At 39.2% G+C, this 144,179-nt stretch overlaps 1 protein-coding gene, 1 long non-coding RNA gene and 1 pseudogene across 3 annotated transcripts; 1 reads left to right on the top strand and 2 right to left on the bottom strand.

Moving 5' to 3' along the window:
• Positions 1 to 27,631: 27,631 nt before the first annotated feature.
• Positions 27,632 to 34,542, bottom strand: LOC307190486. Its single transcript, XR_013829474.1, has 3 exons — positions 34,445 to 34,542; positions 33,395 to 33,606; positions 27,632 to 28,421 (listed from the first exon to the last, which is right to left on the bottom strand). It is a non-coding gene; the product is annotated as an uncharacterized lncRNA (long non-coding RNA).
• Positions 34,543 to 47,472: 12,930 nt separating this feature from the next.
• Positions 47,473 to 119,992, top strand: TMEM123 (transmembrane protein 123). Its single transcript, XM_079928095.1, has 5 exons — positions 47,473 to 47,841; positions 52,047 to 52,103; positions 113,131 to 113,547; positions 114,708 to 114,861; positions 117,411 to 119,992. Exons 1-5 carry the CDS (start codon positions 47,742 to 47,744, stop codon positions 117,433 to 117,435), a joined length of 753 nt encoding a protein of 250 aa, XP_079784221.1. The 5' UTR covers positions 47,473 to 47,741; the 3' UTR covers positions 117,436 to 119,992.
• Positions 90,985 to 92,094, bottom strand: LOC307189704 (synaptobrevin homolog YKT6-like; annotated as a pseudogene). The gene has a single exon. The product of its transcript is annotated as a synaptobrevin homolog YKT6-like (transcript).
• Positions 119,993 to 144,179: the final 24,187 nt, after the last annotated feature.

Here is a 144,179-nt window from a genome sequence, read left to right as displayed (position 1 = left end):
TACCAATGGCATTTTTTACAGAACTAGAACAAAAATATTAAAATTTGTATGGAGACACAAAAGACCCTGAATAGCCAAAGCAGTCTTGAGAGAAAATAGCAGAGCTGGAGGAATCAGACTCCCTGACTTCAGACTATACTACAAAGCTACAGTAATCAAGACAGCATGGTACTGGCACAAAAACAGAAATATAGATCAGTGGAACAAGATAGAAAGCCCAGAGATAAACCCACGTACCTATGGCCAACTAATCTATGACAATGGAGGCAAGGATATAGAATGGAGAAAACACAGTGTCTTCAATAAGTGCTGCTGGGAAAACTGGATAGCTACATGTAAAAGAATGAAATTAGAACACTCGGTAACACCATACACAAAAATAAACTCAAAATGGATTTGAGACCTAAATGTAAGACCGGACACTATAAAACTCTTAGAGGAAAACATAGGAAGAACACTCTTTGACATATATCACAGCAGGATCTTTTCTGTTCCACCTCCTAGAGTAATGGAAATAAAAACAAAAATAAACAAATGGGACCTAATGAAACTTCAAAGCTTTTGCCCAGCAAAGGAAACCATAAGCAGGATGAAAAGGCAACTCTCAGAATGGGAGAAAATATTTGCAAACAGACCAATGGACAAAGGATTAATCTCCAAAATATATAAACAGCTCATGTAGCTCAATATTAAAAAAACAAACAACCCAATCCAAAAATGGGCAGAAGACCTAAATAGACCTTTCTCCAAAGAAGACATACAGATGGCCAAGAAGCACATGAAAAGCTGCTCAACTACACTAATTATTAGAGAAATGCAAATCAAAACTACAATGAGGTATCACCTCACACCAGTTAGAATGGGCATCATCAGAAAACCTACAAACAACAAATGCTGGTGAGGGTGTGAAGAAAAGGGAACCCTCTTGCACTGTTGGTGGGAATGTAAATTGATACAGCCACTATGGAGGACGGTATGGATGTTCCTTAAAAAACTAAAAATACAACTACCATATGATGCACAAATCCGACTACTGGGCATATACCCAGAGAAAACTGTAATTCAAAAGGACACATGCACCCCAAAGTTCATTGCAGCACTATTTACAATAGCCAGGTCATGGAAGCAACCTAAATGTCCGTCGACAGATGAATGGATAAAGAAGATGTGGCACATATATACAATGGAATGTTACTCAGCCATAAAAAGAAAGAAATTTGGGTCACTTGTAGAGACGTGGATGGATCTAGAGAATGTCATACAGAGTGAAGTAAGTCAGAAAGAGAAAAACAAATATCGTACATTAACGCATATATGTGAAACCTAGAAAAATGGTACAGATGAACCGGTTTGCAGGACAGAAATTGAGACACAGATGTAGAGAACAAACATATGGACACGAAGAGGGAAAGCAGTGGGCGGGGGGAGGGTGTGACGAATTGGGCTATTGGGATTGACATGTATACCTTGATGTGTATAAAATGGATGACTAATAAGAACCTGCTGTATAAAACAATAAAAAATGAATTTAAAAAAAAAACAAAATAAAAATTGCCCACTACCAATGGTTGTTTCAATTAAAACTGTTATATAATTTAGCTTAAAAGAAGGAGGAGGAGGAGAAAAAAAATTAAAATTGGAATTACCATATGATCCAACAACTCCACTTCTAGGTATATATTCAAAAGAAAGTAGAGTCTTGAAGAGATATTTGTACACATATATTCATAGCAGCATCATTCACAATAACTAAAACATGGAAACAACCCAACTGCCCATTGATGGATGAATAGATAAGGAAAATATGGTCTATACACACAATGGAATATTATTCAGCATACAAATGAAGGAAATTCTGACAAATACTACAATATGGAGACCATTTTGCCAAATGAAAAAAGGCAATCACAAAAAGACAAATACTGTATGAGTCCACTTATATGAGGTTCTTAGAGTAGTCAAAATCACAGAGACAGAATATAACAGTGGTTGCCAAGGGCTGGCAGGAGGAGGAAATGAGGAGTTATTATTTAATGGGTATGGAGCTTCAGTTCTGCAAGATGAAAGAGTTCTAGAGATGGACTGTGGCGCTGGCTGTACAACTAATATGAATGTAAGCTATATGCAGATTTTTTCAATAAATATGTACCACAGAGATGCACACCGGCCACAGCGCGAGACCCCCGAGACCCACAAGACCCACACCCATGGGGACCTGTACCCACCCCTCCCTCCCATCCCGGGTGTCACCTAGGCCTGAGCAAGGTTCCCTGAAGTGTTGTCCTGGGGGCAGCGGAACATCCTGAAAGCCACGGGTGGTGAGCATATTTCTGTCTCCTGTGGAAACAGGAACAGGTCCTGCCTTAGGGAATGAACCTCGTTCCGGTGTCCATGCTTCAGCAAACCTGAGCCAGGCACCCCCGTAACCCTTCAGTATCCACTGAGGCCAAAAGGAGAACCTGAACTTCCATCCCCATCTAGCAATGACAGAGTAATATATGTCCCCCTTTCCTTTACAAAGCTGTGTTAGAGAAGACCTGCTAAAAGATTTAAATAAGATCCAGAATTTCATAACATAATACTCAAAATATCCTAGTTTCAATAAAAATTTATACCAAGAACCAGGAAGATCTCCACTTGATTGAGAAAAGGTAATCAATAGATACAAACACCGAGATGACACAGATGTCTAACATGGATTTTAAAGCAGCTATGATAAAAACCCAGATAGCATTGGAGCTGAATTAGAATCTACCTCTGCTGCCTTTGCCTGAATAGGGAATCAAAACCAAGGAAGACCTTTCACACTGGGGAAAGAGCTGACTTACCAAAAGGCTATGGCTCTAATCCTTTATTCTGTTTTATGATAACAGAAGGAGATTGAGAAGGAAGTAGTGATTTTTGTCCACAAGCTAATTTTACAAATATCCATGCAAGCTAAACTGGCACCCAGAACAATAAATTGCCTTAAATGAAGGTGTTGACTTCGAGTTACAAAATAAAATAGGAATATTTCAGTGAAATGTTTCCCTTCTGGAAAATAAATGTAAAGTATTTTTGGCCTAATTCAATCTAAACTTTCTCCTGAATCATTAGCTTGTGAAACAGCTATGATTAAAATAGTAACTTTCTGGGAGACCTTCAAGATGGTGGAGGAGTAAGATGTGGAGATCACCTTCCTACTCACAAATATATCAGAAATACATCTACATGTGGAACAACTCCTACAGAACACCTACTGAACGCTGGCAGAAGACCCCAGACTTCCCAAAAGCCGTGTGGCTGACAGGGTCTAAGTGCTCAAGCCAGGTGTCAGGCCTGTGCCTCTGAGGTGGGAGAGCCGAGCTTAGGACATTGGTCCATCAGAGACCTCCCAGCTCCAGGTAATATCAAATGGTGAAAGCTCTCCCAGAGATCTCCATCTCAACATTAACACCCAGCTCCACTCAACAGACAGCAAGCTACATTGCTGGACACCCTATGCCAAACAACTAGCAAGACAGGAATACAACCCCATCCATTAGCAGAGAGGCTGCCTAAAATCATAGAAAGGTCACAGACACCCCAAAACATACAACCGGACGCAGCCCTGCCCACCAGAAAGACAATATACAGCCTCATTGACCACAACACAGGCACTAGTCCCCTCTACCAGGAAGCCTACACAACTCACTGAACCAACCTTAGCCACTGGGGGCAGACACCAAAAACAATGGGAACTACAAACCTGCAGCCTGCGATAAGGAGGCCCCAAACACAGTAAGTTGAGTAAAATGAGAAGACAGAGAAACACACAGCAGATGAAGGAGCAAGGTAAAAACCCACCAGACCAAACAAATGAAGAGGAAATAGGCAGTCTACCTAAAAAAGAGTTCAGAGTAATGATAGTAAAGATGATCCAAAATCTTGGAAATAGAATAGAGAAAATACAAGAAACATTTAACAAGGACGTAGAAGAACTAAAGAGCAAACAAACAATGATGAACAACACAATAAATAAAATTTAAAATTCTCTAGAAGGAATCAATAACAGAATAATTGAGGCAGAAGAATGGATAAGTGACCTGGAAGATAAAATAGTAGAAATACTACCACAGACCGGAATAAGGAAAAAAGAATGAAAAGAATTGAGGACAGTCTTAGAGACCTCTGGGACAATATTAAACACACCAACATTCGAATTATAGGGGTCCCAGAAGAAGAAGTCGAAAAGAAAGGGACTGAGAAAATATTTGAAGAAATTATAGTTGAAAACTTCCCTAATATGGGAAAAGAAATAGTCAAGTCCAGGAAGTGCAGAGAGTCCCATACAGGATAAATCCAAGGAGAAAATGCCAAGACACATATTAATCAAACTATCAAAAATTAAATACAAAGAAAAAATATTAAAAGCAGCAAGGGAAAAGCAAAAAATAACATACAAGGGAATCCCCATAAGGTTAACAGCTGACCTTTCAGCAGAAACTCTGCAAGTCAGAAGGGAGTGGCAGGGCATATTTAAAGTGACAAAAGGGAAAAACCTACAACCAACATTACTCTACCCAGCAAGGATCTCATTCAGATTCAACGGAGAAATTAAAACTTTTACAGACAAGCAAAAACTAAGAGAATTCAGCACCACTAAACCAGCTATACAACAAAAGCTAAAGGAACTTCTCTAGGCAGGAAATACAAGAGAAGGAAAAGACCTACAATAACAAACCTCCCAAAATTAAGAAAATGGTAATAGGAACATATATATCGATAAGTACCTTAAATGTAAATGGATTAAATGCTCCAACCAAAAGACATCGACTGGCTGAATGGATATAAAAACAATACCCGTGTATATGCTGTCTACAAGAGACCCATTTCAGACCTAGGGACACATACAGACTGAAAATGAGGGGATGGAAAAAGATATTCCATGCAAGTGTAAATCAAAAGAAAGCTGGAGTAGCAATCCTCATATCAGAAAAAATAGACTTTTAAAAAAGGACTATTACAAGAGACAAAGAAGGACACTACATAATGATCAAGGGATCAATCCAAGAAGAATATATACCAATTGTAAATATTTATGCACCCAACATAGGAGCACCACAATACATAAGGTAAATGCTAACAGCCATAAAAAGGGAAATTGACAGTAACACAATCATAGTAGGGGACTTTAACACTGCACTTTCACCAATGGACAGATCATCCAAAATGAAAACAAATAAGGAAACACAAGCTTTAAATGATACATTAAACAATATGTACTTAATTGATATATATAGGACATTCCATCCAAAAAAAAATAGAATACACTTTCTTCTCAAGTGCTCATGGAATATTCTCCAGGATAGGTCATATCTTGGGTCACAAATCAAGCCTTGGTAAATTTAAGAAAATTGAAATCATATCAAGTATCTTTTCCAACCACAATGCTATGAGACTAGATATCGATTACAGGGTAAAAACTGTAAAAAATACAAACACATGGAGGCTAAACAATACATTACTAAATAACCAAGAGATCACTGAATAAATCAAAAAATATCTAGAAGCAAATGACAGTGAAAACACAATGACCCAAATGTGTTTGGGTGAGATGGAGAGATATACTATGTTCTTGTATTGGAAGAATCAACATTGTGAAGATGACTACATTACCCAAAGCAATCTACAGATTCAATGCAATCCCTATCAAATCACCAATGGCATTTTTCACAGAACTAGAACAAAAACCTATGGGATGCAGCAAAAGCAGTTCTAAGAGGGAAGTTTACAGCAATGGAATCCTACCTCAAGAAACAAGAAACATCAAATCAACAACCTAACCTTACACCTAAAGCAGTTAGGGAGAGAAGAACCAAAAAACCTCAAAGTTAGCAGAAGGAAAGAAATCATAATGATCAGATTGGAAATAAATGTAAAAGAAATGAAGGAAATGATAGCAAAGATCAATAAAACTAAAAGTTGGTTCTTTGAGAAGATAAAAAATATTGATAAACCGTGAGCCAGACTCATCAAGGAAAAAAGAGAGAAGACTCAAATCAACAGAATTAGAAATGAAAAAGGAGAAGTAACAACTGACACTGAAGAAATACAAAGGATCATGAGAGATTATTACAAATAACTATATGCCAATACAATGGAAAACCTGGAAGAAATGGACAAATTCTTAGAAAAGCACAACCTTTGGCGACTGAACCAGGAAGAAACAGAAAATATAAACAGACCAATCACAAGTACTGAAATTGAAACTGTGATTTAAAATTTTCCAACAAACAAAAGCCCAGGACCAGATGGCTTCACAGGCAAATTCTATCAAACATGTAGAGAACAGCTAAGACCTATCCTTCTCAAACTCTTCCAAAATATAGCAGAGGGAGGAACACTCCCCAAACTTATTCGACGAGGCCACCATCACCCTGATACCAAAACCAGACAAAGATGTCACAAAAAAAGAAAACTACAGGCCAATATCACTGATGAACATAGATGCAAAAATCCTCAACAAAATACTAGCAAACAGAATCCAGCAGCACATTAAAAGGAGCATACACCATGATCAAGTGGCTTTTATCCCAGGAATGAAAGGATTCTTCAATATACGCAAATCAAACAAGGTGAAACACCATATTAACAAATTAAACGAGAGAAACCATATGATCGTTGCAATAGATGCAGAAAAAGCTTTTGACAAAATTCAACACCCATTTCTGATAAAAACTCTCCAGAAAGTAGGTATAGAGGGAACCTACCTCAACATAATAAAGGCCATATATGACAAACACACAGCCAACATTGTTCTCAGGAACAAGACAATGTTCCCCACTCTGACCACTATTATTCAACATAGTTTTGGACCTCTTAGCCACAGCAATCAGAGAAGGAAAAGAAATAAAAGGAATCCAAATCAGAAAAGAAGAAGTAAAACTGTCACTGTTTGCAGATGACATGATACTATTCATAGAGAATCCTAAAGATGCTACCAGAAAACTACTAGAGCTAATCAAATAATTTGGTAGAGTAGAAGGATACAAAATTAATTCACAGAAATCTCTTGCATTTCTATACACTAATGATAAAAAATCTGAAAGAGAAATTAAGGAAACACTCCCATTTGCCATTGCAACAAAAAGTATAAAATACCTAGGAATAAACCTACCTAAGGAGACAAAAGACCTGTATGCAGAAAACTGTAAGATACTAATGAAAGAAATTAAAGATGATACAAACAGATGGAGAGATATACTATGTTCTTGTATTGGAAGAATCAACATTGTGAAAATGACTATATTACCCAAAGCAATCTACAGATTCAATGCAATCCCTATCAAATCACCAATGGCATTTTTCACAGAACTAGAACAAAAAATTTCACAATTTGTATGGAAACACAAAAGACCCCAAATAGCTAAAGCAATCTTGAAAAAGAAATACGGAGCTGGAGGAATCAGGCTCCCTGAATTCAGACTATACTACAAAGCTATAGTAATCAAGACAGTATGGTACTGGCACAAAAACAGAAATATAGATCAGTGGAAGAGGATAGAAAGCCCAGAGATAAACCCACTCACTTATGGTTACCTTATCTTTGATAAAGGAGGCAAGAATATACAATGGAGAAAAGACAGTCTCTTCAATAAGTAGTACTGGGAAAACTGGACAGCTACATGTAAAAGAATAAAATTAGAACACTCCCTAACACCATACACAAAAATAAACTCAAAATGGATTAAAGACCTAAATATAAGGCCAGACACTATAAAACTCTTAGAGGAAAACATAGGAAGAACACTGTTTGACATAAATGACAGCAAGATCTTTTTTGATCCACCTCCTGGAGAAATGGAAATAAAAACAAAAATAAACAAATGGGACCTAATGAAACTTAAAAGCTTTTGCACAGCAAAGGAAACCATAAACAAGATGAAAAGACAACCCTCAGAATGGGAGAAAATATTTGCAAATGAAGCAACTGACAAAGGATTAATCTCCAAATATACAAGCAGCTCATGCAGCTCAATAACAAAAAAACAAACAACCGAATCCAAAAATAGGCAGAAGACCTAAATAGACATTTCTCCAAAGAAGATATACAGATTGCCAGCAGACACATGAAAGAATGCTCAACATCACTAATCATTAGAGAAATGCAAATCAAAACTACAATGAGGTATAACCTCACACTGGTCAGAATGGCCATCATCAGAAATCTACAAACAATAAATGCTGGAGAGGGTGTGGAGAAAAGGGAACCCTCTTGCATTGTTGGTGGAATGTAAATTGATATAGCCACTATGGAGAACAGTATGGATGTTCCTTAAAAAACTCAAAGTAGAACTACCATATGACCCAGCAATCCCACTACTGCGTGTATACCCTGAGAAAACCATAATTCAAAAAGAGACATGGACCACAGTGTTCATTGCAGCACTATTTACAATAGCCAGGACATGGAAGCAATCTCAGTGTCCATCGACAGATGAATGGATAAAGAAGATGTGGCACATATATACAATGGAATATTACTCAGCAATAAAAAGAAACGAAATTGAGTTATTTGGAGTGAGGTGGATGAACCCAGTGTCTGTCATACAGTGTAAAGTAAGTCAGAAAGAGAAAAACAAATACCATATGCTAACCCATATATATGGAATCTAAAAAAAAAAAAAGTTTTGATGAACCTAGGGGCAGGTTAGGAATAAAGACACAGAGAATGGATTTGAGGACACGGAGAGAGGGAAGGGTAAGCTGGGACGAAGTGAGAGAGTAGCATTGACATATATACACTACCAAATGTAAACCACATAGCTGGTGGGCAGTAGCTGCATGGCACAGGGAGATCAGCTCAGTGCTTTGTGACCACCTAGAGGGGTGGGATAAGGAGGGTGGGAGGGAGACACAAGATGGAGAGGATATGGGGACATACGTATGCATATAGCTGATTCACTTTGTTATACAGTAGAACTAACACAACACTGTACAGCAAGTATACTCCAATAAAGATGTTTAAAAATAAATAAATACATACATACATACATGTCAGTGCCCCTAATTTTTTAAATGATACTTGTCCATAAAATCCAAAAATCTGGAAATCACTGTAGCAGGCTACAAAGACAGGGAAGGTTTTCAGTAAGGAACTCACTGATGAGCTTTGTTTTCTAGATGTCAACTAAAATGTCAGCCTTATGAATTATGAAATCTCCTATCTATAACCCTGTCAAAAAAGGGCAGGAGACCAGTACTAGTTGGCAAGACTGTAAAAAATATTTACCATGGTAGGAACAGCAAAGTACAATTTAAAAAAATATTCCTAGGTCAAATGTGATTTTCTTCATCAAGATTATTTAGAAGTCTATTAATTTTTAACACATTTTAAAAGAGGTAATTAACATTCATCTATTTCATCAACAATGAATCCCTGTATTTGCCAGATAGTTATAACTTATTCTAAAAACTACACAGAAACCATGATTTGACCATTATTCTCAGTTAACCATTCAAAAAATACTCATTGAGTCAGGAACTTGGGGGTCAAAGAAGTATACAAAGGTGAAAAATACATAAAACCTGCCTTCAAAAATCTCAAAGTCAGTCTAATTAATAAAGCATTTACTCAAGAAATACTTATAATACAACATTTTAAGTGTCATAATAGAGCATTTTACAATGTGTGAGGGAAAAAGTCCTAATAGTGAGATTCCAGGAGTTATTTTAATGAATTTCTGAGCTACATTCAACAAATTCTAGCATACCACAGATAATATGCAAGACCAAAACTCCAGTTTGATCATAAAGTATTCCAGATAAGTAGGACTTCTCAAATAGGCCTGGGACTTCCCACCAGCCTGATCAAAACTTTTTTAGAACTGTGATGTATCCTAAGACTTCACAGATACCAGACCTGCATCATGGTCTGAAGGCTCTCCCTACCTACTCCACTCCCTCCCCCTTTATTCTTCCTAACTCTAGGAAGGATACCTAAGAATAAATCTCTTGCATGTGTAATCTAAAAAAAAACCAAACTCACAGAAAAAGAGATCAGATTTGTGGTTGCCAGAGGCAGTGAGTAGGGAGTGTGGGAATTGGGTGAAGGTGGTCAAAAGGTACAAACTCCCAATTATAAGATAAATAAGTGCTGGGGATGTAATGTACAACATGATGACTATAGTTAACAATGCTGTATGGTATAGTTGAAAGTTGCTAACAGAGTAGATCCTAAAGTTCTCATCACAAAGAAAAAAATTTTTCATAACTAAATGAGGCGATGGACGTCAACTTATTGTGGTAATCATTTCACAATATATACGTATGTCAAGTGATTATGCTGTACATCTTAAATTTATACAATGTTGTATGTCAATCATATAATACTGAAATCATATAATACTTTCAATAATACTGAAAGAAAATAAATCTCTGGCATGTCTAATCCTCTCTTAGCATCTGCTCTTTGGAGGACCCAAAGTAACACAAGCGGTGTTCTGTTTATCTATCATTGCATTTAAAACTGCCCTAAACCGTCACTTAAAACAACAATTATTTTATTAAATCTCATGATTTTGTGGGTCAGGAATGCGGGCAAGGCTCCACGGGGTAATTCTTTTGTTTCATCAGGCAGATGGGCTGGTTTGGAGGGTCCAAAATGGGTGCACTCATATGTCTGCCACTTTGGTATAAATAGCTAGAAATCTGGGCTCAGCTGGGACTGTCAACCATATGGCCCACATGTGCCCTCTCCAGCATGGAGATCTTAAGGTGGTCAGACTTCACACATGTGGCTCAGGGCTCCAAGAGCAAGTGTTCCCACAAACAAAGAGAAGCTGTAGAGCCTTTTAGACACATAGCATCACTTCTGCTATACCCTACTAGTCAAAGTAATCACAGGCCACCCAGAGTAAAGATGAGGGGGAACACCTCCCACTTTGATACAAGTGCCAAGAATTTGCAGTCATGTTTTAAAACTGCCACATGGGGTCACCCTTCCTCTTACAAAACCATCTATCATTTAAACCAGGGGAGATTAATTCTAACTGAAAGTATACTTGTTACAATAAAAATGCTGTATGTATCAGCAGAATTAAGTTTTAGTTTGCACCCTCGTTTGCCATCACAGCCCAGATGTCAGTACCTCGATGAACAAAAAGGGAATTCAGAGTGCTTTACTGTTCAGGTGTAGACCTGTAGACCATGACCCTGGTGACCACAACTGTTTCTTTGGGGGTAATTTTTTTACTTTCTGCATGTATTGAAGGCTGTCATGCAACATGACCCCTGCCCACTTATTCAGTGATCATGCTAAGTGTGTGAAAGAGTTATTCCCATTACAAGGAGCATAAGGAGGATGGGTGAATTGCCCTTTGGCTTGACTCCAGCTAAACGACAGCTGTGAGCTACTACTGCAACTTTAATTGGTGAGAAAGAAGCATGGTGTTGTGATTACCGAAGGATAATGGGTTAAATTTTAAGGAACAACAGTCTTTCATCCCTGCTTTTTTTTTTTTTTTTTTTTTTTTTTTTTTTGCAGTACGCGGGCCTCTCCCTGTTGTGGCCTCTCCCGCTGCTGAGCACAGGCTCCGGACGCGCAGGCTCAGCGGCCATGGCTCACGGGCCCAGCTGCTCCGCGGCATGTGGGATCCTCCCGGACCGGGGCACGAACCCGTGTGCCCTGCATCAGCAGGCGGACTCTCAACCACTGCGCCACCAGGGAAGCCCAATCCCTGATTTCTTTTGCTGAAGCATTTTCCTGAGGATTATAGACTTTAGGACCAAGAACCAATGATTCTCCTTGGATATAAAGTACCCAAGTAAGGGTGGACTTGCTTTCCTAGACTTTAATAGTAATGATTGTCGTTTTTATGTGCATGTGTATGGGCTAAACATTCACATGGAAGAAGCCTGGAGAACTACCTCAACATCAGAGCAAATACATTCGACAGGCTTCTTTTTCTTGCCTCTCAAATTAGCAAATACACCTAGCCCTGAATAAAAACAAACAACTATGTAGAAAATTTTGGGAAACTTAAATAACGAATTGGACTTCTATTCAAACTTAATACCTAATATACTTTTTTGGTTATCTATAACTAGATCATATTCAGGGATGAATCTACCTCCAAGTAAGTAGATTACAACCTCTATCTAAGGAATCATTCTGGTATAAAAACATGATTAATCTATTTTAAAACTTCTTCTCCCCATGACATTGATAAGAAAAGTGTAGTTCTTGACAGAAAAGGCAGAGTCTATGAGTTAATTGTTCTGAATTAGAAGCCTAAGGATTAGCACCATCACTGGCACATAAAGGTTGTCTGATAAATTTGTTGAATGGTTGAATGATTGAATGAATACAGTATTTGAATTAACTTGCTCAATTAAAATTTTCATTTTAGACATCTTCTAAAAGATGATGGTATAAATCAAGAATGGTGAGGTGGAGGCTAATTTAAATTTGAAATACTTTAATGGTTTCTATTCAGCTTATTAAGGATTAATACTTAGAAGATGTTAATTATAACTTACCTAGGACAAATTTCCTTTGAACCTCATTTCTTATATGTTCATATCAGATAATTAGTCCTTTCTAGCTAAACCCTAATATTCTGGTTATATCAATATCACAAACAAAGACTAGAGGATATCATCTTAATTACTTTCAGGCAGGGAATTTAGCTGCTTTGTTAGTACCCAGAAGAGTATGTGACAAAGAGTAGGGCACCCATTTAATATTTTCTGAATGAAGGAATTAATTAATGTATATATTAGTGGCCTGGAAAAGCATTGGCTAGAAACTGACTTTTTCCTGAATGATTCCTCCATGTGCTGGGCTTACCGGAATAATAATTGCTAACATGTAAATGCTTAGAAGAATTACTTGGAATACTGTTCCAAGCATTCTGGTGGTTGTTGAATATATTCTTTGGGTTGTCTATTGCTACATAGCAAATAAACCCCAAACTTAGTGTCTTGAAACTACTACAGCCATTTTCTAATACACAATTCTGTGGCTTGACTAGGTAGTTCTGCTAGTTTTGTTTAGGGTCTCTCATAAGTCTTCAGGCAGATGGTGGTGGGGCTAGAATATCCAAGATGGCTTCATTCATATGTCTGATGCCTTAGCAGGATGGCTGGAGAGCTGGGACCTCTCTCCCCACAAATGGTCTCTTCTGTATGCAGTGACTGAATCCCCGGACCTACTGCTTCCAAGGAGGAAGAAGTAGAAGTATCACTTCTTCCAAGTGCTACTGGTTAAAGCAGCCACAGTGACAGTCAGCCCAGATTCAAAGAGAAGGAAAATAAACTCCATTTCTCAACGGGAGAACACAACAAAAAATTTGTAACCATCTTCAATCCACCCTACATACTTACATTCTAATCATTAGAGCAACCCTGAAAAGTAGGTATTATTTTCTGCATTTCATAAAAGAGGAAATTCTCACAGCCAATAATGGCACTTGGATTTGAAGCTATGTTTGTATATTTCCAGCCTTTTTTTACTGCCTCTCCAAGAAGATAACACTAAGGATACATACAAAATAAAAACAAACAAAATTACTGTATATCTAATTCTGTGTCTGGACTTGGTCACTTGTTTTATTCTTGTCCCGGCAATTGAATCATCAATCAGAGCCTCATATTGCTTTTTGCCTCCAAAGTCTGCCCCTTCAGGTTTTCCCACCATTGTTGCCGACCAAAAAAAAACAATCATTCTTTATTCAGCCTGGCATTCCTTTCTTTTCACAACACAGACAATTGTTCAGCCACCAGAGCATCACCAGTCCTGGTTCTTTGATTGAGCCTATGCTCACCTGAGTTTACCATGAAGATTTCAGCTCCAGGGTAACTTGTCCTAATAACACAATCAATTTCTCTGGTGACGCGTCCTCCAAGAATGCAAAGTAGTTTAATACTGGCCTAACAATCATAATTCTTCCCTACCCCAAAGTCCTAAAGATAGTTGATATTTTCTTCTAGCAATTTTAATCTTTCATATTTAGCACCTTACTTTTATATTCTGGAGTTTATTTTTATATTTTGCCTGAGGTAGGAATCGTTTAATTTTTTTCACATAGCGAACCAAATTTTCCTGCAAAATATTTAAATAACCCAAACTCCCATGTGCATCTTTCTGAGTTCTATTCTGTTCCACAGTGCATTTGTATGTTTCTATACCAGTACCACATTGTTTACCTAGGATGGCTGGGTAATATGTCTAAATATCTAGTAGAATGAGTCTGTCTTTTCTTTGCTTTTCTTTTTCATGATTGTCTTAATCGGGGATCAGGGAACTGCAGCCCATGAGCAAAACCTTGCCTGCTATTTTAGTAAATAAAGCATTATTAGAACACAACTACATGCATTTGCTTACATACCATCTATGTCTGCTTTTGAGCACTACAACAGCAGAGTGGAGTAGCTGCATCCTGCCACCAAAGCCTGAGATATTTAGTATCTAGCTTTTTTACAGAAAAAGTTTGCTAACCCCTGGTCTAGGCTACTCACTGACTTGAATTCTTCTACATAAATTACAGAATCATTTTGGCAAGTTTCCCAGTTCCAAGTTCTTGATTGCAAGCAACAGAAACTCATTCTGTCTAGTTTAATGCAAAATAAATTTATTGGAGAGGATATCAGTGAGTTCACAGAAGTTCTCAGGAAGGAGGCTATAGAAGAAGCCTCAAAAATGGGCAAGAACTAAGGGAGGCCTGGCAGTAGCATGACAGACAAGGCTACAATGCAAGGGACACCTGGTTAAGATGCCACCATGCCACCACAATGAAAAGCCTTCTGAACTCTCCCTGCACTACTGTAACACTCACTCAAGATTCAGAGTCCTGGGAAGGAGAATTTTATGTCCAAGCTGGGATCACATACTCATGTGCTAGCTTCCAAAGAGTGAGAAGGAGTGTCTGACCCTTCTACTTCCATAGACGGAGGTAGAGTCCTGCCTTCCATCACGAGTCATTTGATGGTTCATTCAAAATATGAAAGGAGCAGCATCTCCCCAAAGGCAGCTATGACTTTGCTTGGAACTGCATTACATTTGGGGAAACTTGTTATGTCTAAATACCGCATTCTCATTCATGAAGATGATTCACCTCACTATTAATTCAACTCTTTCTTTAGGCCCTTTTGTAGAGTTTTTAAATGTTCTTCTGTAATGATCTTGTGAGTTTTTATCCAGTAAGTCCTTGAAATTTTCCAGTTTTGATGTTGTTGTTTTGGATGATATCTTACTATCTACTATCTTCTTGATATTAATATTGCTGGTATTGAGGAAAGCTACTGATTTTGGTATACTGATCTTATAATCAGCAAACTTACTGAACTCTCTTATTACTTCTAAGAGTCTGTTGATTTTCTTTAGTCTTTTATGTAAATGATCATGACACTTGAAAATGACAATTTTCTCTCTTCCCATCCAATCTTGTATTTCTTAGTGTTATTTCCTATCTTATAACATTGGCTGGAACCTCCAGCATTATGCAGAACATTGTGATAGCATATATCCTTGCATTGTTCCTAATCTTAAGGCAAATGCTTTTCAAGTTTCTCCAGGTAAAAGGATAAATACCTTTCTATCACATTAAGGAAGTTCCTTTCTACATCTATTTTAAATCATAAATAAGTATAAAACTTTAAACAATACTTTTTCTGCATCTGCTGAAATGTATTTCCTTCTTTAATTTGTTAGTATGGGAAATTATATTAATAGAGTCTTTTCACATACAATTTTCTCCTTGCATTCCTAAAAATTAACCATAATTGGTCACAATATATTACATACTTTTTTAATTTTATTTTTAATACAGCAGGTTCTTATTAGTCATCAATTTTATACACATCAGTGTATACATGTCAATTTCAATCGCCCAATTCAGCACACGACCATCCCCACCCACCCACAGTTTTCCCCCCTTGGTATCCATAGGTTTGTTCTCTACATCTGTGTCTCAACTTCTGCCCTGCAAACCGGTTCATCTGTACCATTCTTCTAGGTTCCACATACATGCGTTAATATATGATATCTGTTTTTCTCTTTCTCATTTACTTCACTCTGTATGACAGTTTCTAGATCCATCCATGTCTCAACAAAGGACTCAATTTCGTTCCTTTTTCTGGCTGAGTAATATTCCATTGTATATATGTGCCACATCTTCTTTACCCATTCGTCTGTCGATGGGCATTTAGGTTGCTTCCATGACCTGGCTATTGTAAACAGTGCTGCAATGAACATTGGGGTTGCATGTGTCTTTTTGAATTATGCTTTTCTCTTGGTATATGCCCAGTAGTGGGATTGCTGGATAATATGGTAATTCAATTTTAGATTTTTAAGGAACATCCATACCGTCCTCCATAGTGGCTGTATCAATTTATATTCCCACCAACAGTGCAAGAGGGTTCCCTTTTCTCCACACCCTCTCCAGCATTTGCTGTTTGGAGATTTTCTGATGATACCCATTCTAACTGGTGTGAGGTAATACCTCATTGTAGTTCTGACTTGCATTTCTCTAATGATTAGTGATGTTGAGCATATTTTCAGGTGCTTCTTGGCCATCTGTATGTCTTCTTTGGAGAAATGTTTATTTAGATCTTCTGCCCATTTTTGGATTGGGTTGTTTGTTTCTTTAATATTGAGCTGCATGAGCTGTTTATATATTGTGGAGATTAATCCTCTGTCTGTTTGTTCGTTTACAAATCTTTTCTCCCATTCTGAGGGATGTCTTTTTGTCGTGCTCATGGTTTCCTTTGCTGTGCAAGAGCACTGAAGTTTCATTGGGTGCCATTTGTTTATTTTTGTTTTTATTTCCATTACTCTAGGAGGTGGATCAAAAAAGATCTTCTTGTCATTTATGTCAAAGAGTGTTCTTCCTATGATTTCCTCTAAGAGTTTTATAGTGTCCAGTCTCACATTTAGGTCACGAATCAATTTTGAGTTTACTTTTGTGCATGGTGTCACCGAGTGTTCTAATTTCATTCTTTTACATGTAGCTGTCCAGTTTTCCCAGCACCACTGATTGAAGAGACTGTCTTTTCTCCATTGTATATCCTTGCCTCCTTTGTCATAGATTAGTTGACCATAGGTGCGTGGGTTTATCTCTGGGCCTTCGTCTTGTTCCATTGATCTATGTTTCTGTTTTTGTGCCAGTACCATATTGTCCTGATTACTGTAGCTTTGTAGTATAGTCTGAAGTCAGGGATTCTGATTCCTCCAGCTCCGTTTTTTTCCCTCAAGACTGCTTTGGCTATTAGGGGTCTTCTGTGTCTCCATACAAATTTAAAACCTTTTTGTTCTAGTTCCGTAAAAAATGCCATTGGTGGGCTTCCCTAGTGGCGCAGTGGTTGAGAGTCCGCCTGTCGATGCAGGGGACACGGGTTCATACCCCGGTCCGGGAAGATCCCACATGCCATGGAGCAGCTGGGCCCGTAAGCCATGGCCGCTGGGCCTGCGCGTCCGGAGCCTGTGCTCCACAACGGGAGAGGCCACAACAGTGAGAGGCCCGCGTACTGCAAAAAAAAAAAAAAAAAAAAAAAAAAAAAAAAGCCATTGGTAATTTGATAGGGATTGCATTGAATCTGTAGATTGCTTTGGGTAGTATAGTCATTTTCACAATATTGATTCTTCCATTCCAAGAACATAGTATATCTCTCCATCTCTTGGTATCATCCTTAATTTCTTTCATCAGTGTCTTATAGTTTTCTGCATACAGGTCTTTTGTCTCCCTAGGTAGGTTTATTCCTAGGTATTTTATTCTTTTTGTTGCAATGGTAAATGGGAGAGTTCCCTTAATTTCTCTTCTGTATTTTTCATCATTAGTGTATAGGAATGCAAGAGATTTGTGTACATTAATTTTGTATCCTGCAACTTTACCAAATTCATTGATTAGCTCTAGTAGTTTTCTGGTGGCATTTTTAGGATTCTCTATGTATATTATCATATCATCTGCAAAGAGTGACAGTTTAACTTCTTCTTTTCCAATTTGTATTTTCTTTTTTCTTTTTTTTTATGGTACGCGGGCCTCTCACTGTTGTGGCCTCTCCCATTGCGGAGCACAGGCTCTGGACGCACAGGTTCAGCGGCCATATCTCACGGGCCCAGCCGCTCCGCGGCATGTGGGATCTTCCCGGACCAGGGCACGAACCCGTGTCCCCTGCATTGGCAGGCGGACTCTCAGCCACTGCGCCACCAGGGAAGCCCTGTATTCTTTTATTCCTTTTTCTTCTCTGCTTGCCATGGCTAGAACTTCCAAAACTATGTTTAATAATAGTGGTGAGAGTGGACATCCTTGTCTTGTTCCTAGTCTTAGAGGAAATGCTTTCAGTTTTTCACCATTGAGAATGATGTTTGCTGTGGGTTTGTCGTATATGGCCTTTATTATGTTGAGGTAGGTACACTCTATGCCCACTTTCTGGAGAGTTTTTATGATAAATGTGTGTTGAATTTTGTCAAAACCTTTTTCTGCACCTATTGAGATGATCGTATGGTTTTTATTCTTCAGTTTGTTAATATGGTATATCACACTGATTGATTTGCATACATTGAAGAATCCTTGCATCCCTGGGATAAATCCCACTTGATCGTGGTGTATGATACTTTTAATGTGTTGTTGGATTCTGTTTGCTAGTATTTTGTTGAGAATTTTTGCATCTATATTCATCAGTGATATTGGTCTGTAATTTTCTTCTTTTGTAGTATCTTTGTGTGGTTTGGTATCAGGGTGATGGTGCCCTCGTAGAAAGAGTTTGGGAGTGTTCCTTCCTCTGCAATTTTTTGGAAGAGTTTGAGAAGGATGGGTGTTACCTCTTCTCTAAATGTTTGATAGAATTCACCTGTGAAGCCATCGGTCCTGGGCTTTTGTTTGTTGAAAGATTTTGAATCACAGTTTCAATTTCATTACTTGTGATTGGTCTGTTCATATTTTCTATTTCTTTGTGGTTCAGTCTTGGAAGATTATACTTTTTTAAGAATTTTCTGTTTCTTCCAGGTTGTCCATTATATTGGCACAGAGTTGCTTGTAGTAGTCTCTTAGGATGCTTTGTATTTCTGTGGTGTCTGTTGTAACTTCTCCTTATTCATTTCTAATTTTATTGATTTGAGTCTTCTCTCTCTTTTTCTTTATGAGTCCGGCTAATGGTTTATCAATTTTGTTTATCTTCTCAAAGAACCAGCTTTTAGTTTTATTGATCTTTGCTGTTGTTTCCTTTGTCTCTATTTCATTTATTTCTGCTCTTTATGATTTCATTCCTTCTGTTAACTTTGGGTTTTGTTTGTTCTTCTTTCTCTAGCTGCTTTAGGTGTAAGGTTAGATTTTTTATTTGAAATTTTTCTTGTTTCTTGAGATACGCTTGTATAGCTATAAACTTCCCTCTTAGAACTACTTTTGCTACATCCCATAGGTCTTGGATCATTGTGCTTTCATTGTCATTTGTCTCTAGGTATTTTTTGATTTCCTCTTTGATTTCTTCAGTGATCTCTTGGTTATTTAGTAATGTATTGTTTAGCCTCGATGTGTTTGTTTTTTATGTTTTTTTCCCTGTAATTCATTTTTAATCTCATAGCATTGTGGTCAGAAAAGATGCTTGATATGGTTTCAATTTTCTAAAATTTACTGAGGCTTGATTTGTGACCCAAGATGTGATCTAACCTGGAGAATGTTTCATGAGCACTTGAGAAGAAAGTGTAATCTGCTGTTTTGGGATGGAATGTCCTATAAATATCAATTAAATCTATCGGGTCTATTGTGTCATTTAAAGCTTGTTTCCTTATTTATTTTTATTTTGGATGATCTTTCCATTGGTGTAAGTGAGGTGTTAAAGTCCCCCACTATTGTTGTGTTACCGTCAATTTCTTCTTTTATAGCTGTTAGCAGTTGCCGTATGTATTGAGGTGCTCCTGTGTTGGGTGCGTATATATTTATAATTGTTATATCTTCTTCTTGGGTTGATCCCTTGATCATTATGTAGTGTCCTTCCTTGTCTCTTGTAACATTCTTTATTTTAAAATCTATTTTATCTGACATGAGTATAGCTACTCCAGTTTTCTTTTGATTTCCATTTGCATAGAATATCTTTTCCCATCCCCTCAGTTTCAGTCTGTATGTGTCCCTAGGTCTGAAGTGGGTCTCTTTGTAGACAGCATATATATGGGTCTTGTTTTTGTATCCATTCAGCGAGCCTGTGTCTTTTGGTTGGAGCATTTAATCCATTCACATTTAAGGTAATTATCGATATGTATGTTCCTATGACCATTTTCTTAATTGTTTTGGGTTTGTTTTTGTAGGTCCTTTTCTTCTCCTGTGTTTCCCACTTAGAGAAGTTCCTTTAGCATTTGTTGTAGAGCTGGTTTGGTGGTGCTGAATTCCCTTAGCTTTTGCTTGTAGTAAAGCTTTTGATTTCTCCTTCAAATCTGAATGAGATCCTTGCTGGGTAGAGTAATCTTGGTTGTAGGTTCTTCCCTTTCATCACTTTAAGTATATCATGACACTCCCTTCTGGCTTGTAGGGTTTCTGCTGAGAAATCAGCTGTTAACCTTATGGTAGTTCCCCTGTATGTTGTTGTTTTTCCCTTGCTGCTTTCAGTAATTTTTCTTTGTCTTTAATATTTGCAAATTTGATTACTACGTGTCTCGGTGTGTTTCTCCTTGGGTTTATCCTGTATGGGACTCGCTGCGCTTCCTGGACTTGGGTGGCTATTTCCTTTCCCATATTAGGGAAGTTTTCTACTATAATCTCTTCAAATATTTTCACTGGTCCTTTCTCTTTCTCTTCTCCTTCTGGGACCCCTATAATGGGAATGTTGTTGCGTTTAATGCTGTCCCAGAGGTCTCTTAGGCTGTCTTCATTTCTTTTCATTCTTTTTTCTTTATTCTGCTCCACAGAAGTGAATTCCATCTTTCTGTCTTCCAGGTCACTTATCCGTCCTTCTGCCTCAGTTATTCTGCTACTGATTCCTTCTAGTGTAGTTTTCATTTCAGTATTGTATTGTTCATCTCTGTTTGTTTGTTCTTTAATTTGTCTAGGTCTTTGTTAAACATTTCTTGCATCTTCTCGATCTTTGCCTCCATTCTTTTTCCGAGGTCCTGGACCATCTTCACTATCATTATTCTAAATTCTTTTCCTGGAAGGTTGCCTATCTCCACTTCATTTAGTTGTTTTTCTGGGGTTTTATCTTGTTCCTTCATCTGGTACATAGCCCTCTGCCTTTTCATCTTGTCTATCTTTCTGTGAATGTGGTTTTTGTTCCACAGGCTGCATGAATGTAGTTCTTCTTGCTTCTGCTGTCTGCCCTCTGGTGGATGAGGCTATCTAAGAGGCTTGTTTATGTTTCTATATTTCATTGTTTAATCATTACTGAATTTAGTTAGCCAGTACATATTAGGATTCTTGCACCTTTGTTCACAAGTGAGACTGGACTGTAATCTATGTTTATTGTACAGCTTTTATTAAGTTTTGAGGTTAGGGTTAAATTGGCTTCATAAAAGGTGGTGGCAATCATATCTTTCTTAAAGGAAGGAAATAATAAAACTGTTACAAATCTGTAAGGTAGGGAATTTTTTAAAGTAGAAATACTTACCAAAATTACAATTCATTCTTTAAAAAAGTTAATAAAAATAGAAAAATAACCAGTTGCCCACACATCTCAATCTGCTAAAGAGAACTCCATTGTACACTTGGTGTGCTGGCATAATTATTAAGAGCAGCCCCTTTCATTCTGAAAATATTGCTGTTGGGCAATAAATCATCCATAGGTTGAACCTACAACTGACAAGTGTGTAGGCCACACATTAGCTGTGTTACTGTGATAAATTCACCTGGCCTCTCTGAGCTTCAGGTTTCCCATCAGCAGAATGGAAATTGTAAAATTTACCACCTTGGGTGGTTTAAAGAGATAACTGAATAAAGCAAGCAAATGCTTAACTTCTAAACAAAAGTTAGCTGATTCCAGCACCAGCCATTCCCAGCAATCCACAGATTAGAGCAATGATCCCGGCACCCAGATACAACCCAACAGAATTCCAAAGCCATCTTGACTAGAGGTAGGAAAGTATGTATGAGGCTATACCACTGTTAAATAATAGACAAAATATATATTGGTCTCTGCCCCCACTTCATGCCACAGAGATCCCAAAACTCTTGTGATTTCCGAAGTGATAACAGCACCAAGAACATATTTTTTTCTCATATTTGGTCTTTGACCCCAGTTCCTTACACAGGATTCCTGAACCCTTTGTAATTTCCTGAGTGATATAAACTTTTGTTCTCCTAAGGCAAGTCTGGGTGGGCTCCTGGATGAGTGCTGGTCACCAGAAAAACCAAACCATGATTAGAAGCTTGGAATTTTCAGCCCCTTTCCCAACCACACCCCATTCTCTTGAGGAGGGAGAAGGAATGAGTTAATCATCAATCATGCCTACGTGATGAAGTCTCCATAAAAAACCCCAAAGTAAGGGGTTTGGAGAGCTTTCAGGTTGGTGAACACATCCATGTTAGTGTACCCCAACTCCATGGGGACAGAAGCTCAGGACCCTCCAGACTTCTTGCCCCATGTATCTCTTTTTCGGGCTATTCATCTGTATCCTTTATCACATCCTTTAATAAAGTGGTAAACAAACATACGTATTTCCTTGAGCTCTGTGAGCCATTCTAGCAAATAACTGACTTTAGAAGGGATTTCTTTGGAACCTCCGATTTGTAGCCACGTTGGAAAGAAGTTGTGGGTAACCTAGGACCTATTACTCATGATTGGCATCTGAAGTGTGTGTGTGGGTTGGGGGAGGGGGAATCTCCTGGGATCTGAGGCTATCTCCAGGTAGACAGTGTCAGAATTGAGTTAAATTATAGGACATCCACCTGGTGTTGCTCGTTGTTGGGGAAAATCTCCACACATCTGGTGTCAGAAGTGTTGTTAGTGTGGCAATGTAGAAGTCAAGGAGAAACACAGGAGGAAGACTGGGTATTTTTCCTATACAGGCAACAGTGCCCAGTGCTCCCCCCTCCCCACCCCACCACCACCTGCAACCCTGTTTACTAGATAACTGGGGATATTCAAGGCTTGATCTATGACCCCTGAGTGCAGGCTCCCTGCAATGCTCCATTCTAAAAATCAGGGAAGCCTAAGTCCAAAGATGTGACCTTCAGCTACTCTTCGTCCCCATCTCTTGTCCCACCTCATTCATAAAGCCCTTTAGAGGCCTGGGTTCTTCCTTGCACTTGCCAATCTCCTCTCTACCAATATGTGCCAGGATACAAATACTCACACTGTTCCAATGCATAATCTTATCTGGTTTTGTTTTTCTTCTTTTTCTTTGATGCACTAGAAAGTGAAATGCAAATATTTTTCCTCATCTTTGGTGAAGAAAGCCCTCCCTTCCGTGGAGCAAAGAAGAACATGTTTCTCAAGTTACAGATTTAATGAACTTAAAGTGTTTGGTGACGGAGCAAGAGGGAGGAACTTCCACCCATACTAGAGATTACTTGGCAATGGTGGGGAGAAGAGGTCCATAGGTCTAGAAGCAGTAGGAAGCCAGGCTCTGCTCCAAGTCATTACCCCAGGAAGCAGCAAGACTCCAGAAGGAGGTACGTGGTTTACCTAGGGAAGCAGAGGCCTAGGCACTGGGTTTCAGAGCTTTGACAAATATTCTAGTATGCTAAATGTGTCAGGGAAACTGCCAAAAGCTGCCCGACCTGACAGGATTGTGCGGACAGAGACAACGGGCAGACCAGCAGTAACTTGGGTGGGAGACATGACTCATGAGTAAGAAAGGCCTCCGGAAGCTTGGTGAAACGAGGGAGCACAGTTGAGGCGGCAATGCAAGGCTGCTGGAATAAGTTGTGTACACCTTCCTACCAGCCCAGTGGAGTGGCACCTTGGAGTCAAAACTAGGTTGATTCAGAGATCACAAAGAAATGTGATATTTCTTGCACACCAGAAGGTCTTAGATTCAGACCTGTTACAATATAGTAGATTCCTACTTGGGGTGTAAATCCAGTAGCTGAGGGACTAACCCCAGGAGGAGAGATCTCTGTTGACCATTCCTTGGTCACCCTTCCAGACTCATTTTTGCCACACCAACCATGCCTCAGCCTCTGGCATGACACTGCTCACCAGCCTCAGCATTCATCCTCAGTCCTGCCAGGTGTCCAGGGCAAGCCTTCTGTATCTTCTCTCCCACCTTGTCTTGATGTGGTTTATCTCAAGAAAGAGATATTTGTAGGATGGAGAAGTTTCTCTTCCTCAATTTTACTTTCCAAATGTTCACCATCTATCCCCTGGTGACTCTCAAGTCTGTATCTCCAGCCCTGTCCTGACTATAGAATAACAGTTCATATATGTGACATCCCCTTGGTACCCTACCTAGAACTCAAGTTCCAGATGCTAAAACTAGAACTCATTAGCTTGTGCCACCCTGCCCTTAGATGTCCCTATCTCAGTAATTAGAACCACCAACCAGTTGCCTTAATCAGAAACCCAAAGTCACCAACTCTTTTTAAATGTTCTTTATTCTCCATCTTCTCAGGTCCCATTACTTCTGATTTCATTCAGGACTTCATCATCTCCTTCCTGGATTGTTACAACAGCCTCCTAACCCATCAAACTCCAGTATACTTTCCACAAAGCCAGATCAATGTTTCCAAAACACAAAGTGACTGTCACTCCCCTTTTTAGCATCCTTCAGTGGTACCTCACTATTCTGCTGTCCCATGTCATACAAACTGCGGACCCTGGCCAAATCCATCCTGTACCCTCTTTTGGTATAGCCCTCAAGATAAGAATGGATTTCACATTTTTAAGTGTTTTAACCAAAAAAAAAAAAAAAAGAAGAATACCAAACAATTGCCATAAATGACCTACAAAGCCTAACATATTACGATCTAGCCTTTACAGAAAAAGTTTACTGCCCCTCTTAAGTTTAAAGGACTCCATTCTGGCCCTCCTCCAACCACTCCCCTCCCCACTCAGGGCCAGGAGTCCCCATCTATCCAAAGGGTGGTCCCACTGAGAGCCTGTGTCCTCCTCCCTTCCAGACAACAGTCCTGGAATTCCCAACCCAAACAGCCTGATCCCACTGCTAGGGCTCACTCTTAGGCCTTAGAAGTGGCCAAAGGCAGATATTTTCAGGGAGATGGGACAGAGCCTGGACATGCAAGCTGGGTTGTTCACACATGTGTGTGAGGTGAATTACAGGAGAGAGGGTAAGATGAGAAGGGGACCAGCCAGGAAACTGTACTTGTGTTTTTGGCCTGGGCCCCACAAGTATAAGGATATTTTAGAATTCCCTAGGTCTGCTCAGGATACTTTTAGAATTCCCTAGTGTGATAAGGAAAACTTTTCATGATGTGGTACCCTGCATTCCACACTCAAGACAAGCACTAACAAGACTGACTCTTAGTGCACCCTGCTGTTTTACCAAGTTCCCATGGACTTGCCTCCCTTTTGCTGTCCATTCTCCTGGTAGAATCCTCTCAATTTCAAGACTCAACTCCAAGGTCAGCTCCTCAATGAAGCTTTTCCTGGTCTCTCTTCTCTCATGTCTCATCATTTCTCATTTAGTTTTTAGGGCCTCAAATGCCCTACACAAATGTCTACCACAGTACTTCTGACGCTTTATTCTACCTCATTTCTATGTCTGTTTCCTTCCTGTAGACTGGACCCTCCTTGAGGACAAAGACTTGGTCTAATTTTTTTCTGTAACCCAATCAGTGTAATGGAGTATCTAATGCATAATACGTACTCAATGATTTTTGAAAGAATGCATGAATAAGTCAATATATATGATCAGTTTACCTTACCAAATCTTGGGATCCACCCTCAAAGGGCATAGATACTTGTATAATCCTAAGTCACTATGGTCTCCATCCCATTTTTATCCATGGGGAATTAAAATAAAAACTAGGATCCTATAACTATCTGCAGTTTTCTATATGCACCATATGTTTATGGCCTCTATGACCTTGTTTTGAGGTCTGGTGAAGTCCTCAACACTTAACACTTACCTCAGGTGTCCCCTCTTTCAGAACACCTTCAAGCTGAGTTTGTCTTCCCCATTGGCATACTCTTGTTCCATTGCCTATTTCTCATACCAAACTTTTACATTGTTTATGTCTTTCTCCCCAACAAGATTGAGAGCTCCTTGAAGGCAAGATCTGTCTATGCATTTTTGCATTTCCAGCGCCCAGGGCTACACCTGACACTTAGAAGTTGTTTAATAAATGTGTGTTGACTGATTAATGTTCACACACACAGAGACTTTAGAGACTGTGGAAGTTATCCAGTCCAAAGAAGGAATCCCAGCCACTGTATTCTCTCTGATCAGCCCATCTTTGTTTGAAAACCTCCAGTGACTGTCACGTAAGACTACCCTAACAGAATGTACGCCTCACTGGGATAAGAGTTTTTGTGTGTTTTTCACTGGCAAATCCCCAGAACCTAGACCAGTGCCTGGCACACAGTAGACGTTCAACAAATATTTAGTAATGTTTGAATGAATAGTTGAAAAGTTTTTCCTGACACTGAACCCAAATTTGTTTCCTTGTAATTTCTACCCTTTGAACTTGGAATATATGTTTTTCTTCTTCACATGACAAGTTCCACATATTTTTCAGGGAGATCTCATATCTCCCCCACCATGAACCTCTTCTTCTCCAAGCTCAACAACCTCAGTTCCTTCAACTCTTCCTAATCTGTTCCCAGTCTCTTTGCCATCTCCATGCATGCCCTTACCATCAACATCCTTTTGATACTGAAAAAATAATTAAGAGGAGCTGTGAAAGAGAGGGGTATAATGTAATTAAAACCCACAGCCCTAGGCCTAGTATAACAACTTGAACATTAAAGAGTTCAGAGAATCCCTAGGGGTTAACTAGTTTAAGCTCCTCATTTCACAAATGAAGAAATTGAAGTTAAATTACTCATCAGAGCAAGACCTGCTCCTGGTCCAGTAGCTAATCAGGCGTAGACCCATCTCAACCCCAAGATTAATCATCTTATTCTACTTGAATTCTTAGTTGGATGTTAAACTGAAAAAGCTTAGATTTGCAGAATCTAGCTCTCTGCCAAAGACTATTCTCTCTAGAGATGTGATGAAATTATTTTAAAAAGAAGGCCAAGTTTCCTAATTCTATAAGCAATAATTTACACTTGTTGAAGCTGTTTTTCATGAATCACCAGATTCTTGGTAGCCTTTTAAAGAGAGAGTTAATAAAATGGTTTATAACTTGTTATAAGAGCTATAAAAATCATTTTATTAAGTTCTTATACAGATTCTTTGCATGATACTTAATTTTTTTTAGTTCAAGAACTAACTGAATCTCAATGTACATTATATGACAGAGGCAACCCAGCTGAACCACAAGAGGTCCATGCCACTTTTTTCTTTTACCCCATATCAGGCAAATATAGAGGAAATTAAATTAAAACCAATTTTTTGGAACAAGAAGGGATCACCCATTCCCACCCCGATTTACCATTCCTCTTTTCTATTTACCACTTTTTCTTATCCCAGAAAAGAATGAACAAAATTGAGTAAACAAGTCAAATTTTTAGGAAAGACATTTAAATATTTCAAAGGCATGGGCAGTTACATACCTTTTAAGGAATTCTGTCTTAAAATTGATGGAGTAGAATAATTAACAGAGGGATGGTAAGGGTTGCTTTTAGTAGGTACAACGTCTATTTGCAAATAAGCCAATTTGCAGATAATCCAGTTGAAGAGCTCGTTTTCTAACCCATTTTTCTAAAATGGATCTGCCTATTTGTAATTGGAAACTTCCTGGAAAATGGGTAATAAACACATACATTTTACTTTCACGTTAAGTACAAACTTTAGTAGTCAACAATTTGCACAAATTATTTTTGGAGAGAATTTTCCTCTGTGAACTTCCCCCTCAAAGATTTGTAATTTAAAACAGGAAAATGCACAGTGCAGTCCAGTGTCAGAATTGCATCAGAGTATTACCAGGACAAAGTGGTAGATTTTTATCTTGGGAATTGCAGCTAACTACAATAGGTCTTTTCTTTCCCTGTAATCATCCTCACCTTTGATACTTCCATCTTCTTCAGTGGTTTTCAAAGTGTGGTCTGGCTGCATCAGCAACACCTGGGAACTGATTAGAAATGCAAATTATCAAGTCCTACCCCAGACCTACTGAATCAGAAACTCTGGGGGGTGAGGCCCAACATTTTGTGTCTTAACTAGTCTGCCAGGTGACTCTGATGCACGTTAAAGTTTGAGGATTGACACTGTATTGTAATAGCAGTTCACCACATCCTTTCCTTTACATTTCAAATGCAATGTTCTTACCCTTAGACAGGCCCTTGTCACCTTACAGAGGTGAGAAACAGAAAAGTAGTCAGTGACATCTGGGAGCTGATCTGGCACTCACGGCTTAGGTCTTGGTGTAGAACATATTCAATTTCACAGAACATCATCAGATCAGGCCACTCTGTGATCAAGACAAAAACAAACCCAGTCCGAAATCACATCTGAACACACACAAAAACAGGAACATGTCCAAACCACAAAAATAACCAAAATATTTTCCATCCTAGCTAATATAAGCGGCCACTGCCTCTTTGCCAATTAAAGTTTAGGCTCTTTTTATTCCTGCCCCTTTCCAATAAGACTTATAAGATACCCAATCATAGAATTGCCCCCACTTCCTGACAGCATCCAATCCCAGACAAAGCCCCATCTCTCAATATTACCTGACACAAGCCCAAATCCTAAAATAAGTCCTTTCTAATTACATAAGCCCCCACTTATCTGCAGTTTCACTTTAGTGGTTTCAGTTACCTGTGGTCGACCTCAGTCTAAAAATATCAAATGGAAATTTTCAAAAATAAACAATTCATAAGTTTTAAATTGTGTGTGGTTCTGAGTAGCATAATGAAATCTCACACTGTCTGCTCCATCCCACCCATGACATGAATCCTTCCTTTGTCCAGCTATCCTGCCCCTTAGTCACTTAGTACCCAACTTAGTTATCAGATCGACTGGTCACGGTATCAGTGTTTGTATTCAAGTTACCCTTACTTAACAGTGGTCCCCAAGTTCAAGAGTAATGATGCTGGCAATTCAGATCTGCCCCAGAGTAGAGGCAAAGTGCTTCCTTTAAGTGAAAAGGTGAAAGTTTTCGACATAAGAAATAGTATGCTGAGGTTGCTAAGATCTACAGTAAGAACAAGTCTTCTATCCATGAAATTGTGAAAAAGGAAAAAGAAATTCATGCCAGTTTTGCTGCTGCACCTCAAACTGAAGAAGTTATAAACACAGTGCATGATAAGTGCTTAGTTAAGATGGAAAAGGCATCTTAAATTTGTACAATAAGATATTTTGAGACAGAGACTACATTCACATAACTTTTATTATAGTATATTGTTATAAGTATTCTATTTTATTATTAGTTACTGTTGTTAATCTCTTACTAGGCCTAACTTATAAATTAAACTTTATCATAGGTATGTATGTATTTTTTTAAAAATGCAGTATGTATATGGTTTAGTACTATCCACAGTTTCAGGCATCCACTGGGAGTCTTGGATCGTATCCCCCGAGGATGGGGGGGATATTACTGTTCTTACTAAGATGTTGCAGGGTGTGTAACTCATCTTGCTACAACAAGTAATAACCACCTTTCTCAGGAACAGATGTGTTCCTGTGGTCTTTGACTGGACGGCATTGACATAAGAATTATTGCACAACCTCCTAGTCAGTGGGGACCAGTACCCTTCCATGAACAGTTTGTTCCCAGACCAATGCAAGGTAAACATTAGGATTTGTTGTTTAGAAACATTGACAACCATTTGAGACAGTAATTTTATGTCTGTTGAATCTAAAAATAGAAGATTGCTTATATTTTGTATACCAGTTGTTTAAATTTTATTTTTCTAGTAATTTGTAATTATATCTTACAAATGATCTGCAATAGATTTAAAAAAGAAAAAAAGAAACTGATACTCCATTACAAATTGTTTGAGACGCATCGTCCTCCAGGACTTTTCTAATACTTTTCTTTTTCAATGCTGCTATCACATTAATCTTTAGAAAAGTCTGCTTTCAATATATTGTGCTCTTTCTCAAGCATCTCCAACATTACAATCTCCTCTGTTTTCCAGTTGAAGAGAGAGGAAACTAACATATTTTGAGTGTCTACCATATGTTATTAATTGTGCACATTTAAATACACCCAATTCCCAGGAAACAATTCTAAATAAATATTAGCATTCTATTTCAAAACCTATTCCACAAAAAGTACAAGGACTTTTATGCGTGATTTTTTTTTAATTCAAGGAACATATATATCGAATGTTATTTAGACAAGAATAAAACAGGACAGGCTTTCCAATTAATTTTTTAGAAGCCATCATAGTAGAACAAACCTGATCAATATAGCATTTGAAAACTCTAGTGCAATGTCATTAATAAATATTGATGCAAAGGTGCTGTACTACGCACTTGTGAGAATTTGTTCTTCACTTAACATTTATCAGGTACTTACTAAATGTTGGCTCCATTCATGGTCCCTTTGGCAGCCACATTTGTGCCATTTCCCCTCCTTTTGATAATGGGCTTTGTCATCCTTGGCTACAGAAGCTGGTAAGCGACATAAGAGCCAATCAAAATACCTCACCCTTCTGGCCTCAGTGATGGATCCAGTGGTGTGTTCATTACCCATGTAGAATAAATCAGTTTTCCCCAGAATTGTTCTAACTATAGGTAGCAGGGAAGTTGCTCTTTTTCCTTTGTTGTGAGTCATTAGGACATGGTATAGATTACCAGTAGCGTATTCCCCAGTACATGGAGAAAAAAATTTTTTCCCCAGTACATGGGGAAAAAAATAAATTCAAAATTCAGAGAGACATAGAGATAGAACAAGAATGAGAACAAGAGTGCAGAGGAGAGACTCCCAAAACTTGGGATTCCCTGGGCGAGGTCATCCCTGAAGCCAGCACATTCTCTTCCCTGTCTCGGGCTTGGTTTCATAAAACAAAAAAATTCCTTTTTGGTTTAAGGTAGTTTGAGTTCCTTTTCTGTCACTTGCAACCCAAAAGCCTTCATTAACACAAACCTTCAATAAGTAGCCTGTGTGGTAGAAAGAGAAAGGGCTAAAGATTGAGACAAATATAGTTTTTCCACTCAATAATTATGTGACTATTAGCCTCTCTGAGCTTCATTTGCCTTGTTTGCTATCTGGCAATAAAAAGAGCCCACTCCGAGAGTCAGACTGTAAGCTTTGGAAGGACAGGAAATATGTCTACCTTTCTTGTTATGTCTCTCTCACATGAGGGTCTCATGACCTGCTTAATGCGGGAAGGGCCAGGGGAAGGTCAGAGACACCCTCCTGCTTCTGCCATTTTCTCGGACTCCTTCAACTTAAAATATTCAATATACCAAGACGTCATATTTTAGGATAGCATGTCCTAAACCCTATCACTTGAAAACCAGAGCTTGGTTTGGCAAATGTTCCCACAGTTAAAGCCAATTTGTTGACCTTTTTGTGTTTCTGCTTTCACTTACTTTTTAGCCTCTAAAATTCCTAACTTCCTCATCCATTTATTGTTTTCTAAATGTCCTTTTATCCTTTATCCAGCATTTTTATTGTGAGAGTCAACCAAGATATCTAGACTGCCATTTTGCCAGAAACACAAGTCTCTGACTGGTAGTTTTATTTACTATTCTTACGGACTTCCACTGTTTTCATTCAAAAATCTTTCCTTTATTTAGCGTCTTCTATCTTTATTATTGTAGGATATTTTAATGTCTTAGTCTATATGATTTTCCTTCTCATATTTCATGATTAATTTGTCTAAGTTTTCCCAGGCGTCTTACAATTTTCTAACCTTTGACTAAAGCAAGTAAGTGGTCAGGAGTATGAGCAATTTTCATAAAATAATCAGTAGAGCAGAGTAGTTAAGAGCATGAGTTCTGGACCCAAACTTCCTGTGCTCAAACACTCATTGCCACTTAGCTGGGAGACCTGTATCTTGAACTTCCTCATGTGTAAAATGCAGGTGATAATAATAGTACCCTCCTGTTAGTATTAAAGAGAAAACCACAGGCCCAAAATGGCATCACTTCTGCTAAAGACCATGATGCCAAACATAGATTTAATACCTAACCGAACTGCAGTTTCAGCCTTCCCCAGAAATGTAATCTTATTCATCCAGTCTGGAATTTCCTGGTCAGTATCAAGGAGGTAATCTGCCACAGTGGGCCCTCTCCATTCTCCCCCATCCCCAGAGGAATAAGAGGCAATCTACATGATAAAACCCTTGCCCTTCTCTCTCCTCCCCGCAAAAAGATATCCTTTCTTTTCTTTTGCTAATAGCTTCCTCATCCCACACTTCTTCCTATAAAAACCTACCATTTAGTACAACCCCTCAGAGTGCCTTTCTGTTTTCTAGACGGGATGCTGCCTGATTCATGAATCATTCATTAAGGCCAATTAGATCTTCAAACTTACTGGGCTGAATTTTTTAACATTAGGGACTGAATTAGTTAATATATGTAATGCTCTTAGAACATAGCTTGCCACATAGTGTTATATTTTTTATACCATTAAAACTGTAATATGATTAAATTATTAAAATTAGTGTAACTACCTGGCACCTGTCAGTGACAACATTTATAAATTAGTAACTTTTTTTCACATAATCCTAGAGGCCTGTGCTTCATTGGCTCAAAAACCATATAAAAGCCATACCCATACGAACCTTAGAGAAACCAGACCTAAGTGTTTTATATAAAAGAATTAACACTGAACACTTACTGTGCCAGGCATAACAGTAAGGACTTTCTATGAATTATCTTTTTTTTCTAACGTCACTGTAACACAGGTAGTATTATTATTCTCATATTACAGTTTAAGGAATGGAAGTTCTGAGAAGCTAAAATATATGATTGGGCCACCCAACATGGCTGTATCTTGCTTTCTGTACACCCCCTGGTCAACCAGTTCCTGCTTCACCTACACCCTACTCATCTAACTGACTTTCCCTCTTAATTATAGATCCTAATCAGTAAATGCCTACATACTTGCACCTGGTCCCAGCTAGTGATAGTTCAAAACTTTAGATCAAAACATCTCCACTATGATAGCTTATCAAAGGAGCAATGAGGAGAGTGCTCCTCTGCTGGTTTCCCTGGTAACCAGTGAGCCCACCTGACGTTAATTCCCCCTTTGACCAGTAACCTTCTTCTCTCCCCTGAAGCGAAGACTGCTGCCATGTCCTGCCGGCCATCGGCTGCACACGGTAGGGTGTCACTCCAGGACCTTATTTCAGACATGTAAGATCCCCCATCCATTAAACCACTGATGTCTCTGTTGCTGACTCTGGTCTCTTCCTTCGGTCTTGAGGCTGGGCAAGTACAGTGCTTGCAGGCCTGCGGGGTGCAGCCCAGCGTAAGGGAACTTACGTAGGCTTGTGATGGAGGAAGGCCCAGATTCAAAGTCAGGCTGTCAGACCTCACAGTGAGTATGTTTAACCAAGAAGGTGGGCAGCACATCTCTGGGGTCAGCTCACGCTTTCATCCCTTGAATTCATGGGTTTGGTTCCATGTTGCTGTTGTTTTGGCCGCTGGATAGGACATTAAAGACTCCTTTGTCAAATGAATCCTCTCCCTTTTACCTAGGAGGAAATTGGGGCTGTAAGTTTGTGACTTGGGCTCCACAATTAGAAGTGGCAGAAATGAGGCCTTCTAACACAACACTCTAACACTTATTCATTTACTTCCTTAATCCTGAAGCCAAAGTTTTATTTATTCACACCATCTGAATTCACACCACCTGAGTTATTTGATATGTAAATTATAAATGTAACAATAATAAACTTAGGTGAAAACGTTTTGAACTTGCTGGATTTCTATATTAATAAAACAAACAATAAAACAAATAATACAAAACCAAGCAATTTGAGCAAAAGTATCTTCAAAGGAGAAATAGGTTTAACTAGATTGGATTATAATGCCGCCATCATTAGTGCCACACCATCTTTCTAATATGCTAGAGGGTCATGTGAACCACCTGGTTAGCAAGAAAAAAAATGTTTCAAGCCTCAGTAAAACTTCCTCCTTCCACTGAAGCATACTCATCTTCTGTGAACAGATACAGCAAAATACAATAGAAATAAAACTAAGGCTGTCCTGATGAGAATGGGAATTACCACCTCCCAGACTCAGCTCATCTCACTAGTCCCTTGAGTCTCAGGTACCAGCAGGCCACTTGGCAGCCCCTCTCAGCGAAGTTAGTCCTCATTAACAAGAGTGAAGATCAGGAGATCCTCAAATTGATTCAGGTCTGGACATGCTCTCTCTGAGACTGGGATGCTCATGGTGTTCTAGCTAGCTAAGTGTTTAAGGGCTTCACTTATTCCAGCCTGAAACTTCCACAGGGAAGGGAATTTGCCATGTTCATCTTTGTCTCCCCAGCACCTAGCATGGTCCTAATGCTTAGCAGGTGGGCCATACCTGTCTTTGGAATGTTGTAAAGGTTAGACAAATGAAGGAGTCAATGAGTTAACGGATGTGAGTCAGGGACAGGATGGTTCAGTTATGGCATCTTCCTTCTGTGGTCACAGACAAGGTCTGTGTGAAAACAGCAGACGATTTAAGTTTCTCTCAAACTCAACATAAACCAGCAGTGAGATGTGGCTGATAAAAAAATTATGATATAACCTTGATATTGAGTTAACAAGAGTATGATACTCAAAGAAAAGTTAGTAAGGGATTCTTCACTCCTACGGTCACTTCCCAAGCATTCCAAATGCCATGCTCAAATCCAAAGGAAACTGATCTTTCTTTCCAAGATAGACTCTCACCCTTTTGTCCTGTTTCTTCACATGGTTTTCTTCCACCCATAAAAATCCTTTCCATCTCATCTTTCATTTCTCCGTCGTCCTTCTTGGAATTCTCTGCTGTTCCACAATCCCAAGCCCCATGCTCCCAACTTATCTCTATATCCCCCAAACTGCTATTACAGTGTTATGGTACTTATCTTTTTTAATCTAATATTTTCACTACTTATGTTCTTGTCTTCTTTATCAGAAGAATCTAAACTGTAAAGCACTGATCAAAGGCAAGGAATTTTCATTTTTATTGTTGTACTTGCCTCCATGTACATTTCACATCCATTGGATTATGATCTTCCAAAGGCCAGTAAGAGACCCATTTTTTTTTTTTAATTTCTCTTTAAGTTACACACTGTACCTAGCTAGTTGTTCTGGGCAAAAAACAAATGTTGTTTGTCTGATGGTTGACTGAGGTATAACTACAAGCCACAACAAGAGGAAGCTAACACACTAGCAAGGAACAAGAGCACACATACACTGCAAGCCAGGAGCCAGGTTTTGAAACCTCTCTTAGTATGCAGACATACAGATCTATTTCCCGATTACATACTTTCATGTACATAGATCAAACAAGAGTTAAGCAACTAAGGACAAAAACAGATAGTTCACAGTAAAGGAAATACAAATGGCTAATGAAATAGACAATGATGTGCCATCTTAGTTAATAAAGAGGGAAATGCAAATGGAACAAAATGAGACACCATCATTTGCCTACCACACTGGCAAAAGGCAGAGACAGATAATATTCAGTGTCAGCAATGGTGGGAATGTAAATTTTAAAAGGTACTTTACAATACTGATCAAAATTTTTAAAACACACATTCCTTACTAAATAAGCCCACTTCTAAGAATCTACTCTTCAGAATAACTTTTTCCATATTGCCAGGATATTGGCTGAAGAATGTTCACAGTGCCATTAAATTTATATTAGTAGAAATCAGAGATAACCTAAATATGTCAAAAGTGAGATGTTTAAGTAAATTATATTCATACTCTGATGCTACATAGCCATCATAAAGAATGAACCATATCTATATGTGTAGGTATGGGAAAATGATCACAATATATTGTCAGAAAAAAGCAAGTTGCAAAGCAGTAAATGTAGTATAATTTCTTTTTTGTGGGGAAAAAAGACGTGTTCCATGTTTCTGTGTTCATATAAATACACAAATTTCTACATAAGTCTATGTGCAAAAACAAACATAAAAACAAACATACGGGCTTCCCTGGTGGTGCAGTGGTTGAGAGTCCGCCTGCCGATGCAGGGGACACCGGTTCGTGCCCCGGTCCGGGAAGATCCCACATGCCGCAGAGCGGCTGGGCCCGTGAGCCATGGCCGCTGAGCCTGCGCGTCCGGAGCTCCGCAATGGGAGAGGCCACAACAGTAAGAGGCCCGCGTACCGCAAAAAAAAAAAACAAAAAAAAAAACACGAACATACAAACAAAAACAAAGGTCTGGAAAGAAAAACACCCAACTGCTAACTGCGGTTTCCCCTAGGGAGGTAAAGCAGGAAGGGCTTTTCCTGTTGTGTATTTCTATGCATTGTTTAAATTTTCTTGCAACATCAACGTAATACTTTTGACTTTTCTGAAATAAAAAATAAACCTAATTAAAGTAGTTATAAAATGTTTGAAGATTCACAAAAGCAGTGATCAAACTTTCAGGAACTGCATGCATGAATTATCTCTTTAAGTATTCTTTAGAACTCTATGCTCACAAAATTATTCACACGTATTTGTGTCAGTTACCAAAACCTGAAACCTTATGTGGTAGCATAAAACAGTCATTCCATGTTTTAGAAGAGGTAAGAAAGGAAAAATGAAATTCCTTTAACACTGTGTACGAAGAATGTCACCTGTTATCAGGAAACAAAGGATGCTGCAGCCATCAAGCCATCAACTGCAGACACCTCCAACTGTACACCCTGAGGGAACTCAAGATGGGAAAGAACAGGATACTGGCCCTAAACAGTTAAGGTGCATATCAAAGGAATGATTTTAATGAGCCCAGGCTCTTGCACCTTCCCATATGTAAAGAAGGGCTAAATTCATTAACTTGAGATGTCTGGTTTTCTTTAATTAACAGTAATCTTTTGATGTTCCAACTACCTGTATATTGCAAAAACTCATATATTCTGGCTACTCCTGTACCTCTTTGGAACAGCTAGCTCCTCAGAGCTATCTAAGAGTGTGTTTCCCAGGCTTAAGTCCTCAGTAAGTCCACCGAATAAAACATAATTTTCAACTTTTAGGTTGTGTATTTTTTTTTTTTTAGTTGACAACACTTTTTTTAAAGAAATTGACAAACCAAGCAGAGGGCTCTCAGAAATAATTCACCTGATCATTGATTTATGCTAGGGGCCACAAATACAAATGCCAGAGGAGGCTGGAAAGTAACAGATTAATGAGGCCAGCTGGGAATAAGACAGCAAGGACCAGAGGGACTATTTGGAGAGTGTGTACTGCTTAAAGGGAGCAGCTACTTCAAAACTCCAGCTAAGTGAGAAGATGGATCTGGTGTTATCAGATCTTTTAATATTTCAAAGGAAATCAGAAACCAGAATTTTTTTTTTAAAAGATGTTGGGGGTAGGAGTTTATTAATTAATTAATTTTTGCTGTGTTGCGTCTTCGTTTCTGTGCGAGGGCTTTCTCTAGTTGTGGCAAGCAGGGACCACTCTTCATCGTGGTGCGCGGGCCTCTCACTAACGCAGCCTCTCTTGTTGCAGAGCACAGGCTCCAGACGTGCAGGCTCAGTAGTTGTGGCTCACGGGCCTAGTTGCTCTGTGGCATGTGGGATCCTCCCAGACCAGGGCTCGAACCTGTGTCCCCTGCATTAGCAGGCAGATTCTCAACCACTGCACCACCAGGGAAGCCCATAAACCAGAATTTTTAATAGCAATACACCCAGGTTTTACATTTTAACAACCGATTTCTTAAAATCTTAAATTTCATGTTGGAGGACTTCCCTGGTGGCACAGTGGATAAGACCCTGCACTCACAATGCAGGGGGCCTGGTTTCGATCCCTGGTCAGGGAACTAGATCCCATATGCATGCTGCAACTAAGAGTTCACATGCTGCAACTAAGGAGCCCAAGTGCCACAACTAAGACCTGGTGCAACAAAATAAATAAATATTTTTAAAAATAAATAAATAAATGCTACGTTGGTAAACATTGCACAAGCCAAACAAAACACATCTCCTAGCTGGATGTGGCCTGCAGCCTCCCATTTGCCATTTTTGGGTTTCACTGTCTCCACAGAGTTCTAGTGGACTAATTCTGACAGACACATCCTTCATCACCCAGATCAGTTCCCTCTTCTTCCATTAGCACTTTGGCCATGGTATTATAGAACATTAGAGTTCAAACATATTTTTTTAAATCTCATTAAAATATCAATTTTTTATAGTAACAAAATATATATAACATAAAATTTGCCATTTTAGCCATTTTTATGTGTACAGTTTGGTGACCTTAATTACATTCACAATGCTATGCAAATGAAGCAGGAGGGAAGGGGGCAGGGCACAAGCTTTAAAAAAAATGACATAGCCATAGGACATGACAAGGACTGGTTAGAATCAACTCGGTCCAAGATGGCAGAAGATTCGACTTCCAGTAGACCTTGAGCCTCACTATATGCTCATTGTAATACATTAACAAGATAAATGACACACCCACCAGTGCCATGACAATTCTGAGGCCAACCATAAACGGTCAAAAAGTGAGCGGTGGGAGATTGGGATTGACATATATACACTAATATGTATAAAATAGATAGCTAATAAGAACCTGCTATATAAAAAATAAAATAAAATCCAAAATTTCAAAAAAAATAAGAAAAGTGAGTGGTGGCCCAATTCCTGGAAATTACTGCCCCTTCCCTGAAATAATTGGAATAATCCTCCCATTCATTAGCCTATGAAATTACCCAGTCCATAAAAACTAACCATGCCATATTTTGGGGCCTGTTGCCTTCTGAGATGTCCATTTTGTCTGTGGAGTATTTTTCTCTCTAAATAAATCCACTTCTTATCTAACACTTTGTCTTTCACTGAATTCTTTTTGCAATGAGACATCAAGAACCTGAGCTTCATTAAGTCCTGAGACCAGGTGTGTGATCTCAATTAAAAGACGTGGGTTCAAGTCTCCATCTGGGTTTTGGCTGGGTTCGAGTCCTGGGACATGGGTTCAAGTCCCAGTCTGAGTTGCACAGTTTCATTACCATCACCACCAGCTCTTTCCAAAATTTTTTCATCACCCCAAACAGAAACTCTGTACCCATTAAACAATAACTCCCCACCCCACCCTCCCCCAGTCCCTGGTAACCTCTTATCTATTTTCTGTCTATGAATTTACCTATTCAGGGTACCTCACATAAATGGAATCATATAATATTTGTCCTTTTGTGTCTGCCTTATTTCACTTAGCTAAATATTTTTAAGGTTCATCCACAGCACAGCATGTATCAGAACTTCATTCCTTTTTACAACTGTGTAATATTTCATTGTATATTGTGATTCATATTAGGAAACATGTATTTGGTCTTTGTTCCCATTACTAGCACAAAAGCTTCTAAAACACTTGGAATTTTCTAAGTGGTGTGAGAAATAAAGGCTTCTTTTGTTATGTTAATGAGGTGATTTTTGGAATGCCCCTAGGTCACCTAAGAATGTATGCTGGTTGCCAGGGGAACCAACCCTGTGACTGGAGGTTTGGAACTTTCAGCTCCATCCCCCTGACCTCCAGAGAGGGGAGAGGGGCTAGATGTTGAATCATCACCAATGTCTATTGATTAAATCAACTGTGAGTATTTAAGGAAGCCTCTGTAAAAACCCAAAAGGACATCGTTTGAAGAGTTTCCAGCTTGGTGAACATGTGATTTGAGAGAGAGTGGTGCACCTGGAGAGGGCATGAAAGCTCAGCACGTTTTCCCCATACCTTGCCCTATGCAGCTCTTCTGTCTAGTTGTTCCTGGGTTATATCCTTTTATAATAAACCCATAATCTAGTACATAAATTGGTTTCCTGAGTTCTGTGAGCCACTCTAGCAAATTGAACCCAAAGAGGGGGTCATGGGAACCTCTGATTTACAGCCAGTTGGTCAGAAGCACAGGTAACAACCTGGACTTCTGATTGGCATGTGAAGTACAGGGTAGCCTTGTAGAACTGAACCCCTGACCTGTGGAATCTGATGCCATCTCCTGGTAGGCAGTATCAAAATTGAGTTAAATTGCAGGATACCTAACTGGTGTGAAAGCATTGTTTGTTGGGAAACCCCCCTCTGCTGCCACTATGGAACTGTCTTCAGAACCATTTGTATGCATATAGCACATTTTGTTTACCCAGTCCTCTGTTAATGGACACGTGGGTTGTTTCTACCTTTTGGATATTGTGAATAATGCTGCTGTGAACATTTGTATAAAAATATGTTTGAGTCCATTTTTTATTCTTTTGGATATATACCTAAGAGTAGAACTTCTGGGTAATATGGTAATTCTGTATTTAAATTTTTGAAGAACTGACAACCTGTTTTCTACATCAGCCACACCATTTTACATTCCTACCAACAATGCATGTAAATCCCTCATTTTCAAGATGAAGAAAGCAAGGGTAAAACTTGTTAGATAGCTTGACCATATACACAGAAAGTCAACTGCAGAGCTGACATCAGAAACCAAGTATCTTGACTCCCAATACAGTCCTCTTTCAAAGGTTAACTCCACTAGGATTTAACTCAGATGACTAGGCAAATTGCAGTATTGTCTACACAAAGAGTGGGTCATTGGAAATAGATAAATTGATATATTGGAAGAAAGAATTTGAATTAAGTTCTGGATTTTGCTCTCCAAAATGGAGAGAATTTTGTTTTTCTTCTTCAGGTCTAAGCTCTAAGAGAAAATTAAGTCATACTTGTCTTAAGCCTAGTACCTAATTGTAGAATAATCATAGAAACATTTTTGTATCATTATTAGTCTTAACATTCTGAACTAAGGGCTTTTTAAAAAAAAATTCCTTGAAATGCAATAAAGACTTATTTTAGAGGAGTTGGAAAATTCAGAAAAGTGGAAAGGAAAAAGAAAGGGTCACCTAGAGAACTGTCAACCTGAAAAATATTCACTTTTTAGTACTTTTTTCCATGCTAGTTGTCCTAAACATGGTGTTTTTGTTTGGTATACATGGTCGAAATGATAGAATCTTAAAGCTTAAGAAAATTATTACAATTTGGGGAGTAAGCTTAAAAAACAGAATAAGGAAAAGTAGATATTAAAGTCTAGGAAAGCACCCAACATAGAGTTAGCACTCCTTCCTACCAAGTCTCAGCCCTCACAGTCTTATGACATCCCTTTTGGTGGTATGTTCTTACTTACCTGTCCATATGGACATGGCCACACGATGCACTATTTTGTTTCTCCCTCTGTGCCTCATAGAGTGCTACAAATACAGTTGGTATTCAGTAAAGAACTTCTGAATGATTATTACTGATTTCATACCATCTTCAAGGTTAACACCCCTCAGAGTCTCCATAAGGGGTAACCCAATTCAGGCACTGCAGGACCCAGTCTCGGCAGGGCTTCACACTCCACAGAATTTGGTTCCATAATCAAAGATAATTTAAAAGTCATTTGAATCTTTACTTCCATTACTTGAATACTATAGGTAATTCAACTTGTAACCCACAGTAGCACTTTTTTTTTTTTTGCGGTGCGCGGGCCTCTCACTGTTGTGGCCTCTCCCGTTGCAGAGCACAGGCTCCGGACGCACAGGCTCAGCGGCCATGGCTCACAGGCCTAGCCGCTCCATGGCATGTGGGATCTTCCCGGACTGGGGCACGAACCCGTGTTCCCTGCATCGGCAGGCGGACTCTCAACCACTGCGCCACCAGGGAAGCCCAGTAGCACTTCTTAAAACCTCCTTGGCCCCATTCTTTTCACTTCAGTACATTTCAAGTCCACAGCTGACTTAAAGGCCCAGTCTCAAAATCTTCACCAAAAATTCTCTCTCAGCTTCATCCCTTGTGGTTCTTGGTTTTCTTTTCATCCCCTTTATCTTCTATTTCTTCTTCCTTTCAGCCAAAAAATTACAGTCATTTGTATCATCTTGGCATTCATTCTTACTTCTTCAGCTCAGCCCCTCTCTCCTGTCTCTGATTCTCTTTCAGGAAAGTTCAGGAATAGAGCAGGCACACTCAGCCCCTCTCTTGGAAGGAGACCCAGGAGTTAGGACTGGGGGAGAAGAAGGCGGAGGAAGTGGGAGAAATCACAAATGCTTATAATGTACTGTCCTTTCTTTTATTCTCATCACGTAATGAAATTCTCATATATTATTTATTTGGGGTGGGCTACATGAAAGTTCTTTGGAAAAAAATGTGACAAGTTGTAAAGGTAAAATGATGAAATTTTCTTTGAGGATGGAGGTCACGGCCTACCCACCCTCTCCTCTTTGGGGTGTCACCTTGAGGGCATATAATAGGCTGATAAAAATGGTCTGATCTTTTGATCTTACAAAGCAGAGTCACAGGCTTTCTGACCCTTGAAACTGTAAACATTTACTCTGGAATTAGCTCAGAGGTCTCTCATGGGTATAATGAGACAATTACAAGGTACATCATCTTGTCTCTCACAGAGATAAGTTTTCATTTTTCTCTCTTCTACTTTCTGCATAAATCTGTGTGGAAATTTCTCCAAATTTTGTATTCACTTTTGTGATATCTTATATGCATGTTATCACTGATAATGCTTACCTAATAGTAAAATTACATTCTCTCTCTCTTCTATATTGGTACAGAGGGGTCTTTTGTTGGAGTCTTTGTTTTCTTTCCCCAACACTATGATATGGTCCTCCAAACGACAGTTACATCTGTTTAACTATATTTCTTATTTCATCTCTTCCCCCAGTCCAGTAATATCCAAAGTGCACTACTCCTAGGTGACAGCAGACTTAAGTAACACTTAATACTACTTGACATGGGTCGAGTAAGCACCAACAGATAATCACTGAAACTTTTTGTTCTCCCTGGCTATCTCTGTATGCAGAGACTCAGAAGGACAGAAGGACAGTGGGATGGAGTTCAGAAAGTGTGACTGAATATTCCAGGATAAGGGATGTAGAGCTACCACTCATCCAGTTCTCAAGCCACAAACTTAGGATTTTGCCTTAATTTCTCTTTCCCTCAAACACCACATCCAATTGACTCCACACTCAATCCACATCCCAAATCCATTCAGTTCTTCCATTTTCACTACTTCTACCCTAGTTCAAGCCCACGATGCATCAGCCTCTAACTGCACTTCCTGTTTCTACTCTTGTTCCTCTCTACAGCTAGTGTAATCTTTTATAAAAATATAAATCATAAAATGCCACTGCTTACTCTTTAATGGCTTTTCATCATACTTAAATTAACACCCAACTAACCTGAAAAGCCCCAAACCTCATTTTATACTTCCTGCTTCAGCCACACTTGCTTTCTTTCTGTTTCCCCGACACATCAAGCTTGGTTAAAATGTACTTTCCCCTGGTTTTCACATGGCTCCTTTTAAGGACTCAGTTTAACTTTTATCTACTTAGAGAGGACTTACCTATTTATTCTAAAGTAACCACCTAGTTGTTCTCCATCACATTGCTGTGTTTTATCAGCATGACACATTTCTAGTTGTTTCTTGTGTGTATGTATGTTTTCAATTGCTCAAACTTTTGTTGAATGGATGGTAAGCCTTACTCTTCCATCTCCTATATGCGAGATAGGAAATACTGAGCAGGGATCAAAAGTCTAAGAACTTGGGGCTTCCCTGGTGGCGCGGTGGTTGAGAGTCTGCATACCAATGCAGGGGACATGGGTTCGAGCCCTGGTCTGGGAGGATCCCACATGCCGTGGAGCAACTAGGCCTGTAAGCCACAGCTACTGAGCCTGCGCGTCTGGAGCCTGCGCGTCTGGAGCCTGTGCTCCGCAACGTGAGGCCGCGACAGTGAGAGGCCCGCAAACCGCAATGAAGAGTGGCCCCCGCTCGCCGCAACTGGAGAAAGCCCTCGCACAGAAACAAAGACCTAAAACACAGCCAAAAATAAATAAATAAATTAATTAAAAGGTAATGTGAAGTTCTTTAAAAAAACAAAATGTCTAAGAACTTTATTTCGGATTTTTCTTTAACTTCCTCACAATAGCTATTTTATCTATTGTCAGTTTTCTCCATCGTGATTAGCTCTTACTATAGAATGGCATGGGGACTTGCAACTAACTCCATATGAAGCCTTGAAGAAATAAGAACACCAAAGAATGGGGTAGGTGGCAGTGACTTCAAACAGGAAAGGAAAGTATGCTGAATCCCTATAGCCTCCTATAGAGAAGAAACAAAAAGAGTCAAAGTAGGAGCTGATAAATAACCTGGGACTAACAACGGAAAGGCCCATGGGACTTCCTAGTGCCTGCCACTGAAATCTCTGAACTCAGATCTCACCTTCCTACTGTCCTCATAGCACAACATAATCCTGCCAGATCCGTACTGAAAACTCACCGTCACCACCTCTCTCTCAACCAGACCTTTCAGATTCAGACACAACTCTCCAATTCCTTTTTGAGAAGTCATTCCTTAAAACTTTAGTCCACCCAGAACTCTCTTCTCTGACCTCCTTGTTTCAAAATTAAAATCCAATTGTGGAGCTCATTGGTCTTTCTTTGTTTGTTTATCTTTACCATTACTTTTTTTTTTTTTTGCTTGTTTTATTTTTATTTTTGCTCTTGTCTTAATCTTAGAATCCTATGTAGCACTGAACACAAGATACCCAGTAAGGTTTTTGGGGGGGCGGTTTTTTTTGGATTAATTGAACAGATTCACACTCTGGCTGAAGTTCGTACCCTCAGGGACAAAAAAAAAGAAGGAAAAACTAAAATGAGAGGGAAGAAGAAGGTGTGAGAAAAACAGGGACTCTAATACACAGGGAAAGGAAGCAGGGGTGCAGAAGAGGGAAAGGACCCAAAAAATCAGCTTTCATTGTGAAGACTTAATCACAGTTTATAACATGTTGTCAATCTGCTAAAATGGAAGTTGACAGAAAATTGGCAGAGACAGGGAAATGGCCACAGGCCAAGTTATACTCTTGTGTTAAATCTTTCCACTGCCTTGCCTTATTTGCAGCTACCTCACGGTCTCAAAGCCAGGTAGATTCTGATTTGTTCCTCATGCAAGTATGGATTTATCAACAGACTGATTTATACATAGCTAGAAAGTAATAATACATAGCTAGAAAGTAATAATCATCTGTGGACATCAAACCGGATGAGCCTTCCTCTATCACCTCTTTCTTTTTACAACTAAAAACTTACTGTGGGATATAAGTAAGTTTCAGTGGAATAACATGAAATCTCAATATCTCTTGTACAGTCATAACAGAAGCAGTTTCTGCCATTCCTATCCAGAAACTAACTCACTTTGAAACCACTCACTTGGTCTATCAGGTAGATCAGTGTTATTCACTGCTATTTCCTAGCACCTAGAATAGCGCCTGGTACATGTCATGTGTGCAATAAATTTTTGGATACTGACTGATTGGATTAATGAATAAATGATGGTTCCAGTCTCTGGTGCACCCTTAGGTGACCTTAAGCCAAAGATACAGACATACGGGAAATACAGGATGGATTTTTAAAAGGGACATAATTGAGGGAGAAGATTACCAGAGTTTTGCTGCTTTGTTTATCTCCACCTAAAATTCATTCCACGAATAGAAACTGAATGCCTTCTATGCCTTCTATGTGACAGGAAGTGTGTTATACCCTCAAGTACAAATATAAAGATACAGACCCTGGATCCAATGTGTGCTTTTCCATGACTACATCATAGCCTCTAATCACACTCTGTTTCCGTTACTAGACTGTAACTGTCAATGTATCTGTCTTGCCACTATATTGTAAGCTCTATTAGGACACTGCCCATCACACAGTAAGCACTCAGTAAATAGCTGGTAAAGCATCTGATTAAAGATGCCTTACCAGCTATTACCAATTTACCAATGGAAATTGTAGCCTACTAGGGGGAAAAGACATAATGAACCGTATAAAGTCAGGATTCTTAGTTTTGAGAAAGAAGAGCTAACTCTTGCTGACATAGCAGAAAAGGAGCATGTTGAAGATATTGGGTGGCTCTCAGAATTACTGGAGGGTAAAGAGAATCATGGCAGACGCTAGGCCTCCAGGAATAATGCACAAAATCACTGCAGAACTAGTCCAGTGAGGAAACTGTCTCTATTGCAGTTCCCCACCCATGCACTTCTGCATCGGAAACTCAATCTTGCAACCACTGAGAAACTGCTGTTGCTGCCAGTGCTGCCAACAAAGTCAGCCACCTCTGCTGCTACTCCTGTCAAATGCCAAAGAACCAGAGAGCACCCTTGTTCATTGGTAGCTGAACCAAGGTTGGAAAGACAGGTTGAGCCTGGATTGTGAAATGCCTGAACAAAGGTATAGGCAGCCACCAGAACAATTTATTCCTAAACCAGATTCCCCAATCAAATGGAGTAACCAAAAGCTAAATGTGCAGTGCTTGCTTTTTGCCCATGGTGGATGCCAACGAGTACTTGCAAGTTTGGTTGAAACAACAGATGGGGGTCTGCAAATTTAGGACAGACTGCCCCACTTAATCCCCATGATTAATCATGTCTATACTGATAGCCTTACCTGAGATCAGAAAGTACTATCTCTCATAACATATTTTTGGGAATACAACTATGATATCGTGGTCCTTATGGCATGAATCTGGGTCAGGTACCAAGAGAATCAACAACATTTAGATCTGCAACATTTAGAGTGTTGGGAAGGGGGGTGGATTCACCAGGATTTTAAGTGCCCTGGATCCTTTTCAACTGAAGGTTTCCCACCCAAATGAGGACTCAATCTTTGTCGTTCTCTTGCATCAGCCACGGGTTGCTACAGGTCACTTCGGAGTTTCTTAGCAAAAACAAAATGCAGTCTGTAGGAGCACTGCAAGTCAAGACAGGTGAGTAGAATTGGCTCCAAGGGCTGAAGAGGAACTTAGCCAAAAACTATTCAAAACAGGTTAATCCATCTGAACTGGGACAGCAGACACCAAGGAGAAAAGGGACTAGGTTAGACGTGTGCAGCCTCGGCCTTGCTGGCTATACTTGCCTATGAACAGCTACCAATTCTTCCAAATCCCCCCACCACCATCCCCCCGCGTCCACTCGGATAATCTCTTTAGGCACGTTAGCTAGCCAGAGAAGCAGGGAACCCGTGGAAGAGGATGAGGTGTTATTTGGGGTATAGAGATCATGGATGTTTTACGTATGCACTTAATTAATTTGTCGAGCCCCTCACCCCCGCCCCATCTTAGGCTGGGTCACTCGGAGGAAAAAAACCCTCTTTCCTGTACCTCCCTTTACGCTGTCCTCGCCTGCGACTTCTCCCTCTCACTCTGACCGCACGCAGCCTCCGTGCCTCACCTAAAAACTACTCTTCAAAGACTTCCTTCCGGGCCCAGCAAAGCCCGGCGTACTCGGTATCTGGAGAGGCAGAGGTACTCGCTTCTATCCAAAAAAACAAAACTACCCTTTCCGGAAAAAAAAGAAAACTGCTCGAGCATTCCGCGGCTCGCATGCGCGCGTCACACGGGGAAGACCCTGAAGGAGGGTCCGGGTGCTTCAAATCGCAAACCCCGCCCCCGCGTGTCGGCCCCGCCCCGCCGCCTCAGCCCCGCCCCGTCCCGCCGCCGGGGCAGGCACGCGACGCCCTCTCCAGGCCAGGCTCCCGCGCCCTATTTGGTCTTTGGGGGGCAGGCGGTGGGAGGTGAGGCGTGCGTGGCGGAAGGGGACGCGGGGCGGGCTCGGGTGCGCTAAGGCACAGCTCTAACCAGCGCAGCCGCCACCTCTTCGGGAACCCACGCGGCCTCTGCGTCCTGCCTCGGAACAATGGGACTCGGCTCGCGAGGTATCTTGGCTGTGCTGGCCCTGGGGGTCGTGGTGGGGGTAGCGCTGCTGAAGATCATCGCCGACAGCACAGACCCGGAGGGTAAGTGGCTGCGGGGGTCGCCAGCCCCGGCTCCGGGAGGAGTCGCGCTGCCCATCGGGAGTTTCCAAGTTGGATCTGGTTGTGCAGAAAGTTCTGCAAGTCTTAGGCCGAACGCACGGGGCAGTCCTGGAGGTGACCTGATGGCCCCATCAGAGGGAAAACTGAGACTTGGGCCAGTCCCCCACCTGTCCCAAGGCCGCCTGCTTAAGAAATGGTCCAGTCCTTCCCCTCAGTTTTTCTGCAAGCAGCGGACGCAGGCCTGGAGGAGTGCGTATAACCTGTTGAGTTACCGAAGGATGGGCCTTCAGCAGGGGTTCAACTCAGTTGTTACAGTCTTTCCCCGAAGTTAATGTTTTCCTGGGAGGTTAGAGATTATCTAAGCCTTCCTTTTGTAAACGATTAGATGGATTGAAAAATATGTCTACCGATTCTTGAGCAAATATGTCTACCAGTTAGTTGCGGAACCTTTAGGCGTTTTCCGGCGTTTCATCGCCTAATTGTGTAATATCAAACCAATTATTTATAGTCTTAAGGACCCCAGACGCTTTGGGGCTCGTGTAGCTGGTTGGGAGCTTTTGGGGTGCGGACAGCGCTCCCGGGCGCAGGTGATGCTTGTGCTTCTGTGGATGGGCGCTACCAGCCCCTCGTGTACCGTAAACACCGGCCGAGGCGGGCCGAGGCGCGTATCAGCTGTGCAGCCTTACGATCACAGCTGCGCTATTGTTAGGAGTCCACGACGTCGTCAGTAAAATCATAACAAAATGATTTTGACATTTCTCTTCTGGGGGAAGTGGAGGTGTCCCTTTAGGCCCTTGGCCCTTTGGGGACTTTTTGGATAAAGTCCTGAAAACTGATTTGCTGTGTAAATTCTGTTTTCTCTTTGTCAGCTCTTATAGAGGTCAGGTCACTGATTAATGGTCAGTAAACTAGAATAAGTTAGTTTAAATGACCCAAGTTTTTCCTGGTTTTAAATTCTATCCACTGTATATTACATTAGTTTTATCCAGCAGTTTGCAAAACCAGGGGGTTCAGGCACAACACCTGCTTTTGCTAGAATAATCTGGGTGAGTTAGACAATAACAGTTTTTGTTTGTTTTGCTGAATTTTTTTGTTTGCTGAATTGCACATGTGACAGACTGGCTTTGTAGAGCTAATTTTGAGATCATTTCAGGAAAGAATGATCAGTAAAATCATGTCCGTCATAGTTTCAATATTATGAGGTATTTTATTGTAAAAGTGGACTATCTGGAATTAAACAGTATATTTTGCTGATAATTTTATGCCAATATTTATGAGTTGCTTTCCATTTTTTTATTTGTTACTTTGTGAAAGTATACCTGCTTATTGTTTCTCTAAAGAATTACTGAGTAGAGAAACTGAGTGTGCTTGCTTTTCTTTTGCCCTCATAACAGATTTTTTTTTGCCCTGTTTTAATACTCACTGTTTGTTCTATTTGTTACTTGATGTCTCACTAGACGTTAATGCTATTTGGAAAACTTGGAATGCTCTACTATATGAAAGCCTTGATTTCATAAACTAGTATAACCAATGTGAGCTGGAATCCATTTCTGCAGACTATACAGTCCACCTTGAAACTAGAGTAAAGGAAGGTTCTGTAGAGGATGTCTCAAAAGAGCAAGTAAAGGTTGTCCTAGTCTTTATATGCAGTGTGTAATCTGTATAAAGTGTCATTATGAAGTACAGTGATTTTTGTCATACTAGAGCTTATATAGATAATTTTTACTAGACACTTTTCCAGTGCTTCTCACACTATGCTAATTGAGGTCCATACTTACTCCCATTGGATCCTCACAGTATTATCCCCATTTTATAAATGAGGAAACTGAGGCTTAGAAGTTACCTAATTTATTCAAAGTGAAACAACTAATACATGTTTGATTTCAGAGGCCAGAATCTAAACTCTCAATTAACCATTTTGCCACTAAGCTACAGTAGGTGATGTTGGCTCTTCAAGTAGATAATACTTTTATCCACAATACTGACATTGCCCAGAATATTGTGGGAGAAGATAAAAACATTATTGAAATTCTTCTTTTAAAATATCCTTCACAGTCTGCTGCATAGTTTCATAAATATCTTCAGTTGAAGGAGGAGGGATACTATGAGCAAGTTAGCAAGCCAGCAGACAGGATAGATTGTGGTAGTTCAATGAAAGACGTAAGGGTGGGGGAGGCTATTAATCAGGACTTTTGGTGGCAAGTGACAGAAACCCACCTTAAACAGCCTTAGGGGAAAGGAAGAACTTTATTGACCCTTAAATGGAAAAGTCCAAGGATTAAGGTGGCTTCAGAAACGCTGCATTAAAGAGTTCAAATAGGTTGCTAAGAGATGGCCATTTCCGCTAAGAGATGGCCATTTCCGACTCTCTAGATTACATCTATCAAACCATAGGCAAGCCCTAGTTAAAGTGTTCTTAGCCTGCAGGGGAAATGCAAAAAACAGGGACTTTCTAAAGTGATTCCCAGGCTTCAAAAGCCACCATAATGGGTAGCCAATTAGGATATGAAATTAATCTTTAATGAGCCTATGCCACTTCATGAACTTAACTTTCTTTTCTTCTATTTAGTGCAATATTCTATTTTAATACTTGGTCATTTTGTCAGGTAAAGCATCAGCCTCCTTGTTCTTAGATTGTCCGTGACATTCTTTATCTCTTAGGACACAGAAACAGTGCCTGCCCATAGTAGGTACTTCATAAGTATTTTTTGAAAAGAGGAGAAAAGGTCCTAAAGCTAGAAAGAGGAACACTGCTTCTGCCTTCTTCCTCACGCAAAAAAAAAAAAAAAAAAAAAGGGTTGCCAGGAAATCATCCCTCATAGGAGTGACAACAGCAGGTAGACAAAAACAGGAGGCTCTCGTAGCAGTCTAGGCAAAAGATGAAAGCACGTGGTAATGGAGATAAGTAGATAGAGTCTAGATCTTTTTGGGGGGTAGAACTGAAATCATTTGCTAATGGATTGCATGGTGGAGTGAGGAAGAAGGAAGAATCAAAAGATGACCTCTTGGTTTTAGGATTGAACAACTGGTAATGCAACAACTGGGAACACTGGGGCAGAAGCAGGTTTATAGCAGAAAATCAACGGTTCCATTTTGGCATTCACAAGTACAGGCTTTGGAATCAAACAGCCTGGTCCAAATCCAGACTCTGCCACTTACTAGCTGGGTGGCCTCCTCTGGGTCTCAGTTCTGTCACTGCACAACAGTGTTCCTGTCACAGAATTGTTGTGAGGGTTAGATGAGCTAATGCAAGTTACATGCTCCCCATGAGGCCTGGCATGTAGTAAGCCCTTAATAATGTTGGCAGTTATTTGCTACCTGCTGCTAAATACATCTGTACAGTCTACTGACCTTGATCTTTTTCAAGTTTAATCTTCACACTATATTCTTTTGTGATAAATGGATTATGGTTCCAGCAAGAGGAAGAAACGCACAGTAAAGATAGCTCCTTCAAAGTTGTTATTGCTTACTTTCTTTGTACTTTGAAGGTTTTTTGGGTAGGGGAAAACTATCTTTGTGAAAAGTACACAGTAATAAACTTACTTGCCTCCCATGTAGTATATGTGTTAATCTTTCATTATACAAAGACCAAAGATGAATAACCCACTCTGAAAAGTTGCTTAACTGGGGCATAGAATTCTTCCAAACTTTTTCCAAATTTAAGGTACTAGCTAAAAATTCAAAGAATTATACTGAGAAGGCTTGCAATTTTAAATGAAAATCCTAACCCACTTCATCTTCTCTCCATTGTATGCAGTTAGGCATGTTGGTGGTACAAGACCTAGGAGCACCCATTAATAGTAAGGGCCCCTCCCAGGATGGTCCACTCTACTCAGAAGAGCAGAGTTGTCAGTAGCAAAAATTCCTCACCAACCACTGTGTCCTCATGTGGGTGAATGAACTTTGGCAAACTATTGTATCATTGGCTGGCACATAGTAAGTACTATATAAGTGTTACATTAGCCATATGTTTTCTGTCTTGAAAAATCCAATAATACAGTCCCAGATTTACTGACAGTTTCAAGGTATATTTCATAGCAACAGTGGCAAAAGTAGAACTTCCTGTGGAATAATCTACCCTTCCCCCACACCACCACCACCCCAGAGACAGAAAGAAACATATTGCCAGTGTTCTTAGTTAAATATTAAATGTCCTTTCATCACAGGATATTTCTTTGTTTTTATAGGATCTCCAGGTAAGAAGAATCCTATGTCTGTGGAAGACTCCAATGATAACCCAATAGGTGAGTTTAAAAAGGTCAGGAAACAGATTATCTGTCTAGGATACATAAAGTAATATCAGCTAGTCAAGTACATGTAAGCTGGTACACTGACCTGTCTTAACCATGATTTGTTCATTCGTGAATCCCTAAAGCCTACCATCAAGGGCTGCCCTTAGTGGACATCAGTAAATGATAGTTCACTGGATTAATAGTCTTTCTCAGTTTAGCAAAGATGTGAATAAATTCTGAAACTAAAAGCATACTGGAATTTATTACTGAGTTCTGAAGCACATTTTTAGGTATGACATTTTGCACTCTGCCTATAGATATGAACTATGAATATGTAAGTCTGCTGATCTTGCCGGTAGAACAAGTCACGCTAAGCTGGTCAGCCACAGTAGCCTTAATTTGCCTTGGTGGACTCCAGGGAGACCCTACTTATATTTCACCCATCAGTTAGATTTCAACCCACCCTCTTGCTTCCCTATTGAAACAATAGACGAGGCCCTTTTTGTTTGTGTTTTTGTTTTTTGGCTGCACTGGGTCTTCTTTGCACCTCACGGGCTCCTGTCTAGTTGCAGCACATGGGTTGCCCCACAGCATGTGGGATCTTAGTTCCCTAGCCAGGGATCGAACCCGCGTTCCCTGCATTGGAAGGCGGATTCTTAACCACTGGACCACCAGGGACGTCCCAAAAAGATGCTCAGGCACTTTTCTTGTGCTTTTAGTTTGGGACAAATGGATTTCTTTCTTGATTTTCTGAGTTCATTAGCATGGAAAGATAGGAACCAGGCTGATGTTATAAATAGTGAACCATCAAGGCATGTTTCTTGTAAGCAGTATTTAGTTTATCTTCTTACTGTCCTTGTTATTAAGAGTTGACAGAGGTAGAAACTAGAAAAAGGTACACAAATCCTATCACTGGACCCATTTTCTCTACTTTTATTCAACAAATATCTATTGAGTGCCTCTAATGTAAGGACACATTACAAAATGGACCAAGCCCTTACTTCTTGGAGTTTTTGTTTGTTTTTTGTTTTATTTCATTGTAGAAAAATACACATAACATAAAATTCACAATGTTAGCCATTTTTAAGTGTACAGCCCAGTGGCATTAAGTACATTCACATTGTTGTGCAATGTCATGGAGTTTTTTATTAATTAATTTTTTTAGTGAAATATAGTTGATTTACAATGTTCTGTGAATTTCTGCTGTACAGCAGAGTGATTCAGTTATACATATATATACATTCTTTTTTATATTCTTTTCCATTATGGTTTATTCCAGAATATTGAATATAGTTCCCTGTACTATATAGTAGGGCCTTGTTGCTTATCCATTCTGTATGTAATAGTTTGCATCTGCTATGAACATAGGGATGCATGTGTCTTTTTGAATTATACTTTTGTCCAGATATATGCCCAGGAATGGGATTGCTGGATCACATGGTAATTCTATTTTTAGTTTTCTGAGGAACCTCCATACAGTTTTCCATAGTGGCTGCACCAACTTACGTTCCTACCAACAGTGTAGGAGGGTTCCCTTTTCTCCACACCCTCTCCAGAATTTGTTATTTGTAGACTGTTTAATGATGGCCATTCTGACTGGTGTGAGGTGGTACCTCATTGTAGCTTTGATTTGCATTTTTCTAATAATTAGAGATGTTGAGCATCTTTTCATGTGCTGTTGTCCATCTGTATGTCTTCTTTGGAGAAATGCCTCTTTAGGTCTTCAACTGGGTTGTCTGCTTTTTTGTTGTTGGGTTTTATGAGCTGTTTGTATATTTTGGAAATTAAGCCGTTGTCGGTCGCATCTTTTGCAAATATTTTCTCCCGTTCTCTATATTGTTTTTTTCATTTTTTTATGGTTTCCTTTGCAGTGAAAAAGCTTGTAAATTTGATTTGGTCCCATTTTTTTATTTTTGTTTTTATTTCTATTGCCTTGGGAGACTAACCTAAGAAAACATTGGTATGATTTATGTCAGAAATGTTTTGCCTATGATCTCTTCTAGGAGTTTTATGGTGTCATGTCTTATATATATCTAAGTCTTTAAGCCATTTTGAGTTTACTTTTGTGCATGGCGTGAGGGTGTGTTTTAACTTCATTGATTTACATGCAGCTGTCCAACTTTCCCAGCAACACTTGCTGAAAAGACTTTCTCCCATTTTATATTCTTGCCTCCTTTGTTGAAGATTAATTGACTGTAAGGGTGTGGATTTATTTCTGGGCTCTCTATTTTGTTCCGTTGATCCCTATGTCTGTTTTTGTGCCAATACCATGCTGTTTTGATTACTGTACCCTTGTAGTATTGTCTGGGAGGGTTGTGCCTCCTGCTTTGTTCTTTTTTCTCAGGATTGCTTTGGCAATTCTGGGTCTTTTATGTTCTGTATAAATTTTAAGATTATTTATTCTAGTTCTGTGAAAAATGTCATGGGTAATTTGATAGGGATCGCATTAAATCTGTAGATTACTTTGGGTAGTAGAGCATGGGATATCTTTCCATTTCTTTGAATCATCTTTAATTTCCTTTATTAATGTTTTATAGTTCTCAGCATATAGGTCTTTCAGCTCCTTGGTCAGGTTTATTCCTAAGTTTTGGGGGGTTTTTTTGGTGTGATTTTAAAAAGTAATTTTTTTTACATTCCCTTTCTGCTATTTCATTGTTAGTGTAAAGAAATGCAAGTGATTTCTGTATGTTAATCTTGTATCCTGCTACCTTGCTGAATTTATTTATCAGTTCCAATAGTTTTTGTGTGGCGTCATCAGGGTTTTCTATATATAGTATCATGTCATCTGTATATAGTGACAATTTTACCTCTTCCCTTCCAATTTGGATACCTTTTATTTCTTTTTCTTGTCTGATTGCTGTGGCTAGAACTTTTAGTACTATTTTGAATAGAAGTGGTGAGAGTGGGCATCCTTGTCTTGTTCAAGAATTTAGCAGGGCTTTCAGCTTTTCACCATTAAGTATTATATTGGCTGTGGGTTTGTCAAAAGTGGCTTTTATTATATTGAGATATGTTCCCTCTATACCCATTTTGGTAGAGTTTTTATCATGAATGAATGTTGAATTTTGTCAAATGCTTTTTCTGTGTCTATTGAGATTATCATGTGGTTTTTGTATTTTCTTTTGTTGATGTGGTGTATCACATTGATAGATTTCCGTGTGTTGAACCTTCCTTGTGAACCTAGGATGTATCCCACTTGGTCACAGTATATGATCTTTTCTGTGTGTTGTTGGATTCAGTTTGCTAGTATTTTGTTGAGAACTTTTGCATCTATGTTCGTCAAAGATATTGGCCTGTACTTTTCTTTTTTAGTGGTATCTTTGTCTGGTTTTAGTATCAGCGTGACGCTGGCTTCGTAGAATGTCTTTGGGAGTGTTGCCTCAAGAGTCTTTTGGAAGAGTTTGAGAAGGATCAGTAAAATTTCTTCTATGTATGTTTGGTAGAATTCGCCTGTGAAACCATCTGGTCCTGGACTTTTGTTTGTAGGGAGTTCTTTTTTTTATTACAGGTTCTATTTCACTTCTAGTGGTTGCTCTGTTCAAATTATCTATTTCTTTTTGATTCATTTGTGGTGGGCTGTATGCTTCTAGAAAGTTGTCTGTTTCTTCTAGTTTGTCAAATTTGTTGTCATATAATTGTTCATAGTATTCTCTTATGGTTTTTTGCATGTCTGTGGTATCAGTTGATATTTATCCTTTTTCATTTCTTATTTTATTTGGGTTCTGCCTTTTCTTCTAGGTCCTGGTTTTATTGATTTTTTCTATTTTTTTAATCTCAATTTTATTTATTTCCTCTCTGAGCTTTATTATTTCCTTCCTTCTGCTGACTTTAGGTTTTGTTTGTTCTTCTTTTTTTTGATTCTTTTAGGTGATAGGTTAGGTTATTTTTTGAGATATTTTTCTTGTTTCTTGAGGAAGGCCTGTATCGCTATGAACTTCCCTCCTAAGAACTGCTTTTGCTGCATCCCATAGATTCTGTATGGTTGTGTTTTCATTGTCACTTGTCTTAAAGTATTTTTTAATTTCCTTTTTGATTTCCACATTGACCCATTGGTTTCTTAGTAGCATTTTGTTTAGTTTCCATGTAATCGTTTTTTTTTTTCATATATCTTTTCTTGTGGTTGAAATAATTTCTATACTGTTAATTTGTTGACGGTTGTTTTGTGCTCTAGTATGTGGTCAATCCTAGAGAATGTTCCATGTGAACTTGAAAACAATGTGTATTCTGGGTTTTTTGGATGTAATGTCCTGAAAATATCAATTAAGTCTAACCGTTCTATTGTATCCTTTGGATATTTGTTGCCTTATTGATTTTGTCTAGAAGATCTGTCCATTGATGTGAGTAGGGTGTTAAAATCTCCTATTATTATTGTATTTCCATCTGTTTCTCCCTTTATGTCTGTTAGTATTTGTTTCACGTATTTGGGTGCTCCTATTTTAGGTACATATATGTTGACGAGTGTAAAAATCCTCTTCTTGTATTTGTCATGGATTTTTATTGTTGTGGGTTTCCTAATGCTCCATGTAGTTCATATTCTCAGTTGCCTCTGGGCTTGCTTTTTATTATTTCTGCTGTACATAGTCAGAATATACTTTTATTCTAGTTACAGTAATTCTACAGAAAAATTTTCAATTGGAAAAAAATGACTAGATAGATTACCCTAAATGTACTTGTGATTATTATTGGGCAGTTGTGGGAATGGTTTTTTGTTTTTAAATACTTTACTCAGTTGTTCGGTGTCTTTTCCTATTGGACTTTTTTCCTCATTTTTAAAAATTCAATTTATTTAAACAGACTAAAAATAAAGCACAGTTCACCCTTTACTCTCATGCCCCCATCCTCAGTCTCTGGCAGCCACTGATTTGTTCTCTGTATGTATCTATGGGCTTGTTTTGTTTATTTTTTGAATTCCACATATAAGCGATATTATACAGTATTTGTCTTTCTCTGTCTGACTTATTTCACTTAGCATAATACTCTCACAGTCCATCCGTATTTGTCACAAATGGCAAGATTTTCCTTCTTTTATATGGCTGAATAATAATCCATTGTGTGTATATACCACAATTTCTTTATCCATTCACCTATCGCTAGACACTTAGATTGTTTCATATCTTGGCTATTGTAAGTAATGTGAAATGAACATGGGGGTTTGCATATCTATTTGAGTTATTGTTTCTGTTTACGTCAGATAAATACCGAGAAGTGGTAACTGAATCATACGATAGTTCTATTTTTAATTTTTTGAGGAATCTCCATACTGTTTTCCATAGTGGTTGCATCAATTTATGTTGCCACCAACAGTGCATAAGGGTTCCCTTTTGTCCATATCCTTCACAACAGTAGTTATTTCTCATCTTTTTGATAATAGCCGTTCTAACAGGTATGATGCAATATCTCATTATGGTTTTGACTTGCATTTCCCTGATGATTAATGAAGTAGAGTATCTTTCCATGTACCTGTAGGCCATCTTTATGTCTTCCTTGAGAAAATGTTTATTTAGATCTTCTGCCAATTTTTAATTTGATTGTTTTTTGATGTTGAGTTGTATGAACTCTTTATATATTTTGGACACTAACCCCTTATTGGATATATCATTTGCAAATATTTCCTCCCGTTCAATAGGTTGCCTTTTCATTTTGCTGATGGTTTCCTTTGCTATGCAGAAGCTTTTTAGTTTGATGCAGTCCCATTTCTTTATTTTTGCTTTTGTTGCTTTTTGTGTCAGATTCAAAAAAAGTCATTACCGGGCTTCCCTGGTGGTGCAGTGGTTGAGAGTCCGCCTGCCGATGCAGGGGACACGGGTTCGTGCCCCAGTCTGGGAGGATCCCACATGCCGCGGAGCGGCTAGGCCTGTGAGCCATGGCTGCTGAGCCTGCACGTCTGGAGCCTGTGCTCCACAATGGGAGAGGCCACAACAGTGAGAGGCCCGCGTACCGCAAAAAAAAAAAAAAAAAAAAAAAAAAGTCATTACCATGCCAACATCACTGTCAAGGAGCTTACCACCTATTTTTTGTTCTAGTAGTTTTATGGTTTCAGGTCTTTTGTTCAAGTCTTTACCATTTTGAATTTATTTTTGTGTATGGTGTGTCAACCTTAAAAACTAAATAGCCAGTTATTTTACCAGCAAAATGAGTTCATTTGGGAACAGCAGACTAATTGTAATTCAGGACAAGCAAAATATGGTGAATTATAGGCAAGTCTGGAGAACAAAGGAGAGAAGCATGCTTTTATAGAGGAAGGGAGGAAGTTGGGGGGGCCTGCTTCAAACAGAAGTTCGCTGGAGCAGAGCAGGAGTGCAGGGTAATAGCAGCTTCTCATTGGCTGAATGTGGTAGTTTCTCATGGGCTGGGCTGTTACTGGGCAAGGAGAAAATCTTTCTTCCTTCTTCTGCGGCATGTAAAGTAAGCTTCTTCCTGCTGGGTCTGCAACTGGCAGTGAGAGGTAGTGTATGACAGCTCTCCCTTCAGGGATTCTCAACTCCATTTTTAAGTAAGAGTTCCTTTATTTATTTTCACATTTCCTCCTGTTGATTAGTATCTTTCCTCAGAAGCATCACTGATCAAGAGTCAGATTTTGGTGATTCTGTTCCTTGGTTTGAGGAAGGTCCTTTCCTGGTTGTCATATCCCACGTTGGAGGGAAAATGCACAAATTGGAAACTGTTGAAGCTACATTTGAGTAACAGGGAAAGGTAGGAGGGAGAACTCTCAGACACTTCTCATCTAAAGTTTATATCTTATCAAGGTCATAGCATTTGGAGATCATCTCAGAGTATTGAGTTAGCATTTCCTCTGTTTGATGCAAAACCTCTGCAGAGATTTGACAGGCAACCAGTACAAAGTAGAAAAATAATTATGCAAAACAAAAGTAACAGGACAAATCCAAGTTATTTGATGATTCTAAACCATAACCCTAGACCCAAAGGTAGCCAGCTGAACAAATCAAGGGACCATGGAGAGAGGTGAAATTCCTTGTAACCAGTACACTTGCTCCCTGATCTTGTACAGTTGAATTTCTGTCTTCCGATCTTGTACAGTTGAATTTCTGTCTTCCCAGAGACATTAATCCATATGTGACAGGGAGTATTTGCTATTACACAAATGCCTCCTTGCTCAGCAAGTAGATAAACAAAGGCTATATGATTGTCCAAAACTACCTTAGCCAACGAGTCATGTAATTATTGTTAGGCAGCTACTGCCTTGGCTGTGGAGTTGGCTAGCTCTTCTAATGTTAGGGAAAGATTTTTGAGTATGCATTCCCTGGTTCTTACCCCAACCCATGGGAGAAGGGCTCTCCCTGTGGAGGCAAACCCAGAGTCATGTGTGCTTCCTGGAAGTTTCTGTTTAAGGCAGCCATGGAGGTTTAATGGGGAGAACAAATGGGAGGCTTCTGATTTGTTACAGATGTTGACAGTTAAGTGTCCCAATAAGCATTGGCCTCCAGTTCACCATCTATCCAAACATTCATACACCCATGAGAAATGTCATCCACTGCAGAAAAAGATAAAACCAGGTGGAGCAGAGAACTCCATCTAAGGTCTGGTTCTTCATTAGCTAGAATTTCCTGATTGACCTTTTCAAGCCAAGGGTCAGAGGAATTGGGATGACATTCTGTAAGGTACTATCCTAGCCTAAAGGGGTCTATTCTAAAAGCCTTGCAAAGAGAAGTTTGCCGGCTTGTATTTCCCTTGGGTGTAGGAAAACAGATGGTATTTTAATAAGGAAAAGGGTGTGGGAGAGTTAAGGTCATACAGTTGGTGGAGGTTTTTTATTGAACTAGTATTGTTATGGTTGGAGAAAGATTGAAACAAGGCATGGGAACACTTGCATGTAACAGCCTAACCAAATAGGTAACACCTGTAGGCTTGTAGGTATAATTGACAGTGGCATTTGGGACTAATGAGAAATTAGTTACAGGTAAAAACGATGGCTCTCCAACATCATGAACAGGTTGGAGTATCTAGTGACAGATCCAGCAGTCAGAGAGGTTTCCCCTTTTGTAATACATTGGGAAACGCAGATAAGAGAACTGTCTTTTCAAGAAAGAAGGGGAGAAAAAGGTGTATACCTGTACAGGCCTGGTTCAGTCATCTTGGAAGAGCTGTCTCCTTCAGGTGTCATCTGCTTCAATTCCTGTAAATCTTTATTTTCAGGTCACCAGTTGGTGTACCGGTCCAGTTAGTGTTTGATGCTTTCTTGAGATGTGATGTGTTAAATCCAAGAGTCTATATTTTTGAAGTTTGGCAACACAAGGGTTGGTTAACAGTACCTGATAGAGGCCTTTCTAGTGGGGTTGAAAGGAGTCTTTCTAGAGATGTCTTTTCCAATAGATGAAATCTCCAGGCTGCAGTGTGTGTTGTTTGAGGCCTTCATCTCCCAGGAGTGCACCATGAAAAGATTGCTCTACTAAAGTATGGTTATTTTTGTGACACACAGTTTAGGATGCTAACTAGAATTATGACTGATAACATCATACCAGGACGTATCAGAATTTTATACAATTTCTAGAACATTTATGTTAATAACATTCACCCATGCAGTATAACTTAAAAAGGTTTATTATCGTTTATTTGACAATGCTTCCCATGTAATTTAACATACCAAATAAGCCTAATTAGTTTAATATCTCTTTGTAAAGAGAGAGAACAAATCTTTTGAGATGTTGTAGGAGCTCTGGAAATGCCCAGGGTTACTTTCAGATCAAAAAGACATTATTTAGAATTTGATTTTTGGGAAGTTTGTCAAAATTATCAAAAGGTTTTGGACACTTGACTAAATGAAATCACAGATTATTATAAAGCAATACTTTATTATCTAAAAAGTTTACATAGTTCTGAGCAAAACTTAGTTCTTTTAAAATTGAGAAGACTCTGTTTTCCCAAGTAATCAAAGACCTGATTAAGATAACATGAAGCACAGGAAATAATTTTGATAAAACACAAAATCTTTGCTTTCTAGGCAGGTTACTTAAAAGATAAGAATAAACCTTTCACAGAATCTTACCAGGAGCAGATCAATAGTCCAAGCAAACTTTGTTCTTTTAGTAGATGAAAGAAAATTAAGTTCCAGTTTTACATAAGTACACCATTGATATTAAAGGTTATTTTTTTAAACCCTTAGAACAAATTTGTTCAATCTTATCCAGCTTGATCACACATAATACTTCTTTCCCAAGATTCTCTTTCCACAGACCTCCTACAACTTTCTTAATATCCCTTCAGATTGTGTTCTGTGTTTTTTCCTGTTTCCCTTTCTGAAATAACAAGCCTCACTTGAGGACAAATTACTTTCTTTTCTCTCAACAAAAAGACATCTCTCATACTTTCTTTTACCAAGAACGCACATCCTAGTTTTCTTGCATATGGAGATGTTTCCCTTATTATTTCTAGTAGCTTTAATTATGTTGAAGCATTAAAATTCTTAACACTAAGTAACCTTAATTTCTAGTGAAAGTAAGAAAAAGAACTGTGAACTGTTAGACCAGCATTCTTTAGATTGGTCAGTTTATGAATATATTTCATAATTTCTAGAAACATATGCTTTCTCATAGTACAGTTTTTTAGCATGGCCCAAAACGTGTTTAGAAAGAGAACTTAATATCTTTAGTGACTCTATAAAAGAAAGCCCAAAGTGGATAAACCTGGGTTCAGTATTTAGTGTTTCAGTGTTGTATCTTATTTGGAAATGATTCAGGTATTCAATGAATTTAACTTAACTCATTATTTAACTGAACTTAGCAAAACTTTAAGGTTCCAGATTACCAAAAGATTTGGGGAAACTATTTTAAAAGTTTACCCAAAAACTTTGTATTCTGTGTACATCTATTTACTTGCTTTTAACAATTATATTGAGATTAATTATGACAATCTGATCCTACTAAGTTATTTTTCTTGCTGAATGATCATTAAAGATCAATTCAGTACTTTTGAGAACAGCTTCAGAGTCAGTGAGATGATTTCAAATACCCCTTCTAGCACAGGGAAATTTATTCTGAGGGGAAAAAAAGCATTGCCTCAAAATATTTTTCTGAAGAGACCAGATAATACAAATATTATAAAAATGTTTTGTTCATTGTGTAACATTTTCCATAACTGTTTTATTCCTTTTATATCCTCTATTTTCTCTTTTGTAGTAACACACTTCTAGTCGTTGAAAGGTTGTCTTTTGGACGTACTGTTTGCCAATTTATTGGATGCAATTTAGCACAGTTTTTTTGGCACCGATCCCAAAAGGAGAACAATGTCTTTGGGGAATCCTGTATGATGTGTATTCCAGGAATGTGCTGTTGGGAAAAGTGGAGACAGCCAGCAATACTACAGCATTGGTGCCTATCACTTTTGTAGGACTCACCACATTGGATTCAACAAATCCAATTTTTCTCTATTTTGTTTGTTTTTTTGGTCTCTGTCTAAGTTCTATGAGTGGTATCTATGATTTATTCATCCTGGCACATAACACTATGCCTGGTACATATAGTAGGTATGCACACATGTTGGTTGAACTGAACTGTGGAACCAAGTACATATTTTGTAGTTGCTGATTTACCTTATCAAAGAACCATTATATATGTTTTTCAGACAAGACTGGTCCATGCCCCAATCTTATCCATTATCGTAGCTGGATTTTTTTTTTTTTGTTTATAGAGTAAGGTAGATACTGGAGGTCAAAGAAACAGGAATTAAGGTTACTTTCTAACTGTACCACCGAATTATATGTAACAGTTCTATTTTTTTTAATATGCTCTAATCATTATTTGAAGACAGACATACTTTTGACATTCTTTTGTGCAGGGACTTGTTTGATGATTTATAAGCTTATAGAGAAAATAATTTCCCCCATTTCATGTACAGTCAGGGGCTTATAATTTAGGGTCTGTGGATGGATGGGTTTATTCTTCATGGTGCAAGGAAGGCACATGTCCAGATTATTTTTCATAAAAGGGGTTTGGGCAAGGATACAAGGAGATGTAACATGGTCTAGAATGGACAGTAGGTCTCAGAACAACAGCTCAGTATCATTCAGGATACAACCTTCTCCTCAATCAGTTAGCATCAGTGCTTTCCCCAAAAGGGGAATCTCAGAGGTTAAGGGTATCACTGTCCAGTCTGAAGCGCTTTTCTTGGGCATAATTTTACAAAACCAGATTCAAAGCAGTTGATCTTCCTTAACGTTCTATCCATACACAATTGCCTTTGGCTTGGTAACCCATCCTTGGTACAGTCACTTGGGCTACTCTAGTAGGGTTGGCTTTATCCACAGACCTGGCAGGACCATAGCAATTTTGAACAGATGGACCTGATTTGGAGGTTAGATTTCTGCAGAAGAGGGCAGCGGAAATTTGGGAACAGCTTACTCAAGTAATTATTCCAATTTTTACCCCCAATGGAAACACTAAAAGTCTTACTGAAGTGGAAAGAATTTTACTTCAGATATATAATCCCATATTCCTTACTACCTTCTTTTAGTCACTTTGGGTAAAATGTTTTATGTGTGAAAGAAACATTAGATGGAAACTTCCTGTTAGGTTGTAAGCTGCTATAAGACAGGAGCCAGTTGGCCCGACAGGTTGCCTCAGATGCAAATGGTGTTAGATAGACAGACAGACAGACAGACGTGTAGGTACAGATATTGATACTTGTTTCTAACTAGAGAGTTGATGTAGGAAAGAATTTCCCTGACCACTCTGAAGGATTAATTTGTACTTAAGGAACTGCTTCTACTTCTCAAAGACTGTTTATTGTGTTCAACTCATGTTTTTGAGATTGCATTTGAAAATTGCTGGTAATTTTTAACAGCATCAGGTTTTGTCTCAAGGAATGTAGAGTGGGAAATCATGCAATATTATGTTCAGTTATATAGTGAACAGATGTTTGTTTTGACTGCCCACTTTACTATTCAATGTTTTAGGCACAAGGCATACAGTGATAAATAAGACAGATTAGTCCCTGCTCTCAAAAAGTTTATAATCAGGTGGGGAGATACAGACTATAAGGAGATAAACAACTAAAGAAGAGGATTTCAGATCATGATTTTTAGAAATAAACAAGGTGGTATAAATATGTAAATACATAAACAGGGTAATGCGGTAGAGAATGACTGAGGAAGGGCTGCTTCAGACTGGGTGGTCAGGGAGGACCTCTCTGAGATGGGGTCATCTGAGCTGAGCCCTGACTAACAGGGAGGAGCCAGCCCTGCATATACCAGGGAGAGAGCACTGCAGGCAGAAGGAATAAATGGTGCAGGTGTGAAACAGGAGTGAGCCTCTTGTGTCCAAGGAGCACAGGCAGGTCATGTGGCTGCCTGCAGGTCGTGTGGCTGCCTGCAGGTCGTGTGGCTGCCTGCAGGTCATGTGGCATGCAGCCGTGGGTGTACACTGCAGTTATGTTATCACATATAGGAAATTCTGAAGTGTAAGTACAGTATTTAAGATGTAAGAGTTGTATTTTGAAACGTCAAAAGCAAAGCAGGCTCCAGAAGAGAAGGCCGAGGGATGTGGATTCTGCCAACTTCATTAATTTTTCTGGGTCTTTTTTTTTTTTTTTTGGTGGGAGGTGGGTGTTATTTCTTCAAGCATTAAAATGCTACAGTGATTCTAAACCACTATGCACCTTCATACTCTGCACTCAAGACAGCAGGTGTAATAATAAATTGGAATTGTTCTGGTGTTTTCTTTCCTGAAGTGTGCCTCTATCCTGAAGTTACAATTAGGAGCCAAATGAAATGCTTCCAATTCAGATCAAGAACTGCTGCTTGCACTTTATTGTGATGTGAACATCTAAGGGAATATCTAACGTTTAAATCATTTTTAGGGTTAGAGATAATGGGGCTGAGTAACCAGCCTGCTGTATGAGCTCTGGGAAAACCCAGGAAATTGTGAATGTTAGCTTCAGTTTGTGGGGGCAGCGGGAGGGGGGGAAGGTCATGATGAACGGAGGTTAGGAGAGATAAACAGTGCTGATGCACATGCACTGAGAAAAGTTTGAGCAATTTTTTATGCTTTTGTTCCTTTTGAAAAGCCAGAAAAACAAAAGATGGTGTAGAAGATAAATATAGGTCCTCTCTCCCCGCAAAAGTAGGCCTAGGGCAGAAAAGCCAACCATCAGACCCTCGGTTCCTGTTGTCTTTCAGTATGCCCATGAAGGGGCTGCCACACATGGAGTGCCCCATGGGTCCTTGTTGAATGTGAATTCTAGTTTGAATAGGAAAATGGACTCAACTGGGATTGAATACACAACACTTCTTTTTTATCTTTCTTTTTCATGGAAATCTGGTAGGCTTGCTCTGGACTCTCGTGACTTCTTTCAGACTGAGATTAGTGACTTACCTACCCAATTATGTTCAGTAATACATAGAGATTTCTCAAGAATAACTTCCCCAGATGCATAATATTCCAAGGAAGAGACTTCGATGTACTGATTATAGAGTTAAGCAGTACTTGGTATCAGGCATTCACCTTTTTGCTTGTAGTATCTTCTTTTTTTCCTTCATATTTTAATTTTGTTTACAACTTATTATACAATAGGAGTAATGCGTGTGCATAATTTAAAAGTTCAAACAGTACTTGAAAATATGAAATACATAATACCAATCTTCTTTTCTCTATGGAGTCCCACTCAGTCCTTTTCCCAAATGTACTTCAACAGTCAGAAGCCAGATTCATCATCCACCCAAAGATCTGCTTTTGTATTTCGTAGCTCACTTGAGGGACCCACCATTCATTATCTAAAGTGAGAAATGGTTACCAGTTTTACATCATTCCAGAAAACAATTTAAGCATAATGCAAATCTAGCATATGTGTTTTTTATGAACATAAATGGATACTGCTAAGCAGCACACTGTTCTCTACTCAGCTGGTCTCACTTATCCTCATCCTTCCTAATGGCTATGTGGACTCCACGGTACAGATTTTAGCTTAAGTCGTTCACCCAGGCCCCCACTGATGGATATTTAGGTTGTTTGCAGTCTCTGCTAACTTAAGCAGTGCTGCAGTGAGCATCCTTCCTATTCCATGCTGGTATACCTCTGCTAGGGCACCTGTGGTGTTCTTTTCTAGTGGTGGGATTGCTGAGTCAAATCATGCAGGTATTTTAATTGGTGATATATTGCTAAATTTTCTTCCAAGAAAATTACACTAGTTTACTCCCACTGGCAGTAAAAGGTGCCTGCTTTCCACGCCTCGACAGCACTGGGTAATAGCAAACATTTTAATATTTGCCAGTCTGATACGTGATTAATAAAAAATCTTATCGTTTGGACTTAGAGTTCTTTAAGTTTAGAATATTTTCATATTGGTTTTGGGGGGTTTTTTGGTTCTTTTTTTAAAAACAGCTTTACTGAGATATAATTCAGCCATTGCAGGTGTATAATTCAGTGGTTTTTAGTATATTCAGATAAGTGCAGCCATCACCACAGTTAAGTTGAGAATATTTTCATCATCTCAGAAAAGAAATTCTGTGCCCTCTAGCCATCATCCCCTTATCCCCCCTCTAACCCCAACCCCCAGCCCAAAACAATCACTAATCTACTTCCTCTATAGATTTCCTTATTCTGGACTTTCATATGAATGGAATCATTGTAGTATGTGGTCTTTTGTGATTGGCTTCTTTCACTTAACATAATGTGTTCGAGATACATCCAAGTTGTAGCCCTTTTATGGCTGAATAATATTCCACTGTATGGATATACCATATGATGTTTATACATTCATCCATTGATGGACATTTAGGTTGTTTCCACCTTTGAACTACTATGAATAATGCTGCTGTAAACAGTTGTGTACACATTTTTGTGTGGATATATGTTCTTAGGAGCAGAATTACTGGGTCATGTGGTAACACCATGCGCAATGAACTGCCAGGTTGTTTTCCAAAATGGCTGTACCATTTTACATTCCCACTAGCAGTGTATCCTGATTCTGATTTCTCCACACCCTTTCCAGCACTTTTAAACTTTTGATTCTAGCCATCCTAGTGGGTATGAAATAGTATCTCATTGATTTGCACTTCTTTGTTGACTAATGATGTTGAGCATCTTTCATGTATTTATTGGCTATTTGCATATCTTGCTTTGAGAAATAGCTATTTACGTATTTTTTAATTGAAGTATAGTTGATTTACAATGTGTTAACTACTCTTTATTAGTTTACTGTACAGCAAAGTGATTCAGTTATACATATATATATTATTTTTTAATATTCTTTTCCATTATGGTTTACCGTAGAATAATGAATACAGTTCTCTGTGCTATAGAGTAGGACCTTGTTGTTTATCTGTTCTGTATATAAAAAGCTTACATCTGCTAACCCCAACCTCCCACTCCAAAATATTTAAGTATTTTGCCCATGTTTAAATTAGGTTATTTGTTTTTTGTCTTTTTTTTTTTCTTATCAGTTATCCATTTTATATGTATTAGTGTATATATGTCAGTCCCAATCTCCCAATTCATCACACCACCACCCCCCGCCAGGGACTTTCCCCCCTTGGTGTCCATACGTTTGTTCTCTACATCTGTGTCTCTATTTCTGCCCTGCACACCAGTTCATCTATAGCATTTTTCTAGGTTCCACATATATGCATTAATATACGATATTTGTTTTTCTCTTTCTGACTTAGCTCACTCAGTATCACTAGATGCATCCACATCTCCACAAATGACCCAGTTTTGTTCCTTTTTATGGCTGAGTAATACTCCATTGTGTATATGTACCACATCTTCTTTATCCTTTCATCTGTTGATGGACATTTAGGTTGCTTCCATCTCCTGGCTATTGTAAATAGTGCTGCAATGAACATAGTGGTGCATGTGTCTTTTTGAATTATGGTTTTCTCTAGATATATTCCCAGTAGAGGGATCGCTGGGTCATATGGTAATTCTATTTTTAGTTTTTTAAGGAACCTCCATACTGTTCTCCATAGTGGCTGTATCAATTTACATTTCCACCAACAGTGCAAGAGGTTTCCCTTTTCTCCACACCCTCTCCAGCGTTTGTTGTTTGTAGATTTTCTGATGATACCCATTCTAACTGGTGTGAGGTGATATCTCATTGTAGTTGTGATTTGCATTTCTCTAATAATTAGTGATGTTCAGCAGCTTTTCAGGTGCTTCTTGGCCATCTGTATGTCTTCTTTGGGGACATGTCTATTTAGGTCTTCTGCCCATTTTTTCATTGATCGTTTTTTTCATATTGAGCTACATGAGCTGTTTATATATTTGGGAGATTAATCCTTTGTCCGTTGATTCATTTGCAAATATTTTCTCCCATTCTGAGGGTTGTCTTTTTGTCCTGTTTATGGTTTCCTTTGCTGTGCAAAAGATTTTAAGTTTCATTACGTCCCATTTGTTTATTTTTGTTTTTATTTTCTCTAGAAGATGGATCAAAAAATATCTTGCTGTGATTTATGTCAAAGAGTGTTCTTCCTATGTTTTCCTCTAAGAGTTTTATAGTGTCTGGCCTTACATTTAGGTCTCTAATCCATTTTGAGTTTATTTTTGTGTATGGTGTTAGGGAGTGTTCTAATTTCATTCTTTTACATGTAGCTGTCCAGTTTTCCAGCAGCACTTATTGAAGAGACTGTTTTTTCTCCATTGTATATCCTTGCCTCCTTTGTCATAGATTAGTTGACCGTAGGTGCGTGAGTTTATCTCTGGGCTTTCTGTCCTGTTCCATTGAGCTGTATTTCTGTTTTTGTGCCAGGACCATATTGTCTTGATTACTGTAGCTTTGTAGTATAGTGTGAAGTCCGGGAGCCTCATTCCTCCAGCTCCGTTTTTATCCCTCAAGACTGCTTGGGCTATCTCCAAACAAGTTTTAAGATTTTTTTGTTCTAGTTCTGTAAAAAATGCCATTGGTAATGTGATAGGGATTGCATTGAATCTGTAGATTGCTTTGGGTAGTATAGTCAATTTCAAAATATTGATTCTTCCAATCCAAGAACATGGTATATCTCTCCATCTGTTGGTATCATCTGTAATTTCTCTTTATTTTGCGGTATGCGGGCTCTCACTGTTGTGGCCTCTCCCGTTGTGGAGCACAGGCTCCGGACGTGCAGGTTCAGCGGCCATGGCTCACAGGCCCAGCCGCTCTGCGGCATGTGGGATCTTCCCGGACCGGGGCACAAACCCACGTCCCTTGCCTCATCAGGCGGACGCCCAACCACTGCACCACCAGGGAAACCCCATCTTTAATTTCTTTCATCAGTGTCTTATAGTGTTCTGCATACAGGTCTTTTGTCTCCCTAGGTAGGTTTATTCCTAGGTATTTTATGCTTTTCATTGCAGTGGTAAATGGGAGTGTTTCCTTAATTGCTCTTTCAGATTTTTCATCATTAGTGTATAGGAATGCAAGAGATTTTTTGGCATTAATTTTGTATCCTGCAACTTTACCATATTCATTGATTAGCTCTAGTAATTTTCTGGTGGCATCTTTAGGATTCTCTATGTATAGTATCATGTCATCTGCAAACAGTGACAGTTTCACTTCTTCTTTTCCAATTTGTATTCCTTTTATTTCTTTTTCTTCCCTGATTGCCATGGCTAGGACTTCCAAAACTATGTTGAATAATAGTGGTGAGAGTGGACATCCTTATTTTGTTCCTGATCTTAGAGGAAATGCTTTCAGTTTTTCACCATTGAGAATGATGTTTGCTGTAGGTTAGTCGTATATGGCCTTTATTATGTTGAGGTAGGATCCCTCTATGCCATCTTTCTGGAGAGGTTTTATCATAAGTGGGTGTTGAATTTTGTCGAAAGCTTTTTCTGTATCTACTGAGGTGACTATATGGTTTTTATTTTTCAGTTTGTTAATATGATGTATCACAATGATTGATTTGCATATATTGAAGAATTCTTGCATCCCTGGGATAAATCCCACTTGATCATGGTGTATGATCCTTTTAATGTGTTGTTGGTTCCTAATTGCTAGTATTTTGTTGAGGATTTTTGCATCTATATTCATCAGTGATATTAGTCTGTAATTTTCTTTTTTTTGTAGGATCTTTGTCTGGTTTTGGTATCAGGGTAATAGTGTCCTCATAGAATGAGTTTGGGAGTGTTCCTTCCTCTGCAATTTTTTGGAAGACTTTGAGAAGAATGGGTGTTAGCTCTTCTCTAAATGTTTGATAGAATTCATCTGCGAAGCCATCTGGTCCTGGACTTTTGTTTGTTGGAAGATTTTTAATCACAGTTTCAATTTGATTACTTGTGATTGGTCTGTTCATATTTTGTGTTTCTTCCTGGTTCAATCTTGGAAGGGTATAACCTTTCTAAGAATTTGTCCATTTCTTCCAGGTTGTCCATTTTATTGGCATAGAGTTGCTTGTAGTAGTCTCTTAGGATGCTTTGTATTTCTGCAATGTCTCCTGTAACTTCTCCTTTTTCATTTCTAATTTTATTGCTTTGAGTACTCTCCCTCTTTTTCTTGATGAGTCTGGCTAATGGTTTATCAATTTTGTTTATCTTCTCAAAGAACCAGCTTTTAGTTTTATTGATCTTTGCTATTGTTTTCTTTGTTTCTATTTCATTTATTTCTGCTCTGATCTTTAGATTTCTTTCCTTCTACTAACTTTGGGTTTTGTTTGTTCTTATTTCTCTAGTTCCTTTAGGTGTGAGGTTAGATTGTTTATTTGAAATTTTTCTTGTTTCTTGAGATAGGCTTGTATTGCTGTAAACTTCCCTCTTAGAACTGCTTTTGCTGCATCCCATAGGTTTTGGATCATCGTGTTTTCGTTGTCATTTGCCTCTACGTATTTTTTGATTTACTCTTTGATTTCTTCAGTGATCTCTTGGTTAGTTAGTAACGTATTGTGTAGCCTCCATGTGTTTGTATTTGTTACAGATTTTTTCCTGTAATTGATATCTAGTCTCATAGTGTTGTGGTTGGAAAAGATGCTTGATATGATTTCAATTTTCTTAAATTTACTGAGGCTTGATTTGTGACCCAAGATGTGAGCTATCCTGAAGAATGTTCCATGTGCACTTGGGAAGAAAGTGTAATCTTCTTTTTTGGATGGGATGTCCTATAAATATCAATTAAATCTGTCTGGTCTATTGTGTCATTTAAAGCTTCTGTTTCCTTATTAACTTTCTGTTTGGATGATCTGTCCATTGGTGTAAGCGAGTTCTTAAAGTCCCCCACTATTATTGTGTTACTGTCGTTTTCCTCTTTTGTAGCTGTTAGCAGTTTCCCTGTATATTGAGGTGCTCCTGTGTTGGGTGCATATATATTTATAATTGTTATATCTTCTTCTTGGATTGATCCCTTGATCATTATGTAGTGTTCTTGTCTCTTGTAACCTTCTTTATTTTAAAGTCTGTTTTATCCGATATAAGTATTACTACTCCAGCTTTCTTTTAATTTCCATTTGCATGGAATACCTTTTTCCATCCCCTCACTTTTAGTCTGTATGTGTCCCTAGGTCTGAAGTGGGTCTCTTTTAGACAGCATATATACAGGTCCTGTTTTTGTATCCATTCAGTGAGCCTATGTCTTTTGGTTGGAGCATTTAATCCTTTCACGTTTAAGGTTATTATATGTATGTTCCTATGACCATTTTCTTAATTGTTTTGTGTTTGTTTTTGTAGGTCCTTTTCTTCTCTTGTGTTTCCCACTTAGAGAAGTTCCTTTAGTATTTGTTGTAGAGCTGGTTTGGTGGTGCTGAATTCTCTTAGCTTTTACTTGTCTGTAAAGCTTTTGATTTCTCCATCAAATCTGAATGAGATCCTTGCTGGGTAGAGTAATCTTGGTTGTACGTTCTTCCCTGTCATCACTTTAGTATATCATGCCACTCCTTTCTGGCTTGTAGAGTTTCTGCTGACAAATCAGCCGTTAACCTTACGGGTATTCCCTTGTATATTGTCATTTTTCCCTTGTTGCTTTCAGTTATTTTTCTGTGTCTTTAATTTTTGTCAATTTGATTACTATGTGTCTGGGCGTGTTTCTCCTTGGGTTTATCCTGTATGGGACTCTCTGTGCTTCCTGGACTTGGGTGGCCATTTCCTTTCCCATGTTAGGGAAGTTTTCGACTATAATCTCTTCAAATATTTTCTCGAGTCCTTTCTCTCTCTCTTCTCCTTCTCAGACCCCAATAACGTGAATGGTGGTATGTTTAATGTTGTCCCAGAGGTCTCTTAGGCTGTCTTAATTTTTTTCATTCTTTTTTGTTTATTCTGTTCTGCAGCAGTGAATTCCACCATTCTGTTTTCCAGGTCACTTATCCATTCTTCTGCCTCAGTTATTCTGCTATTGATTCCTTCTAGTGTATTTTTCATTTCAATTATTGTATTTTTCATCTCTGTTTGTTTGTTCTTTAATTCTTCTAGGTGTTTGTTAAACATTTTTTGCGTCTTCTCAATCTTTTCCTCCGTTCTTTGCTGAGGTCCTGGATCATCTTCACTATCATATTCTGAATTCTTTTTCTGGAAGGTTGCCCATCTCCACTTAATTTCGTTGTTTTTCTGGTGGTTTATCTTGTTACTTCATCTGGTACATAGCCCTCTGCCTTTTCATCTTGTCTCTCTTTCTGTGAATGTGGTTTTTGTTTCACAGGTTGCAGGACTGTAGTTGTTCTTGCTTCTGCTGTCTGCCATCTGGTGGATGAGGCTAAGAGCCTTCTGCCAGTTTCCTGTTGGAAAGGACTGGTGGTGGGTAGAGCCTGCTGTTGCTCTGGTGGGCAGAGCTCAGTAAAACTTTAATCAGCTTGCCTGGTGATGCGTGGGACTGGGTTCCATCCCTGTTGGTTGTTTGGCCTGAAGTGACCCAACACTGGCGCCTACCCAGGCTTTTTGTGTGGCTAATGGTGGGCTCTAGGAGGGCTCACACCAAGGAGTACTTCCCAGAACTTCTGCTGCCAGTGTCCTTGTCCTCACGGTGAGCCACAGCCACCCCCAGCCTCTGCAGGACACCCTCCAACACTAGCAGGTAGGTCTGGTTCAGTCTCCTGTGGGGTCACTGCTCCTTCCCCTGGGTTCCAATGCACACTCTACTTTGTGTGTGCCCTCCAAGAGTGGAGTCTCTATTTCCTCTATCCTGTCAAAGTCCTGCAATCACATCTCACCAGCCTTCTACGTCTGATTCTCTAGGAATTGCTCCTCCCATTGCTGGACCCCCAGGTTGGGAAGCCTGACGTGTGGCTCGGGACCTTCACTCCAGTGGGTGGACTTCTGTTTTATAAGTGTTCTCCCGTTTGTGAGTCACCCACCCAACAGTTATGGGATTTGATTTTATTGCAAGTGTGCCCCTCCTACCATCTCACTGTGGCTTCTCCTTTGTCTTTGGATGTGGGGTATCTTTTTTGGTGAGTTCCATTGTCTTCCTGTTGATGAATGTTCAGTAGTTAGTTGTGATTCTGGTGCTCTCACAAGAGGGAGTGGTTTGTGTCTTTTTATTAATTTTTTTCTGATTATAAAATAGTATATAGTTCCTGTCGAAATTTTGGAAACTAGAGCAAGTATTTTTTAATTATTCAAATTATTCCCACTAAGTGGTTTTAGGTTTTTTTAAACTCAAACTTAATATATAGGCACAGTTTCTTAAAATGGAAACTAATCCTCTTCTACAAAACATTTTATTATGGTTACAACTTATGACACGAAAACAACTAGTTGAAAAGTGACAATTTTAGTCTATTACCTGACTGTTCAGTAAGAACTGGTTTGACAACTTTTTTCACTCTGCAATGAATTTGATTCACTAGTTTTAGTGTTTTTCACCCAGTGTGTGTGTGCCCTGTTGTATTTTGGGGAAAATACAAAGAGAAAAATAATTGCTTTGCTGTTAAGTGAACTTGGGCAAGTTGTGTAACCCCTCTGTGCCTCATTTCCTTTTGTAAAAACTAGAACTGATAAAATAATATAGCTGTCTCATGGGATAAATAACAAGTAAAGCGCCTGGCTTTAAAATAGCACCTGACACAGACTAAAAAGTAAATAAATGTGTTCCTCTTTGCTCTCCAGCCACAATGGTCCTTTTTTTTTTCATTGAAATATAGTTAACTTAAAATAGTGTATTAGTTTCAGGTTTATAGCACAGTAATGTGGTATTCTTAAACATTAAGAAATGTTTGCCACAATAAGTCTAGTTACCATCTGTCACTATACAAAGTGTCTACAATATTATTGATCATATTCCCTATACTGTACATTATCTTTTCATGACTTAGACTTATAAATAAATAGAAGTCTGTACCTGTTAATCACCCTATTTTGCTTGCTCCTCCACCCCTTTCCCTTTGGCAACCACCCGTTTATTCTCTGTACCTGTGAGAATGAGCCTTTTTTTAAATTCCTCCCATCTGTGCTCTCTTTGCCACAGAGCCTTTGCATATGCTGTTCTGTTTCCCTGAAGAACTCTTCCCTCCCATCTTTGCCTTTGCCTGGTTAACACCCATTCAGCCTTCAGATCTCTGTGCCAGCTTCAGTTCCTCAGGGAATAGACCTGTGGTTACAGGCCTTCAGAGGACCATATATGTTTGTGTGATGCTTTAGCTAAGACTGCCTTCCCGACCAGAAAGTCATCTTCACGGGCAATGCTGATTTCACTCAGCACCACATCGCTGGTGCTCAGCTCACACCTGACCCATTTTTTTGAAACATAGGATAAATGAATGCTCTGGGAGGAGGAAACCAGTTTTTGCGCTTGCTGCCCCAGGCTTACCTGCGAGGTTATTTGGGAGCTCCTTGGTCAAAATAAATCACCACCTGCTCTCTGCCTGATGTTTAACCAGACCCAGGCTTTTCACTTTACAAATTCTATTACTGCGTCTCTGGACAACTCTTTTCTTTCTTTTTGTTCACATAAAGCCCCTCCAACAAGGCCCTGATGCAATGAGGGGTGTGGGGAAACGGCGAGACAGGGCCATTCAGATCCAAGAGGACAGAGAGGACCTTGCCAGGCTCACCAGGGCTGTGCTGTGGTCAGTCTTCCTGCTGAGTAGGAGATACCCAGGTTGTTCAGCCCTGGTGACCTTCTGGCAAGACATCTGTGCTCTGCACGTAAGAGGGTCATAAAGGTGATACAGGGAAGAGGTGTTGCGAGGCTTTACTGATGTTGGGGGAGGGGAAGGGGTTGCTGAAGTTCCTTAGGGAGTATGGATTTGATAATAATGCAGTGGGAAGCCATTGCAGGATTTTAAACAAATTAGTTTAAATGGATGATGGGCCAGGTGGCTAGTGGTGGAGATGAAGATAGATTCTGCTGATGGATTGGGTATGGCAGGTAAGAGGAAGGGATGGCTGGTGGCTGGGTATTTGAGTTTGAGCTCAAATGTTTTATTGGCCCAGTCAAACCCAGACACCTGGCCACCACGTATCTGGGCGGTTATTACAGGGGAGAAGTTAAGAATGAGAACAGCTGAGAGATCATGGCAGGCTGGAGGGGAAGAGTGGACAGTATCCAAAGAGGGAAAGCCTCATGATGAAAGACAGAGGAAAAGAGTAAGGACAAAGTTGGGGGTTACATAAAGTGAAGGGTGAAGAGAATCCCACTTTATTACCCTTCCTTCCCTTTGAGAAAGATGGGAGGTAGGGGTTACAATGTGAAAATTAGGCAGTTTTAACTTCCTGTATGAGCCAGTTATTAGGGGTTTCTTGCAGGATAAATCTTAGAAACTGTCATTTAGTAGTTATACTGTCCCATTTTATTTCTTTAACATTTCTTATAAGGCAGGTCCAGTGGTGATGAACTCCCACAGCTTTTGTTTTTTCAGGAAATCTTTATCTCTTCTTTATTTCTGAAGGACACCTTTGCCAGGTATAGAATTCTTGATTGACAGCTTTTTTCTTTCAATATTTTGAATATATAATTCCATTCTCTCCTGGCGTGAAATGTTTCTATTTAGAAATCCACCACTAGTCTTATGGGGTTTCACTGTGTGTAAGTACTCTTTTCTCTTGTTATTTTCAAAAAAAATCTTTGTCTTTGACTTTAGACAATTTAATTATAGTGTATCTCAGTGTAGTTCTATTTGGATTCTACCTATTTGGGGTCCTTTAGTCATTGTGGATCTGGAAATCCATTTCTCTCCTCAAGTTTCAGATGTTTTCAGCTATTATTGCTTTATATTTTTTCTTTTATTAAAGTATAGTTAATTTACAATATTGTGTTAGTTTCAGGTGTACAGCAAAGTGATTCAGTTATACATATTTTTTTTCCTTTTTCAGATTCTTTTCCCTTATAGGTTATTAAAAGATACTGAGTATAGTTCCCTGTGCTATACAGTAGGTCCTTGTTGTTTATGTGTTTAATATATAGCAGTATGTATGTGCTAATCCCAAACTCCTAACTTATCTCTCCCCCCTCACTCTGCTCTCCCCTTTGGTAACCATAAGATTTTTTTTCTACGTCTGTGAATCTATTTCTGGTTTGTAAATAAGTTCATTTGTATCATTTTTTTAGACTCCACATATAAGTGATATATATTTGTCTTTCTCTGTCTGACTTACTTCACTTAGTATGATAACCTCTGGGTCCATCCATGTTGCTGCAAATGGCATAATTTCATTCTTTTTTATGGCCGAGTAATATTCCATTGTGTATACATGCATACATCTTTATCTGTTCATCTATCGACAGACATTTAGGTTGTTTCCATGTCTTGTAAATAGTGGTGCTGTGAACATTGCATTATTGCTTTAAATATACTTTCTGTTTTCTTCTGGAATTCCCATAATGCAGATATTGTTTGTTTTGATTATGTCCTATAAGTCCCATAGTCTTTCTTCACTCTTTTTTCTTTCTTCTGTTTGCTCTTCAGACTGGATAATTTCAAATGTTCTGTCTTATAGGTCACTGATTCTTCAGCATGGTCAAGTCTGCTTTTGAGTTGTCTGTTGAATTCTTCAGTGCAGTCATTGTATTTTTTAGCTCTAGGATTTGTGGGGGTTTTTTTAATTGTTTATATTTCTTTGTTGAACTTTCTGTTTTGATCATACATTGTTTTCCTAATTTCATTTAGTTGCCTGTGTGTTTCTGCAGTTCACTAAAATTCTTTAATTATTCTGAATTCTTTGACAATTCATAGATCTCCATTTCTTTAGGTTCAGTTTTTGGAGCTTTATTAGTTTCCTTTGGTTGTGTCATGCTCAACAAATTTTTCGTGATCCTTCATTCCTTATATTGGTATCTGCACATTTGAGTAAGTGGCCTCTGCTTCCAGTCTTTACAGGTCTGGTTTGGCAGACAGCTCTTTACCAGTCAGCTCAGTTTGGGTCTGTGCATATGTCTGCTGGTAACATCCTTGGGCAGGTGGGGCTTGCTATCAGGGTATATTTTGAGTGAGGCCACTGCCTGGGCTTTAAGGTCAGGGGTAAGGGGGTGGTACCACTAACCAAGAGCAGGTAGATAGGATTGCTGACTTTGTCCCCTGCTCCACGACTGCCTGGATTCTCTGGTCAATCCTAGTAGGCAGTCCAGACTGGGTACTACATTCAGAAGTAGATGGGGCTATGAGTTAGCTTCTCTCCCCTGGTGTGGTAGCAAAATGGGTCCCAGGGCCTACACAGCTTGTTGTTTAGGAACCTGAATCAGGGAAGACTGTACACTGAATTCTCTGGCCAGATAGAGCCACTGGCTCTTTATTCAGGTGTCACTGTAAGCACGTGACAAGTAACAGCAAGCAAGGCTGTTGGATGGGCCACGCAGCCACCCATGTGCTCTGCTGAGATGGGCTGAAGGCTGTATTCAGCAACAGTCAGGGCTACAAATTAGTTTTCCTACCCAGGCACAGGGCGAGAACCAGCTCCAAGGCTGGTAAGGCTGTTTGTGGTCTTGACTCAAGCCACCTGTTCCCCAAGCTTCCTGGCCAAACGGGGCCACTTGCTTTGCTCTGCAGACTACCAGCTCTGACTGCCAGCTCTGACTGCTCAGCTATTTCCAGGCATTCTTGTCAGAAGCTCCTGGGTAGGGCTGGGAGCTTCACTCTTCAGTGGCCAGGACTATGACTCAGCTCTCTTGCCTGGGTATGGTGGGAGGGCAAACACCTGCAGGTTTTCCCTGTCAGGCTTTCTGGTCTGGAGGGGCCAGGAGCTGCACTCAGCTGTAGACCTGGTATGATTCAGCTCCCCTGCCTGGGAGTGGACGGAGACCAGGCTCCAGGGCCAGCAAATCTCTTCATTTGAGGCATGCAGACCTGCATGCCACTGAGTTCGCTAGTCAGACTGCCCCGACTTGGTTCTGCAGATGAGCAAAGCTGCTAGTTGGGATTACTAGTTGGGTGCGCAGGCAGGGACTTGGTCTGCCAAGATCCTAGTGCCGCTTATTGCAAGCCCCTAGCTCCCTTCTTCATCACAATCAGGTGCTGTGGTCAAGCCCCACAGATTCTCCTGCAGTCCCCAGGGGACAAGACTGGAGTGGGGGCTCCCGAGAAGCTACCCACAAAATGTGGGAGCTTTATGTCCACGCTGGGCTCTCTTTACCCCTAAAGGAACTGTAGGCGCAGGGGGACCTCCTGGCATGGTGCTGTGCTGTCCAGGGGAGGGGCAGTACCCTTCTGATGCAGTTTGTCTTGGTCTCTGTGGTGCGGCGGAGGCGGGGGTGCTTTAGCCTCACCCTCGTATTCTTGGATTCTCAGTGGTGTCTTGTCAGTGAACAGTCATCGTTAGTTCTTCTCGTGAAGGGGAGTGAAGTCAGGAATGTTCTATGTTGCCATCTTGGTGATGTCACTCTGAAGAGTTTCTTAGTATATGCAAATATGCAGTCACTGCTGTTTGAATTGTTTTTCATCAACATGTACTACTTTCAGCATTTCAGGAAGAGGAAGAATACAAATACTTCTAAGTAAAGGGAGGGGTGAATTTTAAAATTTTCAAAATGTGGATCTTATGATCTGCTTCCTTTCATAGATGAGAAGCTGTCTTTTTTTTTTTTTTTTTTTTTTTGCGGTACACGGCCTCTCACTGTTGTGGCCTCTCCCGTTGCGGAGCACAGGCTCCGGACGCGCAGGCTCAGCGGCCATGGCTCACGGGCCCAGCCGCTTCGCGGCATGTGGGATCTTCCTGGACCGAGGCACGAACCCGTGTCCCCCGCATCAGCAAGCGGACTCTCAACCACTGTGCCACCAGGGAAGCCCGAGAAGCTGTCTTTTTACATCTAGTAAACAATTAATGTGTGGCTCCCAAGTCCCAGGAACACTGCTAGACTCAGTATACAACAGTGAAAGAAGGGAATCCTCGCTCTTGTCAAGATCATGCTCTATGGTCATGAACAGAGTGACCAGCACCATGTGATGTGTGTTCTCAAGACCCAGTGAGGAAACAAGAAGAAGTCACCAGCTTTGCCAGACCCATAGGAGCTCACCAGGAGAAGAACAGGACACTCCAGATTGAGGAAACAGAAAGTCCAAGGGCAGAGGTGAAAAATGAAAGTCTCTGTGGAATCTCCCTCCGAAGGAAAGTCAACTGTCCAACTTCTCAGGGGTTTATCATGGAGAAACCATAGGATTTAGAAGATGTCAGCAGGAAACATCACTTGTCTTTCCCTTAGTTGTATGATTTTTTTTCTTTTGCTTATTTAACCTATTTATGCTGGTAGCTATGCTAATGCTTAATTATATGTGAAAATTATAAACCAAAAAGTACTATCTAGTTCCTCAGTGAATGCCTAAACTTACCAGAGAGGAGAAAGTATTCAGTTCCTAATTTTTTCAATTGAGTTTAATTGTCCTAGGTATTAAATTTTCTTGTAAGAGTTGTTATGTAATCCAAGTTTTGCCATGACTTCTTTCTTTTTATTCAAAAAGCTTCTGTTTCACAAAGTAGCCTTGAGATGAAGCAATCCGTAGTAATTCTGACACACCAAGGATAATACATTCTTAGTTGCATTGCATAGTTGTATTGATGAGACTTGGCATCACATGTACAACGTATGTGTTGCCATCTCTGTAAAGAGGTTAATCTCTCTTCATGTTAGGTTTGATTGAGAATGATTCTGTTTATAACTAAGCTCTAGATCATACTGACCCAGAATAAAATCTTTAGACTAAGTGCTTTATATGATGCTAAGTCCCTGTAAATTCGGTGAGTCTAGCTGCATCTGAAATACATACTAGCTTACCAATTAAAGGTGCTTACCAATTAAAGGTAAAACATCTTCTTAGTTGAGTGCTATGATTATAACAGTTTACAATCAAGACATGATCCAGTTGGCTTGGCATAAATATAGTAGCATTACAGCACACAGACACAGGCATTCATGTTTTCGTGTTTGTTAGCTTAGAGTCAAAGGTTCATAGAGGGGTATCAAAGTCCATTTCAAAGAGAAAAGTCTAATTTTAGAAGCTTGCAGTTTACACACCAGAGCTTGCCTTTCAATAAATAGCTTGTGTAATCTTCCTGCTGGCACAAGTTGAAAAGTACATTGTTGGAAAGGAAAAAGAAAAAACTGAAGAGAAATAATAAACTTGTTTATGAAAAACAGGAAGAATAAAGTAGACATCGTCACAGATTTAGTTTTCATATTGTTGAAAGTATTTGGTTGCAAGCAACAGAAACCAACTCTAGCTAACTTAGGCAAATAAGAAATTGTTGGACACCAATGGGGTCACTCACAAAATCAAAGAGAAAGAATTGAACAACTAGACCTAGTCCCAGGGATTTCAAGGGCAGGAGTGAACAGAAGATATCTTTAGGGAGTTGCCATTAAAATGACTGTCAACTGTTTTCCATCCTAGTGTACACTGCTCGAGTTTCAGATTCCTGGGAGAGTCTGATTGGCCTAATTTGAATCACTTGCCCACCCATTGACAGTCCCTCCAAACTACATGGAATGTGAGGGATGCATCTCTAAGGAAGAGTGGAAACTGTGACAGAAACTGAGGATCACGGGCTTCCCTGGTGGCGCAGTGTTTGGGAGTCCGCCTGCAGATGCAGGGGACACGGGTTTGTGCCTCAGTCCGGGAAGATCCCACATGCCACGGAGCCTGCGTGTCCGGAGCTTGTGCTCCGCAACAGGAGAGGCCACAACAGTGAGAGGCCCGCGTACCGCAAAAAAAAAAAAAAAAAATGAGCATCAGGAGCTGGACAGGGAAAAAACAGTGGATGTTCACTACACCACATAGCCACAATCAGTAGTAATGATTTTGCCCGACCAGAGTACATGGCCAATAGTTATTGGTATTTCTCTTCAGAAACATCTCTTGTCAGCTTTGTATTCATATGTGAGCTGTGGGAAAAATATTATGCCACTTTGATGGAGAGGGACCATTTCTCATGAATTTCAGAGTATCATTTTCATTTATCTTTGTAAATTGTCCAGATGGCCAGGAATTTCTGATATGGAGTAAAAATATTCCAGAATCACTTTTCTTGTTTGCTTTTCACTTTTTTTTCAGGAAGCTCTTACACTAGAAGTATGTCTTGCCAGAAAGTTATCATGATAATTCTCAAAAGGTATATGTATATTCTTCTTTTCTACATCTCAACAGAGAGAAAATATTCTTTGTCTCCCTGAATGGACTGACAGACTGTTTACATTTAAAGTCTGTTTCCTTAGAACTTATACCCACCCTATTCCTTCTCTACCACTTCTACCCTTCCCCTTGTTCCTCATAGTTATTGGGCGTGTACTACTTCAGCAGGGACCTGGGGTGGCTTTCGTGAAACTAAATACAATCAAAAAGCCCAGGGAACAAGAATTAATTTAAATGTGTTAATTTAATTCAACCTTCTGCTGCAGCAGCCATTGAAAAGCAGTGGTCATTACTCTGTGCCGTGGCCACGGACCTCAGCAAGGACCACAAGGTGGCCAAGCACACTCAGTTTGTGCTGGACTAATCCCAGAGGTATATGGTTTCGCTCTGTGTGAGTCGTGTACACGTGGGACTGTCAAGGTTTCCAAGGACAAGTGGGCCCTCAAGTTCATGAGGAAAAGGGTGGGGACACACATCCGTGCCTAGAGGAAGAGGGAGGGGTTGAGCAGCTTTAAGGAAAACAGCTGCCAAGAAGGACTGAGCCTCCTTCCCTGAGGTACATAATCCAACCTTTACAGGGAAAAAGCATATACCGTTTGGGACATTAAGCCAACTGTGAATACTAGTGTTTTTCAGCCCACTAGCTAGATATAGAGGGTGGATAAGATACATGTAGTGTGTTCCAACCACAGACTAAAGGTTGTGCAAAGAGAACTTGCAAGAAGCCAAAACCCTGCAACTTGATTCTGCAACTTAAATTGTCCCACAGTAGACAGTAATACATTCACAATTAGAAAACTTCTGTTTGGTTTAGTGATATCCCAACTACCACAGAATAGCAAATAACTGCTGCATGTGCCCAGACACAAAACTTTTTATCCACAGCTTGCTGTTCAGTTAATAAAAAGTTTTGTGAATGGGCATATACATCAGTTATTTGCTGTTCTATGGTAGTTGGGATATCACTAAATCAAATAGAAGTTTTCTAATTGTGAATGTATTAGCCAGCCATGGCTTTTGATCAATAAGTGGGAAATGAAGCAGCCTTTGTAAACATTAAGCCACATGCTCATTCAGTCTTTATCTTCATATCCTAGTAAGTAAATTTGCTTTCCGTGTTAAACAACAGCAACAAAAGGCATACCAAAATCCTTGTATACCTTTGGGTGTAAACTTTTCTGGGGTTTTACATTATTATGAAGTCAAAGACAAATTTATAACTTCCTTGAGATAGCTAAAACTTACATAGCAACCTCTTTAGTAGGGATAAATTATTATAAAGAAATTGATCCTGCATTATTTTCTACTCAGGACAGGGTTTTGGTTAAATACATTTTTGTTCTGTTTTAAAATCTCTTATATGTGCTTTGTCCATCTACAGTTAGCTGCAAAGCAGCTGACCTCAGGCAAAGTTAAGTCCCTTGGGAAGTCTAGTACCTAGAGATAGGGAGACAATTTTGCTTGACATTGACACTATTTAGTTAGAAGTAACTATAAGTGTTTCGGTAGATCAGTGGAAATTGATTTTGGATGTTAGATAGTAGAAACTTCTTTTACCTTGAGGAGAACATAAATATTATCAATAATATCCATTAAAATATGCATAGGGGAAGAATGGAAAATACGGCATAGAACTAATTCCAACCCACAGGGGTTTTATGAAGATTGGCTGAGGTAAACTGAGGAGTGTTACAATACATAATAAATTCTCTTTGGCCATTATAGCTTTTTTAAGTTGTTGGCTCTTATTTTTACCAATCTGAGTTTTCATTGGCCTTTGTTTTTCTTACACAGTTAGAGGGAAAGGAATTATGATATGACCTTAAAAATCTCTGTGCCTCAGTTTTCTTCTAGTACTTCTTTATAGGGTTGCTGTGAGGATTAAGTGAGTTAATACATGTAAGGCACTTAGAACAGTGCCTGGCACATAATAAACACTATTTATATGTTAACTATTATTATTGTTAAGAACGATCCAAATACAGTGCTCAAGAGTGGAGAAGTCAGAATTCTAATAGGTTGCTATAGTAACTTAGACTCAAAGCTATAAAAATTTAGCTGACCTTCCTATCAAAGTTCAGTGATAATTCTGCTACATAAGCCTCTGGTATTCTTTTGTTATATCCACTCAGCAAATGTTCATTCTGAACCTAATGTGTTGGGCAGTGTGCCAGGTTTTGTGAGAGCTATGGAGGCCAAATGGATATAGACACTGCCCTCATGATACTTAAATAAGAACAGAAATAGCTATAATAAAAAAATATGCTAAGTATAGTAGGAACTTGCACTCAGAAGAGGGAGAGATTTACTTTCAGTTAGGAAAATCTTGAAGGAAATAGCACTTGAACTAGTTCTGAGTGGATGTGACGTTCAGAGATGGAGTGAGGAAGAAACAGATTTGTCATTGGAGGACACGATGTGAGGAAAGGAGTGGGGAAAGGAGTGGGTCTGTGCTGGAAAGGTGGTCCAGGCTGTCTTTAGTTGTACCTTCCCTGTTGTAAAATGAGGGTGGAGGTGCCAAAAATGGTAGATACTGGTTGAACATAATACTGCTGCCAAGCATTTTGCAGGTACTTCACGCTTGTTACTGAATTCCACACAATAACCAGATGAGCTAAGTATTATTTTCCCTATTTTAGAGGTGAGGAAAAGTTGTATACTTAGAAAGTAACTGCACACCATTTAAGCACAGGAGTGGTTGATGGCAAAAGCCTGGGTTTCTTTCTAACATACCTGGCTGCCTCTTCAAAATCGCAAGCGATTGGTTGACAGATAATTAAACACATTCTACCATCTTGAGAATACTAATTGATAGCAATTAGAATTTTCTTCATTACCACTTCTACAGTTTCAGCAAACAGATTTTCTGCCTCCAGCGTTTCCCAGAAACCCCTGATAAGAAGGTTTGTCTTTCCCCAAGACTGTTTCTGAAAAGGTTGCTGGTGAGCATGCAGTCCGTGCAGAGTTGGATGGTCGTTCTGGCTGTAGTGACTTGGGGTCCCACATCTACAGGCTGGACCCTCTCCCTTTTCAGTATCAGATAAATAGCGTTATCTGTGTAATCAAGTTCAAACTCAGAATGGAATTCAGGGACTCTGTGCCTTGGCTCCATTCACTTCCTGGCTTTGTTTCCAGATCTATAAAATAGCAGTAAAAATACTTTTATATGCCTCAAGGTTTATTGTGGGATAAGATAAAATTTAGTACATGGAATACTTCATAAACTGTTCACTGCCTTATAAATATTGTTTCTATAATCATAGTCTTGTGAAACAGTTACATCCTCAGAGGATACATAGGGGTCTTTGTTCCTACACTTGAGTGGCTTCAGATGGCTTATTTTAGCTTCTCCTTTTTTCTAACAGACTCAACTGTCATGTCTTTGTATTGTCATTATGCTTCCCTCCAACAGCCCACTCCTCTCTCAATTTGCTTTTAATCAGCAGTCAACTAGGAAACCACATAATAGAACTTGCTGGCACTATGTCTAAAATTAAAGAAATTTTGTTCTTCTCTTTAACAAGGGGTGAGAGGAAATTTTTTTAAAATCTCAATTGGCTTAAAATTTCATATTAATTTTTTAAATCTTATAAGTTTTTAAGCATTTTTAGAAATTAATAATGCATGCTCTTAATCTTTCAAACAATGCAAAAGCATATAAAATAAAAAAGATATGATCCCATCCTCCCTTTCCTTCCCAACAATTCCCTAGAAATAATCACTATTTACTGGTATGAATATATAAGATAGGCACATAATGGTCTGCAACTTGCTTTTTTGACCAAACTGTTGAGCTTTTAGTGTCAGTACATTATTGGTTATTGCTACATAATAGAACCCCAGAACTTAGTGGTTTGACTATATTTATTACCTGAGTTCCTGTGAGTCAGGAGTTCAGTAGTGGCTTAACTGGGCACTTAGCTGGAGGTAGATTTGAGGTTGCAGTACTGGAGGCTTGAGTGGGGCTGAAGGCTTTACTTCTAAGGTGAAAAAACTCACAGACAGGCTGTTGGCAGGAGGCCTCAGTTCCTCTCTCTATAGGGTTGCTTGAGGATCTTCACAACATGGTAGCAGGCTTCCCCAAGAATGAGCCATCTTAGAGATTCACTAGATCCTAGAGAGAGCCAAGTAGAAGCAATCCTTTTTCTGACCTAGCCTCCGAAGTTACATCATTTTGCCATATTCTTTGCTGGAAGCAAGTTTCTAAGTTAGGTCCACATACAAGGGAAGTGAAATTAGACTTCACCTTTTGAAGGGAGGCATATCAAAGAATTTGTGGATATGTTTTAAACCACCAGAGTATGTATAGCTCTCTCATTCATTTTCATGTTTGTGTTACGTTCCATAGTATGGAGGTACCGTAATTTCCTTAACCATGCTCCCATTAGTAGATACCGTTACTCATCTAAACAGTGCTTCAGTGAATACGCACATACACCTTTACCAACTTGAGCTAGAATTTAGCCAGATACTTAAAAGTAGTTGTTGGGTTCTGAAGGTGGGCCAAAGGGGATGGATCCCTTAAAACTAAAGAGCTGGAATGCATGAAGGCATGTTTTGCCTTTCAGCTGTGTTCTGGCTAGATGGTTCAGAAAGATATTGGAGTTAGTCATTTCATGTAATCAGACTCATACAAACAGAAAACATCTCAAAATATTCTCGGTATTAAAAACAAGTTTAATACTATGAGAAATGTGTGAATTAGGGGTATAGATGTCAACATGAGTGAAATTTATTAATGTAATATTGAGTAAAAAAAACAAGAACAGAAAAATATATAGCATGATGCTAGTTATATAAAATTTAAATGTGAAAAACAGTATTTTGTTGCTTAGAAATAGTGTACAGTAAAAATATAAAGAAATCTATGATAAATTCAGGGTAGTGGTTACTTGGAATGGACTGCAGTTGAGGAGGTACACACTTTTAGGGGGTTTCTTAATTGGCAGTTTTATTTCTTTATCAGAATAATGAGGACACAGATGTTGGTATTATTCTTTGTACTTTTTTGGTACATCTACAGTTATCACAATGAAAATGATGAGAGGCTCTTGATTTTTAAATTCTGAGCTCTTATTTTAGCTTCAACTTTTGGTATTAAGTATATACATTTGTTTATTGATGGTGATTTTAGTGCAGTGAAGATAGTCAAAAATTAATTAATTTTTAGGTAAAGTTAATATCTAAAGTAAATACAGTAGGCTCTGGGATTCAGGTGGATTTTCATCAGGAGACAATGAGCAAATCAATGAAAAGATTACCAGGCTCGGAGGAGTCCAACGACCTGTGTTATGGTCTGTTCACCACCATGTCTGACAGCGATTTGGAGCATTTAGTTAACTTGAGTCACAGTTTTCTCATCTGTAAATTGCAGGGAGCAAACCCACTTCTCGGTGCTATTATACAGATCACATGAAATTTTTTAAAAATTAAAAATATGAAAAGCACCTAGTCCAGTTACTGGCGCAGCAGATGTTCATTATTTTCTTCCTACTCCCACAGATTACTGCCATCATGATTCTGGTACCATGTCTAGCATTTAAGCAAGTATGTATTTTTGGTAATTATGTAAAGTTAGCATTTTTCTTTTGTCATGTAAGAAAAAATGTTCAGTATTAAATATTCGAATGCCTTTATACAATGAGTTAAAATTATTTAATAGTGAATTATAAACTGTACAGTTGTCATCTCTAGGGATTTCTTTTTGCTGACATTTGAGCAGACAGTTTTTTTGCTGACTGAATATCTCTTTGTTGTGTTGCTTTGAGCTCGTTAACGACCAAATTCTTATGTGGCAGCTGCACATTACACATGCTTATTCTCCATGTTCAGACCATAAATCTTCTGTGACTGAGTGACAACACCACCTGCAGAGTCTTTTGATGTTGCAGATATAGCACTAATAATGTTATTTCAAAATATTTCAGACCTGTTTTCTCATACATTTTAGCGCTACTGGGACAATGAAATGATATTTCAGGATATGAGAAGTTTGTTATTGTTTTTTGTGTATTTTACAATGGAGACAGACTGGTAGTATTTGCTATATGTAGGACTGTAGAACATGGAACAGCAAGAGTATTCGGTATATACCCAGCTGAGGTTTGTTAAATACTTAGAGTAACTCTGAGTATGTTATCATTTTTTCTCCCTAAAATCTATTTTCTAGCTTATTCTTATCTAACAACATGTTGAAGGTCAACACTGGGGCAATGACACACTCACCCATCCCAACCAAAGCTTTTTGTTTTGGTGGCACTACTTTTCGTGACTGGCAATGGAACACAGTGCTTGAAAGCAGAGGCTCAGTTCACGTCCTGGCTCCTCCCCTTACTAGTTTGTTCTCAAGTCACTGAACCTCTCTGTACCTCAGTTTCATCTGTAAAATGGGGATGACCATAACATCTGCCTCTCGGGGTAATTATGAAGATTGCTAATATTTACAATATATTAGAGCAGTGTCTGGCTCAGAATGAGGACTGTTTAAAGATTCATTAAATAAACACATCAAATAAATATAGCAGACAGACAGCTGTAGAGCATAGAGCACACAGGACTGGGCTTGGCTCTGTGGGCTCATCCCAGATTGGATCTGTCCCCAAACAGTAAAAGACACTGTCCTTTCAGTCAAATTAGTTATACAAGCTAATAAGGATAAGGAGGAATATAAAGTATCAGCAGATGATGCCTTCCCTTTGGCTTAACCAAACCAGAAGCCTAGGGGTTAAGGGAACCTATGTCATTTTTTAGGGCAGAGGGCTGGTGGGACAAGGGTAGGGAGGGATCTAGAGGGACAAACAAAATATCCATCACAGTTTCTAAGACAAAGTGCATATTTATATATAGTGCATATATGATATGTAGATATGTGCATATTTCTATATAAATTTTCCATTATCTTCCAATATATTTTCTAAGTTTATACAGAAAGAAGTGTGATCTCGGCATGTAACTGGAATGAAAAAGTCTCACAGTCACTTAAAGTGTATTTCCAGCATTACTACTTCCTGGCTTAAACAAAGGAGGAACACAGTTCATTTTCCACTTAATTCAGAAAAGCCCTTCCAAGCATGGTAGGAAATGTTAAAGAGCTGATAGAATTGATACTACTACCTCCGAGGTAGAAATGCTGGCAAAACTATCCCCCAGTCTTTATGCCATATGCTTCTAATCTGCACCAATAATTCCTGTTCATAAATAGATATATTGAATTCTCTTTTTAGAGTAATAAATCTATGCCTAAATCAGTTTTTTCATTTTTCTTCTACTAGAGTACCATTGAGCTCACTCTGATGTTCACGTCTTCAATGGGAGGTAAAGCTGATATGGAATTTTCTGAATAAGAAAAGTGGTTAAAAGAACACTTCAAAAGAAACCATTGTCTAACAGACTGGACACACATTGTCCTGGGGAGTTGAGGTAGCTGAGAGATGATGCATGAACAGGCTTTAATTCTCTTGGTGATTTGTTGCTAGAGGACCATTTTAAATTTCTTCCCTGGAGCCTTGAGAAGGTAGCTCACTTGCCTCACAGCATTGGGTTAATTCTGTGTTCAGGTACACAAGGGACCTGATTAGCCCTGGTTTGACAATTAGTTGTTGGTAGCTAATAACTAATTATTCAGGACATGAGGAAACACATTTTTGTAACCTTCCCTCCCCCTCCAAAAACAATATATTCAATAAATTCACATAGGGGAACTTTAGCCTGCCTATGGTTGGGAGCCAATTTTGTTTGCCCGACTTTTGAACCTTTGAATTTAATGAGGGGTTGCTGACACTTTCTCCCATTCAACAGCTAGGAATTTAGTTTTCCCAGATTTGCAAATCAGGATCAACTTTACCCAAAACACTGTGTGGGAGGTGGAATTCTAAGATGACCCCCGCAGTGACCCTCACCCTTTGTCTTATTCCCTCACCTGTGAATATGAGACATCATTCCTGTGATTATGTTTATCTTACCTGGCAGAGGGGTTTTTGCAGATGTACTTAAGGTTAGTAATCAGTTGACCTTAAGGTAAACTGTTGAGTGGGCCTATCATAATCATATGAGCCCTTTAAAAGCAAAGAGTTTTCTCTGGCTGGTGGCAGAAGTGGAAGTTGGAGAGATTTGAAGCGTGAGAAGGACATGCTGCTGTTGGCTTTGAAGACAGAGGGGCCACATGAATACAGGTGGCCTTTAAGAGCATGGAGTGGCCCCAGCTGAGACAGTAAGAAAATGGGACCCTCATGCAAGGACCTGGATACTATCAGCAGCCTAAATGATCTTGGAAGCAGGTTTTTTCCCAGAGCCTCCAGATAAGAGCCAAGCGTAGCCACACCTTGATTTCAGCCTTCATGAGACCCTGAGCAGAGACCCAGCTGAGCCGTCCATTCGTACTTATGACCTCCACAACTGGAAGCTTATAAATGGTGTTTTAAGTGACTACATGTGTGGCCTAGAAGTATATTTTGCGACTAGTTTATCTTGAAAGGAATACCGGGGAGTTATACTACTCTAAGCTATAAGTGCTATGGGTACTTTCCCGAGAAAAAAGTTGATGGCCAGGGTGAGTGTTTGCTTAGGATACAGTTACTTCAGTAATGGTGTGAAAAACCACACATTCTTCTGTTAGGGAACAGTCTGCTGCTGGTATGTAATTTTTATGTGTTTGGTTCTTACAGGAAGGAGCTTTTACAAACCATTAACATTTATTAAACAAACCCACAACCTGTGACAGAAATCAGTGAACTTTTTCTGTGAAGGGCCACATGGTAAATACTTGTGGCTTTGGGGCCCATATGGTCTCCATCGCAACTATAATCAATTCTGTCCTGGCATCACAGCAGACACAGACAATATTTGAGTGAATGAGTGTAGCTGTGTGCCAGGAAAACTTTATTTACGGTCATAATTTGGCTTGTGTTATCAGTGTCTTATCTCTGGGTTTTTTTTCTTTTTACTCATGGTTGGTAGGTACTAGTTATTCCTTTAATTTATCACAACTGATTTCTGCCCTCATTCGTAGCTTTTCCTGACTTGAATTTACAAGAAACCTCCCCCACCAAAAAAAGTCTCTTTACTGAATTATCTTATAATCTTGAGCATGTTTTTTGTTTTTTGTTTTGCGGTACGCGGGCCTCCCACTGCTGTGGCCTCTCCCGTTGCGGAGCACAGGCTCCGGACACGCAGGCTCAGCAGCCATGGCTCACGGGCCCAGCCGCTCCGCGGCATGTGGGATCTTCCCGGACCAGGGCACGAACCCGTGTCCCCTGCATCGGCAGGTGGACTCTCAACCACTGCGCCACAGGGAAGCCCTTGAGCATGTTTTCAAGTGACAAAATTGGTAGGAGAAGGACTATGGAATCTGTTTTATTACATAAGCATAGTGTATAAAACTTAATTTTAAAAGAGGCAAAGGTCATTCCTTTTATTTATTGAGGTATAATTGATGTGAAACTTTATATTAGTTTCAGGCATACAGCATAATGATTTGATAATCGTGTATACTGGCAAAATGATAAGCCTAGTTAACATCCAACACTACACATAGTTACAAATTTTTTTTCTTTCTTGTGATGAGAACTTTTAAGATTTATTCTGTTAGTAACTTTTTTTTTTTTAAACGGGAGTCACTGAGCTTTATGGTTTCATTTGGCCCCAAAAATACACTTTTAGGGGGCCTCAAATTACTAGACATGTGAATTTGAATGTTCCCCACCGCCAGGTCCCTTCCACCCTTCGGTTCCTCCCAGGAGCTCCAAAGCCAAAGTTGAGTCTGTCCCACTCGGGTCGTTCCACAGTGGCTCTGCTTCCTGGGGGCTGCAGTTGCGATGTGAATGAGGGTGACGTTCCAGCTCAGGGGCCTCTGCCAGCTGCTGTCACATGATTGCATGGCATGAGTTTTGTTTCCAGGCCGTTTTATAGAAGGCTTTAGACTGTATTCCCAGCACTTCGGATTTGGACACCAGGTCATCTAGCTTCTCGCCTCGCTCTAACAAAGACTCCACGGTATTGTGCAGGATGATTTTGGTCTCATCTAGTTCAGCCTGCACTTTAGTCATTGGGTCAACTTCTCGGAGGTTCTGGTATCTACTGAGGTGACCGTCCAGGCCTGCATACTGGATGGTATTGGGGGATCCAACTGGCCAGTCTGGCCTTTCGACCTGCTTGGAGAATTCGTCTAGTACCTTCTCCAGCAAGGTAAACGCCACCCGGGATGGGTATTCACTGTCAGCAATGACCACTCCCACCAGACTGTCCCTTCTCACTTAGACATGGCACAGATATTCTTGTTCTTTGACAGAAGCTCTACTGCCTTTTGAAGAGCGCTCCACAATCAGTTGACTTGTGAAGGTCATGAATTCCTGAACGCTGGACCTCTGGAAGAAGCTGAAGGAGGACACGTCGTACGCAGCTTTGAGCGGCACCGCCTTGGCATCGCCTCTGTACGGGACGCTGAGGCTGTACAGCTTCATGGCACCGCACCCCCGGGCCAGCTACCCGCCTGGCCACGGGACCAGCTTGCAGGGAGCAGCATGGCGCTGCCCCTTGAGACCGCCATCAGCTGCTGATGGGTCGGCCACTCTCTTAGTAACTTAAATATGCAGTACAGTATTAACTATAGTCGCCAGTCTGTACATTACATCCCCTGACTTATTTATTGTATAACTGAAAGTTTGTACCTTTTGTCCTCTTAATCCTTTTCACCCACCACCCCTGCCCCGCCCCGCCCTAGCTCCTCCACATTTGACAGCCGCCTATCTGTGAGCTCAGTTTTTTCTTTTGATTCCACATAAAAGTGACATCGTACAGTATTTTTCTTCCTCTGACTTATTTCACTTAGCATAATGCACTCAAGGTCCATTCCTGTTGTCACAAATGGCAAGATTTCTTTTTTTTTTAATGGCTGAGCAATATTCCACTATGTGTGTGTGTGTGTGCGCGCGTGCATGTGCGTGTGTGTCTGTGTCACATCTTTATCCATTCACTCATCAAAGGCCACTTAGGTTACATATCTTGGCTGTTGTACATAATGCTGGACTGAACATGGCAGTGTATATATATATATATATATATATATATATATATATATATCTTTTCAACTTAGTGTTTTCATTGGGGGGGATGCTGGAATAAATACCCTGGGGTGGATTGCTGTATCATACAGTAGGTCTATCTTGAGGAACCTCCATACTGTTTTCCATAGTGGCTGCACCAATTTACATTCTCACCCAGAGAGCACAAGGATTCCCTTTTCTTCATATCTTTCCTAAGACTTGTTATTTTTTGTCTTTTTGATAATAGCCATTCTAACAGTTAGGAGGTGATATCTCATTGTGTCTCTGATTTGCATCTTCCTGATGACTAGTGATGTTGAACACTTTTCATATGTCTGTTGTATGTCGTCTTTGGGAAAATGTCTATTCAGATTCTGTGCCTATTTTTTAAATGAAATTACTGGTTTTCTTGCTATTGAGTTATATGACTTCTTTATATAATTTGGATACTAACCCCTTAACAGATACATGATTTACAGATATTTTCTCCCATTCAATAGGTTGCCTTTTCATTTTGTTGATGGTTTCGTTTGCTGTGCAGAAGCATCTTAGTTTGATGTAGTCCCACTTGTTTATTTTTGCTTTTGTTGTCTCTGCTTTTGGTGTCAATCCCAAAAGTCATAGCCAAGACTTAAGGACTTTACCACCTATTTTTTTTTAGATGTTTTATGGTTTCAGGTCTTACATTAGGTACTGTTAAGTCTTTACCCCATTTGGAATTGATGCTTTGTGTGTGGTGTAAGATAGCGGTTCAGTTTCATTCTGTTGCATATGGCTGTCCGGTTTTCCCATCTCCATTTATTGAAGAGATTGTTCTTTCCCCCATTATATATTCTTGGCTTCTTTGTCATAAATTAATTGACCATACTTGTGTGGTTTCTGGGCTCTCTGTTCTATTCTGTGGATATATATGTCTGTTTTTATGCCAATACCATACTGTTTTGATGACTATAGCTCTGTAATTATAGCTTAAATTTAGAAAGTGTGATGCCTCCAGCTTCGTTTTTATTTCTCAAGATTGCTTTGGCTACTCAGGGACTTTTGTGATTCCATACAAATTTTAGGATCATTTGTTCAATTTCTATGAAAAATACCATTGGAATTTTTATAGAGATTGCATGGACTCTGTAGATTGCTTTGGATGGTGTGGATATTTTAACAATGTTCTTCTAATTCATGATCACAGAATATTTTTCCATTTGTGTCTTCTTTAATTCCTTACATCAATGTCTTATAGTTTTCAGTATACAGGTCCATTACCTACTCGATTAAATTTTTTCCTAGGTATTTTATTCTCTTTCATGCAGTTGTTAATGGGATTGGTTTCTTAATTTCTCTTTGTGATAATTTGTTATTAGTGTATAGAAACGCAGTAGATTTTTGTATATTGATTTTGTATCCTGAAACTTTATTGAATTTGTTTATTAGTTCTAACACTTTCTTTGTGGAGTCTTTAGGGTTTTCTATTTATAATACCATGTTATTTGCAAATACTGACAATTTTACTTCTTTCTCTCTAATTTGGATGCCTTTTATTTCTTTTTTTTTTTTTAGAAGATGTTGGGGGTAGGAGTTTATTAATTTATTTATTTTTGCTCTGTTGGGTCTTCGTTTCTGTGCAAGAGCTTTCTCTAGTTGTGGCAAGTGGGGGCCACTCTTCATCGTGGTGCGTGAACTTCTCACTGTCGTGGCCTCTCTTGTTGCAGAGCACAGGCTCCAGACGCGCAGGCTCAGTAGTTGTGGCTCACGGGCCTAGTTGCTCCGCAGAATGTGGGATCCTCCCAGACCAGGGCTCGAACCCGTGTCCCCTGCATTAGCAGGCAGATTCTCAACCACTGCGCCACCAGCGGAAGCCCCTATTTCTTTTTCTTGCCTAATTGTTCGGGCTAGGACTTCCAATACTGTGTTGAATAAAAGTGGTGAGAATGGGCATACTTGTCTTGTTCCTGATTTTACAGGAAAAGCTTTCAGCTTTTCACTGTTGAGTATGATGTTAGCTGTGGGCTTATCATATATGGCCTCTATTATGTTGAGGTACATTCCTTCTGTACCCACTTTGCAGAGAATTTTTATCATAAATGTTGAATTTTTCTAAATGCTTTTCCTGCATCTAATGAGATAATCATATGGTTTTTATCCTTCATTTTGTTAATGTGGTATATAACATTGATTTGCAGATGTTGAACCATCCTTGCATCACTGGAATAAATCCCACTGGATTATGGTGTATGATTCTTTTCATGTATTGATGAATCCAGTTTGCTAATATTTTGTTGAGGATTTTTGCATCCATATTCATCAGGGGTATTGGCCTGTAATTTTCTTTTGTTGTGGCATCCTTGTCTGATTTTGGTATCAAGGTAATGCTGACCTCTTAAAATTACTTTTGAAGTCTTATCTCTTATGTTTTTTTGGAAGAGTTTTGAAAAGGATTGGTATTAATTCTTGAATATTTGGCAGAATTCACCAGTGAAGCTGTCTTATCCTGGACTTTTGTTTGCTAGGAGGTTTTTCTTTTGTTTTGTTTTTAGGTTTTTTTTTTTTCTATTTTGTTTTATTTATTTTTTTATACAGCAGGTTCTTATTAGTCATCAGTTTTATACACATCAGTGTATACATGTCAATCCCAATTGCCCAATTCAGCACACCACCATCCCCAGCCCCCCACGGCTTTCCCCCCTTGGTGTCCATACATTTGTTTTCTACATCTGTGTCTCAACTTCTGCCCTGCAAACCAGTTCATCTGTACCATTTTTCTAGGTTCCATATACATGCCTTAAATTACGATATTTGTTTTTCTCTTTCTGACTTACTTCACTCTGTATGACAGTCTCTAGATCCATCCATGTCTCAACAAAGGACTCAATTTCGTTCCTTTTTATGGCTGAGTAATATTCCATTGTATATATGTACTACATCTTCTTTATCCATTCATCTGTTGTTGGGGATTTAGATTGCTTCCATGACCTGGCTGTTGTAAATAGTGCTGCAATGAACATTGGGGTTGCATGTGTCTTTTTCAATTATGGTTTTCTCTTGGTATATGCCCAGTAGTGGGATTGCTGGATCATATGGTAATTCTATTTTTAGTTTTTTAAGGAATCTCCATACTGTTCTCCATAGTGGGTGTATCAATTTACATTCCCACCAACAGTGCAAGAGAGTTCCCTTTTCTCCACACCCTCTCCAGCATTTGTTGTTTGTAGATTTTCTGATGATGCCCATTCTAACTGGTGTGAGGTGAAACCTCACTGTAGTTTTGATTTGCATTTCTCTAATAATTAGTGATATTGACCAGCTTTTCATGTGCTTCTTGGCCATCTGTATGTCTTCTTTGGAGAAATGTCTATTTAGGTCTTCTGCCCATTTTTGGATTGGGTTGTTTCTTTAATATTGAGCTACATGAGCTGTTTATATATTTTGGAGATTAATCCTTTGTCCGTTGATTCATTGCAAATATTTTCTCGCATTCTGAGGGTTGTCTTTACGTCTTGTTTATGGTTTCCTTTGCTGTACAAAAGCTTTGAAATTTCATTAGGTCCCCTTTGTTTATTTTTGTTTTTATTTCCATTACTGTAGGAGGTGGATCAAAAAAGATCTTGCTGTCATTTATGTCAAAGAGTGTTCTTCCTATGTTTTCCTCTAAGAGTTTTATAGTGTCCAGTCTGACATTTAGGTCACGAATCAATTTTGAGTTTACTTTTGTGCATGGTGTCACCGAGTGTTCTAATTTCATTCTTTTACATGTAGCTGCCCAGTTTTCCCAGCACCACTTATTGAAGAGACTGTCTTTTCTCCATTGTATATCCTTGCCTCCTTTGTCATAGATTAGTTGACCATAGGTGTGTGAGTTTATCTCTGGGCTTTCTATCTTGTTCCACTGATCTATGTTTCTGTTTTTGTGCCAGTACCTTATTGTCTTGATTACTGTAGCTTTGTGGTACAGTGTGAAGTCAGGGAGTCTGATTCCTCCAGCTCCGTTTTTTTCCCTCAAGACTGCTTTGGCTGTTCGGGGTCTTTTGTGTCTCCATACAAATTTTAAGATTTTTTGTTCTAGTTATGTAAAAAATGCCATTGGTAATTTGATAGGGATTGCATTGAATCTGTAGATTGCTTTGGGTAGTACAGTCATTTTCACAATATTGATTCTTCCAATCCAAGAACATGGTATATCTCTCCATCTGTTGGTATCATCTTTAATTTCTTTCATCAGTGTCTTATAGTGTTCTGCATACAGGTCTTTTGTCTCCCTAGGTAGGTTTATTCCTAGGTATTTTATTCTTTTTGTTGCAGTGGTAAATGGGAGTGTTTCCTTAATTTCTCTTTCAGATTTTTCATCATTAGTGTGTAGGAATGCAAGAGATTTCTTGGCATTAATTTTGTATCCTGCAACTTTACCAATTGATTAGCTCTAGTAGTTTACTGGTGGCATTTTCAGGATTCTCTATGTATAGTATCGTGTCATCTGCAAACAGTGACCAATTTGGATTCCTTTTATTTCTTTTTCTTCCCTGATTGCCATGGCTAGGACTTCCAAAACTATGTTGAATAATAGTGGTGAGAGTGGATATCCTTGTCTTGTTCCTGACCTTAGAGGAAATGCTTTCAGTTTTTCACCTTTGAGAATGATGTTTGCTGTGGCTTTGTTGTATATGGCCTTTATTATGTTGAGGTAGGTTCCCTCTATGCCCACTTTCTGGAGAGTTTTTATCATAAATGGGTGTCGAATTTTGTCAAAAGCTTTTTCTGCATCTACTGAGATGATCATATGGTTTTTATTCTTCAATTTGTTAATGTGGTGTATCACATTGATTGATTTGCCTATATTGAGGAATCCTTGCATCCCTGGGATAAATCCCTCTTGACCGTGGTGTATGATCCTTTTAATGTGTTGTTGGATTCTGTTTGCTAGTATTTTGTAGAGGATTTTTGCATCTATATTCATCGGTGATATTGGTCTGTAATTTTCTTTTTTTGTAGTACCTTTGTATGGTTTTGGTATCAGGATGATGGTGGCCTCATACAATGAGTTTGGGAGTGTTCCTTCCTCTGCAATTTTTTGGAACAGTTTGAGAAGGATGGGTATTAGCTCTTCTCTAAATATTTGATAGCATTCACCTGTGAAGCCATCTGGTCCTGGACTTTTGTTTGTTGGAAGATTTTTAATCACAGTTTCATTTTCATTACTTGTGATTAGTCTGTGTATATTTTCTATTTCTTCGTGGTTCAGTCTTGGAAGGTTATACCTTTCTAAGAATTTGTCCATTTCTTCCAGGTTGTCCATTTTATTGGCCTGGAGTTGCTTGTAGTAGTCTCTTAGGATGCTTTGTATTTCTGCGGTGTCTGTTGTAACTTCTCCTTTTCATTTCTAATTTTATTGATTTCAGTCCTCTCCCTCTTTTTCTTCATGAGTCTAACTAATGGTTTATCAATTTGTTTATCTTCTCAAAGAACCAGCTTTTAGTTTTATTGATCTTTGCTATTGTTTTCTTTGTTTCTATTTCATTTATTTCTCCTCTGATCTTCATTATTTCTTTCCTTCTGCTAACTTTGGGTTTTGTTTGTTCTTCTTTCTCTAGTTCCTTTAGGTGTAAGGTTAGATTGTTGATTTGAGATTTTTCTTGTTTCTTGAGGTAGGCTTGTATAGCTATAAACTTTTCTCTTAGAACTGCTTTTCCTGCATCCCATAGGTTGTGGATCGTCGTGTTTTCATTGTCATTTGTCTCTAGGTATTTTTTGATTTCCTCTTTGATTTCTTCAGTGATCTCTTGGTTATTTAGTAACGTATTGTTTAGCCTCCACATGTTCGTGTTTTTTACATTTTTTTCCCTGTAATTCATTTCTAATCTCACAGCGTTGTGCTCAGAAAAGATGCTTGATATGATTTCAATTTTCTTAAATTTACTGAGGCTTGATTTGTGACCCAATATGTGAGCTATTCTGGAGAATGTCCCTTGTGCACTTGAGAAGAAAGTGTAACCTGCTGTTTTTGGATGGAATGTCCTATAAATATCAATTAAATCTATCTGGTCTGTTGTGTCATTTAAAGCTTGTGTTTCCTTATTTATTTTCATTTTGGATGATCTGTCCATTGGATGATCTGTCCATTGGTTAAAGTCCCCCACTATTATTTTGTTACTGTCTATTTCCTGTTTTATAGCTGTTAGCAATTGCCTTATGTATTGAGGTGGTCCAAGTTGGGTGCATATATATTTATAATTGTTATATCTTCTTCTTGGATTGATCCCTTGATCATTATGTAGTGTCCTTCCTTGTCTCTTGTAACATTCTTTATTTTAAATTCTATTTATCTGATATGAGTATTGCTACTCCAACTTTCTTTTGGTTTCCATTTACATGGAATATCTCTTTCCATCCCCTCACTTTCAGTCTGTATGTGTCCCTAGGTCTGAAGTGGGTCTCTTGTAAACAGTATATATATTGGCTGCAGCATTTAATCCAGTCACATTTAAGGTAATTATTGATATGTATTTTCCTATGACCATTTTCTTAATTGTTTTGGGTTTGTTTTTGTAGGTCCTTTTCTTCTCTTGTGTTTCCCACTTAGAGAAGTTCCTTTAGCATTTGTTGTAGAGCTGGTTTGTTGGTGCTGAATTCCTTATCTTTTGCTTGTCTGTAAAGCTTTTGATTTCTCCTTCAAATCTGAATGAGATCCTTGCTGGGTAGAGTAATCTTGGTTGTAGGTTCTTTACTTTCATCACTTTAAGTATATCATGCCACTCCCTTCTGGCTTGTAGAGTTTCTGCTGAGAAATCAGCTGTTAACCTTAAGGGAGTTCCCTTGTTTGTTATTTGTCATTTTTCCCTTGCTGCTTTCAATAATTTTTATTTGTCTTTAATTTTTGCCAATTTGATTACTTTGTGTCTCGGCGTGTTTCTCCTTGGGTTTATCCTGTATGGGACTCTCTGTGCTTCCTGGACTTGGGTGCCTATTTCCTTTCCCATGTTAGGAACGTTTTCAACTATAATCTCTTCAAATATTTTCTCGGGTCCTTTCTCTCTTCTCCTTCTGGGACCCCTATAATGCGAATGTTCTTGCGTTTACTGTTGTCCCAGAGGTCTCTTAGGCTGTCTTCATTTCTTTTCATTCTTTTTTCTTTATTCTGTTCCGCAGCAGTGAATTCCACCATTCTTTCTTCCAGGTAACTTATCCATTCTTCTGCCTCCGTTATTCTGCTCTTGATTCCTTCTAGTATAGTTTTCATTTCAGTTATTTTATTGTTCATCTCAGTTTGTTTGTTCTTTATTCTTCTAGGTCCTTGTTAAACATTTCTTGCATCTTCTCTATCTTTGCCTCCATTCTTTTTCCGAGGTCCTGGATCATCTTCACTATCATTATTCTGAATTCTTTTTCTGGAAGGTTGCCTCTCTCCACTTCATTTCGTTGTTTTTCTGAGGTTTTATCTGTTTCACTATCATTATTTTCAATTCTTTTTCTGGAAGGTTGCCTATCTCCACTTCCATTTAGTTGTTTTTCTGGGGTTTTATCTTGTTTCTTCATCTGGTACATAGCCCTCTGCCTTTTCATCTTGTCTATCTTTCTGTGAATGTGTTTTTTTTTTCCCACAGGCTGCAGGAATGTAGTTCTTCTTGCTTCTGCTGTCTGCCTTCTGGTGGATGAGGCTATCTTTAGGAGGTTTTGATTACTGATTCAACCTCCCTATTGGTCTGTTCAGATTTTCTATTTCTTCATAATTCAGTCTTGGAAGGTTTTATGTTTCAAAGAATTTATCTATTTCTCCTAGGTTTTCCAATTTTTTGGCATATAATTGTTCATAGTAGTGTCTGAAAATTCTTTGTATTTCTGTGGTATCTATTTTGATGTCACCTCTTTCAATTCTGACTTTAGCTGAAAGTTTGTCCATTTGTTGTTTATCTTCTCAAAATGGCAGCTCTTGATTTCATTGATGTTTTCTATTGTCATTTTAGTCTCTATTTCATTTTTCTACTCTGACCTTTGTTATTTTAATTCTTCTACTAACTTTGAGTCTCAATTTGTTTTTTTTTCTAGTTTCTTTAGTGTAAAGTTACGTTGTTTATGTGAGATTTTTCTTGTTTCCTGACGTCAGCATTTATAGCTATGCACTTCCCTGTTAGAATTACTTTTGCTGCATCCCATAAGTTTTGGTATGCTGTATTTACATTTTCATTAGTCTTAAGGTATTTTTTGTTTCCTCTTTGATTTCTTCTTTGACCCATTTGTTCAGTAGCATGTTGTTTAATTTCCACATATTTGTGCATTTTCCAGTTTTCTTCTTGTAATTGAATTCTGGTTTCCTACCATTGTGGTTGGAAAAGATGCTTGATATTATTTTAGTCTTCTTAACTTTGTTAAGACTTGTCTTCTGGCCTCATATATTATCTATCCTGGAGAATACTCCATGTGCACTTGAGAAGATTGTGCATTCTGTTGCTTCTTGGATGAAATGTTCTGTATATATCTGTTAAGTCTCTATGTTCTAACATGTCATTTAAGGCCAGTGTTTCCTTATTGATTTTCTGTCTGGATGATCTATCCATTGATGTAAGTGGGGTATTAAAGTCCCTCATTGTTATTGTATTGCTGTCTTTTTCTCCCTGTAGGTCTGTTAATATTTGCTTTATATATTTAGGTGCTCCTATGTTGGGTGCATAAATATTTACAAATATTTTCTTATTTGTTTAACACCTTTATGTGATGCCCTTCTTTGTCTCTTATTAATATCTTTGTTTTAAAGTTTATTTTGTCTGATGAAAGTATAGCTACCCCAGCTTTCTTTTTGTTTCCGTTTGCAGGGAATATATTTCTCTATCCCCTCTCTTTCAGTCTCTGTGTCCTTGTATCTGAAGTGAGTCTCCTGTAGGCAACATATAGATGGGTGGGTTTTTTTAATCCACTCTGTATCTTTCAATGGGAAAATTTAGCCCATTGACATTTAAAGTAATTGTTGATAGGTATGGACTTACTTCCATTTTGTTAATTGTTTTCTGGCTGTTTTGCAGGTCCTGTATTCCTTTCTTCTTCTCTTGTTGTCTTCTTTTGTGGTTTGATGACATACTTTAGTGGTATGCTTAGATTCCTTTATGTTTTGTGTATCTACTAGAGGTGTTTTTCTTTGTGGTTACCTTGAAGCTTACATATAAGAACTTATTTATAACAGTCTGTGTTAAGCTGGTAACAACTTAAATTTAAATAGGTTCTAAAGCTCTACAGTTTTGCTCTCCCCACCCCCACGTTTTATGTTTTTGATGTCACATTTACATCTTTTTATTCTGTGTATTCTTCAACTAATTATTATAATTATAGTTATTTTTATTAGTTTTGTGTTTTAGTCTCCATACTAGCTCTATAAGTGATTAATCTACCACCTTTACATTAGATTATTCTGAATTTTACCTTTACCAGTGATACTTACTCTTTAATATGTTCTCTGTTACTGATTAGCACCTTCTTGTTTCAGCTTAAAGAAGTCCCTTTAACATTTCTTATAAGGCCAGTTTAGTGGTGAACTCCTTTAGCTTTTGCTTTTCTGGAAAAACTCTTTATCTCTCCTTCAATTCTGAATGATAACTTTGCCAGATTGAGTATTCTTGGTTGACAGTTTTTCCTCTAAGCACTTTGAATATATTGTGCCACTCCCTTCTGGTCTGCAAAGTTTCTGCTGAAAAATCTGTTGTTTTTATGAGGATTCCCTTATATGGAATAGGTTGGGGGGTTTTCTTGCTGCTTTTAAGATTTTCTCCTTGTCTTTATCTTTTGACACATTAATTATATAATGTGTCTTTGTGTGGGTCTCTCTGGGTTCATCTTATTTGGAACTCTCTGGATTTCCTGGATCTGGATATCAGTCCCTCCCCAGGTTGGGGAACTTCTCAGCCATTATTTTCTTTCAATAAATTTTCTGCCCCTTTCTCTCTTATTTTTCTGGGACCCCTATAATGCACATGTTGGTCTGCTTGATGTTGTCTTGTAAGTCCCTCAAAGTATCTTCACTTTTTTTTCCACTCTGTTTCCTTTTTGCTGCTTTGATTGGGAGAGTTCCACTGTCCTGTCCTTGAGTTCACTGATCCTTTCTCCTGCTTTATCTAGTCTACTCTTGAGCCCCTTTAGTGTATTTTTCAATTATTGTATTCTTCAGCTCTGTGACTTCTTTTGTTACTTTCTTATATTTTCCCTTTGTTGAAGTTCTGACTGTATTCATCCATTCTTCTCCCAAATTCAGTGAGAATCTTTATGACAGTTATTTTGAACTCTTTATCAGGTAAGTTACTTATCTTTGTTTCATTAAAGTCTTTTTTTGATGTTTTATCTTGTTCTTTCCTGTGGAACATATTTCTCTGTTTCTTCGTTTTCCTTGATTCTCTACATTGGTTTCTATGCATTAGATGAAACAGCCACCTTGCCCAGACTTGAAGGAGTGAGTCCATGTAGGAGATGAACCCTATTGTTCAATCCTGCCCTAGCTCTTGGTTGTCTTTCAAACTTTTTTGATTGTTAAGTAGTCTATTTTGTTTTTAATGGTTGCTAGTAGCTGAGAGTATGCCAAGACCTGTCAGTGTAGGAGAGGATCTCAGTCAGTACCTAGACTAAACCTGATTGGAAGCTAAACCCTCAGGTAACAGCTTTCAAAGTATGCAAATATATACAGTTCTCTGGGACCACAAACACAAGTCCCACTGGCAGCTAGAGCCAGGTGATCTGGAGGTGTCCCCTGGGCAGCATCACAAAATTGGTGCCTCAGAAAAATGGACAGCCTCCTTTCCAGAAGATCCCAGAGACCTGGAATGAGGCAAAGAGAGTGCAAAGATGGTGTCCCCTGGCCTCCACTCCCGAGAGCGCCTTTGTAGGCCTCTAAAAGTGTGCCAAACCCTAAGCCTGCCCCTCAGGCCAAAGCTCCTGGGCAAGCAAGAAGGCCTCTCTCTCAGAAAGATCTGCTGTCTGCACGGTTCTCTGGGGGTGGCAGCCAGCCAGGAACTACCTTTGCATTTGTTACAGTCCCATGGGACCTAGGAACACAAGCCCCCCCTGGCCTCCAGAGCCAGGCAATCAAATGCATCCCCTGGTGGTGTTGAGGGGGGAGGGGCAGCCACGAAAAACAGGGCACCAGACACATATACAAGTCCACTCCAGGATACACTGGTGCTCTGGAGTGTGGCAGAGGGAGAACATGAAGATAGCATCCACCCCCGAGGTCTCTGGAAAGGATTGTGGTCAGCCCTTAGATGTGTGTTTAATTAGAAGCCTGCCCCTCAGGCCTAGCTGATAAGATAATAGGCCTCTTTCACAGAAAGGCTGAGCTCCTGGGTCTGTTGCCTCTTGCTGTGTCCTGGGGAGTGGTAGCTGGTTGAGAGCTCTTTCTCTGTTGGTTACAGTCCTATGGAACTTGTGAGCATATACCCTGCTGACCAGAGCCAGTCATTCTAAAGGTCTCCCCTGGCAGCAACCACAAAAATTGGGGCACCAGAGATGGGCATAGGCTCCTTTCTGGGAGATCCTGGTGAGCTGGAGTGAGGGAGAGCAAAAAGATGGTGCCCGCCAGCCTCTGTCCCTAGAGGGTACCCCAGTAGGCCCTTAGACATGTGTTAGATTAGATTCCTTCTGCTCATACCAAACTTTAAGATTAGCAAATGAGCCTCTTTCACATAAAGTCTGGGTGCCTCTCAATTGACTGCCTCTGAGCTGGTCCTTGGGGTGGGATGAGTCTGAAGATGAGTGCCCTTTAAGAGCCATTTCTCAGTTGGCTATGGCCTTGGGGGTCTCAAGGACATGGCCCCATTGGTTTTCAAAGCTTAGAGGGCTCACCTCTCAGGTGCAGGTCTTAAAAGTCAGGTGCCTGATGTGGGGTTCAAACCTTTCACTCCTCAGGGGGAAGCTACGGGTTTTGAGTTCCCTTCTGATTGTGTGTCACTGCAGCAGGTTGAGGGCAGGAGCGGGTTGCAGAGTTTATGGCGAGATTGTGTCAGCCTCTCCTACCTGCCTCAGTGTTGGTTTTTTTCTCATTTGCCCGATGTGTAGGAGTCACTCAGCCAGTTTTGGGGTGTCTTTTTTCCCAGAGGAAATTGTTGTGTAATTGGCTGTAGATTCAGTGTGTCTATGGGAAGAGGTGAGTTTAGGATCTTCCCATGTCACTGTCATGAACCAGTACCACTCATCACCTTTTCTCTGATTAGTAATTGTATAGTATATTTCTTTCCTATACCTTCACTTTCAATACCTTTCAGCTTTTTGGAATCTTAGTTTTAAGATATATTGCTTATGAACAGTTCATAGTTTTGCTGTCCAGTTGATAATCTTTGTCTTTTACGTGGCCTGTTTTGTACATTTAATATAACTTCAGTGTAATTTCTGGGCTGGGCCAGGAGCAGTAATAGGGTTTCACCAGGTAAAGAATGGGTGGGAAGCATCCCAGGCAGAGGAAGTAATATAACAAAGCAACAGAAATAAATAAACTGCATAGGGAAAGCTGAGTAAATCTGCTGGAGCAGAAAAGAGTAGCAGAAGATTAGGAAGCAGAGGAGACCATGGCCTTGTCATCATGGTGAAGAGATAGCTTTTGGCCTTCCCTCCTTGCATAGTGTGGAGCACATGCTAGAAGTGATCGAGTTCTTCCAAAACTGTGCCTGGCACTTATGTAGAGTAAAATGAAAATGCAAGATGTAGTTCTTGCAATTAATAACCAACTAATTCCATTTAAAAGGTAAGATAATACAATTAAGAGTCCAGAAAAATGCAAAATAAGGAGATATAAAATAAAGTTAAAAATAAAGGAGTACCTGAGAAGGATTGCATCTTTCTTGTTTCTGCAGAGCCTCCTAGCATTGTTCTTGGCACTGAGTAGGTATTGGGTTGGCCAAAAAGTTCATTCCAGTTTTTCTGTGACGTCTTAGGGGAAAACCTGAATGAATTTTTGGCCAGCCCAATAATACTCAGTGCTGGGAGGAGTGAGAAGCCAGGCTGACTGGAATGTGTTGGGGAAGAATAGCAGATAGAGTGAATTCTATTCTGTGGAGAGTGAAGATTGCCAGGATGAGAGGCTGGGAAGGTTTGGAGCAGGAACAGAGGAAAAATAATATCAGCTTGCCTGATGCCCTTGTGAATGTGATTCTTGCCTTATTTATTTATAATTAGCTAGGGTTACAAACTGTGGGCTGGGTCTGTGGTAATGAAATAGAATGGGCAAGACCTGTGGCAATATCATAACAAAGCCTGGATATTGTCTACACAGCCCCGGCCAGCTCAGCCTTGGCTGAGTTGGGTTCTGACTGCCTTGAAAAGCCAAGTTTCTTTTCTGACCCTCTCTTGCTCATCTGCTTTCTGTACAGCTCTGGGAATGCACAGGATCGCCCTTCGGAATGAATTTCCTTAAACAAACCTGGACTGTGTCACAATTGTTAGTTCTCACTGTCCGTAAGGCAGATAATTGCCTTGACTGAAAATGCCTCTTTCAGCTCCTGCCAGAGTTTATATTAAAAGATTTAGGTAGAGTGATGATAGTGTAACAAAATGTGGGAACAGAATTTATTACAGATGTACTATAACTTATTTAAAACACCCCAGTTGTTATTTTTCTGTGTTCATATATATATAGAGAGAGAGAGAGAGTTTTTTTTTCCTTTTTGGAATTTTAATTTTTGAATTTAGAAGTTTAGGAAAATATATTTGATTTTCAGAAAATGGACAGCTCTTTTGATGATATATTTTTTAAAGCCCAATTTTCTCTTAGATTGTTTTAAATCTAAATTTTTCTTGATTTTTCTAAAAGATAACTTTTTAAGATTTTTTTTCTAATCTATATTTTTCAGTTCTGTGGATTTTTGGTCCTCAGGTAATTTGAATTCAAGGGGAATTTTCATAATGAATCTACTGACTTTGTACAATGAGGAAAGGCCCCTTTGCTTTCTAAATAATGAGTACTTCTGGGATTACACTGATACTTAGATTCTCTATAGCAGGGGTCCCCAACCCCCAGGCCACAGACAAGTACCAGTCTGTGGCCTGTTAGGAACTGGGCCGCACAGCAGAAGGTGAGCGGCGAGCGAGTGACGGAAGCTTCATCTGTATTTACAGCCGCTCCCCATTGCTTGCATTATCACCTGAGCTCCGCCTCCTGTCAGGTCAGCGGCGGCATTCGATTCTCATAGGAGCTCGAACCCTACTGTGAACTGTGCACGCGAGGGATCTAGGTTGTACACTCCTTATGAGACTCTAATGCCTGATGATCTGGCTGGGGAGTGGCTGCAGATACAGATTATCATTAGCAGAGAAGTTTGACTGCACAGAGATCATAATAAATCATTTGCTTGCAGAGTCATATCAAAACCTTATCAGCAGACTTCCCTGGTGGTTCAGTGGTTAAGAATCTGCCTGCCAATGCAGGGGACATGAGTTTGATTCCTAGTCTGGGAAGTTCCCACATGCCGTGGAGCAACTGAGCCCATGCACCACAACTGCTGAAGCCCGCGCACCTAGAGCCCGTGCTCCGCAACAAAGAGAGGCTACCACAATGAGAAGCCCGCACACCACAACGAAAAGTAGCCCCCGCTTGCCGCAACTAGAGAAAGCCCACGCACAGCAATGAGGACCCAATGCAGCCAAAAAATAAATAAAATTTTAAAAAGCCCTATCAGTGAGTGGCAAATGAAAACAAGCTCAGGGCTCCCACAGATTCTGCATTATGGTGAGTTGTATAATTATTTCATTATATATTACAACGTAGTAATAGAAATAAAGTGCACAATAAATGAAATGTGCTTGAATCATCATGAAACCATCCCCACCCCCATCCGTGGAAATCTATGGGAAAGAGGTTCTCAAGGTTCTCAGTGTTTAAAAATATTCCAAGAGACACACACAAGACTAGTACTAGCTGCAGTCTGTACTTAGAATCATAGAACCCTCAAAATGACTCTGTGGCACCAGAAATTTATGATCCATGATCTTAAATAGCTCTGTATTTTTGACAGCTATAATAGGAAATGAAAAACTACTACTATCCCGTTTTAAAATAACTGAGATTTTTTAAAAAAATGAATGTGAATTTTCAACTCTGGTTTAAGTGTGTATCTGATACCCCAAAGAAAACAAATTGTCACTCTTAACTTTGAAATATTTAGGTTAAAAGACAAAAATGGCACTTAGATAGTTTGGGGCTCAAGGTTATAGGAATAAAGAAAGTTATTTCAACACAACATAGTTATACAAAGATTCTTGGAATAAATCCAGACTTTGAAGAGGATGAGTACTTTTACTTGGTACTAGGAAAAAACAGGCTGCTTCATCGTGTCCCTGGTCTTGCTGGAATAAGAAGGTGGCCGGCTGGTGTTAATAGAAAAAGGCCTGGAACATCACTTTTTTCTTCTTGGATATTTATATCAATGAACTGAAAATACCTTTAAGAGCATCCTCTTCGATGTGCTGTTATTCAAATGGCAGTGGTGATAATCATGGAAGTAGATCTGACTGACTACTACTCAGCCTCCTATAAGGGAACTGTGTAGTGCAGCTCCATAGGAGAGGTATATTCTGTAAAACAAATGCTGAGATACAGAGTAACCATTCATTGAGCAGGTCCTCCGTAGGAGGCACTGTGCTAAGTGCTCAATACAAATTATGTCAGTTATTTCTCCCAAACCCCTGTGATATCCCTTTTTATAGATGAGGAAGGAGACTGAATCTCAGAGAGGTTAAGTAACTTGTCTAAGGTAACCCAGCAAGTAAGTGGCTGAGCTGATCCAGAGCTTGAGCTCGTTCCCACCATGCCTGAAAAATATCACTAGCACTTGGTAAAGAGAAGAGCTCAGTACATGGAAGTGCGAATTCTGTCATAGAAAAATTGTGCTCCAGGGATAGTTCTCTTATTACAGAACAGGAACGGAGTGCTGATTGGACTGTCTTGAGTATTTTTTCAGCAGTGACAAAACATCAACTCATCCCCACTTGTACTTTCTCTGTCTTGTCCCTTTTGCGCCTGAACATGGCAGTTGCTGGGACGGAGGGTGCATGGGTGCTCTTACTACAGCCCTTCACTTTGTTTTCCTGTGATTATGTTAGTTGAAACCAAGAATTAGGGTCAAGAAATTTTTATAGCTCTGAAATCTATAGGTGATCTTAGGTTTCATTTAAGAAGTTTTGAGAGTAGTTTGACAAGTACCGAATGACTGAATTCATCTCACAGTGATTAGTTGCAAGGATCTGTGAAAGGAACAAGCTCAGCACAGCCACTGGCGAGTGCTGTGGCACAGCTGCCTGAAGACACGTTTTGTTAGCAGTGAAAGAACTGTGGTCCTGAGTGCATTAGTTTGCTAGGGCTGCCACACAAAGGACCACTAACTAGGTAGTGTAAACAGCAGAGATGTATCGTCAGATTGTCGACAGGGTTGCTGCCCCCTGAGAGAGGATCTTTCCTGTGCCTTTCGCCTCGTTTCTGGTGTTTTGCTGGCAATCTTTGGCTTTCCTTGGCCTGTTGGAAGCGTCACCATGATCTGTGCCTTCATCTTCACATGGTGTTCCTCCCGTATGTCTGTCTGCCTCCAAATTTCCCATTTTATAAGGACACCAGGTATTTAAGGCTCATCTTCATAATCCCATTTTAACTTCATTATAATCCTCTGTAAAGACCCTGTCTCCAAAAAAGGTCACATCCTAAACTACTGGGGGTTAGGTCTTCAACATATGAATTTTAGGGGGACACAACACTCAATAAGTGTTAACAACTGTGTGCCACATACACCCCTTCCCGCAGCTCCACTTACATTAGCTGAGGTGTTATCCATAGTACGTAGGTCCAGTTTATTGAATCAGTTGTATTTAGTAAGGTGTCTCTCGTTTTCAGAATAATACCAAAATAAATAAAAGTCTACAATGATTGGAATTTCTCCCTCTGCCAGCCTGGGCCTGCTTCGCGTTTGGAACCAACAGTGGGGAATTTGACGCTGTCGGCTTCCTTCCTTGCTCTGCCTTTCTCCCTCTCACTTCTCCTGGTTTTTACCCTTCCAGGATCAGGCCTAAAGGGGCTTAAGGGGAAAAGCCAGCTGGGATGTTTTCGTCTGACGAAGGTGCCCCCTAGGTGGCGGATGTGGTTCTCTTTGGTAGATTCCGGGGAGACCCTACAGCTGGGGCTTCCCCCTTCAGCTCCCCTGATGCAGTAGGGCCTCCCCTCCAGCTGACCCCCTCACTACACACCCTTGGCCCCTAGCTTTTGGTGTTCCACTTCTCTGCTGGTTATCTTCATCCCTCTGCGCAGAACTCTCTGGGGAGGCTATCTTTTAAGGCAGCCCCATGCTGGCTATGTTTCACGGGGCCTGGTTTGGTTCTTGGGAAACACGCACCTTTGCTGTCAGTGGAAATAAGAGTCTACTCCCAGCGCAGCCTTTTAAACTCTGCTGACAGGTAGAGACAGCTCAGCCATAGCCTCTCGCCTTTAGAGTTACTTTTCAGGCTTGAGTCAAATCTTAGTCTTTGTCGCTTCAGGTCCAGGAGATACTGGGCCTGCTCTTCAGGTGACTCCCTCGGCTTAGTTTGAGGTGAGGGGCTGCGTTCTCCTCTTTTCCTCCGTGGGCAGAGGTGGCGGTGGACACAGAGCACACTTGACACTCTCCAGTAATGTACCCTCTTTGGGCCTTTATAACTTGTTTTGATTTGATGTTTCTGTACTGTTTTTGATTGAGATATAATTGACGTATAACATTATATTAGTTTTAGGTGTACAACATAATGATTTATATATTGCAAAATGATCACAATAAGTAACATCTATCATAATGTATAATAATGTATATAACATAGAACACCTATTTCATCATATTTAGTTACAAAATTTTATTTCTTGCCATGAGAACTTTCAAGATCTATTCTCTTAAAAACTTTCAAATATACAATATAGTAGTATTAACTGTAGTCACCATGTGCTGTACATTACCTCCCCATGACTTATTTATTTTATAACTAGAAGTTTGTACCTTTTGACCACCTTCACTCATGTCACCCACCCTCCACGCCTTTACAACTTCTGCTTCTCAGAGGCAGGGGGAGACTGGCTAAAACAGCAAAGTCAGATAGGGCTAAACCCTTTCCAAGCCCTGCATGGATGCTCTGTTCTTCTGACATCTCTGCAGGTACTCACTGAGCCATGCCCTGGAGGGCACTGGTCAGTAGCTGAACAGTTAAGGGAGAAGGAAGACACCCAGATGTCCGTGGTGGGATGGTCTCATTTGCAGAGGAGCACAAATGACCGTTTACTTATATTACAGACAAGGGGGTTGAGTCATGGAATGTGAGTTCTGACCTTGAAGAGAGCATCCTTGCATTGCAGTTATCCCATTTAAACATCATGAAATACACCTTAACAAAAATTATTGGCCTGTTTTGTCAATTTATAGAAAATTTTAGCTACTTAGTGGTTTCTGTAACACATTTGGATTTTCTTAGTGAAGAACTAACCTGTTACAGCTCCCTGTTTTTGCCCATGTTACTTCATACAGTATCTCTGAAGAATATCTTATTATGGCAGGGAGAAGAGAGTAGGCTGTGTGTGTGTGTGGAATCCAAAAGCAGAATTGTGTTCATTGTTTTACTCTGCAAAGATCATTCTGTTCTAAAGATATGATATAAATGATGGTTCTTTGCTGTATTTAATTTCATTATAATAGAATTCATTCTCTACATTAAAATAATAGGTGATTATTTCAACGCTAAATTATATTATATGTTTATAGAGCATTCAGAATTGAATAATAAAAGATTAGTCCAAGTTCATAGCATTCTACTTGAATAATTATGATTTATTCACCTATATAATACAAAAGTACTGATTCCTTTGGTCTTTTTTTAAAAATTAGGTAATACTCAGTGGAAGAGATCACACAGTAAAGACCCAAAGTTCACAAAATGTGATAGGAATTTAAAGAGTAAAAGCAGATGGGCAGATAAGCACTATTAAAACCAGCCTGTAAAATTGAAAATAAATATTTGAATTCTTTGAATAAAAAGTCCAGAATAGGGGCTTCCCTGGTGGCGCAGTGGTTGAGAGTCTGCCTGCTAAGGCAGGGGACGCGGGTTCGTGCCCCGGTCCGGGAAGATCCCACATGCCGCGGAGCAGCTGGGCCCGTGAGCCATGGCCGCTGAGCCTGCGCGTCCAGAGCCTGTGCTCCACAACGGGAGAGGCCACAACAGTGAGAGGCCCGCGTACCGAAAAAAAAGAAAAAAAAAAAGTCCAGAATAATTGTGAAAGGGTGATAATGCATGAAGTCATCACTTTTGGTATGTGACAGCAGCAGTGGTACAGAGAACCTGAAGGCCTTGTGCTGCTGTCACTGGGGGAAAGGAGAAGGCAAGCCCGGTGGGTAATTCTTTCCACTTTAGTTCTTGGCCATAAAGAGTAAAATGGGAGTATATAGGCAACATAACAAACCACTAAACCTGCAAGTAAACTTTGAGACTAGGAAACAAACACAGAAATAAATTACATCCTATTAATAGGGCAAAGAGATTTTTCATTCCTTAAATAGTATATACTAAATTATAATAACTAAAGTATCTTTAGTTGTAAATATCAGTTAGGTTGTGATGCTACAATGAAGATAGAGTATGAAAGAATATTGTTAAGACAGAAAGGTTTGCTTTTGGTCATAGGGCATTTTGTACATATATAGATATTTAGTATTTATTTTTGGTCATAGCGCTGATTTATTTATTTATTTCCAATTGTTTATTTTAAATTAACACCAATGATTCTCCTTTACAAAATTGGCTTTTGCTTTTTTTTTTTTTGCGGTGCACGAGCCTCTCACTGTTGTGGCCTCTGCCGTTGCGGAGCAACAGGCTCCGGATGCGCAGGCTCAGCGGCCATGGCTCACGGGCACAGCCACTCCGCGGCATGTGGGATCTTCCCGGACCGGGGCACGAACCCGTGTCCCCTGCATCGGCAGGCGGCCTCTCAACCACTGCGCCACCAGGGAAGCCCGGCTTTTGCATTTTTAAAGGTTTCAGAAATAATTTTAGAAATAAATTCCCAATGACAGAAAATTATCACCAGTGTGAGATTTCCAACTAGCCACGTTCTGTGATGTTGTTTCACTTCCTAATGCACCATGGGAAGCTGGTTTTACTCTTAGGAAGAGTATCTCGCTCATGCTCACATCCTACTGGGGGGTTAGAAGCATGCAGCTACTGTTTGTCCTCAAAGCTTTTTGGTAGAATGTGGCAGAGAAACCTTAAACTTTAAAAACCCTTTTTATATCCATTGGTTTCATAATCCATTCAACTAATATTTGTGACATGAAGCATGGAATATTCAGACACAGAGATGGTTAAGACACTGTCCCTGTATCGAAAGAACTCAGTCTTCTGGGTTGTTTCTTTTTTTCCCATACGTTCACAAAAATTTCTTACTTTACGTAAATCCAGGCTTGGTTCCTGTTGAATATTTTACTATACGTTTTATGGCTTCTTGCTGTGTAGTGCAAAGTATTAATAAGCTAAGTATCTTTCATGATGCTGTGTTTGTTAGACCTTTTTCTTTATGTATGACCACGAAAGTCAGTGAAGTGGGAGTTAATTATCTACGTCATAGCTCTGGCTTTAATGTTTCTTCATATTCTTGCAGCCCCACAGGTACTTTTCAGCCATACAAGTGAATCTTCCAACTTCAATGTGAAACCATCAAAAACTCCAGTTTCCCCAGTCTCAAAGATGATAGCTACCACCTCAAAACCCATAGCAAAACCATCAACAACTGCAGCTGCCTCAGTCTCAAATAACGGGACCGCCACTACCTTGAAAACAGCAAAACCATCAACAATTCTAGTTGCTTCAGTCTCAAATAACGGGACAGCCACCACCTCAAAACGCATAGCAACATCTAAAATGATAACACCAGAGGTCTCAACAAATATGACTTCCACCACCTTAAGGTCTACACTCAAAGTCACAAGTGTTTCACAAAATATATCCCAGATATCAACATCCACAATGACCACAACCCACAATAGTTCGGTGACGTCTGTTTCTTCATCAGTAACAAGTATGTATAAAAATGGACCTATTTTTCCTATGCTGAAAAAATAGTTGTTAAAATGCCACATTTACATCATTCCATTCTGTAAAAATGTAGAAATTTAGACAATTATTTCTCATTTCCTAAATAAATTAGTTGTAGAGATCAGGAAGAGTCAGTTGACTTAGTAACTATCTTGTCCCTTTAAAAAAATTAGCTTCCAACTTAACCGTGCCAAATCATGACTGTATGAGATCCATCCGTAAATAAATAATTTATCCTAACATGGGATTTTATTTTGCATGGTTTGAAAACTTGTCATACCTTTAACTCTTTGAACCTCATTCTAGAAAGGAATTAGGCAGGCTCAGTCTCCATGATTTCTAAACCTAAATCATGGAGAACTTTGGTTTTAATTTGTGCCATAAAAATATTTTTTAATGGTATTATATATAGTCACATATGTAGTATTAGTCTCAGCACTCTTTATTTTTTTGCATTTGTTTAAAATATAATGCCTGTGAAACCATGAATTCAAAAACCTTAAGATTCTCTTTTAAGTTATCCAAAGTTGAAGTTCTGTTTAAAAGCTAGTGATTACATTTATCATAACAAATAGCAGACTTCATGGTTTCTTTTGTGTGTTTTTATATACTTCTATTCCAAATAGTTTATTTTTTTATTACTACAATTTATGTATTGAAATCAACTTTAATGTCTCAGGGGCTCTTGACTCCATAAAATTAAAATAGTTAAAATTCCCAATTTATTCAAAAGGAGAAATTTCAATTAGAAACATTTACTCAAATTGGATCCAGTTTCAAGATTTCAGCTGTTACCCAGACCTGTTTTGTTTAAGGCATGAACTCTTAAGAAAATTCATAAAAGAATTAACCAAATCTTGCTGCCTCTGAGGTTTTGGTAGACCATCCAAGCCCAGTCTCACCTAAAGATCTTGGGGTTGTAGGCACTGGGGATTTAAGGGATGTGTTGGATCAAGTGAAGAAAACTAGAACCAGGCAGTCACTAGACACAGAATCATCTGGAGAGCACCTTGATGTGCTTATGATTCCCCCTTGTCCCCAGATCAGCATTCTTACATAGAAATTCAGAATGTTTTAGCTTATTACAATATGTTTAAAAAGCACTAAAGCCTTATTTTTTTGTTTCCTTTTGTTTTCTTCTAGTCACAGCAACTATTATTTCTAAGGAAAATAAAGGATCAAAATTTGATACTGGCAGCTTTGTTGGTGGTATTGTATTAACACTGGGAGTTTTATCTTTTCTTTACATTGGATGCAAAATGTATTATTCAAGAAGAGGCATTCGGTATAGAACCATGTAAGTTTTGATTGGCCAGGACTTTTTTATTATTATTAATTCTGTATTTAAATATCATGACAAAATATCAGAGTAGAGCGAGTGTTCATCTCAGGGATTAATAATTTATAGATTTATGAGTTATATTCCCATTAATCCTCTATGCCCAAAGCAAATTGTTTGTGTGCAAGCTTGTGATTATAATTATTTGCAAATGCAAATGGATATACCTATAAAAATGATTGTATTTTATTAGTGTCATACTTTTTTTTTTTTTTTTTTACCAGAGACCCAAGTTTAGCTAGTCCTTTTCACTTGCTTATACCTCTAATTGCAAGAAATACCATTATCAGGTCTCCTGAGGCTGTTGACCTAGTGTTACTGACAAACACAAGACATACTAAAATAACATCCTTGATAAAAACGTGATTTTTGCTTTCTGTGACAAAAAAAATAAAGAAATTCTTCTGACAGCCTCATTTTCCCTGATACTGAGTTGTTAGTATAATATACATTATCAGTTAATCTGTAGCAAAACTGTCTTTTCAGGTGAGCGTTATCAACAAGTCCCCAACAACAAACTATGTCATTCTAAAGATCTGATGGTTTTTGGAGGTATAATCTCCCAATTTTTGTTATTCCAACAAAGTCCTTTCGGTTTTTTCTTTTGAGCCTTATATGTACAAGAGCAAATCCATTCTTTTGATTGTTAATGTATGTATAAAATAAATAGAATAGATGACCATTATCCAAGATTTGTTTAAGTTGTCATATGCATATGTGTCTCACACCGGGTTTCCATGTCAGAAACACTTGGGAACTACTAATTGAGCAAAGTAAAATAGAATAGGTTACTTTACTATAAGAATACTGTAAGCCTTTGATATGTTGATGTACATTATGAATTTTTAGGAGGAGAATAGAGTATGAAAATATGTCTCAAATTTTTCATTGAACTAAGAAAACCAGACTTTAAAAAAAGTATATTTAAATTAGAAGTTACCTTCCACATACAGTATCCATCATATCGAACTTACTTTAAAAGCGCATCAAGGTGGTGTTTTGTCAGATTAAAAGCACATTCAGAAACATTCATTCTTTTCTCTTTTAGATCAACCCATAAAAGAAAAAAATACATGAAGGAAACTGACTAAACAGAGTTGACTCTAAAAATGCTTTAAAATTTGAAATATTTTTTAAAACCACTGTGTTTCTAGAAATACTTATCATCTGTTTTCTTGGTAAATTTCACCAGTTAAACAGAAGGCACATTTTGATTATAGTAAATTTAATGCAACTCCTTTTTTATAATATCAATATTTATTGATATACTTGAGGCTATAAAATATTGAAGGAATTAAATTTAAATGTGTTGTTTTCATTTTAAAGTGCCTTAACTACAAAGTATATAATTTTAGCTTTATGGACTTTTTCCTCACGTATACATGACCACATAATGCTGCATGCCCTGTGGAGGACATCAGAGTCCAGAATCCCCATAACTGTAAGGACAGAGCTGTGTGGCATGTAAGGAAGGCAGTGTGACTCTAACAGGAGTCTTATTCATATCAGAACCAGTAGATGGTGAAAACACCATATTTAGTTGAGTCTAAGCACACATTTTTGTTTTTGTGGATTTCCACATTTTAACACCTCTGAGATGGATGTATCTTACAGTCTATGGGATGAGAAAGCATTGTGTTGTAGTTTAATAGGCCATGTTTTTCTTAGTGCTACATTTTTTAAAGAGTGCATTTTAAAGCCAGTAGTTTCTTTGAAGTTATAAATAATGACATTCCATAAGTAAGGACTTAATATTTGTCCCATTAAGGAACCTGAGACCTTCTATACCTAGTAATTATTAGCATTTCTAGTTTTCATTTATTGGATAATAACACTGATTAAAACACTGATTATAGTGTTAACTCCTGTGTTTCTTAGAGTTGCATGGAGAGACAGTGGAGTGAAGTGGTAAGAGATGGGGTTTGGGGCAGACAGACTTAATTCTGATTCTGGTTCTACTGTTGACTAGCAGGGTGCCTACCCACGTTTATATAAATGATGTAGTACAGTGTACAGTGGTCAAGACGAGAGTTCACATGCTTGCTTAGCTTCTGATCTTCTGCGAAATGGAATTGATTGATTAAATAAATAACATTATATATATATATATATTTTTTTTTAAAGTGCCCTCTCTCTGCTTAGGGGTACTGTGATGATTAAATGAGATATGGTTGTAAAGTCTGTAGCGTAACACCTGGCACATAGAAGATGCTCAAGAAATGATCGCTCTTTTGGTTGTTTTCTTTTTTAAAGAGGGTTATAATAGCTAATTGATGAAAAGTCACACAGGCACTGCAGAGATTTGAGCATAGGTCCATTTCGCAACCTGAATACACTGCTTGAATCCTTAACCAATACAGTATACCAGGTACTTTTTCTTAAGAAACTTTACACAAAGCAATGACAGTTTTGATTCTGAAATTTATTTATTACTTAAAATTATGAACTATAAGTAGTTTGATACAAATACAAAACATAAAGTAACTTTAACTTTTGATGTATTACAGCGATGAACATGATGCCATCATTTAAGGGACTCCAAGGATCAATGGAAAGAAGATTGATACAACCCTATCAATTAATTTTGATTTATTATTACTTTAGAACAGTATTCTCTTCTTGAAAATAGCATAAACAGGCCATGAATATAATATACAATGTATTATATAAATATGTAAAGATTCCTCATGATTGCTAAAGGTAAAAAGGGTTTGATTTGGGTTTTTTAATGAACATATGTAGCATACAGTTAATGCAATGGTTAGAAAATATATAGTAAGACAAGTCTTGTCCCATTTTTTTGTGTCATTGGTCACATAGGGCCAGTAATTGGAAAACACCATCAGTGAAGGGTATGATGCCATGTGTTCATACAAATAAGGAGCTTGTCTCAGCACTCAGGATTTTGCTGTCTTTGTTGGTCACACAAAGAACCTCAGTGCTGTTAAGAGCTGGATATATCCTAATTACCATTGCCACATAGCAGAAATTATATGAATAAGCCAAGTCTTAAGTATAATTTTAGTTGAAGTGTCTCTTCAGAAAGCATATTTCATATGTTTAAAGCTTAGTTATTTGGTTTAAAAACAAAATGCATGCCCTCCCCCACCAAAAAAAAAAAGTCAAATAAAACTAGAAACAATATGTGGGCTTATCCCTGTTAGAGAGCCATTGGAGAGCCTGTATTTTTAATAACTTCTTTGGCGCTTTCAATGGCAGTTGATGTAATTGCCTTTTTTTTCTCTGTAATTTCAGTAAATTGCAATGTTTAACATAATAATGTTTTAAAGACTTAGTTATTAGTGTTAAATAATAAGTTAGATTATTTGCTACTGTGAGAATACTGTCACCACTGGAAATTGCTTTACTTCGTGTTCAGCTGTTAATTTTATATTTAGTGAATATTTTTAACAGATGTAGACCTGCTTTCAATATCTAGAAATGGTTAACGTAATGTAAACACACCTAGCCTTAAAAAAAGAGACTCTTATATGATTTCCAAAGCAACATTTAGAACTCTCTTCAGTCCAAACGATAGATGAATGCTGTTTATCAGGCCAGGGATTGTGGGGCTCCCCTCAGGCTACTAAACCTATAGGATGAGAATGCTGCATTTTTTGTGCACTGTCAATGTTACTCAAAGATTTGGGGAAACAGCATTTTTATACTAAGACACCAATGTACTTTGGAATAAATTCCTGCTGAGTATTTAAGACAGAAAAGTTCCTGCTTCCTTATTTGGGTCCTCTTCCTCCCGTGCTGACGAGGGGAGGCACGTTCAGATGTACCATGTTAATGGAGAGGAAGCACGCAATATTGAGGGACACCATTATCAGCCAGCATATTTTGGAGTGTTTTCAGCTTTACAGTTTATATTCCAGCACTCAAAACTCAGGGTCAAGTTTTGACAAAAGAGGTATTTAGTCATACTGTGTACTAAGATATTGTTTCTTCTATCTTAGATGGTCACAGTAAATCACACCAATGTCTGACAGTCCAAAAATGAGCTAAGAAGTCCTAAAAAATATGTACATACATTTAATAGGAATTAAATGTAACTTTTGTGATCAGCTTTTGGTTTGCAGAGAATCAAGAATTCTGATATAAAAGGATCATTTCTACTCACTGTGTATTATGGCCAATTGATGTGATGAAAATGAATAATAAAAATTATCCAGAATATGGATATGACAGGATGGATGGATGTGACACATGGAATGTGGAAGAAATATTATGAAACACATGTGTTTGCATTAGTTTGAAAAAAGAGATGTGGGCTGATAAGTTGTATGTTACTAACTTAACCATAACTGGTCTTTTAAACACTGCTTCATTTCTTTGCAAAATATACTAAAGATACGTTTTATAGTAATGGGGGCTTTCTAAATTTGATTTGTCTCCTGCATTCTTGATATTTCAGTACTTTAAGTCAGTCAGAACTTTGTAGACAGGACTGAACTTTTCTTGAATACTTGTTTCTTAGCACTTTGAAAAATATAAAACCACTTTTTAAGTACTAAATGTCATTATTTGCCTTTAAAGTTTCCTGTGCTTTAGGTTCGAAATATTTTAGTTATGTCTTTTTTCTGTATATAAGTTGTATAATTTGTTACTTTCAAATATCAGTACTTCAATGCAATCAGGTGTTGGGGGTTTTTGCTTTGTTGTTTTGTTTTTGTTTTTTGGTTATCTGCAGAAATTGAGGGAAACAGCTATATAAACCAGTATTTCCCTTTGGAGCACATTTCCTAAGCATAAATTTATCTTCCTTATTATGTTTACTTCAGCAAATGTTCAGTTTTATTTGCATTCTTTGATAATGTATTTACTTGAAGATAAAAGCAATTCAGATGTATGTCTAAATATTAGGTAGAATTCAACCTATGATTTTAAAATTTCCTTGGATAATCCATAGAATGAATAATTCAAATACAGATAATGAGAGCTGGCAGTATATTACAGTGATAATTTTGTATTTTTCAGAAAAAAATGTAAAGCAAATTTCTGTTACTTTTTTCTTTTTATTACAATGACCAACTTTTGGCATTTCATTGTTACTGAGATCTATTTTTAGAATAAAATTTTGTTAAGAGTAGTACATGGTTTTGCTTCATTTTATCAAACTCAAGAGAAATTAACAAATAGAAAATGCCCAAAGTAAAAAGGCAAATCGTGGGGGCTAATCTGACACTGTAAGTGTGGTTGCCTGGTTCAGCAGCAGCAGGAACATCACCTGGAAACTTGTTAAAAGTGCAAATTCTTGAGTCCCATCCCAAACCTACTGAATCACAAACTCTGGGGTGGAGCCCAGCAGTGTTTTAGCAATCCTATCAGGTTATTCTGATGAACACCAGAGTATGAGAGGCACTGCTCAAAGGATTTTCATTTGAAGCCTCTTATTTGTTCTGCTGGGTAGAACTTTTAAAACAGGTATATTCAGGACTTCCCTGGTGGCACAGTGGTTAAGAATCCGCCTGCCAACACAGGGGACACAGGTTCATGCTCTGGTCCGGGAAGATCCCACATGCCGGTGGAACAACTAAGCCCTTGTGTCACAACTACTGAGCCTGCACTCTAGAGCCCCCAAGCCACAACTACTGAGCCCACATGCCACAACTACTGAAGCCCGTGCACCTAGAGCCCGTGCTCTGCAACAAGAGAAGCCACAGCAATGAGAAGCCCATGCACCACAATGAAGAGTAGACCCCGTTTGCCGCAACTAGAGAAAGCCTGCACACAGCAATGAAGACCCAATGCAGCCAAAAATAAAATAAATAACTTTATTTAAAAAAAAAACAGGTATATTCGTGGTAGAAATTTAAAAATTACCATTCCTTATGTAAATCAGCTGCAAATGCATTAATGTATAGTGTGGTATTTTCAACACTTCTTTTCCTTTACAACTGGAAATAATTTAACTATATCTAAGGATAACTTATATGTTATTATAAGGTAACCAAGGGGAAAAGGTGCAGTCTTCAGAAAATTTATATAACAAAAGGTACTCTTACAGCAATATTTGTACACAATTCTTCCTCCCCATCATTACTTCAGCTTCACTCTGGGCAAAGTTACTCCCCCAGCAACTTCAGGCTTGAATGTGTGTCTTGTTTGGGTCAACCATGGTATGAGTGTAGATATAATAAACATCACATGTGTCCAGAAAAAAATACCCTTTTAAGTTTCAGCTAATTATTGAAGTATGTTATACATACAAAAAAAAATGCAGATTGTCTTCACCAAGATGGCAACAGAAGCACAGCTAATAACTATTCATGCACTGACAAAATCCTGGAATGCAGGAGTGAGGGTGAAACACCCCCTTGCACCACAGAAACGAAGAGAGACCACATTAAAAAGGTAAGAGGAGGGACTTCCCTGGTGGCACAGTGGTTAAGAATCTGCCTGCCAATGCAGGGGACACGGGTTCGAGCCCTGGTCCAGGAAGATCTCACATGCCGCGGAGCAGCTAAGCCCGTGTGCCACAACTGCTGAGCCTGAGCTCTAGAGCCCGTGAGCCACAACTACTGAACCCGAGTGCCACACTACTGAAGCCCATGTGCCTAGAGCCTGTGCTCTGCAACAAGAGAAGCCACCACGATAAGAAGCCTGTGCACCGCAACCAAGAGTAGCCCCCACTTGCCACAACTAGAGAAAGCCCAAGCACAGCAAAGAAGACCCAATGCAGCCAAAAATAAATAAATAAATTTAAAAAAAAAAAAGGTAAGAGGAGTGGCTACATGGTGACTGCACTGCCCCTCCCCCCAGCCTGGCACAACACCATGCCAAGAGGTCTCCCTTGAACCTCTGGTTACCCCATTTGGAAAAGAGCCCAGAGTGGACATCTAGCTCCCCCAGCATTGTGGTTCACTTCTTGGGAGCCCGCACGCCAGTCTCACCCCATGGGAATTGCAGGGAAGTCTGTGGGGCTTGACCACCAGGAATCTGACAGAGAAGAGGGGAAGGGCTTGCAATAACCAACACTCAGAATGTGGCAGACCAAGTTCCAACCTGCAGCATGCAGGTGTAGTCCCAGCCAGCAGCTTGGCTCATCTGCAGAATCAAGTTGGTGACACAGTCTAACTAGGGAACTCAGTGGGGTGCAGGTCTGCCTGATTTGGGTCCTCAAACAAAGAGACTTAGCAGCCCTGGAGCCTGGTCTACCCCCATCCCAGAAAGCTGAGTCATATCCTGGCCCACTGCTGAAATGGAAAAAATAGAAACATACAAACTGCCTAACTGAATTCAGAAGAAATAGGAAATCTGCACAGACCAATTATTAATAAGGAGACTGAAACAGTAATCAAAAATTTTCCAACACAAAAAGACCAGGACCAGATAGCATCACTGGAGAATTATACAAAACATTGAAAGAAGAATTAATGGCAATCCTTCTCAAACGCTTCCAAAAAAATCAAAGAGGAAGGAACACTCCCAAATTCATTTTATGAGGCCAGCATTACCCTAATACCAAAGCCAGAAAAGGACACTACCAGAAAAGAAAACCAGAGGCCAATATCCCTGATGAATATAGATGCAAAAATTCTCAATAGAATATTAGCAAACTGAATTTAGCAACACACAAAAAGGATCACTCACCAAAATCCCTGGGATTTTTATCTTGGTGATGCAAGGATTATTTAACATATGCAAATAAGTCAGTCTGATACATCACATTAATAGAATGAATGAAAAAATATCATCTCAATGACACAGAAAAAGGATTTGAAAAATTCAACATCCCTTCGTGATTAAAAAAACTTAACATTTTATGTATTAAGGAATGTACCTCAACATAATAAAAGTCATATATGACAAGCCCACAGCTAACATAGTCATTAGTGAAAGGGTTGAAAGTTTATCCTGCAAGATCAAGAACAAGACAAGAGTTCACTCTCACCACTCCTATTCAACACTCCTATTCAACATAGTACTGGAAGTCCTAGCCAGAGCAATCAGGCAAGAAAAAGAAAAGGCATCAGAATTGGAAAGGAAGAAGTAAAATCGTCCCTATTTGCAGACGACATGATTTTATATATAAAAAAGTCCTAAAGATGCCACCAAAAAACTTTAGGTCTATTCAACAAACTCAGTAAAGTTGCAGTATACAAAATTAACATTCAAAAACAGTAGCATTTCTATACACTAGCAATGAATTATCTGAAAAAGAAATAAAGAAAATGGTCCCATTTACAATAGCATCAAAAACAATAAAATACTTAGTAATAAACTTAACCAAGGAGATGAAAGATCTCTACTCTGAAATTATAAAACACTGATGAAAGAAATTGAAGAAGACACAAATAAATGGAAATGTATCCTGTGTTCCTGGATTGGAAGAGTTAATATTGTTAAAATATCAACACTACCGAAAGCCATCTAGAGATTCAATGCAATCCCTATCAAGATTCAAATGGCATTTTTTTTTACAGAAGTAGAACAAAAATCCAAACATTTAGATGGAACCACAAGGACCCCAAAGAGTCAAAGCAATCCTGAGAGAGAAGAAAGCAGGAGGCATCATACTTCCTGATTTCAAGCTATATTATAAAGCTATAGTAATCAGGGCAGTATGGTACTGACACATAAAAACAGACACATAGAACAATGGAGCAGAATCCAGGTCCCAAAAATAAACCCCTGCATATACGGTCAAGTAATATTTGACAAGGGAGCCAAAAATTCTCAATGGAGAAAAAGTCTTTTCGATAAGTGGTGCTAGGAAATTTGGATATTCACATGTAAAAGAGTGAAATTAGACCCCTATCTTACACTCCTCACAAAAATTAACTCAAATGGATTAAAGACTTACATGTAAAAACCATAAAACTCCTAGAAGAAAACATAGGAACAAAGCTCCTTGACATGGGTCTTGGCAAATGGTTTTTGGATATGACACAAAGCAAAAGCAACAGAATCAAAAATAAACAAGTGGGACCACATCAAACTAAAAAGCTTCTGCATAGCAAAAGAAATGATCAACAAAATGAAAAGGCAACCAATGGAAAGGGTAAAAATATTTGCAAACCATATATCTAATAAGGGGTTAATATCCAAAGTGTATAATGAACTCATGCAACAATAGCAAAAAAAAAAAAATTTAAGGGGGAAAGGAACTGAATAGACATTTAGACATTTTTCCAAAGAAGATACAAATGGCAAACAAGCATATGAAAAGATGCTCAACATCACTCATTATTAGGAAATGCAAATCAAAACCACAATGAAATATTAGCTCACATCAGTTAGAATGGGTATCATCCCCCAAAAAACAAGATATAACAGATGCTGGTGAGGATGTGGAGAAAAAGGAACACCTGTGCACTGTTGGTGGGATTGTAGACTGGTACAACCACTATGGAAAACAGTATGGAGGTTCCTCAAAACATTAAAAATAGAACTATCATATGACTTAGGAATTTCACTTCTGGGAATGTAACCAAAGGAAATAAAAACACTATGTTGAAGAGATATCTGCACCCCCATGTTCATTAGCAGCATTGTTTACAGTAGCCAAGACATGGAAGCAACCTAAGTGACCACTAATGGGTGAATGGATAAAAAGTTGTGGTGCATATATATACAATGGAATATTATTCAGCCATAAAAAGGAAATCCTGCCATTTTTAACAGCATAGATGGACTTTGAGGACATTATGCTAAGTGAAATACGTGGACAGAGAAAGACAAATAGTAAATATCTCACTTATATGTAGAATCTAAAAAACAAACAAAAACCTAAACTCATAGAAAAAGAAATTTGTTTCCCAGAAGTGGGGTATAGGGGGAGGGGACAATTGGATAAAGGGAGTCAAAATGTACAAACTTCCAGTTATAAGATAAATATATACTGGAGATATAACGTACAACATGATGACTAACAGTTAACACTGCTGTATGATATGTAAGAAAGTTAAGAGTAAATCCTAAGAATTCTCATTACAAGGAAAAATTTTTTTTTCTTTTGTATCTATATGAGATGGTGGATGTTAACTAAACTTATTGTGGTAATCATTTCACAGTGTATGTAAGTCAAATCATTATGCTGTAAACCTTAAACTTATACAGTGTCAAATGTCAATTATATCTCAATAAAATTAAAAATGCATAAATCATAAATATACAGCACAATGAATTATCCCAAAGTGAACAAAGGTTTATCACAAAGTGAGAAAACCTCTTTAACCCCCACCCAGGTCAAAGACTAGAATATTACCAACACTTTAGAAGTCCCTCTCTGCCCCCTCCCAACCACACTTCTCTCCTTCTCCTCTGAGGTTAACAACTGCTTGACTTTTTTTTTTTTTTTTTTTTTTTTCTGGTACGCGGGCCTCTCACTGTTGTGGCCTCTGCCGTTGCAGAGCACAGGCCCCGGACGCGCAGGCTCAGCGGCCATAGCTCACGTGCCTAGCTGCTCTGCGGCAGGTGGGATCTTCCCGAACCGGGACACGAACCTGTGTCCCCTGCATTGGCAGGCGAACTCTCAACCACTGCGCCACCAGGGAAGCCCACTGATTTTTAAGGTCATAGATTAGTATTGCCTGTTTTAGAATTTCATGTGATGGAATCATGCTACTTTTGCATCTAGGTTTTTTCAGTCAACGTCTGTGAGATTCATTCATATTATTGTAAGCAGTCACTAATTTATGGTCATTGCTGTTTAGTATTCCATTATGAGCATATCGATTTGTTTATCTCCTGCACATTTGGGTCTCCAGAATTTGGTTTACACAAATAACATGGGTATGAACTAATTATACATGGCCATCGATGCAAATCTGTAAACATTTCTTTTGGGTATATACCTAGGACAGGAATTGCTGGGTCAGATAATTTGTGAGTATAGCTGCAGTAGAAAATGCTAAACAATAAGAACCTGCTGTATAAAAAATAAAATTAAAAATTTGTTTTAAAAAGAACATAAAAAAAAAAGCTAAACAGTTTTTCAAAGTGATTCAATCAGTCTGCACCCCCATGGTAGCCTGAGAGTTCTAATTGTCTCATATCCTAATCTGCACTTGATTTATCTGTCCTGAATTTTAGTCATTCTGGCAGATGTGTGGTGGTATCCCACTGTGGGTGTACTTTGCATTTCTCTGATAACTCTTTATACAAGGTTACACACATTTTCATTTGTTTGTTGGCCATTTGGCTATACTCTTGGGAAGTGCCTGTTTGAATCTCTTGCCCATTTTTCTGATAGGTTTTCTGTCTTTTTGTTGATTTGTAATTTTCTGTATATCCTTGATGTAAGTTTTCATCAGTAATATGTGTACAAATATATCTCTCCAAATCCATAGCTTACATTTAATAAATATAGGAAAATTAATTTTTGTTCTATGCAAGGAACTAAGAGTGTAATTTAAATAGCATATGGTATATTTTCATTAAATATGTTTCTGGCAAAAGAAATGTTTGTTATTATCCCTGCAAGTATTTTGTGTAAGAGTGCAGTGACTGACAATTTCCTAAGAAGTAATGCATAATAAAAAGAAACATTTAATAAGTATGAACATTTTATATTTACTCTGCTGTTGTGTGATTTCAGATTCACAGATTCATTAGTGAGTTTGTAGTAAAGGGGAGAACACAATTTAATACATATCTCTGGATATAAATAGCTGATAACTAAGAAAAACTAGTTGGAGATCTGTAATTAAGTCCTAGAAAATTTCTACTGTGAATAGAAAGTACTCAGCTTCCTGCCCTTTTCCTGCAGTAGCACCACTACACCTATCTTCCCCCTACACACATCCATCCATCCTAACCCTCTTCCATTCCATTTCAGGAAGAGATAGATTTCTGCCCCAAAATGTCTAGTTTTATCACCTCCCGACTACTCAAAAGCCTTGCTTATTTTTATTAATAAAATACCATAATCATTAATAATTTCTTAAGAACCAGTTAACGTGCCACCTCTTTTATGTATAACTTTTCTCATGCCCCTGCTCTTCTTCAAGCCTGCTCTTTTTCTTCTGTTCTGTGTTTTCTGCTATTGCTGCTGCTTCAAAGTGTTGACAGGAGGGCATATAGCAAAAGGATTCTCAAAACGTCCTGTCCTGCTGCTTTTGCTGTGGGATCAGGAAGGAAGTTTCTAGGAACTTCAAATGCTCTGCACCAAAGGATATTAAAAAAAAAAAATCAGCTGAGATGGAACACTTCCTAACTCATTCTGTGAAGTTAGCTAGCATTACCCTGATACCAAAGCCAGACAAACACACCACAAGTTAACGACAAACCAATATCCCTTACGAATATAAACGCAAAAATCTTCAAGAAAATATTAGCAATCTGAATCCAACAACATATTAAAAATATTATACACCCTGATCAAATGGGATTTATCCCAGGAATGCTGGGCGTTTCAACACAACAAAATCAATCAATGCAATATACCACATTAATAAACAAACGTGGAGGGGAATCATATGATCATTTCAATGGAGAAAAAGTATTTGACAATAGCCAACATCTTTCATGATAACACTCAGAAAACTAGAAATGGAAGTGACTTCATCAACCTGACAAATGGCATTTATTAAAAAACAAAACAAAACAAAAACCACTAACGTACTCAATGGTAAAAGACTAAAAACTTTCCCACTAAGGAAGCCCACTTTCATCACTGATGTTCAACATTGTGCTGAAAATTCTAGCCAAAGCAATTAGGTGAGAGAAAAATCTTCAAAACTGGAAAAAAAGTAAAACTATCTCTATTTGTAGATGTCATGATTCTAGACATAAAAATTCCCAATAAAACAACAAGGAATATAGAGCTAATAAATTCACAAAGTTGCAGGGTACAAGATCAACACACAAAAATCAGTTGTGTCTCTATACACTAGCAATGAACAGTCCAAAAGGACATTAAGAAAACAACATTCAAAAGAATAAAACACCTAGGAGGAAATTTAACCAAGAAAGTGCAAGTCTTGTACACTGAAAACTACAAAACATTGCTGATATTAAAGACTTAAATAATGGAAAAAATCCCCATGTTCATGGATGGGAAGATTTAATATTGTAAAGATGGCACTACTACCCAAGGCAATCCACAGATTTAATGCAGTCCCTATTGAAAGTCCATCAGCTTTTTCCTCAAATTCATATGGAATTACAAGGGACCCCCAAATAGCAGAAACAATCTTGAAAAATAAGAACTATGTTGGAGGATCACAGTTCCCAATTTAAAAAGTTACTACAAGCCTACAGTAATTAAAACAGTGTGATACTAGCACAGGATAGACATATAGACCAATGGAATTGAACTGAACATCAGGAATAAACCCATAATCTATGGCCAATTAAGATGTGTGTGTGTGCTGTACACTTGAGAGCAAGTGCCCATTTTTTAAAATTTTATATTTTAAATAAAAAATATATTTACCATGTGATATTTTTGTGATGAGAACGCCTGATTCTATTCTCTTAGCAAATTTCCATTATTCAACACAATATTATTAACTATAATAACAATAGTCATTATGCTGTACATTAGATCTCTATATGTATGCATCCAATATAACTGCAATTTTGTGCTCTTTGACAAATATCTCCCCATTTCCCCCACTTTCTTCTTCCCAGCATCCACAATTCTACTCTCTACTTCTAAATTTGACTTTTTTAGATTTGACATACAAGTGAGATCATGTTTTCATTTCTTTCTGTGTCTGGCTTATTTCACTTAGTCTAATGTCACCCAGGTTCATTCATGTTGTTGCAAATGGCAGGATCTCTTTCTTTTTCAAGGCTGGAATATATATATTATATATATAAAATCTCTCAATTTTTTAATCCATTCTTTGTTGAATGGACACTTAGGTTGTTTCCACATCTTACCTATTGTGAATAATGCCGCAATAAACATGAGAGAGCAGATATCTCTTCAAGGTACTGATTTCATTTTCTTTGTTTATATGCCCAGAAGAGGGATTGCAGGGTCATGATAGTTTTATTTGTAGTTTTTTGAGGAAACTCCATAGTGAGTATACAATTTACAATCCCTCCAAGTGTGTACAAGGTTCCTTTTTCTCCACTTTCTAACCAGCACTTATCTCGTCTTTTTGATAGTAGCCATCCTAACAGGTGTTTGTTGCTATCTCATTGTGGCTTTGATTTGCATTTCCCTGATGATTAGTCACATTCGCACCTTTTCATTTACATATTGGTCACTTGTATGTCTTCTTTGGAAAAATGTGTATTCAGTTCCTCTGTCCAATTTTTAAATTGAGTTGTTTTTTTGCTATTGAGTTGTACAAGTTGCTTACATATTTTGGACATTATCAGATATATGGTTTGCAAATATTTTTCCCCTTTAATTTTGTTGATTGTTTCCTTTGCTGTGCAGAAGCATTTTAGTTTGATGTAGTCCCACTTGTTTATTTTTGCTTTTGTTGTCTGAATTTTAGATGTCATATACAAAAAATTATAGCCAAGAGTAATGCCAAGGAGCTTTTTCCCTATTTTTTTTTCCTTCAGAAGTTTTATAGTTTCAGGTATTATGTTTAAGTCTTTGATCGATTTTGAGTTATTTTTGTGTATGGTGTATGATATGGGTCCAGTTTTATTCCTTTGCATGTGGATATCATTTTCCCTATACATTTTATTGAAGAGACTACCCTTTTCCTGTTGTGTATTCTTCACACCCTTGTCAAAAATTAGCTGACCATATATGCTTGCGTTTATTTCTAGGCCCTCTATTCTGTTCCATTGGCCTATGTGTCTGTTTTAATGCCAGTATCATACTCTTTTGATTACTATAGCTTTGCAACATAATTTGAAATCAGGAAGTGTGATGCCCCCAACTCTATTCTTCTTTCTCAAGATGGCTCTAGCAAGTCAGAGGTTTGGGGGTTTTGTTTGTGTGTGTAGTTCCATACAAATTTTAGAATTTTTTTCTATTTCTGTGGAAAATGCCACTGGAATTTTGATAGGGATGCATTGAATCTGTATATTGTTTTGGGTGGTATGGACATTTTAACAATATTAATTCTTCCAATTCATGTATACAAGGTATCTTTTCATTTATTTTTCTCTTTAAGTTTTTCCTTCAATGTTCAATTGATTTTTTGACAAGGGTTCCAAGGCCATTCAATGGGAAAAGAATAGTCTCTTCAACGAATATCCTGTTGTCCCTGTTCAAAAATGCAAAAGAATGGAATTGGACCCTCACCTCACACCATATAGAAAAATTAATTCAAAATAGATCAACAATTTAAATATAAAAGCCAAACTATAAAACTCTTAAAATGGGTAAATCTTCATGACCCTGAATTTGGCAATGGATTCTTAAATATAACACCAAAATCATGAGCAACCAAAGAAAAACTAGATATATCAAACTTCATCAAAATTAAAAACCAAACTTTTGCATCAAGTACATTATCAAGAAAGTAAAAAGATAACCTACAGAATTCAAGAAAATATTTGCAATCATATTTTTAAGAAGGGTCTAATATACAGCATATATAAAGAACTACTACAACTCAACAACAAAAAGACAAGCAACCCAATTGAAAAGTGGACCAAGAGCTGGAATAGACATTTCTCCAAAAATATACAAATGGCCAAAAAGCACATGAAAAGATGCTCAACGTCATTAGCCATTAGGGAAATGCAAATGAAAGCGATAATGAGAAACAATTTCATATCCACTAGGACATGTATAAAAAAGAGAGAGCAAGAAAGAAAAAAATACAAAGTGTTGCAGGGAATGTGGAGAAATGGGATCCTTTGTGGATTGCTGTTTGGAATGTAAAATGAATGGTGCAGCTGTTGTTGAAAACAGTCTGGCAGTTCCTAAATAACCTCATTCCAGGTATATAACCAAAAGAACTGAAAACAGGTACCCAAACAAATACTTGTAGAAGACCATTCATAGCAGCACTAATCACAGTAGCCAAAAGGTAGAAACTACACAAGTCCACCAATGGATGAACGGATAAATAAAATGGTACATACATTCAACGGAATATTACTCATCCATAAAAAGGAATGAAGTACTTATACATGCTACAATGTGAAGAACCTCAAAAACATTATGCTAAGTGAAAAAAGCCAGACACAAAAAGCCACATATTGTTTGGCTCCATTTATATAAAATATCCAAATTAAATAAACCCACAGACAAAAAGCAAATTGTTTGCCAGGGGCAATGGGGAAGAGGGCATGGGGACTGACTGCTTAAAGGGTACTGGATTCTCTTTTGGCTTTAGTCATCTGCATAATCTACATCCCCTTCTCCCTTTTTTGGCACAAATGATGTTTTTCAGTATTATTTATGGTGTTTATGAATTGAGCTTCAAGTCCAACCAACTAGCCTTCCCAAACTCCTTTTATATAGAAATTCAATTCTGCCACTACATTATTCTTTATAACAGCTACAATCATATAACTCATCTACTGAAAAAATCAGTAGTTCTTCTTTACCTTTAGAATGATGTCTAGACAGCAAAGCCCATAATCTGTAGCCCTTTTAAATCTGGTTCCCATCCTAACTTTCTAAACTTGTTTCCCTAAATACTTTCATTGACCCTACAACTACTCACTTTTTCCAAAAACTACTTCATGCATTTTTCTCTTTCTTCATATTTTTCCTTCTACCTGGAAAATACTTCCCAATAACTCTGTTCTCCAACTTTGTATACTCTAACCCTATTTAATCCTCAATACCCAATTGATTACTACCTTAGTTAAAATTCTTCTTAATAATCCCCATAGCACTTTATCTGAACCTCTCTTACAGCAATTATTTTCTACTTTGAATTAAAATATATCTCTCAGAGCCTCAGTACCCCATCTTATTCTTTTGCACCTCTGTGCCTTTACACATGCCAAACCTATCACCAGTCTCTATACCTGCCCCCATGCTTTTTCACCTTTGACATCTGTAAAGCATATCCTAATTATTCCAAATTACATTGTTCTATGAATTACTTTAGCAATCACAATAGCTTCAAAATGGATAAGCCTCCTCAAGAGACAGTGAATTCTGGTGGAAACGGAGATTGTACGTGCAATCATCTGAAATGTAATCATCTGAAATGCTATAGAGATTATATATACCAGATAAGAACAGAGAAAAATCTTTAGTTTCCTTGTAACTTTGAAACCAAGATTATGATTTCTATTTTCATAAAAAAATCATGGGGTATTTACCTACTGACATGGAAAAGTAGAGTTCTTCAAGGCATACTGTTGAGTGAAAAAGCAACCTAAAGAACATTCATATTTTCTTTTAATATTTATTTATTTGGTTGCACTGGGTCTTAGCTGTGGCAGGCGGGCTGCTTAGTTGCGGCTTGCCAACTCCTTAGTTGTGGCATGCGAACTCTTAGCTGTGGCATGCATGTGGGATCTAGTTCCCTGACCAGGGATCGAACCCAGGCCCCCTGCATTGGGAGTGTGGCGTCCTAATCACTGCACCACCAGGGAAGTCCCAAGAACATTCATATTTTCTATGCACATGTATGTATACACAATCACACACATTAAATACATAGCAAATTTAATGATTACCCCTGGGTGATTAAGCCCTGGGAATGAGATTGAAAGTAGCAGTGGGGAGAAATTAAGGAGGACTTAAACATTTACTTTATATATCAATACTCTGAATCTTTTACAACAAGTATCTATTCAAGTTTTACCTGGCCTTTAAAAAACAAAGCACAACAAAACAAAACAAAAAAAAACACTGAGTGGAACACAATGCTATGACTCAGTTTATCCAGGTCTGACATCGAAGAAGATGCTTGCTACTTGGGGATGAGACCAATGACACTGTCATCAGCACTGCCCGCTAAGAGAGAACACAGAAATTCTTATGTGCAGTCCCACATTAGACCCCACTATAATCTTATGAGGAATAAGTAAGGCAGAAATTGATCTGCAAAGAAAAGCCGAGGATCAAAGAGGGTTATAAAGGGCTTGCTAAAATCCTTATTAAATGGTAGAACTGAGCTTAGAGACAAAGTCTTTGGATTTGAAATTCTGGGCTCTTTTCACAATACCACAATACACAGTCACTTGGCTTACAAGATAATTATACACTACCTTTTATTGCCAGAGCTGCAAAGGATTAAAAGTGCCAAGGATTCACTGGTTAAAACCTGTCTGGACACAATTATACCAGAAATGTAACAGGACCTCGCATAATTATCAATTGTTATCATGGTTTTTCTGCTTCCACTAAGCTAATCACGTATATCCCAACAGATCAACCAGGCAATACAATCTGTTGTGGGCTTGTGGGGCCCAATAAATAATACACCCCTCTTTTACCCGAGTGCAGAACCAATAAAGGGTAAAAGAAATGATCACACACATGGGACTTCCCTTGGTGGCGCAGTGGTTAAGAATCCAACTGCCAGTGCAGGGGACGTGGGTTTGATCCCTGGTCTGGGAAGATCCCACATGCCGTGGAGCAACTAAGTCCGTGTGCCACAACTACTGAGCCTGCACTCCAGAGCCCACGAGCCACAGCTACTGAGCCTAGTGCCACATCTACTGAAGTCCATGTGCCCAGAGCCCATACTCCACAGCAAGAGAAGCCACCGCAATGAGAAGCCTGCGCACCACAACGAAGAGTAGCCCCCGCCTGACGCAACTAGAAAAAGCCCGCGCGCAGCAACGAAGACCCAACGCAACCAAAAATAAGTAAATAAATATTTGAAAAAAAGAAATGATCACACATAGATTAAAATGGCATCTTTATTACTGATAAAGACTTTGAGGACAACACTTAGGTGTAGATTTCCTAATACGGAATCCCAAAATGAAACTTTACTACTCAGTTACTGGAAATACTGAAAAACCAAAGCAGGCCGCTGTGTTGCCAAAAATCACAAAATCTGCAGGCAGTCTGGCTGGCTCCCGAAGAGGAAAAAGAGGGAAGATGAGATTGAGCTACTAGGCATACCCAAGTTTCTCTCCAAAAGGCACCAAGAAGGTAATTGCAGGGGCAAAGAGAGTTCCTTCTATGCCAAAGGAAACCTCAGAGAAGTAGACTAAATGCTCTCCCTTAATACAGTTTTTTCTGGATTAATTTTTGTAGCGAATAATATTTTATGGTTACCACACACCACTGGTTCTTAAAGGATGGTTCATGGATCTCTGAGGGTTCCTGAAACTCTTTGGGGCTCTGGAAATTCAAAAACAATACTACGATGTTATTTACCATTTTCACTGATGGTACAAATACAATGGTGGTAAAACTGTTGACCTTAGCATGAATCGAGGTAGTAGCAGCCAAGGTCTATTACTGCCACATATTCACAGTATAAAAAATTGCCAACTTGCATGTAAGAATATTTTCAATGAAGCAGTAAAATTATTTTTAAGTATGACTCGAGCAGACATCATTTTAATACTGACGAAATGGAAAAACACAAAGTCCTCATGCTACATACAAAAGTACAACAATTGTCTCAAGGAAAAGCATTTGTGTGGTTGAATTGCAAGCTGAACTAGTTGCTTTTTTCATGGGATAGCATTTTTATTTAAAAGAATGACTGAAAAAATACTGACAGTCTTAAGTATTTGACAGTCATTCTCTTGAAGTGAGTCTGAGAAAACAGCTGATAGTGTTGTAGCTAAATGATAAAAATCAAGCTTTTAAGCAAAAATTAAAATTTTAGAAAATTTGTATCTACCTCTGTGAGCTTGAGAGCTTCCCAATACTTAGATTTGCCCCGATATTGGTGGTACTGGTGAGACTAACAAACGTGATTTGAATACTGAATAATGAAATGTGTCAACATTTGGGAGATCTACATAATTCAGTAAACAAATATTTTCCAAATGATGAATACAAGATGGTACATGATGGTAAAAGATCCATTCAAAATGCAAGAGTCACCAATAGATCTTATATAAGAGAAAACAAAAAGACCACTGAACACTAAAAAGATTAGTGGTTGCCAGGGGTTAGCTCAGAGGGAGGGATGAGTAGATGGAGCACAGAGATTTTAGGGCAGTTCCTATTGCTGAGCCTGACTGGGATCATAATGGAGACATGCCGCTCCGGTATAGGAAGTGTATGATAGGAAACGTTATAGGAAGTTTATCTTAGAGGCTCTTCAAAAGGGAGTACCCAGGCAAAAGAGCTTAAACAAAATTCAGGAGATACACCAAAAACCCGTCAGAGTTTCTAGAAAGAATTTATCAAACTTATAGGTGGTAAACTGATGCAGACCCTGAGGTCCCCGAAAATATGAGAATGGTAAACATGACCTTCACTGGGCAAATTACCCCAGATAGAAGAAGAAAATTACAAAAGTTAGATGGTTCATTTGGAATGAACCCTTCTCAATTGGTAGATGTTGCTTTTAAAGCGTTCAACAACAGAAAACAGCGACAGAAAGGAATGCAAGACGCAACACAGCTTTTCTGGCAGCAGCACTGGATTCCCGGAAGGCAAGTAACCTGGAGAGGTAAGCCTCCATTGGGGAGAGAACAATGTGCTTACTGTAAAGAGGAAGGGCATTGGAAAAAAAGATTGCCCTGGGCTAAAGAATAAGAAAGAAGACAATAAAGGAGACAGGAGCCTCTCATATCGTACAAAGAGAGCAACACTCTGATGATGAAGAGGCCCGGGCTCCCTTCGATTTGAGGCGTCCAATTTCAATTTCCCCAGGAGCCCCAGGTAACTCTGACAGTGGGGAACAAGTTGATTGACTTTCTGATAGATACAGGTGCAACATATTCTGTGGCAAACACCAAGGTGGCACAGAAAACATCTCAGTCCAACCCGGTCACGGGAGTTTCTGGAGAAGTACAAAATCGTTCTTTCTTACAATCTCTAAAATGCCAATTAGGGGACCTCACCCTGAAACACAGTTTCTTATATGTTCCAGCGTGTCCAATCCCTCTTTTGGGTTGAGATATCCTTTGTATATTAAATGCTCAAGTAACTTTTTCGCCAGGACAGCTTGACATCAGGGTCCCACCAGAGCACACTGTAAGACTACAGATAGCACTCATGGACACCCCAGAAAAGGAGACACAGCCCTTTCCCTTCCGAGGTCTATGAAAAGGTAAGGCCAGAAGTGTTGGGCTGATGGCACCCCAGAGAAGGCCAATGCTAATCCCGTTAAAAAGGGGACGCTGGGACACCTAATCTAGAACAATACCCTCTGAGGCAAGAGGCCCAAAAGGAATTCAGCCAATTCTTGAAAAGTTTTTGAAAACAGGACTGATTAAAACTTGCAGGTTCCGATATAACACCCCTATCCTCCTGGTCAAAAAGCCAAACTCAACAGAGTATCACTTTGTCCAAGACTTGAGGGCCATTAATGAAATAGTCCGAGATTTGCACCCTGTGGTACCTAATCCATACACTCTACTTAACAACTATTCCAGTAGAATACAGCTGGCTCTCAGTTTTGGACTTGAAGGATGCTTTTTCTGCTTTCCTATTGCAGAAGAATCACAGCAGCTGTTTGCTTTTGAATGGCAGGATCCAGAAACACAGGTAGTCCAACAGTTATTATTGGACAGTCCTACCTCAAGGATTTAAGAATTCCCCTATCTTGTTTGGGGAAACGTTGGCTAGGGACCTTAGAAACTTAATATTGGATGAAAGACTCTTACTCCAATACGTGGACCATTTGCTCATCGCAAGCCCTACATATGATAAGTGTCTACAAAATACCAATAAGAACCCTGAACTATTTGGTAATTGTGGATATAAGGTCTCCCAGAAAAAGGCCCAAGTATGTAAGCAACAAGTCACGTATCTGGATTTTGTCATTTCCCAAGGAGAGTGGGGTCTTTTGCCTGATAGAAAACAGGCAATTGCAGGCTTTGGAACACCCAAGACTTGCAGACAACTGAGGGGGTTTCTGGGAATGGTAGGGTTCTGTCGGATCTGGATCCCAAACTATGGGCTCATAGTTAAGCCCCTCTATGAGGCTTTAAAGGGACATGATTTTGAGCCCCTTACTTGGACTACGGAATGCACAACAGCCTTTGAAACAATAAAAACAAAGTTAGTCTCAGCCCTGGCTTTAGGACTACCAGACTTAGAAAAACCTTTCAAATTATATGTCTATGAGAGAAAAAGGCATAAGTCTTGGGGTGTAAATTCAAACTCTGGGAAATATCCCTCGACCCTTTGCCTACTTCTCAAAAATAACTAGAGTGGTCAAGATGGCGGCGCCCAGGCGGGCCGCGCCGAGGTGAGCTGGAGCTGGGCCCGGAGAGGGGCGAGTCTGCCACGCCCAGGACTTGGACCCCGGGCTGGTCTCCCGTCTCCCGGGGAGCGGCGGGTTGATGGGCGCTACGGGATAAGGAAAAGGATGTGAAGCTCACTGAAGAGGCTTGGGTTGGGAGTGCTGGAGGAGTGTACAGGTGGGGAAAACGTACCAGCGTGTATGCCTACTGGGACCACGTTTTCCAGAACAGTTAAGCCCAGTGTCAACTGTGCTGTCCCACCTTCCTCTCTTAGTGAGAAGAGAGCAGGCTGAATGGAAGAAAGTCATTATGACCACTGGGGCCACTAAGGGTGAGCGGCGAAGCTGCCGAGCGCCCGCGTCGCTGCCGCGGCCGGAAGACAGACGCCCCCCAAAGCCCCTCGCCTGGCTCAGACCAACGGAGCCGGCAGCCCAGCACTCTGGAGAATCTTGGTACCAGGACCACACAATGAAGAACTTGGGAGTCCCCATGGCTAATCCAGCAGAGAGAAAAGGAGGAACAGAGATGCAAGAGAAAATAAAGGGAACTCTTGGTGCAACTTGGTGCTGCTGCAGGCCCAAGTCCAGACTCGCAGGCTTTCTGGACCTCTGAGGAAGATAAGCACTTTACAGAACCTCTGCTACAGAACCAAACATACTGAAATGAATCTTTACGAAGATACTGAAACAACAGAAAAAGAATACATGACGATTGTTTCTCCTGAGGGTTCAGTTACCTAGGGGGCCTTTAGGGAACTTTGACTGATAAATCTAACCTTTCCTTCCTTGGCAATAGTTGATCACACTGTGAGGAAAACAAGTTAGAGAATGGAAAAATAATATTTGGATTTCAACGAAATAATAAAGATGCAGGGACTATCTTTGACTTTTGCAAGGTGAGAAGAGAGTTTACATTTTGATTATTTGATGGCAGGAATCCCTTTTAAAACAGGGCCAGTCTGCATGATGCATTTAAAAATCAACCTTTTCAAATATAGCCATAACCCCCACAAGATTTCTTGATTTCTCTGGGGTCAGATAAACCATCACATCTCACAGTGGTGCCCTGTATATGAAAGTGATAAACATAACCTGGAAGCACGGCAGTGGCTAAAAATATGGAGCTGGTAGCCATTCGCTGAAATGATTTTTTGCTTTTAATTCATTGCATAAAATGCTAATGTCCAAATTCAGGCAGGTAGATCTTACCAACCATCAAGAGCTTCAGCCCTGCTAACAGCTAAGTATGCACTTTTAAACCCTACTTTGACTGCTCCAGAAACTTACTGGGTTTCGTTAATGCCTCTGTTACTATTTCCTTTGTGTCGTTTTCTTTTTCTTTAAAAACACAGCTGTGTGATCTTGGGGAAGTTATATTATTTCCTTGAGACTTGGTTGCCTTCTCTGTGAATATCTGGGTATAATTTTAGTATTGCTCAATAGAATTTTTGGTGATAATGAAAATATTCTATATCTGTACCGTGCAATGCAGTATTCAATAGCTACATGGAGCTAATAAACATTTTTGGAATATGGCAAATGCAAAAAAAAAAAATAATAACTAGAACAGACTGCTAAGGGATGGTCAACTTGCTTTCAAGCTGTAGCAGCTAATTGTGACATACTTCTGGAAGCTCGTAAGTTTACCTTGGGGCAACCCACCACAGTGTATGTCCCTCACCATGTCCTTTCTTTACCGGAACAAAAAGGGGGCTATTGGCTAACTTCTGGGAGAATGGGAAAGTACCAAGCCATTCTCTTAAACAATCCCAATATAAGGCTCCTGGTCTCTTCAACCCTAAATCCAGCCACATTGCTCCCAATTGATGCTGCATAATCCCCAGAGCACAACTGCCTACATGTCATCGAGCTAGCGTACTCTAGCAGACCGGATTTAACGGACCAGCCATTGGCTGAGCCAGATATGGAACGGTTCACTGATGGAAGCAGCTTCACGGACCAAGGTAGGTGATGTGCTGGGTATTTGGTGGTAACCTTTAGAAAGATTGTTGAAGCAAAAGCTCTGCCCCCAGGGAGTTCAGCTCAGAAGGCAGAAATCATTGCTCTGACAAGAGCCTTACTACTCACTGAAGGCAAGTGAGTAAATATATACACAGACTCTCACTATGTATTCTCCATGGTGCATGCTCACAGGGCAATCTGGAAAGAAAGGGGACTCCTCACTTCAAAACATAAAGACATAAAACATGCTTCTGAAATCCTATCACTATTAGAAGCAGTCTATAAACCCTCCCAAGTGGCCGTAATGCACTGCCCAGGCCACCAAAAGGGCGAAACTCATAGAATAAAAGGCAACTGGTTAGCTAACCAAGCTGCAAAGAAAGCAGCAAAGGAAGGGGATTATCAAGTCAGGATAGGGTCACTTCTCCCACAGATTGACTTGTCAAAATACCAGCCAGTGTTTTCAGGAAAGGACAAGGAGAGGGCCAAAGAGTAGGGATTCCCTCTTGATCACAACTCATCTGGCTGGAAATGTAGTGCACAAGGAATTGTTTTGATTCCTGAGGCACTCTTGGACATTGCGCTGCAGCACATTCATAATAGTACCCATTACGGGAGAGATGCCACCTTATAATGGATTCAAAAATATATAATAGGTCCTAACTTACAAAGGGCCATCCAGTGAGTCACTCAAAATTGCATGCTTTGTGCTAAAAATAACCCAAAGACTGCTATCAGACTTCCCCAGATGGGGACTCATCACAGAGGAACCTACCTCACTGAGGACTGGCAAATAGACTTTACTCAAATGCCTCGAGCCACAGGAAATTTCAGACACCTGTATTTGTGGACACTTTCAGGATGGGTAGAGGCATATCCCACCAGGACAGAAAAAGCATCTGAAGTAGTTAGAGTCCTCCTTAAGGAAATTATCCCCCGATTTGGACTGCCTAACTCCCTTCAAAGTGATAATGGGCCTGCTTTTGTCTCTAGCATAACCTAACAAGTGTCTAAAGCACTGCAAATTAATTGGAAGCTACATTCATCCTGGAGACCACAATCAATGGGAAAAGCTGAGAAAATGAATTATACATCAAAAAGGAGCATTGCTAAAATAAGTCGAGTCTAATTTAACTTGGGATAAGGCTTTGCCAGTTGCCCTGCTATGGATCAGAGTGGCTCCCAGAAGAGACTTAAATGTAGCCCCTTTGAAATATTCTATGGTAGGCCATTCGGGTGTCTGCCCAGGTGGGAGAATCTATTGATATAAATGCTCTGAAAGATCTAGCAGTTGCCAATTCTGTTAAAACTCTGGGCACTATACTAACCTTTGTTCATGAGTTTGCTTCCAGCAGGTCTGGCTATCCAACTAAGGTAGCCTTATATCCTTTCTGGCCTACAGACTGAGTTCTCCTTAAAACCTGGAGAGAGCAAGGGCCTGAACACCAGCTGACTGCAAGGTGGACAGGACCACAAGTGATATTACTTACCACACACTCATCTGTCAAGTTAGCTGGAGTAAAGCCATGGATTCATCACACTTGGGTTAAAGCAGCACCACTGTCATCAGAAAATGACATAACTCCTGAGAGGCCTAGAGAGCAATGGGTTTGTGAACCCTTAGAAGGGTTAAGGTTGCTCTTCAAAAAGCATAAGTATTGAGGTGAAAATTTCATTGTAGAAGTAATTTCCTCAGATTCAAATAGTTGTAGATAAAGAGAATTGTATTGGTTACTAAAAATTTTAAGGAGTATTCCCGACCCAAAGCTGATCAATTCCATTTCACAATCACTCCCTCATTGCCCCTGTTCAGTAGGAACTGGCCAGAAAGTTCATTGCCTCCTTTCCCACAAGATTGTGGAATGGACATTGACAGTGGGTAATAGTAATACTGGCGGGGCAGGCATGAGCTGTAGCAGCCCTGCTCAGTCATTGGTTGGTGCCACAGTGGGCCTCTCCCCGAAGTGAGCGACCATCAATGAGCCACTGGTAGCGGTCCCACTCAGCCACTGACAGGCACCACAGTGGGCCCCTCCCCCAAGCAAGCAACTGTCAACGAGCAACAGCTAGTGGTCCTGCTCAGCCATTGGTCAATGCCACAGTGGACCCTCCCCCTCCCCCTCTTCTGTATAAAAGGAGCCCTAATTCAGCCTGAGGTAAGATGGTTTTTTGAAGATGCTAGTCCGCCATCTTCTCAGTCTGCTAGCTTTCCAATCAAAATCATTATTCCTTGTTCCAACAACTTGTCTCCTGATTTACTGGCCTGCCATGTGTCGAGCAGAACGAGCTTGGGCCCAGTAACAACGGGAGTGAGGAGCTCCGCAACCGGGAATGCTCATGGAAGGAAGCCCAGAGCACCACAGAAGCAAAGTGCCATTGTTGAGTGACGTGCAAAGGGTGAGGCCGCCATTGCAGCCTTTCTCCCCATGCACCAGCCCCTGCCTCCACAGACACTGGGGACGGCTCCCGCTGGAGTAGGCTCACACACCCCTGGCCATCACCTCCTCTACCCCCTCCCCACCTGGGCTGCCTGTTTCCCCCGATTGCTGCCCCAGCATCCTCCCACCTGATGGACTTGCATGCTCTGGCAGCCTTGGGAGCAGACGCAGAGGTGGGGCTGAAACCACAGTTGAGCCCCAGGGACTGTGTGACTAAGGAAGAAGAGCTGAAATCTCTCCTCGCAGATGAGCAAACTGAGGAGTTACACCTCTGCTGATGGCTTCATAAATCCAGTGCCTGCGGAACACCCAGACAAGTGCTCCCGTAGCTGAGATGGGTGTGGCTTTAGCAGCTGTAGGCTTTGTGGGCATGTACATGCAGGTGTTGGGCCAGTCCAGAGTCTGAGCTGCCTGCACAGCTCAGCTAAGAAACAGATCTGGGGGCCTCTACGCCAACAACTAGGGAGTAGGCCCCACCCCAGACAGGGCAGTGACAACCAAGAGCAAAGGGAAGGCCCCACTCAACGTCCAGTGCAGGCTCTGGTCACCACAACATCACTTACACCCCCTATCAAAGGGGTAATGGCCAGCATACACTGAGGAAGGAGGGTAAAAAAGTGAAGTGAAGTGAAGTGAAGTGGAGTGAAGTGAAGTAAAAAGTAAAGTAAAATGAAGTAAAATTAAATTAAAAAAAAAACCTACACAGGGGCATTTCCACATAAAAATAGCCCTCCAAAACAGTCTGAGGGTCTGGCATTGGGAGGAAGAACCCCCAGAGCATTTAGCCTTGAAGGCCAGTGGGGCTTGAGTGCAGGAACCGCACAGGGCTGCGAGAAACAGAGACTCCACTCTTGGAGGGCACACACAAGGTCTCACATGCACTGGGACCCAGCACAAAGCAGTCCCTCCATAGGAACCTAGGCTAGACCTACCAACAGGTCTTGGAGGGTATCCTAGGGAGGTGGGGGTTGGTTGTAGCTCACTGTGGGGGTAAGAACACTGGTAGCAGAGGCCCCAGGGAATATTAATTGGCATGAGCTCTCCCAGAGGTCCCCATTTCAGCACCAAGACCCAGCCCCACCCAACAGCCTACAGGCTCCAGTGCTGGAACACCTCAAGCCAAACAACCAGCAATACAAAAACACACCCCCACCCATCAGCAGACAGGCTGCCTTAAGTTGTACTAAGCTCACAGCCACCCCAAAACACAGTCCTTGATACGGCCCTGCCCACCAGAGGGAAAAGACCCAGCTCCACCTACCAGAGGGCAGGCACCAGTCCCTCCCACCAGGATGCCTGCTCAAGCAGCAGGACCAACCTCACCTACTAAGGGGCAGACATCAGAAGCAAGAGGAACTACAATCTTGCAGCCTGTAGAAAGGAGACCACAAACACAGTAAGTCGGACAAAATGAGACAACAGAGAAGGAGCAAGATAAAAACTTACAAGAACAACTAAAGAGGAGATAGGCAATCTACCTGAAAAAGAATTCAGAGTAATGATAGTAAAGATGATTCAAAATCTTGGGGAAAAAATGGAGGCATGGACCAAGAAGATACAAGAAATGTTTAACAAAGAGAGAAGATTTAAAGAACAAACAGAGATGAACAACACAATAACTGAAACAAAAATACACTAGAAGGAATCAATAGAATAACTGAGGCAGAAGAATGAATAAGTGAGCTGGAAAACAGGATGGTGGAAATCACTGCCACAGAATAGAATAAAGAAAAAAGAATGAAAAGAAATGAGGACAGTCTCAGAGACCTCTGGGACAGCATTAAACACACCAACATTCACATTATAGAGGTCCCAGAAGAAGAAGAGAAAGAGAAAGGGCCTGAGAAAAATATCTGAAGAGACTGTAGTCGAAAATTTCCCTAACATGGGAAAGAAAATAGTCACCCAAGTCCAGGAAGCACAGAGTCCCAGACAGATAAACCCAAGGAGGAACATGCTGAGACACATATCTCTGGCAACCTGCATCATTTCACTGAGCCTAAATTTCCACATTTACAAAAAAAGGGATAACGAGTCTCTTAAGGTATTAAGGATTAAATAAGGCAATAAATAAACCTAACAAAGATCTGACATTTCATCTATTTGTTCAACATAATAAATCCCATAATGACACTGATTATTATCATTAGAAGGGCAAAAAGGGACTTATCCAGCAAGAAGTTAAATCCTACTCTCTGATCTAGGTGCATATGAGGATTTGGCTAGTGGATAACATATTAATTACATTACCATTTACTTATACTTTATGCAGTATTTTTACTGAATGCAAAAATGTTTTTATACATTATTAAAACTGACTAGCTGGGGCTTCCCTGGTGGTGCAGTGGTTGAGAGTCCGCCTGCCAATGCAGGGGACGTGGGTTCATGCCCCGGTCTGGGAAGATCCCACATGCCACAGAGCAGCTGGGCCCATGAGCCATGGCCACTGAGCCTGCGCGTCCAGAGCCTGTGCTCCGCAATGGGAGAGGCCACAACAGTGAGAGGCCCGCGTACCGCAAAAATAAAAAATAAAAAATAAAAAAACTGACTAGCTGAATAAAGCCAAACAAGATAAACTCTCAAACTCAAATAGAAAGTTAATTTTTATGCTGGATGGTAGCACATGAAATTTTCAAAAATATTAATACAGCTTAGTTGGACAATTTGCCTAAAAAGCACATGCTAAGGAGTCAAAGTAGACCCATGT

Source organism: Stenella coeruleoalba (assembly GCF_951394435.1).
Source record: "Stenella coeruleoalba genome assembly, chromosome: 8".
NCBI classification, from domain to species: Eukaryota; Metazoa; Chordata; class Mammalia; order Artiodactyla; family Delphinidae; genus Stenella; species Stenella coeruleoalba.
Note: the sequence above shows the minus strand (reverse complement) of the source record. Positions and strands in the feature narration are given on the sequence as shown.

Bases quoted from the DNA above. Each gene is read 5' to 3' on its own strand.
- TMEM123 (XM_079928095.1), top strand. From the start codon at position 47,742: ATGGGACTCGGCTCGCGAGGTATCTTGGCTGTGCTGGCCCTGGGGGTC. The intron at 47,842-52,046 runs GTAAGTGGCTGC...TTGTTTTTATAG, and splicing joins CGACAGCACAGACCCGGAGG to GATCTCCAGGTAAGAAGAAT. The intron at 52,104-113,130 runs GTGAGTTTAAAA...ATATTCTTGCAG, and splicing joins CTCCAATGATAACCCAATAG to CCCCACAGGTACTTTTCAGC.